Raw genomic sequence first — 144179 nt, 5'->3', positions numbered from 1 at the left:
AGTCTCTGAACATATGTGATGGCGTCTCTATGCAGTGGAAAAAAGAGGTGTCTCCACATCCAATCCCACAGAGGATGTGAGCAAGCAGTGTATGCTTCTTCACTCTAAGTCAGTCAATAAAATTAGATTGTTACATCCCCCCTTCCTGGAAGACATTTAATGAGTTCCACATTAGGCTTTATAAGGACCATAGTTCACGCATGAGTACTGTGGGTGAACAGTAAGAAGAATCACTAGACTGGTTTCTGGCATTGCACTACACAATCTTTCTGATAGCCAGAAACCTCATAGGCAGAGGTTAATCATGAGTGTAAGGATATGATGAATGTAGGGCAATTTGTAAAGCATACATTACTTTACATTATCAAGCTTTTTATGGAATGCTTTTCCATTATGATTTACAGATTAACTCATTTTTAATATATAATAAGAGGTTTGCATACTCATAATTAATCATCATTATGTATTCATGGCTTTGTTTTTTCTTTCTTGTTTTTATTTGTGTTTTAAGATGAAAGTAAATAGTCCAAGGTTATCCTGAAGAGAATCTAGGTATGCAAGGTTTTTATTAATTCTACCCAGAGGGAAAAACATGCATTATCTAGTCAAGTCACTATAATATCAATATAGTGAAGAATCAGTAATTTATCTATATATAGAAAATACAATCACTGTCTATTTTATCATATACATTCACATCAGGGAAGACTGGCACAAACAAGTTATGAAAATAAAAACTACATTAAATATGGCAAAGATGGCAGATAGATTCCTAAACACATACACACTAAAACTTGTGGCAGTCCCAGGTATCCGAAAATTTTATGCTAACTTAATGTGGTGCAGAGCTCTCACTTTCAACTCTCCAAGTTCTCTCTAGGCTAAAGAGAAAGGTGTTTCCTCTATTTCATGATTCCAGATTCTGAGAATGAAGAATAGACCCATTTTTAAAAGTGAGTATAACTTGCAATCATGGCATTTCTATTTTCTTTTCACTGTATGGTTCAAGAGACCTTTAAGAAGCAATTTCAGCAAAGTATGCTTTCTTGAATAATACAAAAAAGAAAAAGAAAAAAATCATCCAGAACAGAATTCTCCATTTTCTTTCCCCCACAAGTACAACTCAGATTTCCAGAACTGAGAAACTTGCACTTTCACTTTTGTTTAAAGATTTCTTTCTTCTTCACTGAATATTACATTCATTGTACACACACACACTACAACTGTCTCTTGTTTCTGCTTTTAATGTGTTACTTTGCATTTTACTGTTTGTCATAAGGTCAAATTATTTTATGTTGTGCTCAAATATTTGGATTAATTTCCATGAACTATTCTCTCCTTCCCCTCTTCCTATACTTGTTCCCTATACCTTTCACATTAATTCATATTCCACCAAATGACATTTCAAGAGCTTTATTGTACCAAGACTTAGTGGAATGACTGTTTGTTCATTTTCCACAGAAAGCCCTATATCCTACCATGATGCACAGCGGCACGTTCTGAGTGCTGGGTATTATAACCCTCAAAGGCTGATGTGACTGTTGTCATTCTATGCAAATTCTCTTTCTAACTGTACATTTGAAACATGAGCAGCAGTCCCCTTAGCGCCTTTCCATGCATCCCCCCCCTGCAGGAAAGCTGTCTGCAAATGTAAGAATGACAAAAAGTGCTCTGATTAAATTCCGACTCTTGGAACCTCCTACAGTTGCTTTCATCATTGTGAACATTTACTGATGCTGTCTCTTTCTTTCTTTTTAAACTAGGAAGTTCAAGAACTAAAAAAATTAGGGAAAGGCCTGCTGAAAGGGTTAAACTTTTCCCTGCAGCTTCCCCAAGCGGAACTGATATTCTTAGTCTGACTTAAGGATATGGAATAGAAAGGCTGCCAACCTCTGTTGTGGTCAGAGACAGATAAAAGGAACTAATTCATAGCTGGAAGAAGCCATGTACAGCATTCTGTGTTGCATTACCCTTTTCACAAAAACATTCAAAATAAAGTCCGATAGAGTGGAAGATAGATAGCCATCTAAACTGTTTCACTGTGGGGATCAAGAGGTTTCATAAGAGTAAATACACTGACATCACATTAAGAGAGAGAGCTCAAAACATGAAACATTAAGATTCTAATTGTAAAATTCCAGGTGTGGGAATATTACAGTAACAGATATATCCATGCTACTATATAAGGAAAAATTAAAGAAACAAAAAGAAGAGTAGAAGACACGTGATGATTCAGTGGCTTAAAGGTTCAGGGCCTGATTTTGATCTCACACTAGGATAAGGCAGGACTATCTCCATGGAAGTCAATAGAATTACACCAGTGAAAAATTGGTTTGAGATTAGGATGAAACCCACAGAGTGCACACTTGAAACAATTAACTCATTGTACTCTCCCTCATATGTGCGCGCACGTGTGTGTTTGTGTGTTTCGGTTTTTTTAAAGACTGATCTCACTATAGGAAAAGAACTTCATTGTCTGAAGTGGATTCCAAATGACACCCATTATATTACAGGAAGGGAACAGTCTTCAGCCAGGCAGTAGCACACTATCTATAAAGGATCCAAGTTTTATATTCCTTACAATGTTGTTCTTGGGTCAAATTATGTGGGCCTTATTCATATAAAACTCCCAGTGGGAAATCAATGGAAGTTTTGCCTGAGTGAGGACTGCAGGATTTTTCCACTTGTGCTTAAACTAGGAGACATAGCTAACCATGTGTAAATATATATATTGAAAGATCATACAGCTAGAAATCACTAGTAATAATGAGTGTGGCCCACATCCTCCTCTATGTGAGTTATAGTGGACAGTGGCAGTCACAGGGAATGGTGCAAGTTACCCATCCATGATAGAAGTTGGAGCAGCAGTAGGCCTACTGGCATGAAGTCTGGTGCATCAGGGCATAGCAGAATTCCACTCCACTTCCCGCCCATGCCCTGTCTCTGGAAAGTCCCGACATGTCTCCCTGCCCTTATACTGGAGTTTTGGAATCCACTGGCATAAGAAATGACTTCAGCTATTCAAAGGGAATTCTCCATTGACTATCTCCAACTTTTTAAAGCCAGTTAGTGCTGCTTGGCCTTAACAGACTAGAGACTCTGGCCTAATATTTCTAAATTAATATAGGAAAAGAAAATCAAACTCAACGGTGGGGGACAATCTGCATCTGAAGTGGTTTTCAATAACCAGAAGAACTTTATTATCACTGCTCTCTCCACATAATGCATATTTAATTATGTATGCATGCAACACTACAGGTACAAATTTCAAATATGCTTTTGTAAGTTTGACCCACATTGCCTATCTTATAATTAAAATCTAAATTCAAATTCAACAAGATGCTTGTGTTCAATATAGACACACAACGAATATTTGAGGTGTTACCACTATGTAATAGATATATACGTCTATTTCAGTGTTAAAGCCACAAAATATGTCTATTGATACGTATTATTTGTTCATGCTGCTATTTTTGTAAATATAAATGTTTTGAACAACAACTTTATTTTAGATGCATTGCAATAAATGATTTAAAATAAATTTTGAGATTTAAACTATATATCTTCATCTATATATTGAGGTTGAGATATATATTGCTACTTATTTCACATATAAAAATGGTCTCATTAGATTGAAATGAAGGATCTGATTTTACTCTCAGATCCTCACTGCATGTCTCCCAGTTTTTAAATAATTTGTGTGTCTAAGGGGCTGACAGAGGCCTTTGAGCAAAATTTGATCCACTAGGATTTTGCTATCCAACTTGTGCCAGTCTCCAGATCCATATGTCTTTCACATCTGTGATGGAAGCTCCCCAAAAATGGACATTAGTTGAGCAAAAGTGGGAGGATTTAGCACACCGCACAAGTTCTTCATGTTCCACAATCCAAAATAGACTTATCTGGAGCCAATTTACTGGGTGTAATTTATTCCAGACCCTTGTTGGAATAACTTGCACTCTTGCGGCTCCTCAGATGTACAGCCAATAGGGAGCTCTCTGTCTACATGAGTTTTTATTCAGAGGTCCAAACACAAAATCCAGCATCCACAGACAGCATGGATTTGTGACACATACTGAAAGAAGTTGGGCCAATAAATCAACAGATGGATTACATACATTCATAAATTTTCCCAGCTGTTTCAGGTATAAAATGGAGAAAAGAATCCATGTTCACATTTAAACAGTGTTCTTCAATGAATAATTAACCCAAGCATTTAAAACAAGTGAGTATCATATGTGTAAAATCTTCTGCATTTTACTTAACTATTTCAGAATTATGTAGGCCTGATGCTGAGAGCTGTTGAGCATCTGCAACTTCCACTGATCTGTCTAAGGAATAAACAATCATATTTGAATTTGCGGAGTCCCAACAGCTTATCTTACACAAATTTATGAGCATGAAACACAATGTGCTATATGTATATTGCCCACATATTTCAAATTCAGTTCATGACAGTTTCAGTCATTACATGTACTCAGAATCACAATTTGTAATTGCAAGCATTATGGAATCTCATTCTGAATGGAGTCTCACACTGTGTTCCTTGCTCCACTATATACCATGTGAAAACATAAACATTGATGAAATCCATTGTGTTGACAGGCTATAATAAAATAAATATATATTTGTTTAATTATTGGAACTATTTGTTCCTTATATAGTAAAAAGTCACTATAGTGTCGAGCTGTGCTGCAGCTGAAAAAGAAAGGACTAGGAAATAAGTTTTGGTTGACATGGCCAAAATGAGGCACAAAAGAATGTATCTATCCATGCCAGAATCATGGTTATGGAAACCACAAACAGATCCACAAAGAGCAGAATATAATACAAATTCTACTACCTTCATGGTGTGCAGGAATCTACTAAAATTTTAATTATATGCCTTGTCCTTCAAAAAAGACAGAATCATCCTTTGGGAACCTCAGTAACGTTGAATCAACTGAGCCTAGAACATAACTACCAATGAATCTGTCTGTCTTAGGTATTTATATGTCCCCCCCTCGCTCCCCATTGCTGCAGTAGCTGAACACCTCACATCATTAGAGTATTTATCCTCACAGCACCCCTGTGAGGTAGGGCAGTACTGTTATCTTCGTCCTAGTATCCTGGGGAACCATAGCACAGAGAGATAAAGTGACTTGCCCAGGCTCACACAGGAAGTCAGTGGCTGATCATGGAATAAAACCCAGATCTTACAAATTATACTCCAACACCCTAACCACTGGCCAATTCTTCCTATCTGGGGATTCTGAATAAATCCCCTGTGTATTCTGTGGCAGGTTGGCCCTTAGGTCTATGCCAAAATCCTGAAGTCTGTGATACTCTGTGCAGCAGACTGGAAATTTTTCAACAGCTTCACTTAAATTTAAAAATGGAAGTTTGTAAACCAATTAAATACAAAAAACAAAAATACAGTCAGTACAGTAACCCCTTTGTTGTTCATGTGGGTATTAAAATCCCCACCTGGGAAGGCTTTGGAGGCATTCCTGAATATTTCCACTAAAGTAATCACCAGTGAAATGGTTAAAAGTGTTATCATTTAAGTCCCTGATGCTGCAAACACATACGTTTGACTTAGTAGTACCAGTCCCAGACCAATGGTGAGAGAATTCCCTAAAGTTCTCAGTTTAGACAAAACCACAGAGGGTGAAATCCTGGCCCCAGTGATGTAAATGGCAAACTCTCATTGACTTCAGTGGGACCAGGATTTCATTTATGTTCCTCTGAAATGAATGCACACCCCATTTGACCTCTGCTCAGCTTTAACTATTCATCTGACTAAGTAGCAGCACCCTAAGGAGTCAAGAATACCCAGAAAAGACTAACTGGACATGAAGGCTTCAAGTAACTCACTCTACTGAGATCCAGAAGGGTGGGAAAATGTTTAATTAAACATTTTGGACAGTTCTCTTAAATATATGACATTTTCTAAAATAAGCTCTCATATCTTTGTATCTAACGTTCATTTTGATTGAGCTAAAATGAGTTTTTATTCTTTCCTTCTGTCCTGCAACCCAGCACCCTCAACCCTGTTAGAGAAAAACTCAGGCTCTGATTCTGTGTTACCATGTGCTGTTTTCTTGCCACATGTACAATATTTTATTCCAAGTGCCAGATAAGTCAAGTCTCCTCTGAGTGGGGATATGATCCATTGCTTCTTCCTTAAGGATTTGGAAATTAATCTCATTTCTTGAAGCATGGCCAGCTGGGGACCATAGGCTTATATGTCTTGAGTGCGCACACACGGTGTACATTCTTTTCCACATCAGAGCCTAGGACTCTGTCATTTCTATAACTGTGTTTAACACTCTAACTGTGTGTAAGCTCTGGTTCTCTAACAGCTATTCCGTGAAGATTGGTTGATGAACAATGTTACACAATTTGCATCTTGCTCATGTGAGCGCTTGTTAAGGGAATCTGGCCTAAGGTCAGTGTCTCCTCTGGTTCTTGTCTCACTTGCCTGAAGATAAATATTTTATTTAACGTCTTTTTACAGATAAATGGTAAATCAGAACATTAAGGGATTTTTCAAGGAGATCTTAATCTCTGCTAGATATTTTTTTGGGCAGCAACTCAAATTTCTTTCACCTCCCTGCACTAAGCAACTACTTTAGCAGGTGGGAATCGTGTCATTTTAGACTTCCAGTTTGAAGTGCAGTGAACAGATTCCTGAATCTACTTGTCCATTTCTGCCATTGCTGAGCAACTGTCTTACCTCCTGAATTTTAAATTCCAGTAATGAAGATAAAAGGAAAAGCAGCTGGGCATTTGCATTAACTCTTTGCTATTACTTTTCTCTGCCTGTGATTTTAGTTTATTTTAATCTTTTATCTAGTTAATTTAGTTCTATGCACTTTTGTTACTGCTGAGTTTATGAGCTGCTCCCTGCTGAGTGCTTCAAATCAGTGGAGTCCTTGCTCTTCCCATTTCAAAGATGGCTGCAGCAGGTTTCTTTAGCTTCTTTTGCCTTCAGCAAAGATAGGAACTGCACTTTCTGGCATGCAACGACCTACTTTTTCAACTATGTTTAACATAGGGTGCAGAAGCTCTGCCTGAATACCAGCATTCAGGAATTTAACTCATCGCTTAGTTATCCCACAGGTTTGCGAGGTGAAGGAAGAAAGCAGGGACTGTGAACTGAGAACCCAGTCAGGATCTTAAGGGAAAGCTATTACCCACTATTTTCATGTATTTATATGGTACCCATTATCATCTTAGTGCCTCCCCAGTATTCATGGATTTATCCTCACTACACCGCTATGAAGGAAGGGAACTATTGTACGGATGGGGAAATTGAGGCATGGAGATGTTAAGTAACTTGTCCACAGCTACATAGGGAGTCAGTGACAGGGACAGAATTGAATGCAGGTTGCCTGAGTCCCAGTTCAGCATATTAACCATGAGGTCATTCTTCCTCTGGGTAGCCCTGATTCAGCAGAGTACTTGAGCATGTGCTTAAGTCCTAGTGAAGTCAATTAAGCACATGCTTAAATGCATTCCTGAATTGTGGCCTATAAAATCAGCTCCCTGGAGGCAGGAGCTGGAGCTCCACACCTAACAGTTAGAAGACTGGGACATAGTCTCTTATTTCCTTTGCTTTTCTATTCATATAGAAATGTTTTCTCTTTTGTTATAATACTCGCAGCTGAGAGTCAAAGAATAAAGCTCTCGAAAGGAATGTTTGCTTAGTGAGATTCTGTTCTTGTTATTAGACCAGGTGGCCCACTCCTTCTGCTTACCTGATGCTGCTGAATTCTGTTCAAACAGTAGAGCAGTTTCTGTGCTATTAAATCTGTGTAAGCATTTACTCTGAATCACTTTTTGTGATTCAGCTGCCAGCCTGCCAAACCTCTTTTATCTGTTGCGATTTCCAGGTTGAACAGGTGTCATTTGCATGTTGCTTTACATACTTTTAAGTTTTTATAGATTAGCCGTGTGATTCCCAGCTTCATAGCAGCTTTAGTCTTATGATTTCCAGGCCTCTTTCAAGAACTTATTCAGCAATAAAACATGATAGGCTACAAGGATATCACTATATATCTTAGACAGTGGAAAACATTCAAACTTTGGCCTTATTCCTCAAGGCTCACACTGAATCCACTCTACAATGCTGCTAGGAAACACAGAGTGTAGTATTCCTCTTTTAAAGTTTTGCATTAAAATGTGGTTTAGTATAGGAAAAAGTAATCTACATTTTTCTATCAATTCTCAAAATGTTAAGCTCTTAAAATACAATAATGCCCTAGTCTCTAGTAGCACCCATAAACACAAAAGAAGGTATAAACCTTGCCCCCAAAGGCTTAAAATACAAAAAAGAAAACTAAGCATGCCTCACAGCTTGAGATCAATAAGCATTATATAGCTATTTGTAAAAAGGGAAGTCCTCTCTGTGCTATTATTCATATAGACTGGGACAAGCCTTGCTACAAAGATAGAAGGAGAGCTAAGAATTAGAGCTGGTTGGAAAACTGGGGAGGGGGGTTCCACAGAAATTTTCCAACTGTCAACAAAATATTTTAGCCCAAACTCAAAGTATTTCTACTCACTGTAGTGCCCCTTGGGAATTATCGATTAGGTGCCTCAGATCCCATCCTCCTATGGGTTGGGGTTTTTTGCTAGACAACTACTCACATGATGTATCACTTTCTCCCCTTTTGGAGAGGCAAGGAGGTCCCTGCCCATAGTACATCAAGGGAGATGGTAACCCATTAGTGATGGTTCCCAGCTCTAATGGCCAGTCAGCACTTCCCATTCACTTTGCAGCCTAAATTGGGCTAAATTGACAAAATTGGGATGAATCTCTCAGAATCACTGTACCAAAAACATATATAAGGTAGTATAAAATTCAGATAAGCTGCATAACTGTCAAAGTAGGATCGAAAGCAGATCAAGTGGCAGCAATATTGACTAGTAATTAGAATAGTTGTATTTCTTACATAAGACCTGGAAGAAAGTGTATTCTGTTTGAAGCTGCCATTGTCATAAGTTTCCCTCAGGAATCTTTCTGATCTTTCTCAGAAAAGTTGCTTCCCTCCACCCTGTTAGAAATATCATCCTATTTATCTGTTGTTTGCAATCAAAATGAAACTGGCATGCTGACACAGAACTTTTATGAACAAATGAGACCACAAAAATAGCTGAGGGAAGTCCAGTGATAGGGGAGCATGAATGTTTCCCCATAGCAAGAGAAAAAGTGATTAGCAACAGTCAAAAAAAAAAAGAAGAAAAGGTTTGATTTTGTTTAATATAGTACAAAGTGTGAGCAAATAGGGCCACCCATTTAGAGGTGAATTCTGCTCCTTGATTTCACTGCTATTTTTAAACTTCTTAGTTTTATAGAGAGTCTGGTTATAATCCTTGTTACATTTTTTCCAGACACAAAGAGAATCCATGGACTTTCAGCCTGAGTGATTTATTATAGATTAAATGGCATTTCTACTCTGAAAAATGACAAAGAAAAAGTGGCATCTTCTTACCCAGCAGTTCTGTTCCCCATGGGTATTCAGTTTTATCTGCTCATGTTAGTGATTAAACATATTTAATTATGTTTTAGTCTGTTGGCTCTGCAGAGCGGATACAGCTAAGGAGGAGTGAGTTGGTTTCAATCCCTTTTTGTGCATCAACAGAACATAGGCAGTGCTTCTAACTCCCAAGCATTCAAAAGTCATAGAATCATACAAGATTAGGGTTGGGAGGGACCTCAGGAGGTCATCTAGTCCAAACTCCTGCTCAATGCAGGACCAACCTCAACTAAACCATCCCAGCTAGGGTTTTGTCAAACTACACATTAAAAACCTCTAAGGATGGAGATTCTACCACCTCCCTAGGTAACCCATTCCAGTGCTTCACCACACTCATAGTCAAAAAATTTTTCCTAATATCTAACCTAGACCTCCCCCACCGCAACTTGAGACCATTGCTCTTAGTTCTGTCATCTAATACCACGGAGAACAACCTAATTCCGTCCTCCCTGGAACCCCCTTTCAGGTAGTTAAAGGCTGCTATTGTAACCCTTCTGCCAGACAGAGCCAGCAGCAGTAAAGGGCCGGGTTCTATACTTAGAGGTTCCTGTCAATGATACAACACCAAACCGGCTCGAGCCCCCACCCAGTCACCTAGGAAATCACACACTATCCCCTGGGCACCCCCAAAAGGCACCTCTCGCAAGCTCAGAGTCTGAGTGTAGAACGTAAACCTTTTAACAAAAGGAAGGAAACACAGCACTGGTTTGGGAAAACAGTGCAACCAGAATTCATGAACACAATGAAGTGAAACCACCCTACCCCAGAGTACGTGGGGTGTGTCCCTCGCCTCTCCCTTCTCGCTTTCCCCATCCCACTGACCGTCGTAGTTGCAGTGTCCACTTCTCATTTGGAGGGCTCAGCCAGTCCCCATCTGCTGGCTCCCACCGGATGCAGGCTTGACCGGTCCCTTCCGTGGTCTCCTGTTGTCTGCGGGCTCTGACCGCTGCTGACTTTTGCCATCTCCAGACCTTTCCACGTCCACTCTGCTGTTCCCGCTGTCTGCCGGCGCTGACCACCTTCAGGCCTTCCCAAGTCCACTTTGCTGGCTCCCACCATCTACCAGCGCCAACTGCTGCTGGCTCCCACCACCTCCAGGCCTTGCCAGATGCCCTCTGCTGCCGGTCAGTCTCTCAAGGTTTTCCCACTTCTTTTAGTGATTTCAGCTCTTAGTGAGTTTCAGCTGTCAGCTCTCATTCATGGGAAAACCTTCAACTAACACAGAAGCAATGTCCCTGCTTTTTAACAAAACAAAAAGCTCCAAAGGGAATCATTAGTTCTACCTTTTAACAGAGGGAGGAGATAGTGAATCCATGCCTGAGAATAGCCCTTTGTCAGGGCTAATACAACCTCAGCAGAAGACATCCTCTCCCCCCCCCCCCTCCTTCCCTTACAGGGCTCGCAATCCGTATGCCACTCTTGTTGAGTTCTGTTTCGAGGAGAGTGAATTTTTCATCAGAACAGGCTAAACACAGTTCTGCTGCCATTTTTTCATACAATTGAAGGACAACATTTCATTACCCCTACAGTTAACAAAAAAAAGTGATTTGTAACCCAGTACCAGCTACTCTGACCTTTTCCATCATGTTCAGCACCTAGGTGTGCTTATGCAGAAACAGTGAAATCATGGTACATACTTAATTGTACTCATGCAAATATAAAGCCCATGCAAATAAAGTGTCCCCCTTTCAGCTGACTGAGCAGGAGCAGTGCCACTCAGACCTTGCTTACACTATCAAATCCCCTCCTCCCCCCTCATTCTTCTCTACTGTAGACTAAACAAGCCTAGTTTTCTCAGCCGCTCCTCATAAGTCTTGTGCTCCAGCCCCGTAATCATTTTCGTTGCCCTCTGCTGAACTCTTTCCAGTTTGTCCACATCCTTTCTGTAGTGGGGGGCCCAAAACTGGACACACCACTCCAAATGAGGCCTCACCAGTGCTGAATAGAGGGGAATAATCACTTCCCTCGATCTGCTGGTGATGCTCCTACTAATGCAGCCCAATATGCTGTTAGCCTTCTTGACAATAAGGACACCCTGTTGACCCATGTCCAGCTTCTTGTCCACTCTAACCCACAGGTACTTTTCTGTAGAACTGCTGCCTAGCCAGTTGGTCCCCAGTCTGTAGCTGTGCATGGGATTCTTCCGTCCTAAGTACAGGATTCTGCACTTGTCTTTGTTCAGCCTCCTCAGATTTCTTTTGGCCCAATCCTCTAATATGTCCAGGTCATTCTGTATCCTATCCTGCCCTCCAATGTATCTACCACTCCCCACAGCTTAGTGTCATTTGCAAACTTGCTGAGGGTGCAATCCACCCCATCCTCCAGACCATGAATGAAAATATTGAACAAAACTGGGCCCAGGACTGACCCCTGGAGCACTCCACTTGTTACCGGCTGACAACTAGACATTGAGCTGTTGATCACTACCCACTGAGCCTGATAGTCTAGCCAGCTTTCTATCCATCTTATAGTTCATTCATTCAACTCATACTTCTTTAACTTGCTGATAAGAATACTGTGCAAGACAGTAACAAAAGCTTTGCTAAAGTCAAGGTATGTCATGTCCATCGCTTTCCCCACATCATCTCTTCATAGAAGGCAATCAGGTCGATCAGGCATGATTTGCCCTTGGTAAATCCACATTGACTGTTCCTGATCACCTTCCTCTCTTCCAAGTGCCTCAAAATGGATTCCTTGAGGACCTTCTCCGTGATTTTTCTAGGGTCTGAGGTGAGGCTGACCGGTCTCCCTGGATTCTCCTCCTTTCCTTTTTTGAAGATGGGTACTATATTTGCCTTTTTCCAATCATCTGGGACCTCCCCCATTCACCATAAGTTTTCAAAGATAATGGCCAATGGCTCTGAAATTACATCAGCCCACTCCCTCAGCACCGTTGGATGCATTGCATCCAGCCCCATGGACTTGTGTATGTGTAGCCTTTCTAAATAGTCCTGAACCTGTTCTTTCAGCACTGAGGGCTGCTCACCACCCCTCCATTCTGTGCTGCCCAGTGCAGTAGTCTGGGAGCTGACCTTGTCTGTGAAGACAGAAGCAAAAAAAGCACTGAGTACTTCAGTTTTTTCCACATCATCTGTCACTAGGTTGCCTCCCCAATTCTGTAAGGGGCCCATACTTTTGCTGACCTTCTTGTTAGTAAGGTGAGTCAGGCCCCCAAAAGTTATGCCATTAGCTTTTTTTAAAAGCGTGAGATTTAAAAAAATTATATATATATATATATATATATATATATATATATATGGTTCTTTTTTGCCATCTACTTTGAACCTTTATGGTGCCTTCTAGTCATATGTTCACATTTTTCTCTGCAACCCTGAGGGCTAGAAACTCTCTTGGGTTGGTTGCTTGGTTTGAATAAAAGAAAAGATTCTCATGTATTCACTTGACTTCAGTAGCTAGCGCTTTAAGAACTTATAGCAAGACTTGTGATGAAATCATAAGACTGAGGAACACTGTCTAAAATGGCTATTATACCTGTGCAATCCTTTGAAGGCACTCAGGTTGCACAGATGTCATTCAGGGCATAATTTGGCCTATAGCACTATCCTTGCCACTCAGGCATTACCAGCACAGACATCTTTGACTCTTTCCCTTCTGTTTTGTAAGGACTAGCAGAGCAAGTGAGTGTATGATGTATTACTCAGTAGAGATCTGCTTCTGCACTCATGGAAATCAGTAGAAAAGTTTCTATGCCATACAGACCCTTTGGCAAAAGATCCCCTGTTCTTGGCAAACAACTCTTATCTCAGATCAGAAACTCACTGCACCTAACACATCTGACAGGTTATTTATCAGTTAAGCATAACATGTAAGCTATCCACAGAAAGCTTGCAATGTTTATGAATCTTAACAAGTTACAAGACATATGTATGGGTAATATTTAAGGGATAATAATTTACATTGAAAGTATGCTTCATGGATTTGGAATACAAATTAGTCACCAGACAATAATGCGTCTTAATCAGGCCCCATGCAGGCAAGGGGGAGCTGTCACCCCACCCTGTTCTGCCAATGATGTAATGCAAGGTTCAATTGTTTAGCCTTGCACACTACTAAAACTTTGAGTGGGAAACCAACAGAGGCAATGACAAATCATCAAAACCATTTAAAGGTAAAAAAAGAAACTCTATAAAAAGACAGGGGTTTGCTCTGTCTGTGAATAGAAACCAAAGGCTGCTTTCAGTGTAACACAGAGGAGGGAAAAGCACCCTGTATCCATTCACCAAGGAAACCCCTTGTGGGGTACAGGGTGCTTTCATGAGTATTTGGAGCCTGGTTCTTGAGCAAACAGCTATCTTTACATCACTGAATTTTGGGGGAGAAAAAAAAATTCTACTTTATAAGGTAGGAAAGGTAACAATTGATAAGTGTAGACCCAGGTTCACATTTTAGGATTTTGTTTTGTATTGTAACCATTTGTTTCCAAGGGACTACTGCCAAAGGATTCAGGAATTGGGATGCATCTACCATTAACCTGTAAGGTGAAATTAGGTCTGGCATAGCCCAGAAGAAAGTGCTTGAGTGCCTAAAAAGGCTAGTGGTGTCATAGCTCTGACACCCAGCTACCACAAGACAGACGCTCTAGTGCTGGAGGCAGATGGTAACAAGGAGGCTCTCAGTGTTGGGTACCCTGAGAACCATCAGTTTCCATTTATTTCAGAGGGGTAGGATCAAGGCCTCAGCATATTACTTGTAAGTAAAAGTGCAAAAGGACACATTACTTAGTCTGGTCCAGCTTTGAGACATGGAAGAGAGTTCAGGAGATGCAGCCTGTCATGGGGAGATAGCAAAACTGGGGTTTATGGCAGCCTCTGTTCAGTGAAAGAAACAGTCCAACATTATCTTTGATCAAGCTCAAGTATGCAACTTTTGTTTACTTCAAAGAGAACAATCCAGTGAACAGCACAAATTAGAAAGGGTGAACTGGATACTCTGAAAAATGTATGCCTGCCTGCTGGTTCTCTCTAGAGTCTAAATTTTAGCTTTCTGGGTATAAAGGAAAAGTTTCCTCACTCTTGAGTTTATTTCCTAAAGATGTTCAGCAGATTTGCTTTGTGATAAAAATTTTTAGAGACTGATCCAAAAAAATAAAATGAAACTAAATAAGAGAAAAGAAAAAACTGTCACCCTCAAGCAGTTCCATCAAGGGATAAAATTTAAATCACATCATGTCTCACACCCACTCCTTAGTGTAAAATAAATCACTCGAACAGAGTGCAAGCCAATTTTTACTTTAAAAAATGTTTTGTCCTAAGGCTGTCTTCATGAACTTCAAAAGCACACTTCATAATTACTCTACCTATCAAAGGAAATCCAATATTTCACCTCCAACCTTCCTCCACTTGTGTTATAATTTTTAATAATTAATAAATTATATTAATTTTAAACTGGTTATTTTCTTGAAATTACATGTCAATGTAAAATATGTTTGTGTATCCTTTTAACATATACACCTTAAACTTATATTTTAGTAAGTTGTTTCATGAAATTTCTTCCCTGTTAACTTTAGGATTTAAACTGGGGATACCCATTTTAATTTGATTTTAACAGTGGTTTCTTTATTTGGAGAATCAATTTATTTTGGCAAGTTTCTTGATTTTAGAAGATGCAGAATTTCTCTTTTTTTGGCGAGATATTTTGTCACAGAGGTACCAATATGTATATATGTATCCTTCACAAGCATTCTGTTACAGACTGCATGAAATAGAATAGATCTGAAAAATATGGGGGAATATTTAAAAATTGAAAAGACACTATTGTCCATATACACGCATGCCTGAAGAATATGTTTTATTTGTGAATCTAACAGGGCTATGATAGTGATTAGCTTGATCTAGGATGTGTATTCTTTAACCTTTCATCCCTGCAAATGTATTCAGCTAGACTAGGCACAGAATTATTATAATACATAAAACCACTATAATATTTCCATAAAAGTAAGGGTTCTACAATAAGAAAGAAGGATCTGTTATATAATTGAGTTTGATGACTAACATTTCAATCTAGCAAGGTACTCAAGAGTGTTGTTAACTTAAAGAATACCCCCATTGACATCAGTGGGACTATTCACAGTTTTAACATCAAGCACATGCTAAATTGCATATGCAATTCTTGCTAAAATGGTAGAAAATGCCCATATATCAGAAAAAATATCTAAATCCAGCACTCTTCAAAACTGTCACGTGTAGAAATTCTGCTGCGGAATCAGCTGCAACCGGTTGCAAAGTCTTCTGCCATGGTGGAACTCTAGTCAGGAAGCAGTGGGTAATGGGGGTTTCTGCCCCAGACAAGAGTCGATTCTCTTTGGAAACCTCAAAAGCCAAAGCAAGCTGTTGCAATGTACCTTACATCACCATTAACTTGATGAACTCAGGGCTGATCAAACAATTTTGACCTTGAGAAATACAGCCCCCCAGGCATGCCTTAGGGACTCCCGGGTAGGACATGGCGGGGAAGAAGAAAGACTGTCCCCTGAGACTTCATTCCAGGTTTTATATCAAGCCCCCTGCATGCAGGACAGGACTGAGGGAGTGGTGGATGAAAATTCATAGAATGGGTATGTGATCAATAAAGTCTGGGAGACTGGTTTCCAGGGCCTGATCCAGTGTCTGTTAGTTATACAAAAAAAAAAAAAAGGGGTGAGTGGGTGTGTGTGTGTGGAGGAGGTTAGGTCAGTTTTTGTAAACTAGCCACTTAAAGGAGTGGTAGCCAGCTAAGCAGGTGATACCAGTAGTCTGTGCATTCCAGGATCTCCTCTGCCATATATTGTCATGCTGCCCTTCCCCCTGCCTCTCCCAGGTCCCTAAGTGCAAAAAGACCATTTTTGCATCTGTCCTTGAAGCAGTCCTCTGTACCACACACAAAATCAAATCACACATCTTCCTTGACTACAGACAATATTGTGAGTGGTAACCTAGAGACAGCCTCGATGTTCTATCACCACACGAGGATGAAAGAAAAGCAACACTCCCATTACAGGCAGAATTAAGGGTGAAAGATTCATTTCATGACACACATTATGGTGTTATGTTCACAAATCCCAATTCATTGAGAGGAGTTTTGTTCCTAAATCGTTTTGTATGTTTTGAAGTGTTGTTAATGAAACATGGACCTTCTTTTTCCTGTCTTTCCAATCTAACACAAACCACCCAGCTTCTGAACAAGACACTAGGTTCTAGCTAAATCTTACCTGAGTTGTCACAAACATTACAAGACACAGCCTACATGGACATTGCATTCTATTTTTAAGATACAACTGGGGGGACGGGGACAACAAAGGATGGCAAAAGAAAATTTGTAGATGTCTTTCTCCAACAAAAAATGGATGAATTGGGAGCCGAAAGAGTAGTGTTGGTCCCTTGTGTGTTATGAAGGCATCCAAAAAAGATGTTATAATAAAAAGAAAAGCACAGTAGCTTCCTGAATGTTAAAATTTTATTTCTCAGAGTTATCACTAAGGAGCAGCATGTTTTCTCTTGAGTCTGGCATTGCCAGTGGCTGAAGCAACAGATGTACCATACTGATGATACTGAAGGGAATAACATCTGTCTGTAGGAGCTTTTTTGGACTCAGAGGATAGAATGTATAAACCATGTGGGAACCCCACACACACTTATAATCCTAATTTATTCATTGTTGATTTATTTATATACCTTTATTCAAAAGCCTCGTGTTATACAGTGGTGCATGTAGATAAATTTTAGTATATAAATTAAAATTTGTTCCTCATTTTAAGACAATACCAAAGATTTCTTTTAAGCTTAGGATACCTGTAAAGCAGTGTGTTAGATGTCTATCTATTGAAGCTAGTATTTGATGTTTTTATAATATATACACTGCCTAGCCTACTCTTCAGCACATCTGTGGTTCAATTAAAAAACCTAGTGAACAATTAAAATTCATGTCAGCACACAGCAGCAATAGCACATTTTGATGTGGGGTCAGTATTGGTCACTCGTGTACTCATTAAAGAGGTTAATCAATTTTGTGCAGTAAAAATCACCTTAATGCAGTAAATATGACAGAACTAACCAATAATCTATTTAATTATCATTGTTCTGAAAACACTGGCAAATAAACCAGCACTGCTTGTTTGATACATGAATATTTCTTCTAACCACACTGGAGCTAGAAATCAGAGTTCTGGAGTTGTGAGTGTAAAACAGGATTATGTCACGTATAGTTGCTACTATCATTGCCTGAGTATATGTGCACACACATTGCTTAGATATAGTGGCTAAGCTCCATTAACTGCAGTTCAACTATGTACTGGCCACAGATCTAACTGACTTTATACAACAATGGTGATAGGTATGTGGGGCTATCAGATTGTACACCTCTGTCGACCTCTCCCACACTCTGCCCATTAGTCTGTCTCAGCCAAGCCTACTTTTCATATCCCAAACATTTACTGTCTGAAAGCTGCTCAACCACTAAATAAAACCAAATCACCACAACAGCCACATAAATGTTTCCTTCTCTTGTCTAAATGTGGGATTCTTCCTGATCCCTGAATAAATTACACTGGTTTGAGACAGAACAGGCAATGTTCAATTCTGCACCAGTGATGAGCTTACAGTACAATATCTCATAACTTTTGCTCTAGATTCCTAGCTTCCCAAGGAGGGAGACCACTTTGTTTCTGTATTCAGGACACCGGGAATTAGACTCTTCAGCTGGGATTTTGGAGGTAGGCACCCAACTCCTATTAAAATGCAGTGAGTTAAAAACTTGATTCTTCACCATTGAAATCAGTGGTAAATGTACCATTTACTTCCATAGGCGCAAGATCCAGTCATGGGTGCCTAACTTGCATAAGCTCCTTTCAAAATCCAAGCTTTAAATTGTATTGTTTTACATTGAAAACATTGTTTTAGGCAATACTTAGTTTTTAGAAACACTCGTTACAGTTTTCTTCTTTCAGTCCTGTGCAGTTGGGCTTATAATTCTAAGGGAACCTGGCCTCATAAGTGGAGGAATTTGAAAAATAGTTGCAGTGGAAGTTTTAATCTTTCAGAAATGTTTGAGATGTTGTTTCTGTCCAAAAAAAGCTCCTGTAAACACGTTAACATATACAGAACTCTACACATTTTCACTTGAGCCTTTTAGGTCTAAGTTAAGGTGAGTTAAAGATTACTCTGCGTTGCTCCTGCTGCAGCTGTGCCTGGTTAGGATTTAAATCCAGCCCTTATATTGAATCTCTAATACCAACACTCCATTAATTTGTTGGTATTTTTTGCAGCTATTGTGCTGTGGGTAATCACCATAGCAGTCACTGATGGTATTCACAGTCTAGCGGAAGACCAGTCCAAATTATATCCCATTGTCCCTAAATTTCAGGAAACCCTACTTTGCCTATTTTATATTCCCATTTGTGGTGCTCTTCCAAGCCACAAATACATAAGATTCCATTGTCATCCAAGGTCAATGCTGTTCCTTGATGTGACTAGCAGGAGGTGCTCCCGTAGCAAAAACTTGTCCAACAGTCCTATGTGATAGGTTGCATTACATTTCTCTAAAATAAATGAAAATACAATAATGTTTGAAAGAAACAGCACCATTCTACCAAAGAACGAAAACTCTCAAGCATAGCAGGAAAACTAGCTTGGGCTTTTCTGCTAAATGAATGTAGATAGATGAACTATTTCTTTCCCATTAAAGTTATTGTCATCATGTGTCTTGAGAGAAGGGAAAAATAAATGGAAACCTGTTATTGGGCCCTAGTAGACTTACAATTTGTAGATTCCTTTTATAAATGCCTACAGAGTATTCCATCTTTATCCTCCCAAGTCACTCAGAATAACACATCAAAGAGAATGTTTGCATTTCTATAATAGATAACAGCACTGACACAAGCTTCAGGGTTCAGACAAGTTACAAACTGAATTAACAATTTCACATATTTATAAACTATAAATTGAGCCTAGTAAAAATCCAACTTGAGGTGAAATAATAATTTTAAAGCCTTTTAGAAATCACATTTTCATAGTTCAAATACGAATGTAGGTGGATAATGCATCATCATTTTATTTTGTAACAACTCTGATTCAGTTGCAAGAGTCAAACAATAATCCTGGATTCTATTGGTCACAGTAGCGCCAAACTTTGGGCTCATTTGAAGAAGAGGGTTTGGTGATTGAATTGTTGCTTGATGAAGGACGTGAACAGCTGCTGCTCTAACCCTGTGCCAGTTAGTACATTGTGGGGTGAAACCAAACCTCTGCCCACTCCTCACCTACCTGTAGCAGTCCCATGACAGTAGCTCACCCCACTCTGCTGGGACCAACCAGATATATGTAGCCTATGTCGAATAAGGAACAGTCTTGCCTGTCACTTCTATGGCGCTTTCTGAACATGCTTTCCACACATTGCAAGTTACACCTCATAAGACTATCTATTCTGCCTTAAGTTATTACCTGTTTTATAAATCAGAAAGCAGAGGCAGAAAAAGGGCTTGGTTTTCAGATGAGCTGTACAACCACAGCTTTTTACCAGAGTCAAAGGGCAGGGTAGTAAAGTCAGCCAGTCCAGCCACTGGGGACTCCCTGCCTGTCATATAGCTGCTACAATGGCTCTATACCACTTCCCTCCACAGTGCCTGGTGTAGTGGGTGTAAAGAGACCAGGGCCATAGCACAATGTAACTCCTATTAATGGCTGCCAGAATGGCCTCTTGAGGCCATAGGTAGCCAAGAGCAAATTTGGGAAGCCCTGAGGCCCTAGAGCTACCTTTCTCCCACGTCCAGGTCTTTGGCTGAGAAGAACTCATCCTACTTGAGAATTTAAGCCATAGTTTTGGTGCTAGTAGACACTTCAGTGTTGCACCAGACCCTGTCAGAAAAGATGCATAACCTGCAGACATATGTCCATTGCTATAATGATCAAGCCCTCTCCCACAGCACACTTTTCAAGATTAGCGGTCCTACACATGCCCTATCACAACATGTGGTGCACTTCATTCAGTGCACTAAATGTCCCAACAACCATGACTAGAGAACCAGACAATTGCTACACTCTCGAATGAACTCCCACAGGAAAATGATAAAAGACAAACACACCCCATCACCTGTGGGTGAACACTTTTCACAAAGCGATCAGTCTATATCTAACTGATGCATTCTCATTCTCAAAGGAAACCTGCACAGTGCTTTCAAAAGACGAATCTGGGAGCTTAAATTCATAACTTTGCTAGACACTAAAAATTATGGTCTTAATAAAGACACTGGATTTATGGCTTATTACAACAATCTGTAATCCATTAACCCCCTTTTTGACCACGTGTATTATAGAGCCACTTCACCTTGAACAGTCCCTTAAAATATGTGCTATCTACTTATGCTGGAATATCTGTTCAATCTTGTATTTAGCTGTGACACTCTCAGTACCTTTCCCAGACCTGAAAGAGAGCCCTGTGTAGCTCAAACGTTTGACCCTCCCCAACAGAAGTTGGTCCAATAAAAGATATTACTTCACTCTTGTCTCTCTAATATCCTGGGACTGACACAGCACACTGAAGTATGCAGGGCTATTGCAGAAGTCGAGCTACATTACATTCAGGCAGTAATTCTCTATGCAGTCACATCAACAACATAACATATGTAAAACCAGAAAGGAAAACAAGGGGTATGGAAGAGTCAGTGAAAGGTGTTCACATATCTTCACACATTTAGTTGAAAATGAAATATAAACCTCAGAGCAGAAACATTTTCTGGATCTTAATTACCAGCCTGGGCAATCAATTCACAGTGATTAGTCCCCAGGAAATGTCTTACACTTGGATTGTTATTACTTAAAATATGCAAAAAAAGAAAAAAGGAGAGAAGACATCTTTTATGAAAGGATAAAGTTTAAGATGTGATATTTTAGACAGATGGTTTTATATAGTGTTTTTAAAAGAATAAATGAGATCTGAGATGAACAAATGTATTATAAACCTTTACTCTGTGTAGATTCCACATTTATAAACAGAGTGTCAACACCTAGACAAGACATATAAGTTCCATATTTGAATACTCACATCAGTAGTTAAGTATACAAAATATACATTCGGGACCAGATTTTTAAAGGTATTTAGGCATCTAAAGTTGCAAGTTGGTGCCTAGTAGGATTTTCAAAAGCATATCTAGGGCAACTACTGGAATTTTCAACAGTGTGGTGTGGCATAAAAGGTTTTAATCAACACCCATTTAATCAACACTCACTGTGCAACTCACAAGTGATCTTGCTACCTCTGCATAATGCAGACATCCCTCTACATGGGGATATGCCTAAAACAACTCAAAACATTTAAGTTGGTGCAGAACACAGTGACCTGCTTATTAAATGGTCAGCAGAGGTGCACAAGCTGGATCCCAGTGAATTTAAGAGAGAGGGCCTGCTGGTACAGCACTTGCTGAGAGCATTTGCAACTTTAGAACAGACTTCCTCTCCCAGTCCAGAATAGCCAGGGTCTATTGACACTCAGGACACACTACAAGATGTGTCTGCTGTTTGCAAACTCTACTGACAAGGTGGGCTATTGAGGAGGGAATTAGATTTGTGGGGATGGGAAGAGAAATTGTGTGTTTTTAGCTGTTTAGTTTAGGGAATTTAGCTCAAGGGTGCCTAGAACACAGGCTAGGTGCTCTTTTTCTTTTTTACTTTGTGTAAGTCTAAATAAAATAAGACTCCCAAATTCTTGCCAATAAATCCTTCACATCACATTATCATCTCTCTCTATGGACAGACACACACTATGCTAAACAGATGGTGGATTTTCTACAGAAACCCTTCTAGGGCTGAGTAAATGTGGTTAATTGTGTAGCCCAATCTGACTACACAAAGGGCTGTTTTCATACCCAGTACCTTGCACTGATGCAGAATGCTGCATTTGAAAGAATGGAAAACTGAAAATAAAATGGCATTGCTAAGCTTAGTATTGCTTCTGCCTCAAGTGACCTCCATCAGACATGACAAAGTAATAAAGACAAATAAAACACCTGGTTGATCAGCTGCCCTCCCAGGTTTTGAGACACTTGCACTCTTTTCTCCTTAGGAAACAACAGAATGTAAAGCCCTCAGAGCTTCTTGGTTTGGCTGTGTTTGCTTTCTTCAAAAGAAAAGCCATTTGAAAATTAGTGCATTGTGCATTCGGGTTCTTTGAAGTATCTCCCTGGTCCTGTATGTTATGCACGAGGAGTGCTGATGTTGAGAGGGGGCATCTCCAGAGATGTGTCACTTTTCTTAAGCTAATGATGTAATACAGATAAGAGCCTTACAAAAAAATCAGAATAAAACTGAGTAATATGCATTAAGGACTTGAACCTGCTGTGTAGCATAGACAGGGAGTGTTGCATGTGTAAGCACAAGGGACAGGGAGTGTAAGCAAATCTGATCCTGCATTAATGGGCGTGCTGCTGCATAGTTGCCAAGTTTCTCTAGTCTCACTGTAGAAAGGATAATATCTAAAAGGAGAGCAAGTAGATGAATACTTCAAGCCTAATTGTGCAACTCTTAAATTGGCAGGTGGGGATTATTGATTCTCTTTACTAATCACACTCTAATTTAAAAGTAGAAGGAGCACTTGACACCTTTTATTGCTGTTATGGGACTTCTGGGCTTTCCATAACCATAGAAAAAAATTGAGATAAAATTCAATAATCCTAAAGATGAGGGGCTAAAACCTGATTTCAGCCTGAGTAGGAACTTGAATGGGAGTTTTGCCTGAATAGAGTCCAAAACCCCCATTCTGCTTTGTTGAAGTCAATGGGAGTTTTGTCATTGACTTCAGTGGAAGCAGGGCTGGGCCTTAAGGAATTTTAAGATCCATTCTCCTAAGCCACTGCCTGATCTGCAAGAATCTTCACCTCGATATTAATATTTATTCTTTGCATTATCATTACATCCAGAGGCCCTAATTGTGCTGGTCACTGTAATTACACACACACACACACACACACACACACACACACACACACACACACACAGAAAGACATGGTCCTGTGCAAGGAGCTTACACAAGGAACACAAAGTGACATTTTAATTTTTAGGTCACTTCTGGAGAGTGCAGATACCCCTTCCTTCTGGTTTAACCTAACAGACTTAGCCCTATTGGCCCACACTGTGGCCACCTTGTGTTGGTCTCCTGGCACAAGATGGTCTCTAACTTGGAAGATCCAAGCAGCATGGATTCCTCATGCATGGGAGAATCTTATGGTGGCATAAGACCAGGATAGCAGCTCTTGCACCAATCACCTGCTTCACACATCCATCGTCCAATCAGCATAAGGGGTGTGGCCAGGAGAAAGGAAGTGGCTGTGGTGTCCATTAACCCTGGTGATCCCCAGCTGCAGGAACATTCTTTGGCCAGTGTAAGGCAGTGAGGCAGCTTTCCTTTACCCTGTGGACTGGACCAGCAGCAGAACAGCCTTAGGACTAAAAGTCTGTGAAGGCAGCTTAAAGTTAGTTGCTCCTACTCCTGAGCACCACACAGACATAGCTTGGGATCCAACCCAATGACTTCAACAAGAGCACAAGTAGGCCCATAAACCCATAAGCAAAGATTAATTTTAGACTCTCTGAAATACATACCCACTAATCCTTTTGGAGTCCTTCCTATCAGAAGCTTACAAACTAAATAAGACCACTCATACTTCCTAAGAGGGTCATGACAGAATTACAGTAGCCTAATACCTGTGAATCAGCATAGGAAGTTTCAATTTAAAATAATCTTAGCAAGTTTAGGGCAGATCCCACAAAGTGCTGCACCTCCTCAACTTCCATTGACTTGAGCAGGAGCCAAGGATACTAAACATTTTATAGGATTGGACCTTTAAATTACCAGAAAATTAATTATCAAAGATTTATTTTTTGTGCATCTTTTTCTTTGGCTAAAGGATAGACAGTGGCTGAGGTACAGATTTTGTCAGCCATACTCACACTAAGTAGTACTTTAAGAATAGTTCCATTGAGATCAGTAGGATTATTTCCAGGTTCAGGTACTACTTAGCATGGGTACAGGTAGCAGAACCTGGCAATGAGTGAGGGCATAAGTTTACCCAGAGAACACCTGTTAGTGTTACATAGTACAGTGGGGATTCAAACATCAAAAATTTAAAAAGCAGTAAGAAAGGCAGTAGCAGCAATACCCAAAGCAGCAACTTCTATAAGGCTGAACTATAGCACCAAGGGATGCAGCCATGTGTCCGTCTTATTGCTCTTGTATCAGTTCATACAACTGTGAACAAAAGGGTCAAAGAGGAGACTAGCTACTGATGGGAATACAACTGTCACAGAAGGTTGTTTTGCTATTTCTGCAAGGGATAGTGTTGCACAACACTAATTGTTTTTTCAAAAAAGAAGTCCCCTGTGGCTCTTTGGGCAAAATCCTGCAGCATTTACTTGAGCAAGATTCCTATTGATATGGATGTTTTGTCTAAGAAAGAAATGAAGACTGAAAAACTTGGCCCTTAAATGCACTGCTTCTGCTCCCATTGAAGTCAGTGGCAAAACTCCCATTGCCTTCGATGGAGCAGGATCAGTTCCTGCACTTGACTGTAACCCCCTTATTGCTTCTAAGGGCATAGGAGTTAATTCTGACAGATGCAGAGTACTTTCAACACCCATTGGAATTATCAGGCGCTATGGTGTAAAGAAGGGATGGGTAAACTACAGCCCATAGGCTGCATACAGCCCATCTGAGTTTTTCCATCAGGCCCTCCAGCTTAACCAGTGGTCCACAGAGACGTTGCAGAACAAACTGTGCAGTGAGGCAGCAGCCGCTCCCCCTTCCCAGCCCCACCTCTCTCCCATCACATGGGCCCAGCAGCACCCTGGCTGGAGCACAGCAGCCATCCCCCTCCTCCACTGCTTCCCCCCCATCACATGGGCCCAGCAACACCCTGACTGGAGCCACTTCCCCCAAACAGCCCCCCCACCATATGATTTCTATACACAGATGTGGCCCTCAGGCCAAAAGGTTTGCCCACCCCTGTTGTAAAGAGCAACACACTGCTTGTATGTCTCTTCATAGCAGTGCCTGGGTCTTCCAGGGTCTTCTCATCTTAGTACCCCTACCAGCAGCTTTGTCCCCACCGTGGTATTTTTCTTATGAGTTCTTCCAGCCAGGTTATACATAGCCTCCCCCAGGACAACAGAGGGTCCAACAAATAATAGAAAAACCTTGTGTCAGATCATCAGCCCCTGACACTGGGCCCAGTAGTCCTTACACCTGCCTTCCCTCATGGCTTCACAACCTCTCTATCTTTCCAGGCTCCATGATCTCTGAAGGTTCACCCTTCTTTCAGGGCAGGGACTCACAGGGCTCCCACAGCAAATCTCAAATTAAAACAAACTTAAACTGCCTCAATCTTCCTTAGACAGGAACCTCCTGCCCTCTCAGGTTTCCCCCATACTCTGTTCCTCAGTTGAACACCTCCATAGGTTTCTGTGTTCTGCTCATCACCAACAGCATCTTTAAGTCACTCTTAACATCAGTCTCTACTACCAAGAAAGCCTACAACATTCTTTCACTACCACCCTCCTTCCATACTGTGCTTCCTCTCTTTATAGTAGCCACCCAGCTCCTCCCACAACTGGGAATCATCCTTAATTGGGCCTGGACCACCCTCCAGGTGAAACCAAATGCCCTAATTGAGCTCTCCAGCTCCAGTTAACTCTTTCAGAACCAGTGTGGGGTATATACTCATTGCATATCATAGCACCTCTCAAGACCTGGCCCAAAATAAGATTCAAGACAGAACAAAAAAGGCTCAAAAGATAAATGTTAGCCAATACCATTTCAATAAATTGTATATTCTCTCTTTCCTATAATAGCCATGAGTTTACTGTTCTGTATGAGAAACATTATAGCTACTTTCCTCACTGTATTGAACAGCAAGTGGTATTTGTACTTCAAATAAAAATGATGTAGTACGGGGTCCTTCGTTTCACTCACCCATGAATTTGTAACTGTTGTAAAGCCAGGGCTTGAGCCTGTATTTGGATCACCTAGCAAGGGCTCTTGAATATGTACACCATCCCACTGAATTAATCTGCAGGATTTGGCCTAAGATCAACAGCACTCTGCGTAGATGAAGGTGTCCTTGCTAGGAGATCCCTGATGAAGGATCAGAGCTTAAGTCACAAGCCAAACGAGAAGATTTCTCTTTGAATGCTGTCTATAAGATGTATTTAGTAACCCAAAATTGGAACTTTTTAAATTATTTTTTTTAAAAGACACAAATATCCCATCTAAACAAATAACATTTAATGAGAGCACATCCATTGCTTAGGCCCTGCACAACATACAGCTGCCTTAGTGGATGGTTGTAAAATGGTACTGAATCAATGGGGGATGTCACCAGCCTTGAGCTACAGGGTGAATGCTGAGTTCATGCTGAACATGTATGAAGAAAAGAAGGGCAACTCTGAAGGGGGGGAAGGCGGACCTGACAGACGAGTCAGAGAAGGAAGGTGTTCATCCTTCCCCTCTAGAATACCATTGTAAAACTTTAAACAATCACTTCTAAACCACCACTTGAGTCCGGGAACAAAGTCTTCCGCACTTCTCTTAATACCTGGAGAGGCGGGAACAAGACTAGGTGGTGGAGCTATTCCTACTACTAGAGATTGTCCATCATCACTATCAATATCATCAATGTTCTCTGGCCCAGGATGGAAATCAGCATTCTTTTCTTCAGCTGCTGGCTGATGAGCTGTGGACAATCTTAAAATGTTCCATTTCTTTCCATCTATTAATATAGCAGAATCTCCTTGGATTTCTGTTATCTGCAAAGGGCGTGAATATATTGAACATCCTTTTTTGACTCTGTATATCAGCTTCACATAAACAAAATCTCCATTTTTAAATGTGTGAGGTTTAGTACCTTTCTTACAATCTAATATTGCCTGTATTTCTCCTGTTTGTTCTTAACATATTCACAAATAGTTGCATCAGAAAGTTTGGTTGAAAGAGTAGAACGTGTAAGCCCTTGAAAGGTAGTGAGTCGTGTATTGGCCTTGAGTCCTCTTAACAATTTAATGGGTGATATTCCTGTTGTTGAGTGTGGAGTGGTAAGCAAACAGTATTTCACATAAAGCTTCTTTCCATGATCTTCCTTGCAAGCTGAGACGTGGCAAACTTTCTTTCACCAGTCTGTTCATTCTCTCAGATGGTACAAAGAAATTGTTTTGTGCTTGATGTCATTGCAAATAAGGTAGTGTTGCATTTTAGGAGAGGTTAATTGTATTCCTTTGTCAGTTACCAATTCCTTGAGAAATCCTTCTCAGGGGAAGACTGATACATGAACTTAACCACTATTTTACTTATAATCTTTTCAGTGAATGTAACTTCCAGTCACTTTGAAAGATTTTTGCCATAGTAATGGTAGCCTCTTTGTGTAACAGGCTGATCTTCAAATGATCCCATTATGTCAAGAACCAGTTTTTCCCATGAACAGTAGGGATAGTCAACTGATGTGAGAGAGATGCTGAAGGTTTTCTATGACTTATCACTATTAGCACAAGCCTTGCTATTCTTGATTATTTTCTCAAGCTATTTGTGCATCCTTGGCCACCAGAAATTTTATCTCAGTCATCTTTTGGTTAGACTCATTCCCAGATGTCCTTCATGTGCCAGGTGAATGAATCATTCTCTCAGATGTGTAGGCATAACAAGACAGTAAATTCTCAAAATTCATCCATTTACAAGGGGCAGCATATGTGATATATGTCTATATGGTTCCTAACGTTCTGATGTCACCGTCTTATAAGGCCATCCATTGACTATGCAAGTCTTTGGGTCCTGAAATACTTTATCTTCACTCATAGCTCTTGCCCGCTCTGTGATCACACCTTGAGTTGTAGCAATGACTTATAGTTGTGCAATAACAATCTTATCATCTTTCTCTATTGCACCCACTTGCTAAGGTCTGGGCAGGCAAGACAGAGTCTGCAGTAGTATTCTTGGCATTTGGAAAATTAACTGTCTGGAAACCAAAGTCCATTCATTTGTTGGCCAATTTGGCAATTCGTGGAGTTGCTTGTCCAGAACCTCACTTGGTGAATAAAGCTGAAAGATTTGTGATCAGACATTAAGATAAATCTTCTACCCCACATGTAGGTTCTGAAGTGTCTTACTGCCTAAAAACATGCCAGAACTTGTTTCTCAATGACAAAATAGGATTTTTCTTGGATCAGTCAGGGCCCTGGAGGTGAATGCAATAGTGACTTCTTGTCCAGTTCTTTTGCTGAGTCAGGATAGCACCAAGACCATACACACATGCATCTGTTGTGACAATTGTTTGCTTCTCAGAATCAAAAGGGCTAAGACCCACACTGGGTCTTTGTTTTATCTCATTAAAGCTGTTCTTGTATGCTTTATCCCATTCAAACCTGACTTCTTTTTTTAAGGAGATGACACATAGGAACTACTTTCTAGTAAACTGCTGTACAATCTTTGAATAGTATTTGCACAATCCCAAGACAAATCAAAGTGTGATGCACCAGAGCCTGACAACAAGAACAAAAATGGCTTTCACTAGGTCTCGTTTTCGTTGTATGCTGTTCCAAAAAATCATATGTCCTACATATGTCACTGAGTCAATACAGAATTGATATTTCTGCTTGCTGATGGTAAGTCCATGTCATCAAAATTTTTCTATAACCTTGTTTCTATAATCATGTTTGAACTCATCTTTGCCATACACTAGAATAACATCTTGAAAGTAATACCCCCCGTCTCTCCAAAGCATCATTCTTTGGAATACAGAAACTGCAGAGGTTAACCCAAATGACATCTGTTTGAACTGGCACAAGTCTTCTAGAGTGATGAAAGCTGTCTACTTGCAGGATTTTTTCATTAAGGAAATCTTGTGTTAAACTGAGGACAAATCAAAGGTAATAAAGACTCTTGCCTCCTTCAAGGTGAGAAGCATTTCATTGATGTTGAGTAGAGGATGACAATCCACAACAATGTTTTACTTTAGATTTCTCAAGTCCACACATATGCAGATAGCACCATTGCGCTTCTTGGCAAGAATGACAGGAGAAACCCATTTTGATGAATCAACAGGTTCAATTATATCTGCTTTGCATAGATTCAGAACCTCCTCCTTGAGTAGTTGTTTCAGTGCAATTGGTATGTTTCACACTTTATTGTGTACTGGCACCACATAGTTTTTTAGCTGGATCTTGTGCTTTAACTTCTTTGCAATACCTGTGGTATTGATAAAAACTTTCTGGAAAGTTAGAGACCATTCCTGGTTTTGGCGTATCCTCAGTTTGCAGGACAGGTCCTGTACTATTTGGATCTAGTATCATCTGAAGAACCCTTTGATGATTCCATCTGAAAATAGAAACTCCATTTGGGGATACATAGATTTTCCCTTAGGCTTTACCTGAGGGTAGCTGTAAAATGGGGATGGGAGATCAACTAAACCCTCCTGGGTATATGACTGAAGGATGCAACTCAGATTGGGATTTGGCAAATAACACAGTATAGAGTTGGTCAGGAATTATAATGGAAGGAGAAACAGAATCCACTAATATCCTCATCTCATGGCCATTGACTCACACTTAGAATCATAGACGATTAGGATTGGAAGGGACCTTAGGATGTCATCTAGTCCAACCCCCTGCTCAAAGCAGGACCAACCCCAACTAACTCATCCCAGCCAGGACTTTGTCAAGCCGGACCTTAAAAACCTCTAAGGATAGAGATTCCATTACCTTTCTAGGTAACCCATTCTAGTAGTTCAGCACCCTCCTAGTGAAAAAATGTTTCCTAATATCTATCCTAGACTTCCCCCACTGCAACTTTAGACCTTTGCTCCTTGTTCTGTCATCTGTCACCACTAAGAACAGTCTAGCTCCATCCTCTTTGGAACCCCCCTTCAGATAGTTGAAAGCTGCTATCAAATCCCCCACTTGGCAGTGTGGAGTGGTGTAGTAGTCTGTCACATTCACCATCAGCATTCAATTTACCCTCATCCTCATCTATGTGAACTCCAGATACAACAGAAGGATAGTTTCATTTCCCCAAATCGGACTAACTTCAACAGGTTAGTTACTAGTTCCAGGAAACAAGCTTCTTGCAGACTGTAAATTGTTTGGGGCAGGGACTTAGGGCTGTATCTTATCCTCAAACGTTTTAGGAACATAGTTCCCCCAGGAGCTGGGCCCTGGTGTTCACATCTGTCTGTACAGCACCTTGCACACTATTGACACTATACAAATCTGTTAGTAAATAAGCATCCACATAGCAAACATCACAGGTGAGACTAGGAGTGAAGAATGGGAAGAACATCCCACAGCTCTCAGAATGTTTTGACCACAAATTCAGCTAACTGAAATAAAAACAGTCAGACGTCCAAGAACTTTTTAAATAACATTTCTAAAATAGCCGCACTCTAAAATCCACATGCAAAAATTCCTAATGTGGTGGGTTTTACTGAACTATAAACTACCTTAAAAATGCAACATAAATTAAAGAATTAACTATTCATAGCTCCCAGTAGGGAATCCAATAATTAATATATAGCTTAATCTACAACTTTCACTATCCTTATACAGCTCTAGCACTTTGGCCTGCAGCCCCTTTGTTTTAATTGCTCTTGCTAAAGATAGAACTCTTCTAATGCAAAATAATCTGGTGAATTCTACGTCTGTATCTGGGCTAAACTGAGGGTTCACAAGAGGAAAAGAAAATAGCTCAAAGTATTGTGAAATCTGCTTGTATTAAAAGAAAAAATGTTTTACAGAAACTTAAAATATTATATAAAAAATGAAATTAAATCCCCTGGAAAAAAATTGCCTTTTCTTTTTATTGTGGCTTTGTCCTCATGATGAATGTTTCATGGAATATCCTTTGATCACATACAATTTTAAGGCACAGTATCAACTTGCCAGCATGCCAAATGTTATCTTCCTTAAATGAACATAAATCCCACGCAACATTACTGGTATTTATACAAAGATGTGGGTTTTTTAAAACTCCAGTATTTTTTTTTAAATTAGATATATTGTTTGGGTGATCATCAACCCAAACATAACTACATTTATTGATACCAACAGAAGCCTTGGCTGAGTTAGAACTGCAGAATTGAGTTTATAGATAGGAAAGCTAGATACAGCTAGATAATTTCATTATCAACATAATAGTGACATATGCACATCAGCTGGTATTAATCATCATTATTGCTTGAGGCTCAGTCATGTAATTAGCAATTGGTGGTACACTGTAAATTTAAATATTGTGGGAAAAATATGGTCTTCTTAATTTATGTATTAAATCTCATTTTAATTCAGATAAGACTGCAATTGTCTGATCCTTAAATTGCATAAAATGCTTGTATTTTCTCTAGTGTTCAATTTTTTTGATAGTTTATTCTGTTGTGTTACTTTTGGTGGAATTAAGGGGACTCAGAGTTACAGATGTTAAAATTATATTCTTACTGTGCAACACTTTACAGTTAACATGGTCTGGGATTTTAAGTATAGAGATATTTGCCTGCTTAATCTCTTAGCAAACACACAAAAATTCATGCCACAATTTGTAAATACAGAATAAAACGAATTCAAAACAAGACAAAGCATTTTGAAACTGAAACTGAGTGGCTATGCAAAATAATTTAATTAAAACTTATTTAAGTCCCTTTTTCAGAGAGAGGATATTGGTTAGAATCCCTTATTTCATTAAATATTCCTTTTTAGTGGGGAAGAAAAGTTAGCTTGTTGTTGGAGATTTACTCAGTGGTTTCACAAAACAGACAGACACGGGGGGCAGTAGGGGGGAGTGGAAGAGATAGGATAGAAAAGGTGGGAGAAATACGAGTTTTAACTTATATTTTTAAGACTCAAGATGGCTGGTTAGCCACAGATGAATTCTCTGGCCAGCAGGTTGATCATGACAGCTGTTGCTCTGGACTGTGGCTTGCTTCCCCAAACTGAGACTGCATCTGGCTAATCTCAGCAGGTCCATCCCTTTTACTGGTCCTTCTCAGGCTGGGCAGAGCTGTGGGTGCATCTCATTTCAACATGCTGGTACCATACAATTTAGTTGGTTTCAGGATCAGGTCAAAAACTGAGGGACAGAGGATTGAAAGGAACGCACAAGAAAAGCAAAGACAGAGCAGGATCTTACTAGTATCAGCCTGGTGCAGAAGTGATGACCACATGTCCTCAGTGGTATGTTATGGTCTGTGATCCTCACAGTTCACCAACAGAGGCCAGAGTCACTGGAGAGAAGCTGACTGTTGGCCTGTACTAGGGAAATGCCCAGGAGTCTATATTTTTGCCTCCCAGCATCTCTCTTTTTTTTTTTTTTTTTTTTTAAAAAAGGGACATCCCATCCTATGGGAGGACTAGGCCAGCCTCTCACTATCCTGTCCTTGAATTAGGCCTAATTTTTAAACATCAATTTTTGTCATTATTTTCTAGTTCCAATCCCCTTTTGATTACAGATCACTACTTCAACATAGTTCTTGGATCATATTAGTAGTCCGTTTATGTTTATATAATCCAATTTCTTAATCTCCTTTTCACACCTTTTCTATCAATATTCATTGTTATAGGTTAATGCAACATTTTATGAACTTTCATGCAGGTTTTAACAACTGAGCTCACAACTGGGGTAAGCCTGCTAGACCTCAATTATTATAACACTTTTTTTGACTAAGAAGAGGAAGGTTAGTAGTATTAGACTAGTAGGCATTAAAACACAATTTGTTCTCAAGGCACTCTAAGCAGCAAATGTTATACAGGTATCACTGACCAAGATTTGCAAGAGTGACTGTGATTCTGGATATCTCAATTTTTGGGTGCCCAAACTGAGACACTTTAAAGAGGGCAGATTTTCAGAAAGTGACGAAGACGAAGAAGTTCTCAGGTCGGGCACCCAAAAATTGATGCACCCAAAACCACTAATCACTTTTAAAAATTTGCCTACTATGCCCAGAAGTAGTGTTCGATGTCCATCATTTCCAAGTTGCTAATGAGGCTCTAATTTACCTTTGCTGCAGCCGTATGGATCTCTCTGTGCAATTTGCACCTAACAGCACCACGACACAATAAAGCTGTATTCAATGGTTGCAAATGTCATGGTGATTTTAAAGTTTAAAACAATCATAACCCCACCCCAATATTAAATATTTGTTGAGACTAGGAGTAGGCACTGCAGTATCTTTGCTTCTCTAGGAAATTCCAGAACAATGGCTGATACAAATATATGATTTATATAAATATTGAATGTTCACAACTCCAGTTGAAGTCAATAGGAACCGCAGATGCTCAGTACCTCTGAAAGTCAGACCCATATTATATAAGGAATTTTGTAACACTAGACTCAAGAATACAGCTCCACCAAGGTTCATCTCAACTTCTCTTTTCCTGCATTCTCACTAAACTTGTATTCACTTTTTTCTCATCTCAGTTTCTAAACTTTCAGGCTTTACTTAGGCAAAACTCCTTATTAAGGTCTGTAGAATTTAGCCTAAAGTTTTTTTCTCCAGAACTCATTGTATTATTTCAGTCTCCTACAATAACTCAGTCACACCTTTTTGCATTAAATAATTCTCCACACAGTCCCTCATTTTCCTAATCTTTAGGGAGTGATTTTGGAATATTTAATCACCACCCACCAGTAGCAATACTATATATTCTTTTTGAATCAAAGGTCTTCTTGACAAATGATATTATACAATGCCTATGCATAACAGTTCTGAATTAAAGGTGAAGTTTTCAGTCTCAACTCATATTTTTCTTGCTTTTTGTTTTTAAGAGAAAATTTACCATTATTCTGATATATTGTAGCTATGTGTATTTCAGTCACCATCAAGCTGCATGTTTTTATTACCAGGCTCCTAAACTATGAAGCTATGGTGCTGAGATAAGGAGCCTCTTAAAGTATACCACAGACTCCTACAATGTCCTTCCCAATTGTACTCTTCTGGCACATTTCTTTAGCAAACAACACTGGATTCTGCTGGCATGCATTTCTTACTATTCATTAATGAGTCTTTATACCTTGATTGAGCAAATTAATGTCAGTTACTTCACCAGGAAGGAGGAGGCTCAACTTCACAATAAAATAAACCTCCAAATGTCTCATAATGGGGGAGGGGACATTTTCTTAGTATTTGTTTTTAACACTTTCCTTAGGGAAATGATCTTTCTTACACTACAGACAATTTCCATGGCATAGCCTGCTGACCCTCCCTTTCTATATCCAGCTGCATTTGTGAAATGGACTTGTTCAGACAGTGGTCAGAGAATTAAAAAAATAGATAGGAGTCATGCACTTGGAGCAAACATTCATTGCATTGCTTTACTGTCTTACTAAACAAGCAGAAGACTCCCACATTCTCATGCCTTCAGTGCACAGCTGCTACTGGGAAGTTGCCCATTGCTACTCACCCCCTCCCACCTCTCTCAAAGATTCTTGTCTAAAGCTACCAAACCTCTCCTGCTAGCAAAATTTGTTAGAGCATAGGGAAATAATGTCATTTAAAAACAAGTTAAAAATTACAGTCACAGATTTCCTCAGTGAAGGGAGATGGTAATAGGTCACCTTTTCAGATAACAGAAAACAGTGATGCACAGAGAATTCTGCATATTAACTGAGGAGCCTCAGTATGAGAATATAGCTTCTAGCTTGAGTTTCCAAAAAAAAAAAAAAAAAAAAATCCATGCAAAGGGTATTTTATGAGGACTATGTGCCTGTAAGGCACCTAGCCTACTTTTGGCACTATATAAATAATAAGTATCAATATTAAGTATCAATACATAATATTTTCAGCAGGTGACCTCCATTGGTGTGCGCACAACACTTGCATAGGCATTTTTAGCATTGTCACTGATGCATAAAGATAGTAATGCTCAAAGATGCGTGCACAAACATTTATGATTGCAAAGCTGCACATGTACTAATGGAGCTTGATTTTAGGCCTCTTTGAAAGTTTAGCCATGTACCTGCTGCATAGATAGCCTCTGTCCTAGCTCATTGGGAGGGAGAATTCCATCACCTCCAGCCCCCACACCAGTCCACCCACAACACCTAACTATTCAAGGACAGAATTTCACTCTAAGAAACTATGATACTTCAGCATCATCTGATAGGTTTTTCATTTCCAAAATAGCACATTTTTCTTCAAATTGAAGGTCTAAGTGCCATATTTAATGCTGCCCTCTTTACCTTATATCAGGGCAATTGAAACTGGGATTTTCAAAGGGGCCTAAATGTTTTTCAGCTAGCAAATATTTTAGGAATGTGTAATCAGATAGATTCCTCATCGTGTTCTGAAAATTAAGAACAAAATATAAACCTCAGCCTAAGCATTTGCCTGTGCCTGACTGGATTTGTCACTAGTTCTGTACCCGTTAGAGAATGGGGTTATACCTTTTTTATATACCTGGGTTGGAGATAATAGGACTCACCTGTATGGTGAGTCAGCAGAACTAATTCTGTATCTGTATGCACAAGACCTAGTGGTTGATATCAGGTGAGTCAGCAAAATTAACTACTGAGACAGAGTTTATCTGAACAAATCATATCATTTCTTGTGTGTTATGTGTGAAGATTAAAGAACAAAATGGAAGAAGAGTTGTACTTTGGATAAGAAGATGATAGAGAATAAAAGGAAAATATGGCATGTAGTATGCCCCTGACATGGCAATTCTGTTTGTTAAACCTACAATCAATTTGTTTCGTAAATGAGACAATATTGTACAGCTTGACTCTCATCTCTCTGACACAGCAATAATTCCAGGGAGCCCCCCAAAGTATTAACTGTTTTAATTTTTAAATTATTTTTAAAGTATTCCTAAGTTCTAGGCACCAACATTGTCATCTAACTACAATTTCTCAAGTAAAAACACGTGAGATTTGCCCATTAAAATCCACTTCATCTCATGGGGATTTGATTAAGACAAAACAGTACTTTATGTACAGTCATTCTGAGTTAAAAACTGATGGCATCCTAGAACTAAAAAGTTGGACGTGAATGTTACTGTGGACGTGCCCTTGGAACCAGGGAGCAGCGTCCGGGTTTTCCCTCTCTGGGTCCTCCTCAGAGGGGGACCACCCCTCCCGGCTACCTCCCACCGGGAGCAGTCTTGTGCCCTTTTCAGGGCAAGCAGTTTATGCACCAGGCCCTCAGGTCGGGCCTGCAAAGCAAAGAGTCTCTGGCCAGGCCCTCAGGCAGGGCTGGCGAGGCAAACAGTCTAAAGCCAGGCCCTCAGGCACGGCTGGCACGTGAGCAAGCCGCTCTCGGGAACGGCACGGCGGGGAAGGCTTTCTCACGGAGGATAGGAAAGGGGGGAGAGGGACACAGGCCCGCCCGTCTCCACTGCGTCCCAGCCCAGGGCCCTGTCAGTGGCAACGGTGTTTGCCACTGGGTCGGCGGGGCTCCAGCCGCAACACGCCACCCAGGTTGTCCCTGACTCAGCCACTAACGTGTGGCAATCCCTGGGCTTCTTCCTCCCCGAAGCCCCCGGTACCTGCCTCCTCTGGGTCGCTGAGGTGGGGTAGACCTGCTAGGCCCTCGTTGTCCACAGGCAGCACCTCGGGTAGCTCAATGGGCTCGTCTTCAGGGGGTAGCTTCTCCAGGTCCTGCGGTCCCCACGCTTTGGGCAGAGCCGGTAGATCCTCAGGGTCCCAGGCTCGGCACTGCTCTGGCAGGTCTGATTCTGGCTCCCAAGCCCCGGGTGTCTCCAGGGGGTTCTCCTCCGGCTCGTAGTCCACGGGGAGCCCCGACGGGCCTTCTTCCAGCTCCCAGGCCGAGGGGGTCTCTGGCAGTCCCTCCAACTCCCAGGCCATAGGGTACCTGGGGGAGGCCTCGGTCGATCCCCAGGCTGGGTTTAAGGCCGGCCACTCCCTCTCAGCCCGGCTCCCCGGCCCAGCCTTGGCTAGGCACTCCAGAGGAGACACATCCTTCCCCTTCAGCCACCTCCCACCAACTGAGCTCGCCGGCCTGGCTCTTAAAGGCCTAGCTCCGCCCCCCTGCTTCCGGTTTGGTGGGGCCACAGGGGCCTTTAAAGGCCTAGCTCCGCCCCCTGCTTCCAGTTTGGTGGGGCCACAGGGGCCTTTAAAGGCCTAGACCCGCCCCTTGCTTCCGGTCCGGTGTTTCCCTGGGGCAGGCCTCTGTCAGCCAGGGTGGGTCTGGCTCCCTCTCTGGGTCCTCCTCAGAGGGGGACCACCCCTCCCGGCTACAGTTACAAATAATAATAATTAATAATTAAACAACATCCTGATCTGATATGCATGCTACATGACCAATTCCAAAATACCATTGGTCTTTGATACTGCTGCTAGATATATAACTGAAATGCCCTTTTACTTTAAATAACATTGTTTATTTTATAAAGACTTTTATGATGGCTGAGTTTGAAAAAAAACATAAGATTACTTCATTTATATTTCTTGTTTTCAAAGAACAAATTTGTAAAGGCCAAATTATGGGGCAAATACAGAAGTTATTACTTTTTCCTTGCTCAGCAAAACTCCCATTGATTTAAATACGAATTTTGCTTGAGTGAAGACTTAGTCATAAGATTTAGTCCTTAATTGAAACTCCATAAGAAATTCTGCATTTGCAAAGAGTTCCAGTAACATCACTACACTATATGCTCCAAGTTAACCACCCAAATGGGATGGCATCACTTTATGTACCAAACACCCCACTGATGAAACACTTTGGATCTATATGTCAGAGCAACTTCCTCATTATCTGAGTTCAAACCATTTCCAGCTAAATCAAAGGTTAGGAAACTGCATAGGTCAGGATTGAGATACAGCCTGTCAACTGTAGGTCACGGGTTCAAATGTGACCCATGTCAGCCGTGACTGAAAGCTGTTCCAATCTGATACAACTCAGAAACCTATGGGAAATGGGCTAGATGGTCACAGTCCAGTGTCTCATAAATAGGTGTCACCATTAGCACCAGTTGGTACCTCTGTCTCAGCAAAGAGGCCAAAGACTGAACTATTCCTCTTACCTCTGGAAGTGGTCATTTGACGTCAAGAATGAAGATCATTGATGGGCTCTGGGTGGGTGGTTGTACTGCCGTTGCCAGGCTGTACCTGACCTTTTCAGTTAGGTTACAGTGCTGTCAAACTAGTACCTTACACTAAAACTTTTTAAACAGACTAAAAATAGCAAAGGGAGGCTGTAATCATTACAACTGACATTTACATTCATTTGTGATCTAAAATAACAGCTAAATTAGCATGATGCTTGTCTGCATTTTACATTACAGTCAGTATGGCTCTGTTAGTAGTACTCTTGTGTTTAGGCAAGAAGGCAGTAAGCTTTGAGTCCCAAACTAGGGCTAATAAAAGCACTAGAGGGATACAATACTTGCATTGTAAAAGCCATCATCCTTAAAACAAAGGTCCCTTCTGATGGTCATCCAAATTTATTATTTATAGGTTTTTCTATGGTGCTTCTCACTGTAGTACAGGGTAAGATAGTACATGAGCATCTCACACACACACATGAATTTATGCTGACAAAACCCCCTGCGGGAGAGACGTATTATCCCCATTTTAAAGATGGTGAACCAGATTATAAAGAGTAAAGCCCACATTTTCAAAAGTATCCACTAATTGTAGGTACCCACTTTAAGGCACCTTTGACTTATTTTCAGAGGTGATGAGCACCCACAATGCCTAGTGAAGTAAGTTAATGGGAGTTGCAGGCATTCAGCCTCTGTAAGTGTCTTGAGCTGGGTGTCCAACAACTGAAAGTTTTCATTGATTTTTGCACTCTTTGAAGTTTTGCCTTGTAATGGTAACATTGTATGTAAGTGGGTTGCTTGTGATTGTATAACTAAGGGCTGGTCAGTGTAGCAGTTCAGCTGTGCGAAATAATTGTTGGAAACCAAATGCTGAATAATACTATCTAAGTGCAAAGCATTAATTAGTTATTATAAATCCTTTATTCAGTTCTTATTTAACCCAAAGGGCCTATCATTTGGGGATTCGCCTAAACAGAAACTTCAGGATTTAGCCTATATACTAAACATCCATATAAATTAAGATGTTATCTAAATACAGTGGTGAGTAAAGACTCAGGAAACATGTTCATTCAATCAGGTCGCCTTTTAAAAAATAAAAGCATTATAAAGAAAAGCTCAACGGTTAGTTTAAAATCTAACATCCTTTTTCTTTTGTTTTGTTTTCTTTTCAATCCCAGTGGGGCAATGACAGCAAACATAAAATATAGGAGAAGCAGAGACAGCTTTATCTCAGAATGTTGACACAGTTTATTAAGTGGCAAATTTACAGAGAAACAAACACCAGGCTGTGACACTTAATGTTTTAATGCTGGTTCTCTCATTCCAACTTTGTAGCTATACTGCAAACATACTTCACAGTCAATAATAAAAAATACAAAAATGGTACTTCCTCTATATCAGCAATGTTTTTTAAAAACTGTTCATTAGATCTTATTTTAAGTCTGCTAATTGGTTTTATAAAGCATTATCCAGGCACTGATAGCGATTCCACAGTTAAGTCTGCATTAGGTTTTTGACTTTGAGATGATACCAGCACTATCTCAAGCATGTCTATAAATATTTCCCTTGGTAAGAATACACAATTGTATGTTTTGTCACTGCACAGCATGTTTCTAAACATTACTGCCGACCTGCCAAAACTCCCTCCTCCCTCAATAGGGATTAAACTTTGAGTAAGGGTGGATGTTGTTTTTCTTTGGTTTTTGTTTGTTTAATAAAGTACGTCGCTCCTATGATGACAAATTTTTCAGTGAGTCCTAACAAAACTCATTCATCAGCACTCTCGCTCCGACTGTCACATCTGGAGAAAAGTGTAAGACTAATTTCTTCTAAAATAATATTTATAGCTGAAGCATTTGGCGGCACAGAGTGGTAATTATAAGTGAGATTTTCCTTCAGAAAAATAATTGAAAAACCGCCACACAAAAATCTGGGGGAAAAAAATAACTTTCCCTCCCCTCTGATTTCTTGTATTTTTTTTTACACCCCATGTGCTCAACACTCCCTCCTCTGTGTGTGTGTCTCAGTCAGTCTGCTCAGGGTTGGAAGTCGTCCAGGCTTGATTTTTATTTTCAATGCACATTTCAGATCCAACTCCACAAACTCTTTGATCTTTCTTTCTGTCTCCTTACCCGGAAGAGAACCCTTGCCTGCTCAGCTGGGAGCTCTGAGCACACGTGGAAAGCCTGGCTCGGCTCCATGTTCTTGCCGAATTTAGTCACACAAAGGGGCCAGAAGGGGGGTTAGGGGGCAGGAGGAGAGGATGAAAGAGGCAGCCGACGGGACATCAAAGGGAGCCGCTGCCCCGCCCCTATGCTCCCCGTACCCCCGCCCTCTGCCTATTTAAGGGGAGGCTCTCTCTCAGGCGGCGCTGCTGGGCTACTCTCACGCAATGCCGCCTGTTTCCCCCCTCCGCATGGTCCCCACACTCTATGGATCGCTGCCGTCTCTCTGCTTGTTCCCAGAGATTTGCCATAATCCACCTCCCTCCCCAGTTTGAATGAAAGCAAATTAGAAAACTGTGTTTTGAATGTACATTTGTAGACAGGGTGTGAGAGGTGGTGGGCTCCCTGCTGTGCCTTAACTTTGTTCACAAACTTATTCCAGCCTGACCTTCTTCCACTTTACGCATTTAAAAATACTGGGCAAGGGGGGAGTCGGTTTTCAGTTCCCCTCTTTATCTGCACTTGTAATCGCCCCTGCTTTCTCTTGCTCTACTCTTACCAAACTATTAGGTCGCGGTCTCTCCTCTTTATTATTTGTTGCTGTTGAAAATGTCTCGTTATTTTTTTTGATAGAGGATGGATTCACAGCCCCGGGTCGATTTAGTCATATCCTGATGTCAGACCTTGGCTAATACCCTATTTCTCATTCCTGTGATTTATCCCACTGGTCCATCCGCTGGTGTTTGCTCAGCTCCGTTACCGATTAGTATGTTTCCTATAATTATTCCCTCACCCCCTCAAGGCGAACTGAGCTTGATTATCTGCGGCGGTAAAAGCCCAGCCCTTTATGCTCAAGTAATATTAAAAGCCCAACTCATTTTCTCTCTGTCCCCCTCCCCTCAAAAAAGTTCAGAGGATGTATCGAGTTACACTGTGGTTGATTTGTCAAACAATGAACTGGCTCCTTCACTTGCACCAACTCTTTAGCCCAAATCCGCAAGAATATTGTGTCTGGTTGTAGGAAAGTGTGTGTGTGTGTGTGTGTGTAGGGAGGGAAGAGGCAACGGAAAATAAAGCCTATTTGCCTAGTTTATTGGGGGAGGATCTGATTTCCAAGTAATTTGTTCTGTCTCAGTGTTTGCAATCTTTCTGTTTTCTTATTCTCGCTCGCTCTCTTGCCCCTCCCTCTCTTTTTTAACTCTACACCCGGGTTTTGTTTGCAAAAGACTACAAGATTTTTCCTCCTCTTCCATTTCTCCCTCCCATCCTACGAATTGAAAGTACCGACAGCTTTGTGTTGTCTCCAGTCAAGTCTGGCGTTGGAGTTGAGGTTTCCTGAGTTTATCCTCTTGTCATAAATCATTACGCTCCCCCCCCCCCCACGCTTCCCCCATCACCTCCCTTCTGCTTTTAAAATGCTCCCACCAAAAAACTATGGGAAAAACTCCAGCCCACATGAAGGGAAAAAAACTGGAGGGGGTGAAGCGGGGAGCCCTTTTACAAGAGACATAGCTCCGTTCTCTTTAATTAAACACACAGCTTATTTTTGTGCAGACTAATTTGGCAGGGAATTGCTGTTCGGATTGTACCTACCCCCTCTGGCTATAAGAAGAAGGGCATCTCCGTAACACGGTAGAAATGGGTACATGCCTCTACTTTTCCAACAACCACCTTTGTTAATGTTTGGACCTCCACAGCGTCCTTTCCAGAGAGAAAGCCTGCTCAGTGCCTGTCCGTAAGGAAAGCAGAGCTATAGGACAAAACACAAACACATCTCTGGACTAATTGTTAAATCCGCCACGTGAAACTCACACTATGGAAAAAGAAACCTACAACATGACTTCTCCCCCCCCCCCCCCTCCAATATTCTTCAAAGTGAACAACAACAAAATCGACACAAATCTCGATGGAACTGGAAAGGATTTCAACATGGCAACATTACCTTCCGATTTAATGTCAATTCCAATCGATTAAATACACGGGTGATTTGCATGTTGACTAGAGACCCACATGCTAATGGTGGTGACAGTATAGTGTTCTCACAGAAAATGTCTATTCAAGATTTTTTTTAAATCATTAAAAGGGTTGACAGCATCTCCATATTTTTTATTCTTCATTCCCAAACTAATTTATTCTAGATCTGCGAATGAACCCTTTCGGCTACCATGAGTAAACAGGACGTGTGACAAGAGCAAGACAGCAATACACACAAATACAAGCAAGGCACAAAAATCACGTGTATATGTTAAAGAAAATTCCTAGGGCATCTAATGGGCTTCGTTAGTTTTCCAAAATAGAAGATCCCTGCTAGAAAACACCAAATGGAACATCTCCTCCTCCTTCTTCTCTAAATTGGGTCCCATTAGGTAGTTTACACTCGTTCTTCATGCCTGCAATAATCCCCTGAGCAAAGGGAGGTATTCTGCAAGGAGTATGGAAGTCCGAACAATTAACATGAAGGAGAAAATAGGATTTGAATTAGGTGCAACTATCATCCTTTACAAATAATCACTAACTTCCCCATTTTCCAAACAACTGCCTCCTAATTACTTTACTCAAATCGTCTTCAAGGGAGTGCTTGTTTCATTAAGGGGACATTGTACAGTTTGGCTTTTTTGTGGGTCTGTATTTTTAATGTCTTGCTTTCCAATTTATTTACTGGACTTGTTTAACGTGACAAACATACAGTATCCCCATTTCTCTTTTTCTATTCAGGGTTTGTCGGTTTTATTTCTCAGCTGGATTTTGACTACAGCTTGCACGGGAAATAATGAAAAGAAAATATTTAACTTTTGGAATTTCATCCTAACTTTTATGATTATGTCACAGCAGAGAGCAGGGTTTTCTTTTTAGGTGTCTATAAAGTGTGAAAATTATACTTTGTTTACAATGGACCGAATATATCCTTATGTTTCTATTTCATCCGTGTTCTTGAGCTTGTATAGTTCTCAATTTTACAACGTATATACAAAACATGACTTGTAGTGTTCCAATGCCACAGTCATTTCAGCTGGTTCCTGCACATGTTTTCACTACACTACATAGATAGAATAATCAGAGTTAATGCATATTAATGACATATTTCCAAATGCCCTGAATCCGGGTTGTTTTATACAGATATCGTGGATGCTGTTTAGCACACAGGGTTAACAAAACACCACAGCTCACAAAATAATACAAAGTCTAAATGAATGGGATAGGGAGGAGAGGTGATTTTCTTTTGCTATTCCTAATAGTTTTACTATAGAGCTTATTGTGCCGACTTGAAACACGAGACGCTGATGACTGTTTATCTCGGTGTCTGTTAAAGGACTAGCCAGGTACTTCTCAGTTGCTGGCTTACTGTGTTTAATGACGACCTAATAAGTCCGTCCTTCACCTGAAATCACCGCACACATTTTTTTAAAGTGCTTGGTGCCCCTTTTCCTCTACGAACAATTTAATGCGTGTGCATTCTCCCCTCCCTCCCAACAGGCGAAGTCTTAACAAAGCAGCCCTCAAAACAGCCTTGTTCCAGATCTGGCTGGGGATGTTCGGATAACTATTATTTGCCCTCCCCCGGGGTGTGTGTGTGTGTGGGTGGGGTGGTGGGGGGGTAGGGTTCCTTTTTGGGTGAATTATAAACCTTCACCCCCTGGAGTCTCCCATTTCCTTCCCAGCCCCATGTGGGGCTCGGCACACAGAAATCAGCCACGTTATCGCAAGAGGCTGAGAACTTGCACACACACAAAAATCATCCCTGGCTCGAGGCAGCCGGCTGAAGGTTTGACCCATGAGGAGAATGCGGCAGTTCTGCGCTTCGCCAAGGAAAAAGGAGGATTTCGGGGTTTGGGTTCCCCCCGGTCCCTCCCAATCGCCTACTTTCTAACCTCTGCCCCCTTTGCTGCCACAGCACTGAACGCGTCGGTCGCTTTGCCGGGTAAGGCGGCGGCAGCTCTCGGCGCCGCTTGGCAGCACGCAGGCGAGCCCGCTAAGCCGGGTTCCTGCGCGCGGGTCCGTTCCGGGTCCTGCCCCTGCCCCTGCCCCTCTCTCTCTCTCTCTCTCTCTCCCCGGAGTGTCTATCGACGGGCTGTCAATCAGAGCGGGCGGCTTCTCTTTCATCTTCTCCACCTCCCCGGCCCCGCCCGGCCCGCGCGGAGAGAAGGCGGAGGCGGCGGGGGCGCAGTGGGTGGAGGGGGATGTTAAAGTAACATTACAGGAGCTGCTGGGGCTCGCACTTCGCTCAGGCGAGCGCGCTGGGACTGTCCGTCCCCTCTCCACTTTCTGCCTGCCTCGGAGTCCGCCCTGAGAGAGAGAGAGAGAGACACACACACACACACACAGAGGCCAACTCGTCCTACGGGCTTCACACACACACACACACACACACACAAACAAACACAACCCTCGCCTGCCACCTTCCTTCCCCTCAGGAGAGGAGGCAGAAGGTGCCCGAGGCTGGGAGCGCGGGCGCGCGCGTGGATTGCTGCTGGCGCCCGCTCCTCGAGCCCGGAAGCAGCTGCTGCACCTGGGGAGGCGAGAAGAAAGGGGGGGGGCGGCAGCTGCTGCTGGGTGTCTCTTCTCCATGGGGTGCCCCGTCCGCGGACTGCAGCAGCCGCCGGCGCCGCTCAGAGACCGGGCTGGCGAATGCAGAGGCCCCTTGGGACGCTGAGTGAGACTCCTCGGGGAGATAACTTGCTTTCCTTTCCCGCCCCTCCGCCTCCGGGACTGCAAACAGAACAAAAATCGTGGGGTTTGCTTTCGCTGTGTCTCACACTGTCGTACCCCCCAGCCCCCACCCCCGGCCGCGCCCCCCAGCCGGGGAGAGCCGGGCACGGCGAAGAGGAGAGGAGCAGCGCAGACTTCGGGCGAGAGAGCGAGCGAGCGAGCGCCAGGACAAAAAGCAAAGCGTCTCGGTGTGTTTGGCCTCCCCCCCATCGTGCGATGACTATTGAGAGCGAGCCGTGGAAGCTCTTTCTGGGCCTCCTTGGTCTTCTCCACATCGGTGACTGGCAGGGAGGGGGACGACCCCCATTTAACTTTACAGGCAAACTTCGCAGCTCTGACTTCCCCTCTCCTTCCTCCTCCTCCCTTCTGCCCTCCCCTCCCCCCCCCAAAAAAAAAGATGACCTGCGAGGGTGGGAGGGAGGGAGGGAGCCAGGAGTGGGGAGCCCTTCCATTCTGCCAGCCAGCGGCTTCTCCTCGGGCTGCTCTGGCTGGAGGTCGCGGGGCCTTCTCTCCCCCGTGAGCTCCTTCTTCGCGCGGGGGGGACCAGGAGCCTCTTGTCTCTCTCTCTCTTTTTTGTTTGTTTTTGTTTTTGTTTTAAAGAGAAGATAAAAGCAGATCCAGAAGGGTCCCAACTTCTCCAAACTCATCTGCCCCTCTTGCAGACGCGACGGAAGCCGGGGGAGGGGAGCCGGCGTGGGGATTTTTTTTTTTCCTTTTCCCCAGGCTGGCAGCAGGCAGACCGACAAGTCAGACAGACAGACCGACCCTCTCCTTTCCCCCAGGTGGCTGTGGCTGGCCTCCACTCTTTTTTGGGAGGCGGGGGGGGGGGGGAAGGGGGGGAAGGCTCACGCTAGAGAGGACAAGCGGCTGATGATCGCAAAGACAATATTATTATTATTATTATTTATTATTCCTTTTATTATTGTTGCTGTTGTTATTCCCCCGGGCGGAGCAGGCGTTTAAAGAACGATTATGCCCCAGCTCTCGGGAGCCGGAGGAGGCGGTGGGGGGGACCCGGAGCTGTGCGCCACGGATGAGATGATCCCTTTCAAAGACGAGGGCGATCCCCAGAAAGAGAAGATCTTCGCCGAGATCAGCCACCCGGAGGAAGAAGGAGACCTGGCCGACATCAAGTCTTCGCTCGTCCACGAGTCCGAGATCACCCCCAGCAGCAATGGGCACGAGGTAAGCGGGGAGGGGGAAGTAGAGCAAGCTGCTGGGACTGTGGCGTTTGTGATGCCAAGGATTAGACACGGGGGGCACCGATAACAACAGTGATCATGGGAGGGGAGGGCTCTAGAGACTTCACTCCTGGGCTTAAGCAAGAGATGAAGAAGAAGAAGAAGAAGACGCCTCTTTACGTTTTTGCTCCTTACATGGCTCTGAAAGCATCTTGATGCCAGCAAAGCCAACCTGGCCTCTCTGAAAACACACCTGGCGCGCCCTGGATGGAGCTAAATTAAAGGTTGCAAAGTGAAAGGCGAGCAGCGCTGTGTGCTGCTCTTTGCACCTCTATTTTTAGTAAAGGCTTTAAAAAATACCCGCAGGAGAAAGGAAGGGGACGGCGGTGGTGCAGCACGAGGGCAAAGGAAAAGAGGACGTCGCCCGCCGCCAAGTGAGACGCGGTTTTGACCAAAGCGCTTTGTAAACTAAACGCCAAGTTTCCCATGAATGGGAGGGAAGGCCCTTGGGAGTGTGGGTGTGTAAGAGGCGGGGGGAGTGGAAGAGCGAACACTGAAACCTTCTTTGCAAATCGGAGAGATGTGTGCAGATGTATTCCGTCAGTGGCCCGGCAGTTCTTTGATCTGCCCCCAATTTTGGTCTCAAACTGTTGGGAGACTCGGGATTATTGATTCCGCACGACCGCATCTGCTCGCTTTCTGTCTGTCTCGTGTGCGAAACGATCAAAGCTGAAACGAAAAAGCTCCAGCCCGTGTTGCGATAAAACTTTTTTTTTTTGAGCTATGTAGCATTATCAAGCTCGTTATTTGCTTAGGGGCTTTTTCGGCTTGAGCGCTTTGATAGTACAGTAAGCTATCGAGCAAAGTAAATAGAGACACGTGGGTGCTTGTGGGAGGGAGCTATCTAGACCTTTTCTTTCTTTTTTTTTTCTTTTTTTTTTCTTTTTTTTTTTAAGGGGGGGGAGGAGGAAAAGGAGCTGCAGATCATCTGTCAGCATCTGATGGGAATTTTCGTGAGGAGAAGGGAGCCCCTCTATTCTATTAAAATGCATTGGCCTGTGAAAACATTGAAGAGGCAGACCCTCAAACAGAGGGATTTGGGGCAATTCATTGCATTGGGGAGTCAGAAAGTTAACTTCACTCTATGGGAAGAAAGGAAAACATCGGGTGCCTGAGATTTGATGAGTTTACTACATGAATTTCTGGTGTTTAGGGTTTAGTGGTGAATTTGGATAATGATCAGAGATTGCTGGACAAGATTTGTGCAGAGAGATTTGAGTTTGATCACATCTCAACCACTGTATTAACCAGTTTTTTCTTGTGGCTGTATTTCAGTTGGTGATCCTAGGAAACAAGAATTAGTAACTAAAAGGACTGTGCACTGCTGGAGTTAATACAGTGCTACTAGTGAACGGTTATGGGTTGGGGGGGGGTAATAGAAAGTGGCGGATCTATAGTAACAGTACTGTTTGGGGGTGCATTTGCAATAAGCTAACAGTTCAGAAATTGGAGTTGCCTTGCCATACAGAAATTAGCTGCCCATAAACACATGAGTAGCTACCTTGCTTTGATTCCGGAAGTTTTATTTTTGACTGCAGGTTAGCACTGCTAACTAACATGAAACAATCTCTCTCTCTTCTCTAGTCAGAGGAGACATGCTGGCTCTTGGCTTCTATTACAATTTCCACTAGGGGACTATCCAAAAGCTTAGCTGGCTTTTTCTCAGTTCCAGCATGTCCCATGATCAAGCCAAACTGCATGTTGTAAAATATAGCTTGAAAAACCAAAGATACTATTTGCAGTGTAGCACTTAAAACATGTCAGTGTGTGCAAAACACTTTTTGAGTGTATATGCAGAAGGACCTTCTCTCTTCTCTGTATGCCAGCTTTCATAGCCCAGGACAAGCAAGTTCATATGAATCACAGGATCCTATAACAGCATTAGACCTAAAGTAGCCATGAAATTTCTTTGGTAAAATCAAAGGTCAGAGCATTAGTCATAAACCCTTTAAAGGATTTGCATAAACTGTTTTGGTAGCAATTTACTAACCTGAAAACAATTTAAGAACAAGGATGGAATTTTTAAAAGCCCAGATAGCGAGAGCATTCCATTTTTGTTATTCTTTGGTACCATTTTAGCAAGACTATTTTGATTCCTAAAGATTATTCTTAAGAAATAAGCCCCTTTAGTAAATTTAGGGCACTTCTTGTGCTATAACTGCTTTGTAGAACCATATGGTTATTAAAGTTGTAATAAAAATAACCATTCTATGTTTTAGCACATTTTCTTTTTGGCATGAGGTAAGGGTTGGGAAAGTAGGACAAAAATACAATTGCTTTTGCTGACCTAGACACTTAACTTTTTGTTTTTTGTTTAAATCCAGTGCTAAGCAAAAGTGAACAGATATGCATAAAATATATTTTTTTTAATGGTGGATTCTGTGTGGTTAGGTTTCCAGGCAAGCCCAAGCTCAGGAATCTTACCATGACAAAGGCAGAGAACATTCTGAAGAAGGTGAGATATGCTTATTTTTTTTACTTTACATTGTGACTTTATCTTAGCATTTCAGTTATTTGCCAACTGAAGTGGGCCAAACATCTTTTTGCAGAAGAAATAACTATTTTTGGAATTTCAGTCGTTCATATATAAATGTCTTCTCTCTTCCCTCATTCTGACAATCCTGTCTAGTTATGTATATTAAGAAGTTGTATGCTCACTTTCCAACCCAAGTCTGTCACTTTCAAAAAAATGCCTTAAAATCAGGAACAACAGTCTAATGTTTTGATGTGCAAATTAGGGAACTCCAATACTTTGTTAGGGAATATTAGTAAAACTGACAGTATACGTTTTTAGTTTAGAAAGCTGGACATTAATGTAGGATTGTCTTCAGTATAGTTTTATAATGGGGTTTAATTCATAAGGATAATATTATTCTTCATTAGAATTGAAATGAGGTTTCCATATAAAGTTTGGGGCTTCAGCTTTTCTTCAATCCTGGTCCTTGTTCATAGCCTTTATTATTTAAATTAGATATTAAACAAATTAGAAGTGGAACTCCCTGTGTTTTGAATAGGCCCCAATAAGCAGTAGGGTATCCTTGTACACCAGCCTGTATTCCTTTTCTCCTTAATAGCTTCCAATTAGCATGACCAAAAAGAATTGTTCATACATGCAGTATGTCAGCTAGTGAAGGAAGTGACTCTGTCTAGCTATAATGCTGCACTTGCCTGCAACCAGCTGTGTAACTGACAAGGAAAAGTACATGTGCAGGACACTTCCAAAATCAACAGTTCCAATAGATGCTACTTAAAATGAAAAAATTACTGCTTTATAAATCTGATCTCCATTGCGGATACTTAATTTCTATAGCACTGTTTGTTGTTCAGGCAATGGAAATGCACCAACACAATCTAGAAATAGTGCTTCTCTTATGGTTTCCAGAAATGATGGGCCAAAACAGAAGACCACCAAGTAGCTTTAGAACCCAATGTAGTGCATTAAGCTATTCTTTCAAGCTCTTATGCAAATAATCCTAGTCCAGTCTCTGTGTTTGAATAGACTCATAAAATAGACTGGTTATATACTGAAGTTTTCCCATATCTTAATTGCAATTCCTAACAAATGTCTGTTAAGCCATTTAAGGGAGTAACTGCTGTCAGAAATGCAATACAAATAAAATGGAAGTCCCTAGCAATATGCTTCCCTCCTCCATCCCAAATTTTAAAAAATTAAAAAATTGTGCATATTTTACGGTAAAAAGCCTCTAATATACAAGAAAAACTTGAGGGTTATTAATTTAGCTTCCACTTATTTTCTTTCTCAGGAAAACATACAGATGGTGGTTTATACAGCAAAGGTCCATCATACTCTGGCTATTCTGGGTATATCATGATGCCAAATATGAACAATGACCCCTACATGTCTAATGGATCTCTGTCTCCACCCATCACTAGAACAGTGAGTTACCTGTTATACAAAATCTTTGGAGAGACAAATTGCTTTCTGTTCAATGCATAACATGAAAAATGTAATTTATCTTTATGTTAAATACATCTAAGATGAACAATGCATTTCTATTCTGTATGCTGCTTTCAAATGGTGTATAAACTTCTTGAGCATTTTGATTGGGATGGTGAAGGAAAAGCTGCAAATATAATCATTGAAGGATTGAGTTTTGTGTTTGACTAAGTCTGAAAAATACTTTTTAATATAACTTTATGGAATAAGTTGTGATGCAGTGGTGTAGATGCTACCTTTACGGTGACTGGAAGGATAGAAGCACTACTATACTGTCTTTAATTTCTCTTGTTTAGGAGGGGAAATAGAGGATTGAGGGTATGACTACTGGAATTGCTAATCTGTACATTATTCAGAATGAGCTGACAAATGTTTTTCTCGTCTATTCGTTCTTAGCTGGTATCTATTCCAAACACAGGCTGCTCTGTGTGAAGTTGTCAAGTGTGTGAGATTGAATGTCATTTGAAAACATAACCTATAGTTGAAGATATAGCATGTGAAACAATTGTGGATGAACTAAGATAACTATAATGCAAAGATGTAGTTGAGAGCAACTGTTGTGTTTGTGTTCTACCAAGTGGTTGCCATTGGCTCTGATTTACTGTCAAGATTAGTAATTTTCTCTGGCTGGTATAGAAAGTGTGCTTGATTAACGTCTGTGTACTATATTGGAATAGTCAATTCCCACTTGTTTTTGTAAATTAATGGAAATAACTTTGAACATTAATTCTAGCTGAGGAAATCACATTAGCAGAATTGCCTTGGAAAACCAGAAGTTGTTTGTGTGTATCCTGTTGCAGAAATTGTGTAATAATTTTGTACATTGTATGCATTGTATTTTTTTTCTAGTAATGAAGAGCTAGTAAGAAGCAAAAGTGTTATTTGGCAGCTACTCTATCAGACTTGCTTGTGGTTTTTGTTTTTTAAACTTGTCTGGAACAAATCTGTATTGGTATTTTTAACAGCAAATCATTATACTTTAACATCAGAGACAATCTCATCCAAATAAAGGTGCTTGAATTCAGAATGATGCAATAGATTCTGGCATTCTGAAACCTGCAGCCAATGCTTCTGTTTCATATTATGCAACCTTACTTATATTTGAAAGATTAAAAAACAAAGGTATACAATATACTGCTCTTATAGTTTTGTTTCTTAGAAAAATCTGTCTTGAATGAGAAGATGGCAAAAACCTGTTTTTTACTTTAGCTTGAAGGTCTATATATGCTTAATTTGAGCATTCAAACTATATATCATGTAGTCTTTCTATCCATGTGGCTTCTGTTGAAAGATATGTAAAATAAAAAAATTTGATAGATTAAATTGCAATTCTGACTTGCTGACAAAAATGATACAGTCACTTGGAAGTCTTTCTTCCTCATATCTACGTTTCCTTAAATATCAGGAATTTAATAAGACCCTGTACTATTTCCTCTACCTCCAATAAACAATAAATGAATGCAAGATTTGGAACAAAAATCCATTTCTTAATGTTGCCCTTTAAAAATGACTAGAGAATTTAAAATTTAAAATTTTTGTTCTAAAATGCATTACAGTGGACCATCATTTATTTATTTGTGCACTACTGGCATAAGTCTGCAGATATCTATTTATTTATTTATTTTACTATTTCAGACCAAATTTACTAGCTTCCTTCCATTGTAGAAATATTTGAGTAGCTATTGTGATATTGTGGGGGATAGATGCATTTGCTTTCTAATTGTAATATCCCCAGCTTAACGTCTAAGGGATTAATTTAGTTCAGTATTCTTGCACATTAGAGCAGCACCACAATTTCTGTAAAATAGTGTTCTTGTAATATGCTAATGACCATAAATTGAACTCTCCAGACTTAACCACAAGGCTACATGGTTGAGTTAATTTTTTTGTTTAATTGAACTATCATCTTTGTTTTTCTTCTTGACGTGTGAGAGATCAAAACACAGCCTCCAGAAGATTAAACTCGCTTACTTTGCCATTAACCACAACCTATGTGGTAGGCAGTTATGCCTTCCCACCTCTTCACTTCTGCTCTCTACCTTTGTTGGGCTTCTAACTGTCACCCATCCAACTTTTCTCTGTTTCCTTTCAGATAGCAGGACTGAAAAACAGTTTAGATAAGTAGGTTTAAGAGACCCAAGCACTCATCAGAGGTGTCAGTCTGACCATTTGCTGTGGAGTAGCCTTGTGGCATATGTGAGATTCTTCATTTGCATAACAAAGCAACTACTTGTTTACTGCAGCTGGTGCCTGAAGGTGTTAGGCAGAATTTGAAACCACCTTGGAGTACTGAATTTTTTCACATTATCCGAACAGTCTGATTTGTTTATGTACAGATAATCCATTAAATACCAATGCTTATTAAACTGAAGGGATGCTTGGTGTGGTGGCCTTTGCTAATTAACACAATTTTATTTCATTATATTAGATGCAAAAGTATAAAACCAGCTTTTCCTTCAGAGGACAAGGATAAAAGCTCAAGCTATGATCCTGTCAACCCTGCACGTGTACAGTTCTGTATTGCAAGGTCCATGGGAATGCTGGTGATATTTGTTTGTAGTTGAGTTTTCAGTGAGTTATTGTCCAGATTAATTTTTATTTGGGAGAGGAGGAACAATGCTGTCACTAATAATGCTTTGAAAAAAATCCTGTGTGAAAAAAACTGTAGTGAAGATTACTGAAAATTTCAGAACAATGGAAAAATGACTCCAAAAGGGTGCTGTTTAAAACATTAACACGTTCTCCATGCATATTTGATTCTTTGGCTGGACTTTAATCAGAAACTAAACTGTAGAGTAAATCTATAGTAAAATGCAAGATGTGTACTAAACATCGAATAAGGAAAATTAATAAGATGATACTGACACTGTTCTTAGTGCAGAGAGAGGCAAGTCAAATTGGCATTCAATTTTATAGGGTTAGGCTACTCTCTCCTGCATTCTTCCCCCACCCTGGTAACTGATCTGATTTTTCATTTTCTTCTTGCTAAAAAACAAATTACAAGCTCTTCTACACCCCCAGCGCCATAGAAGAGAAGCCACTATAACAGTATACTCCTTATCAGATAGCTAGTAGGCAAAAGAGCAAAGAAATTCGTTTAGATAGCTGCAACAAAAGTGGTGCGTGCACCCAATAATATGAAAACCACAATAACACCTGGTGAATGTGAGTCCTGTGAGGTTGAGTTCTCATAGCGGTTTCTCTTTGTTGGTGCTTAGTGTGGGTGTAGAAGATGGGAGAAGGTAGGCAGCTGTTTGTTTTTTACCCTTTGAATAAGATTAGTTTCAAGTAGCGTTCTTGGAGCAACACCTTCATAAAAACCTTTGTATTTTAAAAAAAATTCCTCAAAATGAATTCCTATATCCTATTAAATGCATTTCTTTTTTCTAGGGATTAGGCTTTATATTGTCTGGTATAGAATTACTTCAACTCTATCCCCCCCCCCCCCCATATGCATACATGCTTAGCAGAAAGTAAGAATTCTTTTTTAATGTCCAAACTGATTTTTTGATTACCAGCTGGAATTATTAAATAGACCAAGAATATTCTCAGCAACATTTAAAAAGGCTTGGATATGGTCCACTATAGACAATGTATATGGAATTCACTATAAGTTCTGTAGGAAGGAATTCTAATGTGGGAAGTAGTTGTTACAATAATGTTCAAAATTTGCAATTGCATTTGAAGCCTAGATTGTGCTAGGTGCTGCGCAAATGCAAAAGGCAGTTTCTGCCTTGAGGAGCTTACATCTCAAGATGAATAAAACAGAGTTGGGAGAAGGCTGAGGACAAAAAAAATGACAGGAACATGTGGTTACACAGATTAACCATGTGTTCAAGTATTTTGGTTATTGGGAGCTGTCCCTCCAAGAACAGAGTAAGGCGCTTGACTGTAGATTGTTTGCAGGAGCCTGGGGCTGTAGGCGGGTTGGTGCCTTGGTTTCCAGAGTAGAAGACATTGCTTGGCTAAGCTTCAAAAAGCTCAGAACTGAAGTTGTTTAAACTTACTTTTCAAGAAAGCAGGCTTCATTTTTAAGGTGTCAACATTGGCACTTACTGGGAAACTGGATGTTCACCAGTTTGAAACCAGCCCAATTCAGGAATTGCACATCTAATTGATGATTAGTGGGTCTTAGTACAAGATATGAAGATGGGCGACTGGGGCGGGGGGAACAGAACCAATTGTCAGAGATGAAGGCCTGTCTGGGCATAGACTTCTCTTTTTAAACAATGATCCTTTTTCCACCCCCTATTCTCCCCCACTCAAAAAAAAAAAAAAAAATCAGAGTGGTGGGTAGGCAGTGTGTAGGTAAACAGAGAACTTCATTCATTAAGGCTGTCAAGCCAAAGTCTTTCACCAGCACTGAAATCCCACACTTCTTTTGTTTTAAAATGAAGTTGAGGTTATGCAAATTCACTTATTAAATACCATACATTAAAAATCATGTGCATAAAATTTGGCTGCTAAGTTGATATTTCATTGGTACAGTCTGGATAGGAGTGAAATGGTGCCCTTAGACTAGATGGAACATTTGAATTTTACTCCATGTATGTGCTGGATGCCCATACTAAGTGGAGAAAAGGGAAATCCTCAGCACAAACAAGTGAACTTTACATTTCAAACATTCCTGCCAGCTGGCCTGGCTCTGATCAGCTGTGATGTCTCATGGAGCATCAGTCTGAGATAGGTCCTTTGAAACATAGAGACAAACCATATGGGGTTCAAGTTTCTTTTTTATTAATCCAAGTATGCTGGGAATTTGGGAAGAGGGATGGGTGAGGTAGAACAAAAGTTACCTGAGTTCCTCTGGCTTGCCTCTGTTTCAAAGCACTACTCTAGTAGCTGTGACAATATAGAAATATGCTGACTAGTGCCTTATGAAGGTCCTATGCCTATACCACACACTTTTTTAAAAGTAAAAGTTTTTCACTTCTGTGTTGACTACCCTTTTCCAGCCATTAGTGAGAGTGTTTAGCACATACTGGTTTTCCACTTCTGCTTTCATCTTCCCCATAAGCTGGTGCTGTTAATATATTTGGATGACCCTTATTTAGAAATGAAAACTTCCACAACTGCCCAGTTGTTAAAAATCCTTACTGGCAGTGGAGGCATAGAATGCTGTCACTGACTGCTTTCTTGCTTTGGATTGAGCTATAAATATATGTACATGACTCTCACTGTTAAAGAATCTCTCATTGCAGCTTTGCTCATTGCTATGAATAATCAAAAATGGAGCTTTAGTTGATCTGGTTATATATGACATAATCTCTTATTTTCCCCCTATAGCTAGCGACTGCGTATAGACAAGTGAATGCAATACAACTTTTAAAAACTGGAGACTGCAACTTTCATTTTAAGGAGGTTTAAAAGTAAAATGTCATCACATTAGTGTTGTGTCCACATTTTCTCTGACTTTCAGTCTTGCTCAAGAGAAAATATTGATCAGAATTGCTTGTTGCAGGCTCTCAGCACCATGCAGGATCTGGCCTTAAAGAAATAGGCTTTCGTTTGTTGTCACATCCATAATATTAGATGCCAAGAAGAAGCATGAACCTCTAGAGTTCATGAAAGCAAAAGGGGAAGTAGCATTGCCAAACACATGTCATATTCTTCAATGCCTATAAGTCATTCAGTCTGCATACAGAAGGGCTGCAAGACTGGCTTCTTATTAGTAAGTTTCTAACGTCTCTTTTAGGTCTGAGAAGCTCCTGATAGGAGAAGGAAATGTCGCTAAAATGGTAAAGTGTTTGTGTATGTCTGTTCTATAACCCTTGTTAGATGGGCATGTGCTTTAGTGATAGAAAGTTTCCTCTTAACACTGTATACAAGAATATTTTTTTAAAAAGCTCAGTTTTTTTAGCAGATTTTGAGATGTTGAATCACACATAAAATATCTCTTCTAGTACATAACTTAGGCCACTAAATCAGTTAATTCCTGTTCTTACTCTGGCATGGCTAAACAGTGACCCACAGTGTCTTAACTAACCTGAGTGGATGAGGACAAGGTGTTTGTAATGAATCTGCTGGCTTGCTACAATGCAATGTTACCAGTCCCAATAATACGACATTCGATAAGTAGAGGGATCCTTCTTTCCCAGAGTAGAGGAAGGGACAGCATAAGTCAGAGGATGAGGTTGAGAGCCGGTGACTGAATGTGAGTGGGAGTAGTAAGGCTAGACAGTCTGGGAGCTGCAGGACAACAGATGGCTTGAAACCTGGGTCTGATAGCTGGGCAGAGAGGTGGCCTTTTCCAGGCAAAATGCTTGCACGACTCCGTAGCCTTGGCTGTCCTGAGTTGCTGATTTGTTGGCTGCCACCCAAGCCGGCAACTGTCGCTTGGCGTCCCAAGAAGCAAGTGGCTGCCGCTCAGCTTTTTAGGACTGGAGCAGCTGCTGTCTACCTCCCAGCTAGGAGGTGGGACCGGGTGGGAAGCCGAGCTGCTGCCTGCCTCCCATCTGGGACAGGGTGGGAAGTGGGCGGCTGTCGCTGGGGCGGCTTCCCTCAGAAGTGGGCAAGCAGCTGCCGCCCACCTTCCCTTCACTGGGTTTGCTGCCCATCTTCAAGCCAGGGTGCGGGAGGCTGTCTCTCGGCTCAGAGCTGGGGCATACAGCCACCCAGCCTCGTATCCCCTGCCTGTGTCGCGTGTACCACAGGTTGAGAAACAGGGTATGAGTTACTCTATGGGCTTATCGTCACAGTTAAAAACGCTGTGATTTTCCTGGTGAGGGAGGGGGAGGGGCAGCATAATTAATGCTTGCTAGCTATCCAGAGATTGAAAATAAGGTGCTCTAGTTTTACTGCTTGGGCAGTTCCTGGTGGGAGTAGGTAGTTGGCATGTTTGTTGGCAGAGAGGCAAGGGATTTGACTGGGCAAGTAGACTGAATTTAATTCTTGCCAGTAGTGTTGGTCAATCAGGATCATTGGTGGGTCATTATGGAGAAGCCTGTATAGCTATTTTGCATGCTGTTCCTATCTGGGTGTCAAGGATTAGACTCTCTAGTTATTGTTTTGACCCCCGTAAGCACTTACTAAATTCATATTAAAAGAAAATTACATGCAAAAAGCAGCTCAATAGTTTCTATTTTGAAACTCTGATCTTGTGGGATTGTTTTGTATTTATTTATTTTTGGCTTCCCACTTCAAAGGAATCTGTCCATTCAGCAAGAAAGTGATTGAGCACTTTAATAAAAACGTATTCATTGAATCTTTGGACTTGGCCCAAAAGTACAGTAGTGAGTTAATATGTGCCCCAGCTGTGTGAGTCAGCCAGAAATTGTCCACTTATATCAGGCGAAAATGGTGATTTGAAGAATTTTAGAAGAGCTTTGATGTATTAGGAGTGTGTGTGTGTTTGTTTACTGACTTACAATATGAGTTATCTACCTGAATCTAATTCTTTTAACGAACACATATGAACAACATAAGAACAGCCATCCTGGCTCAGACCAATGGTCCATCTAGCCCATATCCTGTCTCTGACAGTGGCCAATGCCAGGTGCTTCAGAGGGAATGAACAGAATAGTCAATCATTGAGTGATTCATCCCCTGTCTTCCACTCTCAACTCCTAGCAAACAGAGGCTGGGATACTAGCATAGCATTGCATTCCTGACCATCTTGGCTAATAGCCATTGATGGACCTATCCTCCAAGAATTTATCTAGTTCGTTCTTTTTTGAACCCTGTTATACTTTTGGCTTCACAACATCCCTTGGCAAAGAGTTCCAAAGGTTGGCTGTGCGTTGTCTGAAAAAATACGTTCTTTTTCTTTTCTTTTCGTAATTTTAAACCTTCTGCCTATTTTATCAGGTGACCTGTGGTTTGTGTATTATGTGAAGGAGTAAATAACACTTCGTTATTCACTTTCTCCACACCAGTCAAGATTTTGTAGACCTCTATCATATCCCCTCTTAGTCATCTCTTTTCTAAGATGAAAAGTCCCTGTCTTTTTAATCTCTCCTCATACGGAAGCTGTTCCATACCCCTAATCATTTTTGTTGCCCTTTTCTGTACCTTTACCCATTTCGATATCTGCAAGCAGTATTCAAGATGTGGGCACACCACAGATTTATATAGCAGCATTATGATATTTTCTGTCTTATCTATCCCTTTCCTAATGGTTCCTAACATTGTTAGCTTTTTTTGACTGACACTGTACATTGAGCGAATGTTTCAGAGAACTGTCTACAATGACTCCAAGATCTCTTCTTGAGTGGTAACCATTAATTACCATTACATCATTCTGTATGTATAGTTGGGATTATGTTTTCCAATGTACATTACTTTGTATTTATTAGCATTGAATTTCATCTGCCATTGTGTTGCCTGGTCACCCAGTTTTGTGACATTTTATTTCTGAAATAGGAAAATAAGATCTTATCTGAAAAAAATAACTATCCTCCATGGAAAACAGACTTAAATGTGGTGTGTGTTGTAGGTTTTGTTTTTTGTTTTTTCATAGCTGGCAGTATGGTTAATAAGTCAAATTTTGCTAGCACAGACTCTCGTTACTAAATTACTTAACTTTTACTGCGTCTTTATCAAATGTAATTTGAATAGCAAACATATTGTTGACACTGCCTACAGCCTTATGCTTTTGTATAGAATCATTTTGGTTGTATTTATTGTGTAAGACAGGGATTGACTTGCTCCCAAATGTTTCTGTCTTCACAAATGTTTCTGTAATCAACATTCAGGGCTTCATTTCAAGTGCACTGGATAAGGGTGTAGGTAGATTCTACTTAACCCGAAATGATGCACTGGATAAAAGTCTCTTGGGATTCTGTGATTCCACTTCACAGCGTGTATGCACATATGCCTTCTCGAAATTTTCTAGGCTCAATGCCAGCAGTAGTTGTGGGGTGTGTGTGTTTGCTGGAGAAACCCGGTAATACTGTCTCAAATAGCAAAATTTTGTTTTGGAGATGATCCTTTGTTCACCTTTTGAGGATAAGGGAGACTTAAAATGGATTTTAATGAAAATAGAGTACTATTTTTTTTATTACAGGATAGCCAAAAGGCCCTGTTATACTAGACTTTGTACATACTCTTAAACTCTTTAAGACCTGCTATCTAAACATACTGCAATTATTAAAACAAAAGAAAAAACAACACTGCACCAGAGAGTGAGACTTAACAGGATTTAAAAGCCTGATGCTGAAAGGGGAAGGATATTAAACTCCCACTGATGTCAATGGGAGTTCTACTTTTCTCTGCATTCCTTGGCTTTGGCCTTAAGTGGCGATCCTTTGCAGTGGATGTAGGACAGGTGCTGGTGCTAGGGATGAGATGACAACCAGTCTGGCAGTGCCCAAATATATATCTGAGAAAGACCACAAACAGGAAAAAGGAACATGGAGCAGTAGCCTTTGTGGGGTATGGATCCAAGGGGAAGATCAATGTATTGTAGAAAGAAACTCATAAGTTATGGGGCTATAAACTTCCAGTTCAGGATTCACCAAATGTTCAGACTTCATTTACTCAGTAGTTTGTCACTCAACTGCCTTATGGTGTTATAATTCCATTATGTCTGTCTCGTGTGTGTGTGTGTGCGCGCGCACGCGCGTGCATCTTATAACAATGTCCTGAAATAAGTGCTCATGAGAGTGATCTGTGGTGGTATTTGTCCCCCATGGTTCATACACCTTTACCCACTTCCCTGCTTTTAATTTATGGCCTGTGTTATACAGGTGATCAGAATAGATTATCACAATAGTCCCTTCTAGCCTTGGAATCTGTGTCTTTAATGGAGTGTCTTAGTGAGGTCTGGTATTTAAAAAGGCATGTTACTTTTAAAGAAATTACATTGAAAGGGAAAGTCTTGAAACGGTGATCCGTCCAGTAGTAATGTGCGGTGCTGAATGTTGGGCAACAAAGAAGAAACATGAGCAAATGATCTGTTCCACAGAAATGCAAATGTTGAGATGGATGAATGGTGTAAGCAAGAAAAACCATGTGAGGAATGTGTAAGGGACATGCTCAAAGTGACACTGATAGAGGAAAAAATGAGGACATGTGGGCTCAGAGGTTGGATCATGTAAAGCACAGTCCTGACAACTATGTGAGTAAGAGTCTAACAGATCAAGACTGAAGAATAAAAGATGGAGGAAGACACTCAAGGAGAATTGGCAGGATGTCACAAAGGAAGACATTAGCAGGTGGTGTGACAGAGGATAAGGCATTGAACAAAGTATTTCAGAGGTAAAGGACTTGTAGAGTGGACCCCATTTGATGGGATTAGCGAAATAAATTACAGTACAGAGCACTAACTAGCGAAGTATTTCATTTGACAAATGTAGATTATGGAGCTTTATTTATGAACAGAGCTGCCCTCCTGATGTGTGTGTGTGGATCTTATTTGCTAATTACGAAGTTCAGTAACTTGCAGTGCATCTGCTGGCCATTAGTGAGGCTCTCCTTCAGTGTTTTAAAAGATCCCAATTTAGTTATTTGAATGATTAAAACTGAGGTATATCATGTTGTAGTTACTGTGGGGGTGGGCGGGGGAAGGAGAAGCGGTGAGGGGAATGAGACAGATTGGTTAAAAAATAACTGCATATTGTAATCATGATTGATCCCATCATGGCTGCAACTTTCCTGGAGTAGTCTAAAAGCAGTCTTCCTGAGGAAATGTTAGTGTTTGTCCTGCCCTGACAGAGTAGCGCTGTCTCTTCTGCTGTGACATCATTTTTAAGTTCAATATATGACTATTTATGACTAAAGAGAATAGGGATGGTTGTAATAGGTTACTTTTTACAAAACAACCTTTTTTTCACCTTTCTGATCTCACATTTGCCCCCTTTAACTTGACTAAACTCAGGGGTTTGTGTGTGGGGTGTGTGTTTTTGTTGCTTTATTTTTGCGCTCCCAGAGTAAGGCCTATTGTAGTGTTATTCAGGTCTAAACACTTCAGGGCATTCAGTGGTGCTTTTTTAAACTTGCTTGTACAGGCTGAGGTGAGTGGAAGCAGAAAGCAGACTGAGGTTTGACTACTCTAATTTCATGTAGAAACTCCTGAGTGTTTCAGAAAATGCTGATTTCTGGTATCAGATGTTACAGGTGAATTGCCTGGTAAAGGGAGTAAAATTTTGCTAGACTATATCTGCTGCTCCTTCCAAACTCTAAGAGCACAGTTTCATTCTGGCTTTGGGTCATGTTAGTATATGCAGGGCAAGATCAGAAGGGATATTTTGATGCCTCCACAGATAACAGGAATTTGAAGACCTCTGAGGAACAGGCAAAGGTGGAAGAGCGGAACAACTTGCAATGAGCTTCCTTCCTCCACTTGAATATCTAGGGCTATGCAGACCACAAAATATTGTTTCTCCTGGCAATCTGGAGTTTGAACACAGATGGCTGGACTAAGCGTAAATCAACAACTTCCTGGGACGGGAGGGGGAGGGAGAAGAACCTTCTATACTGTCAGTGATTACTGGTCTTCAGGAGGTGGCTCACCCCTCACCTAATTGCTTTTTGTGGCCTTTAGAGCCACATGGTTCCTTCCTCTTTCCCCTGATGATTGACTACCAAAATAGAGCTGCCAGCTGGGGGAAGTCAAGCAACTGCAGATTCAGCTTCTGTGAAATTTTTTCTGTGACTGAGTGAGTTCAGGTGAGGAGGAGCACACACTTTTTCAGTGAACATGATGTCTTTTAAGGGTATCTAAGTCTTGATGGGAATGGGATGGCTGTAGACTGCTAGAAATGGCCATACAAAACAGCTTCTTCTGTGGATGTAGAACTTCTGTGGGCCAGCAACTGCAGAAGTTTTTAGGCTGGACTGAAACTTCTAATGAACATTTTAGTAAATATTAGAATAAAGTACAAGAATCTTCTTATATATAAAAAAAAAGAAAACCATGTGTAAACATTTGCAGGGCTAATTGAGGACATTGTGCTATGTCCATCTGATAAAAATTACAAAGGAACTGTTTTGTTTTGGTTTTGTTTGTTTTAAAACAAACTCGATAGCAAAATAATAGTGGAAAAACCACGTTCAGTGATCAAAGTGTCTCTAGAAACACACGTATAGTTTATTTCAAGGGCACAAATGGTGAAGTAGTGTTACAGATTCAGGTAGATATGGCCTTAAACCCACATTTGCTCCTCAAAGCTTAAACCAAAACTGTGAAATCTTAATATTTTTATTCAAGTTCTTAAAACTTTTCACCTACCTGCTGGTGAAAGTTAAGTAATCTCTTAAAAGCTGAGTGTATGCTAGGGAACTGTCTCTTCACTGAAATAGTTAGTGAGTTAGGTTATTAGTATCAGAACCCCTGTTTCTCCTTTTCTTTCATACCCCCATATCCCCTGCTACTGGGAGAAGAGGAAGTCTCATCTGACTGGTAAAAATCTTAACTAAATTGCAATGGTTGCCAAGATCTTGTTAAGATTTTTTGCGCATGGATTATTACAATGATCCCAACCCAAGGAATAAAGCAATGAGGCTTGAAACTGATCTGAAACTGGGTCTTTGTGCCACTATGTTTTTGGACCGGATAGTGACTGGTGTATGGATGGGAGCAAAGGAAGAGCATACACAGGATATGCTTAACTCTGATTCCTTCGCCTAACTGTTGTCTAAACAAACTGGATTTTTTTACTAGGGACTACTGTAGTACATGGCTATAGAATAGGTGGCATTTTTTATCAGAAGGACATGTAAAACTTGACTGACTGGGTGCTAGCAAAGGGATAGTTTAATGGGACTGGATAGTTTTAATGCCCAAAAGAGACGCAAGGAGTTTCTGTGTGTTACACTTAGATCTCTGCCTCCTTTTCTTTGCTCCACGAAAAAAAAAAAAAAATGGCCTGTGTTGCCCACAGTAGGACTGGGTTTATCTCAATGACTCATGGCTTAGAAAAATAGCCTTGCACTGACTTTCTGAGTGGAGTTAGTAATACATCCTTTTATGTGCCATGTAGTCTCATTTATAGCAGGTGTGGTTTAAAGCAGGATTCTTGGGATTCAAGGCCAGACACGACACTGAGTCAGAGCCCGCGTCCTCTGATCATGAATCGGCAGGTGTGGAGGGAGAAGATCACAGTACACAGTCAGGCTGTGAAGAACTAGTCCATCTTCAGGAGAGCAGGACTGGCACTGCAAGGCCACCAACGTGCTTTGTAGGCTGGGTGGGGATTAGAGAGGACTGGATTGGAACAGAATACTGTTTCACTGTATTTAACAGAAATAAAAAATGATCATACAAAAATGCTGAGCACCACCCCTGGTAACCACACAACAGCATTCATCTCTCTATATATGTTATATATAAGTCAGCCCATAGACTTACTTGATCAAATGGAGTTAAGTTTATCTTGGCCAGCTAACAAAATGGTGGAAATGCCACTTGTTGCCCCTGCTCCCTCCCCTCCAGAAAAATCATCCCTAGGAACATATCCTAAAGCCCTGTAATATATCAATGGCTTTTACAGTATGCCCAGAAAATCAAGATTGGGCTGTCACATTCTGCACTGGCGTCAGCCTTCCAGTGGTTTTAAGGAGTAGCCCCATGCAGAACACATTATAATAACCCTAATCTTGAAGTGACAAAGGCATATAACAGCAAGGTCTGCATCCATAAGAAAGAGGGATGACAGCAGAGAATATTTCCTATCAAGAATCCCCAAGACAAGAGTCGATATCACTAAAGATATAAAAAGCAAATGTTAAAACATTGCAGGAAAAAAGATGAGTTGGCTAAAAGGAACGGAATCAATGGCTGTTCAAAATATTTAAAGTTGCACCTCTTGTATTTTTACATATTTGTCCATTCCTGCATTAGCACCCCACACACTTAAGAAATGTTTAGCTGGCAGCTGACATGTTTCTATTAGATTCCTGTTTATATTTTTAAGATAGCTACCATCCAAGTATTTCATAATAATGGCCATAGTGGGTCAGACCAATGGTCCATCTAGCCCAGTATCCTGTCTTCCAACAGCGGCCAATGCCAGGTACTTCAGAGGGAATGAATAGAACAGGTATCAAGTGATCTGTCCCGTTGGGCTTTCAGAATGGTGAAAGATATTTACCAAAGTACCCAATGCTGTGAATCAGTGGCCACAGAGTAGTGGTTCAGAGTCGTGATGCAGTTATCAGTGCTACTTTCTTTTCTCTTTACCACCTCCTCACCTCTGTTTCCTCAAATTGTTAAACCTTAAAGTTTTCTTCCAGTAACTTGTCTGGTTTATACAAGCCTTTTAAAATCAGAATCCTAAACATTCTGTCTTGATAAAGACAAATCCAGTTTCTTTTGGTTTGCACTGTCTAAATTTGTCATGGGGGTTAACTTTGCATGAAAGTGTTTGGCAACTCTAAACATTGATGTGGCAGGACCAATTTTAAGATGGCATAATTAGTGGTCTGGGGGGGTTGTGAGAGAGACCGTGCATGCACTTCTGTGGAGAAAAAGCCTCGAAGGAAGCTGCTCATTTTTTTTTTTTTAATCCTTTAGATAACTAATGAGGATTTTATGCATTTCTAAAATGGACACATGATGCATTACAAATGCATGAATGAATCATTGTCTGCTTACTATGGAGATGGGAAGGGGAGACAATCCTTAGGCATCTGTATTGTTTCACCTTACATCAGGTGCTTAGAAAGTAAAAATACTTTCTCCAATTTGACTCATTTATCCATTTGTATTTTTACTTAAGTCTTTAGGCTTGAAAAAACATGTGCATAAGGATTGGTTCATTTTGTTTGGTCCAGGCTATAAAATGCCCCCTCTGTTCTTTCCATATGGAAAAACGTGTTTTTAATTTTGTGAAATTTTTATATAATTTTTGTGTGCTTTCTTTATTATTTCAGATTAAAAACAAATGCTTTCCTCCCCTAACTTTGCTTGTTCCAAATACAGTTGTGAAAATGTCATCTTTCAGCTTTTTGTTACTTTAAAACAGCTATTGGTGATGTCAGAGTCAATACTAAAAGCATTAAGAATGCTGGCAGAATGTAATGCAGCTGCAATCCAACTTGATGTTGGAAATGGGGTTGAGAGCATAAAGGCTTTCCATATTCCCAGGGCGCACAACTGCTTGCGGCCTTGGCTTTGATCTCTTCAAAGGCTGCTGCCTCCTCCTAGATGGAGAGACTTGGCTGCCACTCGCTTGCATTGAAAAAAGGCAGAGGTCTCTATTCAGGCAGAAATCAATCATTGTACAGAAACAATTATGTGTAATTCAACCATCATGAAAACAGGACGAGATTATGGGTTTGTTACCTGAGTTACTGTGTGGAGATGGGGAACAGAGAACATTGGAGTCCTGCTGACATGCCACATCTTGATGACAATTATAGACATATGAATGATGTGGCGGGCGGGGGCGGCATGATGACAAATGCTGGTCACGCTGTCCAGCAGAGCAGAAAATGAGGTTACAATTGGGAGATAATGTTTGCATATGTAACCATATTTCAGAAAGCTGGACAAATTCAGGGAATAGCTGAGATGGGCTATCCTAAACAAGGTGTGTGTATAATGTGTATTGGCTTTCTAAAATATAAAATATATCACCAATATAGGAAATCTGAGTGCCTGCTTTTCTTTATTTTTCAGAACTGATTATTTAAAACATCTTAGCAACCTTTGGGCAAGGGGAGGAAGAGAACTGCAAGGTGAATAGGGGAATCTCAGGTCATGACAAAGGAGCTTATGTAGAAGTTAAGCTTTTAAAAAAAAAAAAAAAAAAAAAAATTGTCCATTGATTTTTATTTCCTGTCTCGGGACATGCTAGTGTTAATGTTTGCTTGATACATCACCCTTTCTGCACAAATGTCTCTCCAACTATCTGCCCCTTTCAATGGGGTATTAAGTTGATTTCATGCGGTTAATCTTCAAGTGACTGTGTGTGGTGGTTTAGAGACTTCCATGGTAGTATTTTGGCTGTGGCAGACTCGTATGTATTGTAACATGATGTGTAATGGCGTCTTTTTGTTGTTTATAAGAGTCTTCCCTAATCTACAGTTCAAAATTTCTCTTTAAATAAAAGTCGTCATAACTACTATGTATGCCAGTACTCTTATTCAAAAACTTGTTACCTGTAATATAAAGCCTTAAAATAGCCTTTCTCCCCCCAAAGCAAAATAAAATAGATGACTGATTATAAAATGGTATCACTTCTTAGTTTGATACACAGGACTAGGTTTACCTTTTATGCTGCTCGAGCTTAGACATCAGAGGCGTGAGAGTTGCTTTGAGTTACAGATCTTCAAACAATAAGTCAAAACAAAAAATCAATCCCTCCGGTCCTTGGGTGCAGTTATCTAAAGATAAAAGAGAAAAATAAAGTTATGCTAAAGCAGATAGAGGAAAGGAACAGATATGCCAAGGAAACATAGAGGACAAGTGCAGAGTTGAAGTGGGCCTAGTGTGAGCCAACATCAATGAAATTTTATCTTATCAAAAAGTTTTAGGGTTGCCAATTCTTTTCAAACTGGATTCAGTCTGCTCCAGGGTTGCCTGAAGCATTGGCTTCAGTAAAGTTGCTTCCTCTTTCTCTCTTCTCCCCTCTCCCTTTAAATATAACCACACAGGAATTAAACTGCATTTTACTTGAGGTATAAAGCTATGCTGCAGACTTCAACAATATGTTAGGGGTTGCAATTGTCCCTTGATATTTTGTATATAAACAGAGATTTCTATTTAAAATGTTTAGGGAAAGGTATAAACTTACATGAAAAGTGAGGCAAATCTCTGTAGTGCCCCCTTTTTTTATTTTTTTCTTCTAGGAAAAAATTCTTAAATTGTGCAGAGTATTCACTGAGAAGAATTTTTTTTTTTCTTTTTCTTTTCAGTGGGTGAAACTGAAATTCAGAGGATGCCAACTTCCCAACAACATTTTTAGTTAGCCTTGGTACATGACTTAGTCTATGCTTCAGGGACTATAGCAGCATAACTACGGCATCCTAGTTTTGCCAGCATAACTCCATAGTGTGGCGGTAGCCTACAGCGATGAAAAGGCTTCTTTTTTTTTCATGTCACTGTAGGAACACTTCCAGAGGGATAGCCGTGTTAGTCTGTATACAGCAAAAACGAGAGTTCTGTAGCACTTTAAAGACTAACAAATTTAATTTCTGCAGGCATAAGCTTTCATGGACTGTAACCCACTTCGTCAGATGTAAGGAATAGAAATCACATAGGAGGTATATATATATATATATACATATCCAAGGGAAGTAACAACAATGGGGAAGGTGGATAAAAGCAAAGTCCATTCAGTTAGAGTAGTTGAGGCCTATTCACAACCATTGATTAGGAGATGAGAATGTGTGATCAGTGCAATTATTTCTTGTAATGAGATAACCGTTCCAAGTCCCGATTCAGACCCAGTTTGATTGTGTCAAGTTTGCAGATGATTTCAAGCTCAGCAATTTCTCTTTGAAGTCTGTTTTTGAAGTTTTTTTGTAGGAGTATGGCAACTTTCAAGTCAGTGACAGAGTGTCCTGGGAGATTGAAGTGCTCTCCGACTGGTTTATGGATGTTGTTATTTTTTATGTTTGATTTGTGTCCATTTATTCTTTTGTGTAGTGACAGTCCGGTTTGGCCAATGTACATGGCAGAGGGGCATTGCTGGCACATGATGGCATATTTACATTAGTAGATGTGCAGGTGAATGAGCCCCTTATGGTGTGGCTGATGAGTGATGGCAGCTAGATCGACAGAAGCATTCTTCTAGGTTGATCTACCTGCATTTACGCTGGGGGTTAGATTGGCAAAGCTACGGCGCTCCAGTGGTGTGGATGTTTCACACCTGAGTGCCATAGTTATGTCAACCTAATTTTTAAGTGTAGACCAGGCATTGATGTCCTAAACCCCAATCTTGCAAAGAGTTAATTTACAAACTGGGAATAGTCCCACTGAAGTTGCAGTGTATAAAATTAAGCACATTCTCTGATTCTACTAAGACACGTCCTTTGCTACAGATTAAAACGTAGCAGAGTTTAAAACCGAACTTGCAGCTTTTCTTTTCTTTAAGAAAAAACAAACCTGTTAACTTCACTGATCGCATACTTGTCACCATAATTAGACTTTGGTATGACAAAAAAGGGATGGAAAATATATTACTCTGTAACCATGCTCTGTAGAATAGAATTGGTCTAACCAGTTCTATTAATATTATTTTTTGTAATGAGCATTTTTAAAGAAAAATGTAACTTTGTTCTTAGGTTCTTTAATATGACACAGTCAGTGATGTCTGTCTTATATTTGGGGAGGTACCGAATGCCCACTGACCTCAATTGGAGTAGTAGGTGCTCAGTACCTCTGAAAAACAGGCCCTTGGCGCTTATGGAGCTCTGATTTCAAAGGCCTGTAGGAAAACTTGGGAGTTATAATTGAGTTGGGGTTTTTTTAAGTTAATTTAAAATTTTGATTCAAAACTAATACTTTTCCAGGCTAAAAGAAAAGATCTTTCTTAGGCTCTAAATTTAAACTGATTCTTGAAACTTCTGACCTCTTGTATTAAAATTGCTCCTTAATGCTCATTTTAAAAATCGATCAAACTATGAAGTAGCATTTTTAAGTGGTATTTGAGGAAATGTAGGTGCCAAAGATAAACAGCTCATCTTGCTACATTCCAGGACTAGACCAGTACCAAAAAAAAAAAAAAAAAAAAAAAAAATAGAATAGCTCCTGCTTATAATTGTGAGACTATGGGGAGTAGAATTCCTAAAGGCATTTCTGTTCCAGGAAATGCATGGACTTGGACTCATGACCTTAGAAAACACTGAGCATGCAGTATTAATAGAATAGTATTACGTCACTTCTCAAACTGTGGCCCATGGAGCACTTGCTAATGATCTGCAGAGAGCTGGCTGTTTGTATGATGCTAAATTGCATTTAAAAGCAGCTAAAAATGCACAACTTTTTCGATGTAAGCAGTTTCAGCGGGTGCCAGAAGGATGTTAGGAGCTCACAAATCATGCTCTGTGAAGTTGTGGTTCATATTGTGACGGTCTGGGGATCCCTTCTCTCTGAACATGACAGTCTGAAGTTTATCAAATTACAGCTAATTCAAAATGCAAGAGGACTGTCTACCTACTTGTTCCTTTTTTCTTTTTCTTTTTTAATCCTGTTCAAAACTCAATTCCATTCATCACAAATTAAATTAGCCTCTTGTAGATCATTTTGTTTTGAAAACTGTTTTAATTGGTCTCCTTGCTGCCTTACACTTTGCAGTATAGAACAGTGGTGTGGTATCTCTCATCAAGAATGATGTAGTTGAATTGTACAAGAAGCTGAACTGAATCCAGTGCCTGCCAGCTGTAGTGGGGTGTGTGTGTGTTTTGAGTTTTGTGAAATAGCTTTCCCATTCATCAGTTCCCTGCTCCCATTTTGTTTAGCCCCTGCAGTTGTCACTATCAGTTTGTCAGCCGCATCTTGAATGATGTGCTATCACAGTGCAAAATGATGCAAGTATCTCTTCTGAGATGAATTCATTTTGTAGAATAGAAAACTCTTTCTACAGTATTTGTGGGGAAAATATAGTTAAATACCAAAAACTGAGGGCCTGATCCTGGAAATATTTAGTTTTGAGCATAATGTAGACAAGTTGTGTTCATAGGATCAGATCCTGCAAATGAGGGGAACATGAATCTGTCCCCTGCTTTTTTAAAATGCTATTTTAAAAAGTCTTGAAATATGGGTGGTTTTGTTTTTTACTCTTTCCTGTCCTGGAGGACTTTAGGAATAACTGGATAATTAGTTGGTTTGAACCATGATGAACAAGATGGCTTGACTAGAATCACATGATTTAAAATGATTGACTCTGATATCAAAAGTAAAAGACGTTATGGGGCTATTTAAAGTTGACACTCAACTTAAACAATTGTAAAAAAAAAAATTGTGCAGTAATGCCACGTTTCTTGATTTCCATTTTTTCTCCTTGTTCCCCACCCTAAAAACAACCAAAAAAACCACGCTCCAAAACTAATTGAAGTCTCCATCATGGGAAGCCTCTTAAAAAGGGGTCTTTTGCTATCTTTGAATAATACTGTTTTAATTGTGGCTGGGTTAAAGCATCTGAGATGAAAACTTGATGATATATCCCCAGTTCCTGTCAGTAGTGAATAAAACAAGACATCCATTTTTTGATCCAGTCTGTTTCTGCGATTCTCAGTTAAAAGCTAATTTGGTTACTGGAGTCTCTATAAACCAATAGTGTGGTGAGCAGATTTCAATTCTGTCAATTCTGCTCAGTGTGTAGTGAATCAGAAATGTGTGCTTTGACTGTAGGTTGAAATTGGTTTGTGCCTCTATTGAAGAGGTTACCTCAGTTCTAGTTTAATGATTTGAACACAAGTAATTCTCTCAATTCAAAATTAACTATGTACATCATGGAGCTGGGACACTAAGCAGCAGCTAGTAGCTGTGCATTGAAAGCAAGAATTAGTAAGGTGACAGCCCTGACACAATCCTTCAAAGTCCGCTTAGGCCTTGTCTACACTGGAAAGTTTTGTTGATGCAAGTTACAGCGATGATCAAAAAGCAGTGTAATTCCAGAGCTTGTGCCCGTCCACACAGCACTCGTGTCACTGAAGCACACTTAATGCTGTAGTGTTGACATTGAGAGCAATGCACTGTGGGTAGCTATCCCACAATGCAACTTGCCACCTTATACTGGTAAGAGTTGTGGGAAGATGGAGAAGACCACAGTGCATCATGGGTGCGGTCTCAAGATCCCATGATGCACTGATTTCCGTCCCATCATTTCATGGGTTTCCAATCGCAGTTCGTGGCATTTTTTTAATGGCAGAGTTTCCTGAATGCCCACCATCTCTGTCTGAAAGGATTACTCTCCTCTGTTGCTGTCGGTGTTCTGAACACATCACGGCTGGTCATGCAGTATATCATGAACTCCCAGTTGGAACAGGAATCCGAGGTGCCTGACCTGCTGTGTGCCATGCAAACACACAACACCAGATTACTGTTTGCATTCACGGAACATCAGCACATGGTACACCATCACTTTTGGGCACGCGAAACAAGCACATAGTGGTGGGATCGCATCGTTATGCAGGTCTGGGATGACAAGCAGCAGCTGCAGAACTTTCAAATGTGCAAAGCCACCTTCATGGAAATCTGTGCAGAACTCGCCCCTCCCTTTTGGCACAAGGATACCAGAATGAGAGCTGCCCTACTGGTGGAGAAGTGCATAGCAATCGCTATGTGGAAGCTGGCAACTCCAGACTGCTACCGGTCAGTCAGGAAGTCCACCGTTGGTGCTGTGTTATCACAAGTGTGCAGGGCCATTAATCACTTTCTGCTGCGAAGGACTGAGAGTCTGGGGAATGTGCGTGAAATAGTGGATGGCTTCACAGCAATGGGGTTATCTAACTGGGGTGGGGCGATAGATGGCCCACATATCCCAGTTTTGGCTCTGGATCGTTTTGCGATGGAGTACTTCAATAGAAAGGGGTACTTCTCTATGGTACTGCAGGCGCTTGTGGATCACCATGGGCATTTCGCTGACATCAACACAGGGTGGTCAGGGAAGGTGTATGACGCAAGCATCTTCAGGAACCCTGGCCTGTACAGAAAGCTGCAAACAGGGACTTTCTTTCCAGTCTAAAAGATTCCTATGAGAATGTTGAAATGCCTATTGTGATCCTGGGAGACCCAGTCTACTACCCCTTACTGCCATGGCTCATGAAGCCTTATATGGGCAATTAGGGTCCCTGCTGCCCTCCTTTTCAGATCAGTTAGCAATGCCAAAGAAAGCTCGATCCTCTCTTTCAAATTGAAAAGTCTGATCAGCTGCACCCAGCAATAAATGTATTGAGTTATAAAAATAACAAGATTAATAGAGCTAAGTCACCACTGGTGTAAGATGATGCAGCTCCACTTCATGTCAAAGGTGGATTTGGCTCAGTTAATTGACAACCTGGACCTTAATTAAACTTAGTTTTCAATACTGCATAGTGAATGGCTGAGTTGGGGAACTTCAGAGATTTCTGTCTGCAAATTCCATTCTGTTATGGTGGCAAGTCAAGGTGCCACCAGGCCGTGCTGAATCACAATCCTTGTAGGAAGCCAATACCAAATCACCTCCCTCCTGGGCCCCATTCTCCTTTCTCTGGCATCAGTATCCTAGAAGAGAGGGAATCCAGAGATAGTGGGAGGAGGTGTACAAAAACAGTTTTCTTCCCTCTCTAAGCCCACTGACGCAGGATTGAGATCTCCAGTATATACTCCAGTATTTGGCCCACTCTGGTTTTAAACAATTCAAATAGTAGATGTTCTGCCATTTTCCTTGGGAGATCACTTGAGAGATTCCCCCAGATATTATGCTTGAATTTTCCTTTCTCAGGTTTTTTCCATAGTCTTTCCTACTTATATCCTCCAGTGGATCATGTTAAAGTACTTCCTTCTATGATAATATCTAGTCATTATGGGGTCATTCTCATCTGTAGAATGCTTTACAAAGGAGGCTGGTACCACTAATCCCCATGTTTACAGATGGGGAAACTGAGGCACAGGACAGGACATGACTTATTCACGGTCACCAAACCAGTGGCAGAGCTAGGAATAGAACCTAGGTCTCTGGAGTCTGTCTAGTGCTATATCTACTAGGCAACACTGCCTTCTTCTCAATAGTAATGTTCCTACTAGTCAGATTCTTATAAATGACTATCATGGTCTGCCCATCCCTTCCTCCACCTTCAATAGAAATTTTTTTTTATCACATTGTCTCCAGCTTCCTAGTATGATTTCCCTTTCCATGAATCTTTTAGTTTGCAGGCTTCTTTCTGACAGTGGTGCTCAGAACTCAAAAGGCCTGGGAACATCAACTTCTCTGGCAGCAGAGAACTAGTTGGGGGCACATGTGCTGCCTAGTCCAGCTATGGAAATCCTGTAAAGAGATGGCATGAAGCAGTCCATTCTCCTGTTGGTCAGATGAACCTATCTGCCCGACTCCTGCTTTCTTAAAACAGATTGACTGTTTTATGCCAGGAGATGGCTTCTGTTTCCTATTTCCCTACAAATGAGCATGTGGTTCTTATGTTGGCATTGTTTTTAAGCAGATTTCTTTTTTGAGAGTGAACTAAAGATTAGTGGTTTTAAAAAAACTGATGGCCCAATAGAATTGGGAAAATTTTGTTTGTTTGTTCATTGTTCAGTGTGTCTAATAGCTTACTACTCATTTTCTGCTCCTTTTTGGAAGGCCTACTTTGTTAAGGCAGTGGAAATAACAAGAGAAGACAGTGCTAAAGCATGCAAACTGCCATATATAAGCACAGTTGGAAGCAGAGATTTTGTGCATTGAGACAGAAAGACACCACGTCTTGAGTACATCTTGAGAAGGCCAGCTGGGCTTTGAGTTTGTAAGTCATCCAGGGGGTGTGTTATCTCCCAGATGCCTTGCCTGTTACATGGTGTCTCTGTGTAGAAGTTACATGGCTCTTTCCAAAAGAGTGGAAAAGTCTCTCATATCCCTTACAATCATTTTGCTCAGCTTTTGTCCTCTTTAGTCTCTCTGCCCTTTCTCCTCTGAAATATGTTGATGACAAACACTGGTATCATTAGTATGAGTTGAGAATGACATCAAGTGCCATATAAAGTAAATGTATAGAATGGTTGGAAACAGGTTGAGAAAGCTAGGAATTAACGAACCTATTCCAACCACATGTGGTACCCGTGTTTTATGTATGACTTAAGTGACTTTTTTTTTTTTTTTTAAAAGCAAGGGGAAACCATGGTGAATTTAGAAATGAGCGAGTGATAAGCCTGAAGACTTTTGCAGAATTTTGAATTTGAATGGAGATAGCCTTGGAGACTGCAGAACACATATAATGACCCTGCTTGCTCACTATGGAGCACTGCTGCCTTTCTCCTGACCCCAGTTCAGCATATAGCCAATAGAGGGCTCCATAATCTCCAGAATACCAGGAAAGGAAACAAATCTGAGGTCAGAGGGATTCAGGTTCAGGCGGGTTCCGGCTGTGGCTGTCTAGGAGATGGCTGTGGAAGAATGCTGGGCAAAGATCTAGCAAGTTGCCGGTAGGGGAGCTAGTAGTAGTAACCAGAGCAGGAGAATGCAGGCATAAGGACAGTAGGGAGTCCCACGAGCAATTGTGATCGCTAAAGCAGTCTTGCCTAGGTTGTTTGCATCTCTGTTTCTGGCAGCCAACTCTAAGTTTATGTGCCACAGGACATGCTACCAGTCAGCTAGAGGGGATCAAAACATTCACAGTGACATGCTGCAGTGGGGTGGAATTACAGTATACTTTGGGTACACATTGAGAGAGGGCATGCATTTGCTTTCACACTCCAGTGACAAATACATATTGAATTGTCACACCATCTAATCAATATATTGAGAGTAGAATTCATATCAAACCCACTGCTGGATGGGCTTTCTTCCCCCAACTTTTACATAAGCAGTATCTCAAGAGGACCCAACACTTCGGTGTCTGTTCATAAATTCCTTTTATATTGGAGACCCTACAACCATATTAACAGATTGTACAGATGCAGACTTACAAAGAGTTCTCAATAGACTTTTGCTCCTGTTCAGCTAGTGCTTTTAAAAAGTAGTAAATTAATAGATCAGTAAGAGGCTGGGATAGATCAGGCATAGTGATGGTGCAGAGTGAAGAGGGAGTTCTCTCTACAGCACAACACCTAACTCAACCCTAAACATTCCAGTTTACCTCACAAAAGTACAGTTCGTTAATCTTGGTCCACAAGTGACGTTCTATTACGTTTATAGTAATACTTAAACAAAACACACTTTCTAGCTATATCATCACTTAGTGAACTGCAACTGTACATGTCTCATAACGTTCTAAGACCTATGCACCCTCAATTTTTTTTTAATTGAAACCAATGTCTGTCCATTTCCCCAATCCTTCCTCCGTGATTGGGTCAGAACTAAGAATTAGCTGAACAGCTGGAGTAAAATGATCAAACAGTCTTAACTGTCTTCATATTTCACACATTACATGTAAATGTTGCATCCTCCCCTCTGCATGTGTGTGACCTGCAATGTATCTATGCTTCATATATCTAGGTTGTTTCTCCAAACTTATGAGAAACCCAGCTCTGATCCAGACCATTGGGCACTTCCTTTGGGAACACCGGACTCCTCTACCTTCTGTATTTACCTACCACAGGGTTGTCTATAGTGTTCCTCACCATGGTATCAAAGAGCTTGTTTCATCAAAATGTAGATAAAACGTACATTAATATGCCCGCATTATTTCTTTTAATCTCTTCTAAGGGGAGAATATCTTAGTCTGCCCAGTGATCTAGCAGCACTGGTGCGTTACTCTGGTACGTAAAGAAACCTGGTTTGAGCAGTAGCATTCTGGCTTGTGTCATACTCTGGGCTTTGGAGGTCTATCATGTGGCTGTAGGAGATACCAGTGGTGTTTTGGATAGAGTGCTGACTCTATCTAAGCAAAACCCACTTGGCCAGCTGGTTAACAGAGAGATTAATGACAGCCTGGGAGGCCAGCTTTCCAGCATTCTGGCCAGAGGACGAACATCATGATCACTACAGCAGCTGGCTTGGAAAGGAAGGAAATTGGGAGAATAAATCTGCATGCTTTGAAAGCCCAGGTAGCCTATGCCCATGCTTTGGTGTCCTCTGCCTGCACACCTGCCCCTTGATTAAAAATGAAACTAGACTGCATTTATCGTAGATGTACGAATAGTTGCACTTGACTACATCAGGCAAGCTTTTGGGCCACATCAGGAGAAGCCCAGTTCTATCAAGTGCAAAAATGAAATATATATTCTGCACATGAGTCTGAGGCTAAAAACCTCACTGTCCTTAATGGCCGAGTCATATGTACCAAATCCTAGCATGGGAGGGGGAAAATCAGCTGATTTCTTTTCTTTTTTGAGGGCTTGGGCTGGGTGGGAGGGTGTTACATCATCATATTTAAGGTTCAAAGGCTTAGAGTCTGGGTCACTATCTGATTAGGTGTAATAATTCCAGAGGATGGCTTTACCTGGATCTGTGAGGAGATTCAACTCTGGAACATCTATGAAATCTTTATTCTGTGAAACTTGAATAGAAAGAGTACAGAAATCCGCCTGTAGTTCCAGTGAGTGTGCCTTTACAAAGGATCAGCATAGCTCCAATGAGGGTGAGAAGCAGCAGCATAAGGGCTTCCTCAAACAGTCAGGAAAATCTATCCTGAAATTTAGGAAAGGTTTTTCCAAAAGCTGAACGGTACACTTACTAAGACAAGTAACTCAGAGGAATTTATACACACTCTCTCTTTCTCTCTCCTGCTGTTATGTAACACTTCTGAAAACACTTCTGCATAGCCGCTTTAATCAGCAACCCTCCCTCTAGGCCTCAAGATTCCACAAAACCCAATTAACAGAGATGAGAAAGCTCTAGTATGTATACATATGAAATTTCAGTAGGCTAATGGAGACTTAATATCATAGAGCCTGCCCTAAAGTAAAACTTGCATCTGAAATCTACAGTTAGCCTCCTAGAGGAAGACAACATGGCTGATTATAATTTTTTATTAAATAGGGATAAAACATCTAGGTTTGCTAGATTTGGCTTTAGTGCGCTTCCACAGATGAGAGTTCTGCTCGATGACCCATGTTTGTGGTATAAACATTGTAGACAATGCAGTCCACATCATAGCATTAAGGAATTGTAACCAACTGCAAAAAATAAAATATTAAAGTTGCATGAGCAAAAATAATTTGAGATGATCCACTTGCAAATTTATGTAAAACAAAGCCAAAAATAGACTAGGTATTAGGTGGATTTGGGGCTTATACCTTCTCATTAAAGAAGATAATTCAAGATTTGATCTAATTAGCACATTCAATATTCAGCACATTCTACCCAGGGCTCCAGATGTTTCATACTTTACTAACTTAGTACCACAGCTGTTAATTTAAATTTAATCCAAATGAGCCATTCTGAGGTAGACCCCTGTAAATAAGATGTAATTTATTTTTAATGGTAGCCTTATATATAATAAATAATATAGATGAAATATTCAAAAGGGAAGTGGAGCTAAGACTTTGTTTGACCCAATCCCACCCCTTCAAAAGTAGAAGCAGAAATATCTATACTTCATTTGCACCAGTTGTACAATACTCCTTCCTGTTATCATACTACTTATGGCTTAGCTGCATGTTGTTAAGACTTTTGTACTATTTTGCCTATCATGCTGTTTACTTGAAAATTTGACTTTTACCTCTTGTGATATGCAAGTGTGGGTGGGTGATGGTGGATTTTTTTTGTTTTGTTTTTGGTTTTAAGAGTTAGAGCAGTAGTCTGTCTTAAACAAGGGCTTGAAAACGGGGCTAAGCAGCTTCCATTTGGACTTCAAAAACTTTTCTTCTGAGTAAATACTGAGAATGGGTCTGTTTTAAAGTTCAGGTCTAGAAACAATATCTAGAAAGGAAAGCAGAGGATTGGGTGGGATGCTGGAAACACAGGTGAGTATCTAGCTGTAAAAAATGTGGCTCAAAGCTGCTGCTGTGAAGTGGGGTGTGTGTGTTTGGTGGGTTTTTTTAATACCACCAGATTCTGCAAAGGGCTCATTATCTCCCACTGTGAGCCAGCATGATCAAAGCCCTGGGAAAGGTCAGGCAGTCCTGTAGGACTGACACTCTGCTGCCTGCTAGCACTGTTCCATCCCACACAGTAGAAGCTTCAGCAACTAACTGAAATCTTTTATCTCATTACTGAGTGAGTCTACAGATTAGCAGGCCTGGCCTTACCCTGAAGTCTAGAGCATGAAACACCTGGCCTGGGTTTTCTGAGGAGGCAAAGCATCCCCCTCCCTGTATATATCTGTATCTATGGAGGAGGCAGCATTTCCTTCCTCAGACTTTAAAAAAAAAAAAAAGGCACAAAAATAGCATGCTGTGAGAAGAGGATGTATCCTTTTGATATGTTGTAGCAACTGAATAATGTAGACTTCTAAGGATCTGTTTATGCATCTTCCCTCTGTGTTGGATTATAGAGTTCTGGATTCCAATTCCAGAATTTAGTTTACAAACCTGAGAAGTTCTCCAATAGATGAATGGTCCTAATCTATCTTGCATTGTTTTGATAGACTCAGGTACAATATTGGTCTCTTGCCGACTGTCCTACAAGGACAGCAATTGTTAAAGTATGTGTGGGAGGAGAGAAGGGCTGTAGAGAGGAAAGAGTGTGTTGAGATAGTTAGCTGAAGTGGTTTTAAGGCTTGGCTTAAATGCAGTTTTTGTATCTAACTAATTAGTAGAAAAAATGATGTGGGTAAATAGATGCAGCCCCATAGCACAGGCAGTTATACTGGTATAAAGGGTTTATGGTGGTATAGCAAGCACCTTAAGGCAATACCTACACTACTGTGTATGTGGGTATAACTTATATGTGAATAAACCCCTTGAGTGAACAAAGTTACATCAACATAAGTGCTGGCGTTGGAGGGAGAGCTTCTCCCACCAACATAGCTACTGCATCTCGTGGAGGTGGTTTTATTATGCCAGCAAGAGAGCTCTCTCCCATTGCCATTGACCATCTTCACACGTGCTGCAGTGGCGTAGCTGTGCCGCTGTAGCACATCTGGTGAAGACAAGCCCTTATACCGCTGTACTTGTGCCCACAGTAAGGAGTTGCACCTGCTTACATTAGCACAAAAACTGTGTAGACATGTCCTTAAACTGGTTCTAGATAAATATGCCTGGCCTCAGTATTGTGGGGGTGATTTTTAGTCCTCTAGGGAACTCACTGTTTTATATTATCCAACTATGCTTTGTCCACACCAACTAGGCAAACTGTAACTAGTGTCAGCCTTAACTAGTTTAAAACTGTCTTTTTAAAACCCAGTTTAGCATTCACTGTTCTTTCCAGTTTCATTCTCAAATGTGGAGGATTAACAGATTTCTTTGCCTGCTTTTCATGAAGTGCTGTAGTGTTGGTGCTGACATAGGACATCTAATGAAGATGTGTTGGGATCCTTACATTTGTGAAGCAGACTCTTTCTAGACTGGGCATGAGGAGTAGAAATAAAAAATTCAAGAAATGTGGTGAGAGAATGGGTACCAGCATATGAAAATTTACAGGGCAAGAGGCATTTTTTGCTAGGAATGGGCAAAACTGATTGTTCCAGCCAATCAACTTGAAATCTTGTCAGTCTTAACTTAAAGATCGTTTCAGTTGCTTCAGAATCCCCCTGCTAATTTCTGTGGTTTCATGATTGCATTTTTAAAAAAAAATATCTGCCTTTTGCTGAGTGCTAAATAACTCAGGGAAACTGTCTACATACAAAGTGCTGTCAAATGCATACAGCAAACTGAAAGGCATTCTCCGCTCTCTTTTAGGTTTTTTTGTTTTTAAATATGCAGACAGCAGTGTGATTAAGTTAGGAATGTTCCTTCTTAAAATAAGAACTAAATGTTGAACTGCCACTGAAATCTGAGAATGGTAGGCTAAAGAACGTCCTTCCTCTCTGAGGAACATGGGAGGATCTGACGTGTCCCCTGATCCTGGCTTCAGCTTTCTGAAATACTCTTTATTTAAAAAGACTCTGCTGATTGTGCTGAAAAAAGATTGGCTAAAAACTACAAGTCTTTTGGTGGGTTGGGCCAGCAGCACAACCCCTTCCATGCCTTTTGGTTTATGGTCCCAGACCTCAATTAATGACTACTCCTAATTGCTTTCCTAGAAGCTTGACTCTTTCAAAGCCAGACTTTTTTTCCTTATTATGATACAGCTTTTGTGTATGGATGCTGATCCTTTTGCAAGAGCGTCTCAGTAATATATAAGCAAACATCTTGCCCTCTTCCCCCATTTCATCTCCAGTTATGGGATAGAACCTGTCACTCCCAGGTCACTGGCTCAAATCTGGCTAACATTGGTAGTGGCAAATAACATGGTTATTGGATAGTGACTGTCATGGACTGTACAGCGCTTATTAAGGCACAATTGGGCTCCACAGTGGTTGGTCACCAAACTCCACCACAATATCAGTGTTTTGCTACGTGACAGCTATGTAGTGGCCTATGGGAAACGAATGAATTTCAATACAGTTTTATAGTGCAAAAGGGAAAAAACACCCCAAAAAAAAGGACAAATTGGCTCTTAAGACAGCCAAAGACACTGACAACTGAGAGTTTAGTCTGCAAAGAAAAATGTCTGAACCCAGGTTCTGCTAATGCAGATTCCCCTCCTTGTATAGAAGAGGTCTAGGAGACCCGCTGAAAAGTGAACCCATTGCCATTAGAGGTAGTCCCTCGGGGTTCATATTGGGTCACCTTATTAGCAGGGTAACAAGGTGAAATTTACACTGGATTTCAGTCTCCAAGCCTTTCAAGCTAGCACTTTTATGAATTGCACCCCTCTTTCCTTGTTCTTTTTGGATTTTTTTAAATCCTTGCACTCAATAATTGTTTTACCGCTCATCTGTCCCATGTGGGGGAGAGATCTTTCAAGCTTGTAGGCTCTGCTCACTCATCAGTCACTTTTTTCTGTTTTTCCTCCACAAACAATCAAGTATCTCTACCTTCCTGGGCTACCTAAAATATCTTTCCACTTTTTTTTGTCAAAACAAGATATAAGTAGAGGCTGTAAGAGATGGCAAGATGAATAATAGTGTGGTGCCTGCTTGCCAATCTTAACACTTTCTCACGTGTTCAGCTTTTTAAAAGCTGGATTGGTTGTACTTTTTTTTTAAAAAACATGGGTTTGTTTTTATTTTTTGTTTCTTTCTAATTTCAGCCTGGCTAAGACCTTTATGTGCTAAACATTTTAGCCTAGAACAAATGAAAGCACTGACAGAAATCCTGACTCTTTAAACTCCTTGCAGTGGTGACAGCACTGTTTTAATGTGTAGAATAAATGTGAGAATCCAGATCTGGTGATGAGGAAGAAGTGTGAAAATCTTTTAAAGCAAGAATATCCCTTATTGAAGATTATTATAATATTTAGTGACCTCCTGTAGCTCTGTGTGAAATGAAGAGAGATTTAAAAAAACCTAACAGTTTAATGCCTTTAAAAAGCTGTATTGGTACATGCTAATTTTTTGCCTGATAAACTGTTTTTTGCAATGTGCGTCTCACAATATGCTTCTCTTTCTCCCGAAAGCCTACTATGGCCTTTGTATATAAATTACTAAGGAGGGAAACAGTTATGATGAAAATGATCCATCCTCCTCACATATTTAGGATAAGGTGCATGAAAAATTGAAAGAACCATTTGTAATGGAAGGATAAGGGTGAACTTCAGAAGTCTCTTTTTAAAAGCATAATTCATACTTATAATGTTTTAAGAGTTTTCTAGGATTGACTTTGGTCTGTAATTATATCTATTAATGCAAGCAGTAGTCTGTATACAACAGAAGTACATCCAGTAGGGTTGATTACTAAAGACCTGAATTAAAAAAAACTAAACATCACAAAAAGACCTTACATTGTTTGTGCCAGACAAGTTGATACAGTTTTACTTTACAGTGGGCAAAGGTTAGAATTGTTTAACTCTTCAAACTTTTAAAGTGTTTTTTTCCTTTAAATTTGAAAAGGCAGCTCTTGAATAAGAAATTAAGCCTAGCAGCAGGCAGGAAGGTCTGACATAGAATTTAAAAGGCATCACGTGTGTTGTGTCATACCAACAACTTTTTTTAAAGCCCTCTGGCCAATGGGATGAAAGAGCTCAGGAGTAACAGAATGAATAGACTGGAGGGGAGGAAAAAGGTGGAGGTGTGGAGACGCACTGCTGCAGTCTCAACTATCTTGAAGTTTGTTCATGCCTCTCCCTCTAGGTGCTTGATGTGGCAGATCATGGTCTAGCAGGCAGATATGGCATATACAGCATTCAAGCAGCAGGAGCATGCAACTGCCAGCAGGAAAGAGTCAGGGCTTTTAAGGCTCTGATTAAGGCTGATCCTTAATTAACAGATGTACATCGTGGGTCCTCTGGACCCCTTTTTCCTGCCTTGAAAAAACATTTTGGCTTCTAATGATGATTGAAAATAGTCTGGTCCTGTCTAGGCACTCCAGTTACAGGGGGAACCCAAGTAAGACCTGTGAGATCCTGTTTGTCCACCATGGGGTTTTCTTTCTACCAGAGTCAAGGCCTAAACATAAAAGGAAGAGTGTTATTTTTGTTACAGGACTGAGGTACAGTTGGGCTCCTATGTAAAACTAAGCAACAGCAACTAGAAAAGCATTCCAGGTAAACCTCAGGGTTAATACCCCTGAGAATTCATATGGTTAATGTGGAAGAGGAAGGGATACAGAGTAAACGAAATTGAAGTTAAACAGATGCTAAGATCAATTAAGACATTTGGTTTTGGTAATGCTGAGAGACTGAAAGTTTGTTCTTTCCAATGTACTATAAAGTTGACTTGTTGGGTATTGAAGAGTGTAACATTTCTTAATTAACTTGTTAATGTTGGAGATGTATTCTTAGTGAAGATGGGTGAATCTCAAACACTTAGCTAGCAGGTCAGCATTCAGATGTGTATCCAAACTCTGAGCTACTGAATTGTTAAGCAAGCCTCAATCAACTCCTTCCTTAGCATTGGGAGACCATTGCAAAAATTCTTATCTTTGCCACAAGACCAGTGTCTAGGTACGGCACATATAGAATACATTCTGCTCCAGCAGCATATAGCACACGAGTGATTGTGTGTGTGTGTGATCGCACGCATATGAATCCTTCTCAAACCACTCCTTTTTTTCTTTTGCCGCCCTCTCTTCCCTGCACAATTTCATGGACCTGCCCAGTGGGTCAAAGATATTCTGTGCTTGACTCCGATACTCACAAAAAACTCTCACTGAAATATCTCCTTTACATGTAAAATGGAAATGTTAATAGAATTTTCTCTAAAAACAGTTCCAAGTGCTCTACTCTGCAAGATGCTGAGTGTTCTGGCCCCTGTCCAGCAAAGCACATAAGCACATACACAACTTTAAGCACATTAATCTCGACTTCCCTTGTTACTTACTCTCTATCAGCATTCCACGTTAATACAAGTGGTGGAGAGATAGTATGTTCACACTGGGTAAAAGCATTGGGCTAGATATCTTGGATTTCAATTGGTAACTAATGAGCTAATTTATCTGTAGAGGTTATTAGCCAGATTATCAGTCACCATATATAGTATGTGGGTTACAAGTCATCTTCTACCTGTAGATTTAATGCCCCTTCCATATAAAAGTACCTAAACTCTTCCAAATTATTCTTGTTCATCTCTTATCAACATAATTAAGATGCGGTTACAAATCAAATCAGCATCTTTTTCTTGTCACAATTGAACTCTGATAGAAATGTCCTGTTCTCAAATTCCACATCTTTTCAACAGGTTTTTGCAGTTCTTACAAATTTGTATATAATTCAGTAGAAAATTAATCCTGGCAATAAATGTATGTAGGAAGATTCAAATAACCTGTCTAAAAGAGAGAATTCTTTAATAGAAGAACTAAAGTAGAGCTCTGTTGGGTTAATTTCTATTACATTCTGCAGAACTATTCCACAGAAGGCACAACAACTTCTAATATTTGCAGATGTTTTACCTCCAGATGTGCAGCGTGCAGTGTCAATCCTAATGAAGCTTTAGTAGGCTGCTGCTTTTGGTGTAATCATTTATACCTTTTGGAGGATTTTTTCAGTTTAAAATGAATATTTTATTTTAAGCCATTGGACCATCTTGACCATATCCAGTGATGGATGTCTAATGAGATGACTTTTTTTACCTCCAATAAATGATTATATTGTCTGCACTGATGTATGCTAAGACTTGATGCGCTAAATCGTCGGTCATTAGAAGATTCCATCAGGGAAGAAGTCAAATCACTTAGAGCTGAGACTTAAGACTTTTTTAAAACCCAAATTTGCATGTTATTGGATAAATCTGTTAATACGATTTAACTAGACTCAAAGTTAGTTTAAAAACTTTTTTTTTTTTTTTTTACTTAGTGTATGCAGGGTCAGTGTCTACAGAAGTCTTGAATTTCAATAAACTGACCCTCTGCTTCCCTTTTTCCCCTTCATATATTATGCGACCGGCATGTTAACTACATTGAACATGATCCTAAGACTTGTGACACTACACAATATAATCAAGACTCTGTGTACTATGCTTCAAGCAGATGTGGATTCTGTGGCAGATTCAGAGCAGGTCTAGATGGTGGTAGAAATACCAGTGTCTGCCCGTACTTTGAATACCAGCATCGTTATGAATACATTCATCTTTATTTTCCCACAGTGTTGTAATACCATTGTATATCATTGTAAGACACCAGGAATTTCATTCTAAGTATTCATTTTATTGTCTTGACATGACTTGTCTGTTGCTGGATCAGCCTCTAGTGTTTGAGAATCTTTTATTAAGCCACCCAATCCTAAACTGCAGGACTCCAAGATTTAGAAGATAATAGCCCTGAAAATGTTTCTGCCCTCATGTCTAAAGATTATCAAGACACTTATTATTAACAACTTCAATTGCACAATTAAATTATATTCAGTATGTAAAACTTGAAGCCTCTTAACCTCTTGAACTTAAGGATATGAACAGCCGCATGGGATAAGCATATTGGCTAGCTGTATCTGGTACAACAACATTGAAAAGGCACCTAAGTGGTCATAATTAGGCTTTAAATCTAATGCCCCTATAAGATGAAAGTAATAATACATTTGCACCTCTCTTAGAGCTATTTGTGAATCTGCAGACCAGACTGAACCACAGCAGCCTTGATAATATAAACATATGCAGTCTTTTCTGGGCTAGAAATGCTAAAAATTCTTTAAAGAAAACAACATAACTTGGTGAGATTACATATTCTTAAATATGCAGCCTTTGCAGCTGCACATTTTTCACCCCAGGGTGATGGGTGCCCTATCCCAATGCTGACCAACAAAGTACCTGGTTTCCTGCCACAGCATGTAGTCCACATCCTCACTTCAATAAATCCAGCATTGGCTCCCAGTCAGCTTTATATGCCAGTTTAAGGCATTGGTCCCAATCCTGATTGTATCTGGAGTTTGGTCCATTAATTGCTTTGAAGACCAAATTTCAATCTGTAAACCACCAAGATAACTGTGCTCCTCTGAGACAATAAAAATAACAAAGCCCAGGACCAAGGGTATGAGAGTGGAGGGTCAAACCACCTTGAATTGAGGGGATCTTCCTATAGCTTGATGGGGAGAGGAAGGTTAGATAAGGGAGGAGTTGGAAAGAAGCAGAATGAGAGTTTGGAAAGAAGGTAGCATGGTGGCAGAAGGGTCTATAACCACTAGAGCACATCCACATGCAGAACTTGGAATTGAACCTAGGAATCCTGGGTCTCTACGTTCCTCTGCCGTGGAATCCTCTGGCAGAGGCTCTTCCACATGGAGGATAACACCTCATTACTACTACAAGTTAATCCCTTTTCTCCAGTGGCAGAGAAGCCTGTGCTGCAGTTCTAAAGTTCCAAACTCTGCTGATGACCCAAGTTGGGGGTCAAAAAGATTCCATGTAATTTTGGTTTTTTTAGTTCTTTTTAAAAAAAAGGAAATAACATTATTGTAAACAGATTTTAAATGTAAAGGTTTCAAAGTAAAAACCTATGAAATGCCAGAACTGAGGTTGCCCATGTGGGAAAAAGATATGTGAAACATAATTAAAGACTATCTTAGAATACATGTATAAGGGGGCTGAATTAAGGATGCGCAGGCAACATTAATTCTGACATTCCTAACTTGAGTGCTTGACTTTGCAACCTTGATGTTGTTTTAACATAGATATGTTTATACCTTTTCTAATATAAACTATATTAAGGCTGAACAAGACTAAAGGAATCACTATTTAAAAATACTGATTTTAAAATAAATATTTAATCGGTGTTCAAATTGCAGGGTATTTCCTGGAAGTTAATGCTATATGCTGACAATGAAAGATAAATGCTTAGATATGAGGACTATTTTTAATAAGTGATGTAGTTTACATTGTAAATATAAATCTTTTCTAGAGAGTGAATGCCCTGTATATTAGGCACTGGGACAGTGCAATCAACTTGTCAGCATTCCATTCCTTTGTGAATCGTTACTTTCAAAACTATCAGATCTTACAACATTCTGTGTGTAAACTCATGGCATATTAATGATGATCTGTAAATGGGAGTGGGCTTGTGCCCTTTGATAGAAGGGCCTAAAGTTGTTTGTTCAGGCCTCTTATGTTCTACAGTAGAAATTCAGGCTTTGTGAAGACTGATTGAAGACCAAGTCAATTTTTGATCTCTTGCAAGTTCATAAGTTCCTTCAGGTGGCAAGGAATTTCTAATTAAGCTGTTTAAAATCATTCATTTAACTCCAGTGCCTACTAAACACTTGGAATAAAGCTTGTCTCCTATGCCTTTTTAAGATGTGAGTTCACATAAACATATCTGAGATGCTATTTCTCCCCCACTCCCCCACCTCGTCAATGGTCATCCAACAAAACCAAAGAGGGCCAGATTATTTTTAAATCTTAGCACTATTAATAAACAAGTAGCATGATAATGGCAAAAGAGCACAAACTCACTGAAAAAAAAATCCTTTACATATCACCTTAGTATAATTTTGCTATTTCCTCTCTGATGTACAATCTGAACCAATTAGTAGATACTCTAAACTGACCAACTAGGTGGTATTTATCCTAGTCTTTATCAACTTTTTTCATGTTTTTTCTTCATTCTTTGTCCATAGTGCTCCCCTGCTTCCTTTGGTGCTTCACTTACAGTACTGGGTGCTAACTGTATAGATCTTACAGAATGAATTCTTTTTTAGTCTGGCTTGCATTTACAAGTCTCACTCTTCCTAAGTGAGTATGTGTTGCCTTCATTTTCCAGCTCTTTACTCCATTATTTTTGTGCTTAAAACTGTGATATGTATGCTGGTCTATGTTCCCGGCCTATGTGTTGCAAACTCTATTCTGCCGGATTTAAAAATACCTGACTGCGAAGCACACCAACAGCAAGCAAATCCAAAGCTTCTTAAGTGACCCACCTCGTGTCACTTTCGGCAGACCCACAGGTTTCTCATCCTTTCTCAACTGGCCATGCTGCAAATGCTCTCTCTCAGAGCTATAATAGTTATGGAGTAGAAAAATGCATAATAAGATCCAGTGGCTGGTAACTGAAGGCAGACCAATTCAGATAGTAATAAGGTGCAGGCTATTTAACAATGAGGGTAATTAACTACTGGAACAACTTACTTTGCAACATGGTGGATTCTCTAAACCTGAAATCTTTTATATATTCTCTTTCTAAAATCTATGGTCTATCCCAAAGAGAGGTCATGGGTTTTGGCCTGTGTTATGTCGGAAATCCAAATAAATGTTCATAATGGCTCTTCCAGCCTTGAAATCTATGAACCTGATAGTTCCAAAGTACAAATTTAGAGTTGTTGCCTCCAACCCTTCCTACATCCTGCCTTTCCTGCTATCCTCACCTTGTTCTCCTCACCCCCATTCTTCTGCTGAAGGGCTTTGCCGTCCGCTTCATCCACTCTCCTCCCCAACATTTCTGTCCCTTCCCTTTTGTCTGCCCTAAAACTTAGCTCATTGGGTGACTGGTAAAAGCATCTGTTTGGCTGCTGCTACCCTGACTGTCTTCCTAGGTGTTGCAGCTAGGGCCAGCTGCTACAGGGCTGCCCAGCAACAGGACAGCTAGAAGACAGGCAGGCTCCTTTAAATTAGTTACCAGCTGCTTTCTTCTGCTCCCTAGCAACAGCAGAAATTTCCTGCAATAAGGTAGAGATTTTTAGCACATTTCACTGCTCCTGGCTCGGATGGCCTGGCTGTTCCTCTCCTCTCCTCTTCCCCCCCCCCTCCTCTTGGTCTCCTATGCTATTGCAGATCCTTATCCTATCTTGCATAATGGGGTAGGGGGAAACCAACTTTTATGTTGAAACTATTCAAAAGCTCCAGATGGAGAGTGATATTGAACATCCAGCAATTCATTTACAAAATGAGCCTAGTTGCTTTGAATGAAGAGAATTACTGCACCTACAGAACCTCCTCTGCATAAAAATATAGGATTTGTCATACCATTTCAGACCACTTCTGTTCAAGCTGGGTAACCTACCTCTGTAGTGATTGCCTAATTCAGATAATACTCCCCCAAAAGGCCCCTGTAATTTACCTACCTGATTGTAACGGGGTGGAGAAGGAATTCCTTTCTCACTTTAGCAGGTGATCAGTTTATCCCCAGAAACATGAAATTTGGTTACTGTCAGTTGTTACAAAACTAACCAGCCCCTTATTTTGAAGTGGCTGCAGTATTAGACTGTTCTCCTGTAGCAGCAAATCCATGAATTGATACTTTTTCCTTTTTATTTATGAATTTACTGACCATTAATATATTTTGTCGTGTTAGGAAGCAGGGCAAAAGGGACTGATCAGTTTTTATTGTGGCTTTCATAATTTGGAATGTTTTCCTGAAGCCCCCACTGACTCTTCTACTTTACTGGGTAAATTAACCTAATTTTTTGTAGATACCCTTTATGTTAACCCTTGTTGCACCACTAACCATCTCTGTTGCCCTTGTCTGGTCCTCTTAATCTTTGCTACCCTTTTACTTAAGGTCAGGTGATCGAAAATGCAGTAATTCAGAGACTGCCATATATTTTGAGTATATCATTATTTTCTATTCCCTCTTTTTAAAATAATCTCTGCATGTCAGATCAAGAGCTCACATTCTTCAAACAGCTAGAAAAGGATATTTAGAATGAAAACTATATAAAAGTTATTACTGTCAATGTTTTTTAGGTGTTGAACTTTAGATATCTCAAGCTTGCCACACCTCTGCCATAATGTCCACAAAAAGCTACTAGCTAAACCTGCTAGGAGAGTGGTGAGTTGCAGTTACTCTGATACTGATCAGCTTATTATACCTATGTGTCTAGTTTATGCTAAAACATTCTATTCTTGTTATCCCCATCCTCTCCACCCATCTCCCAGCCCACTTGTTCATTTCACCCACCTGTTAAGTCTTGTCTCTGACTTGTAAAACCTTTGTGGCAATGGGACCCTGACCTCCTGAATGTCTTTAGGCTCCCCACCTCCTGCATTATTCAAAACTACATTCATCTTGGTCTTAACTTTATTGGAACAAAAACAAGTCCTCATATGCATAAACCTAAGTGTTTTCTAATCTATTACAATTCAGTCACTGTTTTGGTGGGAAGATTGGGATGATTTTCCTTGCTTTTGGAGTTGCCCCTCTCTGGTTCTGCTAAATCCTTCTTGCCAAAAGTAACTTACTCTTAAATATATAAGAGCACAAACACTTGCTCTTGGGATTGACTAAATTGGATACCAAGTGACAGATGGCTCTTTCTGCCTCTCTCCCCCCCCCCCAAATCTTTCTCAGGTGAGGAAATCCCCTCCCACAAGGTCTCTGTAATGCACTCACTATATATTTTTTTTCCAGAGGAGTTAGCTGAAATTTTACAAATGTTTATTTGTGAATTAAACTTTTAATTAAAGTGTCAAATATTGACTTTTTAAAAAAAAATTGGCAGCTTCATTTTCAGGAACAAAGCATGAATATTCCTTTCAAAGGGTATTGAACATGAATTTGCCAGCCAAGTGGTAGTGCCTCTCGTTGATAATGACTGCATGTTTTTAATTTGGATCAAATTAATAGATTTCCAGGTCCTTTTGGTCCTCTGCACGTACCTGCATCCTAGTCCATGACTTTTGTATGCGTGAGCTGTTTGTTAACACAGTAACAGTCTTTCACTGGCGATTGTTTAATCTGTAATTATAACTTTAACTGCATAAACATGCCTTGCTTGAGAAAAGAGAAAATACACTATAGCAGTGAGAGTTCTGTGGAAATAGATTATATATATATGAAGTGTTCTATAGTTTCTGAGAAAAGCAGTGTGGTCTCAGAGGTTCCAACAGGACAGGGTTGGAGAGGCAGGATTTAAAATATGTGTACCACGAAATTCTGTGTCATTGTAGCAAGTTCATATGATTGTTGTATTAAATAACAGTATCTTCCACTCTCTTAATAACAACAGGAGGGACTGAGTAGAGTGCAGATATATTTTAACAGTGGCTTTCAAGGTAACATAAAAATCAGCCAGTAGAACAATTGTATTTTGGTGTTTCCTTTCTGTGTAAAGTTACAGACAGGCTATCTTTTACTCTTAAATCATTTTTATTCTTCTGACTCATTGAGTCTTGTTGGCATTTGTGTGATGCCACTGCATCCATCCAATGACTGAAGTTCAGAACTATTTTAGCCTAGAGGCTGGGAACGAGTCAGAGTAATTACTGATGGTTGCACGTCAGAAACTTGTGTAGCTGAGATCAGGTCATGGGGCAGGTCAGCCTGGATCATGTCAAATGAAAGGCTTTGAGGATTCTCTGGAATGGTTTCAGACAATGATTGGGATTAAGGGCCCTGTAGGTTGCAAACGGATGCTGGGTGGTGATGGGGATGTCAGAGCCATCTAGTTATTTAGGTACTGCCCGGAACAACAAAAGTAATCTGGTAACTTGATTTGACTTTGTATATACACATTTAATACCTGCAGTGACTCCCATTGAAATGAATGGAGATGACAGCATGAACTTTACTAATCTTCAGTAAGGGTATCAGTCCACTTATTACCACAGTATTCTCCCCTTTTGCTCATGGTGTTTGAATCATACCTGTTGTTGTATCTTTCTTAAAGTCCTTGTCCAATTGTTAACGCATCCTCGTCGTCATGGATACAAGAGCTCTTTGGACGATTATTTATTGAATATCTTTCTCTCAGCACCCGATGAAACAAATGTCTCCATTCAGCTCAATGCAAGTTTCCAAAACAGCTTGACTGATCCCTAATGTTAACCAATAAACATTTTTGCAGTGGTTCAGTGGTGGGCTTCATATAGTTTTGCACACTTGTTGCATGTAAGATACCTTACAGCTGCTGTCTTTCATTGAAGCTTCAGTTAATCATTTTTTCTTCACAGACCTTTTAAAAATAGAGGAAAAACTTTTAGGCTTAAATTGAATCTAATATATGACATTGTTATTTCCCAAATTCTTCTCAGATTAATTGATTTGAATGTATTTTTGAGAGATGTTGGGGTCCTCCTAAAATGTATTTTTTAAAGGAAGTTAAAATTATGGCCAAGATTTTTCAAAAGTGCCCAACTTGGAGCACCTTTAAAGGCACTTTTCATAATGTCCTCGGTATTTGCTGCTTGAAAATCAGGCCCCTCTTAAGAGGTCTCAAGTTGGGCACCAAAGAAGTAAGGCACCTAAAATCACTAGTCACTTCTGAAACCTTGGCTTAGATTCTTTTTGCAAACATCATGTGGTATATGTTCTCTAAAGCCTTTCTTATGCTGGTGTGTTCTGTGGAAATTGTCCACCAGTGACCTTTGCAGCAGTGAAGCTGCAGTTGTGGTAATGCCACAATGGGAGACTTCTTTTAAAAAAAAAACCTAATGTAGATAAAGCCCTACTAGTTTCTGAAGAAAAAGCCATCAGCCAGGAAGCCTGTTTGCCTTTGTATTGACTCTTAAAGATTTTCTGCTTCTGGTCATAAACTCATAACTTTTTTTTAGGCTGACATTCTGTATATGGAAAGATCCTGCTAAAAAAGTGTGGTTTCTTTTGTGGCTGCATTTATCTTTTTTCTATTAAACACTTTCTTGTTTTTCATTTGTGGAAATATTAGGTGCAGCTGTAACATTCTGAATGACTTTAAGGAGACATCCAATCTTAAAGGTGACTAGTAACGTTACTAGTGTCTATTGAATGCCCAGGAGGTGTAAGAATGTAAGAGGAATTCAGCATACACAGTCAAGCTCAATTTTTTGTCTTTAGCTGTCATGACACCCAGCTCTGCTGTGACAACTCAGTCTAGATTGCAAGTTCTCTGGAGCAGGGACACTATTTTACCTGCTTGTAAAGTGTCTAGCAGTCTGTTAGCCCTATGCTAGTAAGAAATAATGATATATTGTCCTGTTAGGACACAGGTAATGGCAAAACTTCCATGAAGTGTGGAATGGCCCAGAGAGGGTTCACTAAGTACCAGCTATTTCATGTACATGACTATTCCCACAAGAGATTCTGAGAATCACACCATGTACCTGCGACCCTATGTGCCAGCAGCGCCATGCTCCAGTGGAGTTTTATCTGTTATGTAACAACAGAGATGGAGCCCTTGGAATGACTCTGGTGATCTCAAAAGATCAAGGTTAATTTTTAGCTTTTCAGGTGTGAATTCCTCTTTTGAGCCTGGTCAATGGGGGCATAACTGGCACACACTCAGGTTAATGGGCTTCAGTGTTTCTTTACAGTTACCTTGTTTCTAAACATTAAAGGTTATATCATTCCTGTGACAAGGTGGTTTAAAGAATAACACAGGTTTTTAGGTTTGCAAATCTGTGAATCTCTGCCTTTGAGATTTTTTTTTTCTGACCGTCATATGGGAGGATATCCTCTGCCCTCTGCACAAAGATGAGGTTATGTATGTGTCTTGTAGTACTCTTCTAAACACTAGTTGGAAGGAAACTTTTTTTTTTTAGTAAGTCTGGACACTTTTTTTCCCCTCTTAGATGGCATGTAATTTTGTTCATGTACACATTAACATACAAAACAATTGGGGCTGTTAATCTCTCTTCAAATTACATAGAAAATTAAGTTCAACTATATTTCCAATACAGTGATGAAATGGGTGTTCGTGTATACAAACATCAACATGCTTAACTATTCGCTTTTCCCTCTAAATATATAGGCCTCAGTCTGTTTATATGCAATATAAGAGTTGGGTATAACTTTATTAAAAGACAAATTTTAAGAACTGCATCCTAAACTGCTTTATGGTATTGTACCCAAACATTGCATTTCAATGAAGGGTTCAATTTCCTTTATAAGAACAGTCCTGAAACCCTAACCACAAAGTTGTCCATGGTCATGCAGTAGTTCCATTGTCTTCAGTGGGATTGATCAAATGATTAAGGGTTTACAGGATTAGGTTCCAAGTTTGTAAATTGCTTGGAATGAAAGGTATATTGTACATGCACCAGTATAAATGCATCGCACCAGTATAAAAATCCAAACCTCAAAACTTGCATGAAGTAGCAATTGCTGTTTTTAATTGTGCAGTCATTGAGTGTATACTGAATACTGTGCAGAAATAGACAGCATATAGTCTCTGTTTCATAGCGTTTACAGTGTGCATGACCCAAACTGATAGTCCCTAGGTTCAGATCTATTTGAATTGCTCAAGTCTTTTGCAGTAAAATATGTTACATTATAGAATAATTGGGAAAGGCTGATGTGCACAGTCCATAATGCAGATTGATAAAGGAAACCAATCTCTAAAATGGTTAGATGACTGTACAAGAAGAGAAACCAAATTATTTGATTTCCTCTCCTTCTCTACATGACCTAGATTATTACCGTACTGTCTATTGATGCTTTCCTGTACAACATCCTACTACCTCTGACTCTGGCCTGGAGAAAGCTGGAACTCAACACATTCCTAAATGTTTTAACTAGTCATCTCTTTTGTTAGGACTTAAAAAAAATGAAAATACCCCCCGTCCCCCCGACCCCCCCCCCCCAAAAGAAAAGAAAATCCCTCTCCTCCACCCTCCCTCTAGCTGTGTCTCTTGTCACATTAAACATGAATAAAACACACACTGAAAAGGAGACCCTCTGAGTGAAAAAACAAAACCTTGCTAGCTTTCCAGTGTGAGCAGGATTAATTGCAGTTAACTACAATGCTAAGTGATAATACTTATAATATGATACAAATCATGCTTGAGCAAACTGACTTAGCAGCAACTTTTATAATATTCTTCTGCTAGATGGGTTAGTGGGGGGAATGCAGCATGTAATGATGAAATGCCATAGATGAAAATTGGTATTTGCAGGTTAATTTTTCAAACACCCTATCTATGTGTATGGGGTAAGCTGCACTTCTGTGACTCCACTTCCCCATCCCTAGAGGAGGGCAGTCAACTGTACCTGTTGTCTTCCCTCAGAAATTTCAGCAGGGGAGAGGCAACTCTAAAATTTATCAGGGCTCCATAAGAACCTTGCTGGGAGAGGCATGAGAGCTTGCTAGCACATTATATCTATACACAGTATAGATATACCCCTTCCTAAGTGACATGAACTGAACTGGAAAAAAGGCCCACTTACAGCCTGGAAAAAGTATGTCTATATGGAGCGGGTGGTGATGGGGGGTGGTGGTAATAGTGCCATAACTATGTCTGTTTATATTCACATAGGATATGTTGATTTCCTCTCCCGCTCCCATAGAGACAAGGCTTGATTGACTGCCTGGCATTATATTATATTAGCAGTGTCAGCTCTGCAGCAGAATTAAGATTTTGGGTGACTTACACTGCTGTCTACCCCTCGCTTCTGGCAGATTTTTCAGCCCAGAGGGCCCATGCCCTGGAGAGCCCAATGAGGGGCCTTAAGATTCAGGGAAATGAATGGGTAAAGCAGGGTATCACTCTCTTTCACTAGTGTCAGACTTACAAAAGGCTTTTAATAAAAGCCAAGTCCAGGTTGAATCCCATTCCCCGAATGAGTTTGTGGAATGTTGGCATTCCTCTGTGGTCACCAGAAGAACATTGAAAAACAGCATAAAAAAAAAGAATTGAAACTGAATGCAAAACCTTCCCAGCAGTGTTTGATTCAGTGCTCCAGCTTTGAACTGAAATTTAGAGATATGTAGAATAGGGAGCATCTTTGCTACTTGCCAGCAAGTATTCCGCAAAATCTGAATCTATGGGGGCTAAAACACGGGCACTACCAGAAATGCAATTTCTGGCAAGCAGTAACTTGAAGGTGTTTCTGTGCATGGCTCAGCCAGCTATGATCACTTTGACCTGGTACTTCTGGGAATGTCAGACTTCCAAGAAGACCATCCATTGGTTCTTATTTTCTGTTCATTGACAGAGCTGGACTGTAAGGCCTGGAGAGAATTCCTCTGTTCTTAGGATGGTAATGGCACAAACAATGTTAATAAAGTTCCCTTCCCTATTCTCCCATAGCCAATGTGTCTGGTCCCTCGTATACAAGGTACAATCTCTAGGGATGAGTGGGTTGTTCAGGCTGTCCATTCAGTCCTTGGAGCCTTTGCCATCCATGCCAACCCAGGGTTTTGTGGTGTAGACAACTGTCCAGTAGGAGCTAGACTGCTGCCACCATTCTTCTTACAGAAGCTACTGAGTGATACACTCACTGGTCTCTGGGGCTGAATGAAGGCAAACAGGATGCTTTACTTGCTCCAAGCACTTAAAAGTAGCATGTGGTAGGCACACTGGATAATCTTATGTCCATGGTCCATGAAATAAGACGTTTAAGTAAATAAATGTCACCAGGACACTGAAGACCTATAGGATAGAAGGGAGGGCTGACTAAAAGCATGAATGGATAATATCAAAAACTCATTCCAGGGTAGGCCTGCTGCCATGGAACATGAAGATTAATTATATTCAACGTGGAATAAAAGGTTAGCTACCAAACTTGAACAATCAGTACTACCTAACGGATGTGTGTGACCTAAACACATCTACAGATCTACAATATCCTGATTATTGTAGCTAAAATAACTGCTTATTGAAGAGTCAATGCACAAATCTTGTAGCTAAAAACTGAGACATGATTTTTAAATCATCTGAAATTTGTTGGCACCTATTTTATTTAATTTATATAAAAGGAGGGATGAGCAGCCGTCTGAGTTATCACCTTTAGCACTGAACTCATACATACTATTGAAAATTCATATTGCTTCTATTATTTGGTCATAAAAATGGACCTAATGCTTGTTGGCTTTAAAATACCTACTAGTGCTGCTTTCTCTCTCCATCTTGCAAAATATAAGACAAGGCCAAAGCTTAAATTAAAATCCTCAGGTTCTTATCTCCTTCCCACAGGAAAGCAAATCTGTGTTGAAAACCGTAAAATTAAGAGGAGAGCAAGGATAGCATAATTTAGCAAAATATCATGGCACTAGATTCTGAGCTATATGACTGGAGGGATGGGTCAGACATTAAGAAGATACTGCCTGCTAATGCAAGTTCCTTAAGGTGGTGCTCTGAAAACAACGAAAGCAGAAAATACTGCACTGGTTCCCAGCCACTGTCCTTCATGCACTTTTATCAGCCTTTTTAAAAAAAAAAAAAATGGAATGGTCCATTTAATAACGCTTCTAGTTCTAGAAATCTAAAGAAATCCTTGATTTATACTTTAAATATAGTCCTAAAATCTATATTGTGCCAGGATTTGAGTATTGAGATTCAAATAAAATGCATTTCGATGGTCTCAATTCCTAATGTTTGACAGTCTGTGTCCTTGCAGAGCTTTAAGAGCACTTTTGTCTGAATACTTTCTTCATTTTTAATGAAAAACCTCTGTTTGTGGCATAAATATTTTTGCTGAGGGGCAGCACACAGAATGATGGGGTAGAAATGAAAAGTAATACTATCTGTTACGTGCTGGGATTACTATAGTATAGTCCTGCTATGAGAAAAGAGGAATGATGATTAAAATATAGGAAGATAGGTAACATGCAAATGGCCTGGTTATGTCTCCAAAACAGTGGTTTTCTAGTTAGTGCCTTTTTGTAAGGAGTTGGGGATAATATTGGGTGGTCAGAAGAATTACTGGTGCTGGTATTTCTTTAGCTTTAGGGCACTCCTGCATGGGTCAGTCAAACACGTTTTTGTTTTTAATGGCTGTGCATAATTCGTAGAAATTGGTATCAAATACAAGTGTCTATTTTATTTATAGCAATATTGTCTTTTTCAACAATACTGATCTTCTCAGGCATTTTAGCACTTTTCTGTTCTGAGGTTGACATATCCGAGATTCCTAAGCAGCAGGTCTGGTGCTGCACTTCTCCAGAAACTGAGCTGGTATGTTTTGATCATAAGCAGCCTAGTTTGTTAAAAGGACACTGTCAACTCCTTATACCCTCAATTATGCTCTCATGGGGGCCTGTTTGGTTATTTATGAACTGAAATATTTATTTAAAATGTCATCACTCATGGTGGGACAGGAGGAAGGAGAATTAACAATACCCCAGCCGTGTTGAAAATTTTCAGCCGTAGAACACGGTATTAATGCTTAAGAACCAGACAGTGACTTCAAACAAAAATGACGCTGATCAGACTGGCTTCGCTGTTCAAGGCCAAAGAAATGCAAACTGCACTTGGTGGTGGTGAAATAAACTGAAGAGCTTTCACGTTAATTTCATTTCTGCTGTGTAGTTGCTCCTGTTCTGGTGCTCTGTGGACTGCTTGGCCTCTGCTTCCCCTTCTACTAGCCAGCTCCTCCTCTCGCTTCTTCCCATAACCCCACTCCACCAGGCCTCCCAAGAGCAGCTGCAGCTGTGTCTCTACCTAACCCTAGCCACTTTCTGGCTGTTGCTTTGGCACCTTCTCCATCTGATCTAGCCCAGCAGTCTTCAGGCTACCACTCCAAGCCTGACTGTCCTGCCTCATCCCCCTGCCCCTCAGGAACACTCTCTACCAGCAGGTGGGATTCCATGTTCAGGAGCAAGGAGGTTAAAGAGAGTTAGTAACACAAATAAAAATAAGTTTTAAAACAAGACACCAGGAGTGTCCCCCCCCGTTCCCCTCCAATGAACCGTTAGAGAATTGGGAATTATTACTAACGCTTCTTGTTTTTTACTCTCTCTTGCAGTCAAATAAAGTGTCAGTGGTGCAGCCTTCACATGCAGTCCACCCTCTCACCCCACTTATCACTTACAGTGACGAGCACTTTTCTCCAGGGCCACACCCTTCACACATCCCTTCAGAGGTCAACTCAAAACAAGGTGAGTCCACGTCTGACAACTAAAGGAAAGCACAAGGGGCAACTGTGAATGCTGGTTTTGGAGCTCTAGTAACCTGGCGTCCACCAACACCATCAGCTTATCAGTGGATCCATTATAAATCCTGGTTTCCAGGTGCTCAAAACTAAGCAAATGATCTTCCCCTGAAACTTGACATGTAACATGTTAGTATGGGACAGCAGTTCTTGCATAATATAAACATTGTCTTAACTGGCTGTTTGAAGTTGGAAGGGAAAATGCATCGTTTTACCACTTTGCCTTATTGTGTTCATCAAAATATTTTAAAACGATTAAAAAAAAAAATCAGTCCTTGGCGCCCCCTGTTGTGCCCAAGTATTGCAGCAGACAGACAAAATATGAAATCTCAATGATTTGAGACACAGGAAGGTGAGTAGATTATATATTTAAAATCTTAAGTTTCTTGTTTTGTCAAACTTGTATTTCATGTCCTTATTTCCTTTCTATATTTCATCATATTCTAAACAGTAGTGTCATGGAAGAGGAAGGTTCTCAGCTGCCTCTCTCTCCTTACTGCCACTTATATTAATTGAGTAATGGTCTGTAAAATAAGGGTAGTTCTCAGAACACACTATTTGAAGCAAAGTAAGTATAGCAGAATTTTAGGCATGTGCTTTAATTGTGTGAGATTTGTAATCTTGCAAAAAGACTGATTTTTAGGTGTATGCATCTTTAGATGTCAACAATTTCTCTGTGTACAAAAAAACATTCAAAACCCAATAGTTTGCTAAGTTTGTCTCCTGAGTGTAACAGATTTACAGTTTGCTGGGCAGTTTTGTCCTGCAACAGATAAACAAACACACGTCACTGAATGCAATTTGTGGGACTTCAATGAAAGACTTGAGGAGAGCCACAAACCTTGAGTGAATCTGGGCCCAGGTGTAGTGGTGTTTTTTCCTTAAAACCATGAGAAATGTATGGTCTTGATTAATTTAGTCTCTTGGTTCAATTGAATCTAAAACTTGGTGTGGGAATGCACTAACTTGGATTGAGAGAGGTCATCAGAAGTGAAGGTGCACAGAACATGATGGAGACTAGTGGATTTGAGAGCAAGACAGGGATCCCATTAAGATGCTAAGATGGAAGGTGAGAAGGAGGGGAGTGTGGTGTGATGAGGGCAGGAGAGTGGCGAGGATAAGGAAGGGGCAAGCGAGATGGGTAGAAGCTAGACATAAGCAGCACAATGATAAACAAGGTGAGGCTATGGAGAATGGAGGAGTTTTTGTCCAGGGCAGAAGATAGGGGCATAGTATTTGGGGATGAGGAAAGGAAGAACAGAAAGTTTAGGAGCCAGGAGATACAATTGATGCTATGATTTATGAAAACTTGTAGCTAGGAAGCACTAGAAAAGTCTCCTGCTTCCCGATGGTGTTAGGGAAGCCAGTGCCACCCGGAGAAGAGAAAGAAGGCCTGCTTGGCAGCTGCTCCTTTGGGCTTGTGATGGTCACGGTGTCTACTGGGGAAATGAAGGCAGCAGATTTGGCCATGTGGAGGGACTGATGGCAGTTGGCTCAGATTGTGTAGGGAGAGAAGGAAGGTCTTACATATACTTGTGTGTAATCCATAGATGCAATAGGCTGAAATCAGTAGCAGTTGTATCCCTTAGTTTCAGTATTCTTGTATACTCTAGAAGGACTGCCAAGCTGCACAGGTAGAATATGGATGTGAAGGTCTATGGAGCTCTGGTTTTTCTGGATTGGGGTCCTGCTGCAAGCCAATTTCTAGACAAATGGTTGAGTACTTGGCAGTATTGCCTGTTTGAGGGAGGTTTTTCTAAACTCGTCCCATGTATCCCTTGTTGTGTGCTCATTGTATCCTTCCTATGCCAACAACATGGACTATATCCAAGAACCAGTCATGCTCCTGTGTGATTTCTGTTTAACTCCCAAAAGTCTGGCCTGTGAGATGTTCAGAACCTAAGCATTGGGGTGAGCAAGTATAGACCAGGGCAGTGCTCCAGCTCCCATAACATGGACAATAGTACTGACTCTGCTGTCCGTGTGTGTCTTTATCCTCTGCGTTCATGCCCAGAGAGCTATAGATTAATTCCTCAGGGGCCTTTAACCAAATTAGTCAATCCCGTTGCTATAACGCGCCTTCATATGACACTGAAGTTTTATCCTTTAACTCAGTTGCCAGCCTGGGATGGCTCATCGGGCACACAGCACTGAAACAGCATGGGCATTGATATTGAGATTTCAACCAGGATTTGCTTTTCATTTACCCTTCTGTTCAGTTTTTTTTTCCTGACTCCATAGGCCCTAGCTCAAAGTCTTCCCTTATTTATTTTGGTTCCTTCTTTTGTTGTCCTTCTTTTCTCCCTATTTGCCAGGTCTCTCGTGCCCTTAACATAGGGCATAGATCCTATTCTCACTGAACTGGGGGCTGTTACGGAGCTCTTACTGCAGCTCATGTCTCTGATGAGCAGACGAAAAGCTGTTGGAGGTGGGAATGAATGAGAAGGCTGAAGGCCTGTGAGGTGACCAAATACTCCAAGGTTTTTAGTCAAACTAGGTCTCCCAATTTAAATACTATCCATGCACCAGAACCTAATAAAATGTAAAATGACCAGATGTTCCCGGTAAACTAAGGAAGTTTGCTGCCATATGCATCCATTAGTATTTGTATCCTACCTCCTGGTTACTCTTTGATCTGAGGACTAGATAAGATGAATTGCTCCAGGTCCTAGGTGTCCTCTACTCAGGGCTCTGCTAGACCTTGGCACCTGGCTGTGTGGGATTTACTGTCTCTCTGGCAATGGTGGTGAGTTGCTCAGCAAACCGTTAGCATTTGCTGCACTCTTCTTTTAAGGTGCCCTGTACTAACATGGGGCTGAGGTCTGGGAACATGTGGTACACATTGGGAATACAGAACTGGCAAGAGTTATGCTGGCTTTGAACCGGTTTTGCCATATCCAACTAATTATAACCAAAGGCAGAGATTTCACTGGTTGCCATTTGTTCCTGGAGAAATGGCTATCATGCAGTGTTTCTTCTCCATTATTACGCATGTGCAGCCTTGCTTCAAGGTGACTCATCTGGAAATTATGGGTTAGTAAATAGTTATTAGACTCTTACTTTGGGTGCATTTGAATAAACACATAGCAAAGCCATTGTCCAAGGAGACAGTCCTTCCTTTTTTTGCCCTGTCTCCTCATACGACAACAAGGGGTCACTCAAAATGTCAATAAATGTCACACAAATAACAGAAAGTACTACTTTCAAACAGTATGTTGTCAGCCCATGCATTTCACTACCATAAAGCAAGTGATCAATATGTTTCATACTGTACTGTAGCCTGTAAAGGGATGAATAGCTTGGACCAGCAATAACTCATGTATGCTAGCTCAATAAAGACAATCCAATTGCACATTGCAGGGCTTGGGGAAGGAAGAGCCCCAGCTCTTATGTAAAACTGAACAATGGTTTGTGCACAATATGGTAGTCTCTTATTCCTTGGAAGCATTGGGGATTGGCCATTGCCAGAGGCGATACACTGGGCTTGTTTTCACTTGGTATGGCAATTCTTGTTATAGAATCTGTAAAAGGGAGATGGAGTGCTCTGGAATAAGCCAAATTAATGTTCTCTTCTGTCAGCCATCACTTTCTCCCCCCTCCCCCCAGTCCTGTAAACATGAACTGACCATAGATTAGTTTGCAGTTTCTGGTCTTAAATCATTAATTTCAGCTCCTACTGCAGTGTCAAAACTGACTGAGTAGCAGCAACATCATTAAGGTGACATTAAGATTTCTAAAATATCCTTTTAAATCCTATTGAAGTGTAGAGGGATCTTAAGTGCAGATTTTTAAAATATCAACATTGAGTCTCAAAGATCGCATTTTTCTTCTTTCACCTTTGGAGTGTCACTATATAAATATTTAATATCAATTTAAAAGTAGCTGATTTAACATGTGAAGTTAAATTTGCAATTCTTGCTATTCTAAACCCCTCCTCCTGAAGCACATTTTCAATAAACCAATGTCTCTGTGGCCTCTAACCATAATTCTGTATCTCCTTGGAGTTTGAGTTTTAGGTAATACATGAAAACCACAGATCCAGTTGGGACTAGGATTAGTTTTAATCTTGAGGTGATTTTTACAGTTGTAGGACTTTATATTCTGGGGAATGTGAACCAATGGACCACTTCTCATGGGACTCCTATTTTTTTCCATGAAACACTGCCAGTGCAAAACAGATTGACCTTGGAGCCCTCAAGAGTCAACTTGATGAAGAGCTTAGTTGGTGCTGGAGTGACAATCAGAAGCCAAATGAATCATATCAAGTGTGACCATTACAGGCTTGAAAATGATTCTTAATTAACCACTGATCCTCTGTGGTAGCGAGTTTCCAAAAATCTGTAAATTCATAAGGGAACTAGTGAAAATGTACAAGTAGCAATTTACCTAATCTGTTAGCCTGTTTGAAAATGCTTTATTTTTCTCGTTTCATTCAGCTCTGTAGAACACTTGCTCAGGACTCTGTCAGTCATTTCAGTGCAACACTTCAGAGATGAAGTACTGCCAAAGCCTCTACATACGTTTTTTAGATTTCATGGTGACTGCATTGATGGTCATTTTTTCCCTCCCTTTATAACCTGAACCAAGTAGAGGATACAAGCTACTTATTATTCTAAAGGCCGGAATTAATGGTGTTTTTTTCTAATGTTAACTAAAAATGAAGCTAGATTCTTTCATCTAGAGCAACAGTTTTGACTGCAGTGTTAACCATGTTAGTTTTATATTCTAGCATTAATCACAGCATTTTCACTCAAATACCAAACTTATTCTCCATACTCTCTGACAGGCATGTCCAGACATCCTACAGCTTCTGATATCCCTACGTTCTATCCCTTGTCTCCTGGTGGTGTAGGACAGATAACGCCACCTCTTGGCTGGTAAGATCCTCTTGCTGCTGCTTAGACATATATTCACGCACATCCTCTCTATGATTATTAAATGAATTGCAGAATTTACTAATTAAGAAAAACATCATTGCAGTGAGAAATGACTTTTATTTCAGTTTCAAAGATGAAAAAATGTTGATCTTTGAAATTAATTGGATCAGTTTTTTAACATGTACAGAAATTGAAATACATAGATTTCACTTTGAAGTGTGTGTAGTTCTTATGGCTCAGACTTCTGGCTCTTGGCATTTGTAGGATTGCAGAAAAACAGGTCTCAAGAAACTAAAGACCAATTTTTTTTAATAAACAAAATTGCAATTACTTGTAACAAACTTTCAAATATGGATTTTTTTTTTTTTACTGGAAACTGCACCAAAATATAGAACAAACTTTATATTATACTGCCCACAGAAGCTGTAAGATCTGAGAACAGGACTCAGTTACTGGAGAATTGAAATACTTTGTTTAATGTTTAACACTAACTCTATAAGGATCCTACTCCCTTGATCAGAGCAGGATTCCTTTAGGAGCTAATACTTACATTAAGTGTCTCCCATTACAGGATAATCAATAATGCTATCAATAACCTAACTTGTTTTAAGACTGAGATTGATAAGTTTTTTTTATGGAGGTGATGGTATGATGACTGATTATAGTGGCAAATATCTCCAATGGCCAGAAATAGAGACACTAGATGGGGAGGGCTCAGAGTTAATACAGAAAATTCTTTCCCAGGGATGTATCTCCCCACATGCTCAAGGTCTAACTGACCACCATATTTGGAGTTGGGAAGGAATTTGCCAATTTGACCTGGAGGGAGAGATCCAGAGAGTCTTTCACCTCTCTCTGCAGCATGAGATGCAGGTCACTTGCTAGTTTTGAACTAGAGTAGAGTGGATTCTCTGTAACTTGGTCTTGAAATCAAGATTTGAGGATTTCAGTAACTCAAGCCAGCGCTTATGGGCCTACTGCAGGAGTGGGTGGGTGAGGTTCTGTGGCCTGCAATGTGCAGGAGGTCAGACTAGATGATCGTGATGGTTTTAAAGTTTGAGTATGTGAGCTCTGGGTGCTCTGCGCCTTGTAGAGTCAAGCCAAACATCTCTTGCTGAATGCCACACAAGAAGTTAATAGCAAAGGCAGAGCACCTGACTTCCAGTTTAACACTCACTGGTGTCTAGACTGAGATGTCACCTCCACCATTACAAGATGATTTCTGGCTTTGATCAAATGCCAGCATTTCTTCTGAATAACTTTTTGATGCAAAGATTGGGAGGGTGGGGAAAGGAGGAAGGAAACTGGAAGGAGAAGGAAGAAAAGGAGAGATCAGCTAATTGTATTCAGCAGTGCTCACTCATACTTTGACCAGATTCCACAATCCGTTATGCTCTGCCTCTTCCCAGTTCAAGTCTGTGCTGCAGCATTGCTGAGATTTCTACCACTTTTTTCTTGCTTTTGAGCACTCTTCTTATTCCCTTCCCCTGTCCCACCCCATCCAACACATATTCACTTGAAGTGTGAAAACTGTCATCCGGAGCATTATAAATGCCAGCAGCTTTGGAAATGGCAACTTGAAGTCACTAAATCTGTCTATCAGTAAGTGTTTGAATAGAATTGATTGATCTTAGTCTTTCAAAGCTGGATCAATTATTCTGTCTGAACTTTGTTACTTAAGCGCATTAATCCAGTTCAAGAGTTGCATCAATGCCAAATGGAAATAAAGACAATGTAAACTAAGCAGAAAAAGTTCAAAGTGTTGGAAGCAATCAATTGGTGATAGAATTCCCTATATAGAGAAGATACCTTTATGAAATTCTAAAGAATGGGATGGAGTTTCAAATGAGCTGCTTTTAGTCACTTGTTTGCAAAATAACAGTTTTAAACACAAGTGACTAAAACATACTTTCTTTTTTTATACTTTCTAAATAAAATATAACCTCTCTTTAGCTCCTTAAATGTGCCGACACCTTGTGACATGCTCTGCGAGATGCAAAATGAAGACCGTTCTGGAGTCTCAAAGATTTTTCAGAAGAAAACCCTCCAAATAGTTCTGTGGGAGCCAGACTGTTAATACACTAATAGTGGGTCAGATTCTGGTACTTGTACACTGAACACAATGGGACTACTTATGACACACTGTTCCACAAGTTAAGGGTATTGAAATCTGGCCCAATGACTTAAAACTGGGTGATTTTTTTTTAAAATGAAAACTTAGATTACAAATATCTTTTCAGTGGGGGAAGAGAAAAATTGTATTCAGTGCAAGTGTGTAGACACTCATGAGCTACAGAATACATGGCACATAACTGTTTATGCTACCACGCTGAGTTCCCATCAAGTGCTTGTGATTCTAGGATATCTTTTAATACAATATCATATGATTGATGGGTTCCTTTCTTCTGTGACCTCAGGCAAGGTCAGCCTGTATATCCCATCTCCAGTGGATTCAGGCAGCCCTACCCATCCTCACTCTCAGTCGACCCTTCCATGTCCAGGTAGGTGTAGGAGATGAATGACTGACTGGGGAGTAACTGCTGGCATTAGAGGGCAAGTTGCTCTTCTGCTTGCATCTTGGTCTGCCTTTGCTTGCTTTTCAGTCAGCTAAAAATTTATGTATAATTTTAACATGTTTGTGTATGTACAGTTTGTCTGGATCCCATATTAGTCTCATTCTGCTTTTCCCTGGCAGTCAGTGAACTATTGACATTAGAAACAGTTATGAATTGTATTAACCAATAATCAAACCATTTCATATAAAATGGGCATCACTGTTTGACAACATATTAGGAAATACCCCAGATTTTATTCTTTCAGTATGAAACCAAGTAAAACATCTCATTCTAGTTTGAATTCTGTAATTATACTCTTACATAGTTTAAATTGGGTACTGTGCCATGTGGAAATAGGCAAAACTACTCTGAAGTTGGAATTTCTTAGCCCAAAGGTATTTGAAGGAAAAGGATGCCAAAAAGCTGTAAATACACATGGTATGTCTGTACTGGTGTGTGAATCAGGCATTATGTTTACATATTAGTGCAAGCAAGCAATGCTAACTGAGACTTGGCTGTGCCACACTCAGAATGTGCTATATATAATGCTTTTGCACTCTGGAAAGATGGCTTACACATCCTGTGCTTGGTGTACACACAAGGTTGCAATGTCCCATCTCTGTATTGTTTGGCTTTTAAGAAGATGTAGAGCTTATACTGGGATTTGGATTGTCCACCTGATAAGTGGTGGTCTCTGCACAAATTTTTATATTGGCTTTTGTGGTTAATCACTGTTCCTCTACTCCTCTTCACACGAACTATAGGCATGTTTCAGTCAGGGGATCAAAGAGGAAAATAGCTACTCTGCCAACAACAAACATCACCCTTCCCCAATCTCATTCTGTTGTGTTACTAGGTTCTCTTATGCAAATCACTGTAGCATAAGCTTTAACAATAACAAATGCAAACTGATCTCTTTTTGAGCTTGATTGTGCAAGTACTGTCCACCCAGGGGCCCCAATCCAGCAAGCTACTTAAGCATGTGCTTGCTTTGAAAGCACAGGGGCTGTTTCACGTGTTTAAGTGCACTGCTTGATTGGGGCCAGAATGCTCAGCACCCCGAGAACCACAGCCCTGATTATGAGGATACTTTTTTTTCTTCCCCTATCTTGACACGAAGAAAGGAAAAATCATCTTTGTTCCAGAAGAAGCAGGTTTTTTCCTTCCAGAATACCAGTTTTTCATTCAAAGTTAAAAGATTAGCCCAGAGTGTTGGGGAAGTAGGGATACAGGTGAAATGATCTTGGACACTTACATGTTTACTTTAAAATATTTTGAAAAGCAAAAGGTTTTAAATTAAATACTAGCATATCTATGGGATTTTTTTTAAAGGACTCGTATCTTCCTCTTTTTTCCCCCTGCATGGCAGTTCCCTCCTTTGTTGGCTGGTGATGGATATTTTCAGTATTTATATACTGCTGTGGAAATGCACTTTTTGGTTAAGGGAATGAGTACTTTTATTCCTATCCAGTGCAACCGTAGATATGTTACACTTCCTTTGCACATTGCCATCCTCTTGATCTGAGAGGTAATAAAATAATTTCTTCAAACCAAGGTGTCGACCTATTTTGAATAAGCTAGATACAATGCATGAATCTTAGCTAACTAATTTTTCCATGTTCTTCATTGCAAACTCTCTAGTGTTCTACTGCTGATGTACAAACTTTGGATATCCAGCATGTTCTTGCTATTGTTATAGACTCTCTGGACTTGTTTTTCCCCCCCACTTTTAGGTTTTCACATCATATGATTCCTGGTCCACCGGGCCCTCACACAACTGGAATTCCTCACCCAGCTATTGTAACACCTCAAGTCAAACAAGAACATCCACACACTGACAGCGACTTAATGCATGTGTGAGTCTGCCTTTCTGTGCTAGCCCTTAATCTGCACTTTGGGATTTAGTAGTTAAAAGGAGGGCTGAGAAGTAAAAAAAACTAGTGTCCTTCATGTTCACTCTGAATTATGATTCTGTAAAAGTTTACCATAACTAAATGGGGGAGCGGATGGCTCATGGGAGGAGTAATGATATGAAGCCTTTACTTCTAGGCCACTCCCTTGAATGTTAGCTAAGATGGTAGGCTGTATTGTCAGTTGAACTGAACTGATGCTCAATCAGTTTCCAGTGCAAAGGTGTTGATTGCAAAAACCACCACAGTGATTGGCATCCTTTTTAGCAGATGAACACAAAGGGTTCAAGAAATAAATGGGCAAGGAGAGACTGAGCCACCCTTTCACCCCTAGAGATGGCCTTCCAGAGCACTGTGGAAACATGTTGGCAGAGTGTTTGTTTCATGGATAAATCAAGTACAATTTTATTCAAAGGCAGGCAATCCAGCACTCTGCTCCTTGAGCACTAAAATCAGTCACAAAAACAGAGCAAGTTCAAAAGTTGCTGTAGTGGATCAAACACGAGCTCTCAAGCACATACGTAATCAGAAATTTAAGCTTGGAAATATTCCTCTGTTAGTTTTAGGCTGAAGGTAAATAGATGTTTGTCTTTCCCCCCCACCACCACGTTTTAGGAAGCCTCAGCATGAACAGAGAAAAGAGCAAGAGCCGAAAAGACCTCACATTAAAAAACCTCTCAATGCTTTCATGTTATACATGAAAGAAATGAGAGCGAATGTTGTAGCAGAGTGTACTCTGAAAGAGAGCGCAGCTATCAACCAGATTCTTGGGAGAAGGGTATGTATGTACTATGTATAGAACTTTTTGTAGAGGGGTTTAAGGCAAACTTTCTGGCTTGATGTGCTGACTACAATACAATATTGAAATAACTAGTAGAAGCACGAATATGCAAGGGGAGGTAGCCATATCATCACACTTACCCCTCTCATGTCAAGTACTGGAGCCAAAAGCTTGTGATTGTGTCTAATGTATATGCTACCAATGGCTGTCTTAATATTTTACTAAGACCATCGTAGGAGTAAAGAGCAAGTAGAAAGAGACTTTCATTAGATTCAATTGATAAAATAAAAATAAAATGCAAGTTCACAATCCATCCCTACGGCTTGTCTACGCTTAAATTGCAGCAGCAGCACAGCTGTAGCTTCAGTGTAGACACTATCTGTGCTTTCAGGAGGGATTCTCCCATCAGTGTAGATAATCCTCGAGAGACGGTAGCTAGGTCGAATTCTCCTGTTGACCTTGTGCTGTCTGCACCAGAGGCTAAGTTGGTTTAACTGCGTTGTTCATGTTCATTTTTCACATCCCTGAGAGATGTAGTTATACTGACCTAACTTCCTACTGTAGACCAGGCCTTAGAATTATCCGGGCCCAGCATGGGTAAACTAGCCAAGAAGATGTAATGAAGCTGTGTTACCTTGGTAAACTGCATTTTTACTTTAGAAATCACCGGATCAGAATACATGCCAAGTAACGTGATTAAAATGTCTCTCTTCTCTTTCTGTTGGCGAGTTCTGAGACTGCCAATAAGATCAGTTTCTCTTTCTCACATGAGACTGCTTTAGTTTGAGTTGTGCTTGCCAGCTACCTAAAGCCCTTAGCTTTTAAAACAGAGTTTGGTGTCAACATGATTTTAGGGTTCTGTTTGTAAAGAATATAGTAAAGTTTGCTGCCTGGCTCCATCAAAGCATGCTTTATTTGATTATGATTATTCTTTTCTTTTTTTTAATGTGGTCAGAGGATCAAAAATTCCCACTTCTGCTTTAACAAACACTGAATAAGCTATATTTTGTGTGTATCTTGAACATTTTCTTCCTCCCTTATCCAATACTAATGTGAGAACTTCTGCAAATTCCCATTTGTGCAATTGCAGTCAGCCTGTGTAACTTCTGACATTTCCCTGGAATATTCCTCAATATACACAGTACTTGACATAAAAATCACTTAACATTTATATTGTGGTGGCATCTAGAAGCCAGCCAGGTTGGGGCCCCATTGTGCTAGGCCCTGTAGAAATACACTAACCCTCTCTGCCCCAAAGAGAGGGTAGCATGAACCTGAACTCATTTCCTGGTATTTAGAGGTTTAAGATTAGCCTCTCTATGTTCTGGAAAGGCATGAGGCACCCCTGGGTAACCTTAACTCTACATTAATGAAGTTTTGGGGCATTTAATTACATTGGTTTATTTTAAACAATTTCTCAGCATGCCCATGTACCACTGCCCCCTGGCTCCTTGGCAGTGATTAACCTGTCCACAGAATGAACTGGTTGCATGTTAATTCCTTCATTGCCCCTGCATCATCTCCTTGTCTCTCTGCCTGTCCAGCTCAGTCCAGCTCTCCCTCTCACCCTGGAGAGGCAGGTGTCTGCATAGGACCCACAGGCTGAGAGCTGATGCAAGGATTAGCAGGGAGTCAATGAGGACATGTTTGAAATGGGGGAGAGTGGAATTCATTTTCAGGACAAATGAAGCCTCATTGGTATTCTTCATTATACAGCTGCCCCTGCCCACCCTGCACAACTCCCATGCTCCCTCCCACGTTCCTTCCAGTGTGCCCATTTCTTTGAGCCCACCCAGGCACCAGCTCTATCCTCCTTGTTGCCACTCCATGTCCCTGGTGAGCTTGGAGGGATCCTGAGGCGGTGGGAAGCTGGTGTGGGGCTGTAAGGAATGCCAGTGCCACCTGGAGGCAGGAAATCGCAGGAAAGTGGAGATGCAATGACTCCAAACCTGGGTCTGGGATAGGGGCTCCACACATCTGTCTGTATCATAGGAGGCTCAGGGAGGTCTGAAGTGGCCCACTGATCTCAATGAGATGCTCTCAGCTGAATGAGAACATACCATGAAAAGGAATGCAGCTTGAAACAATAGCTCAATGTCCTCATCTCCCCCTTGGGCACTTAGTATCCTGGCTTGGGCAAGGGGAGGGACTCAGGCTTGGTCTACACTTAAGTTATGTAACCCAGCTTCTTCAGTGGAGAGGGTAAAAAATCCATTCCCGATGGACGTTGCTAGCCAATTAACCAACCGCCAGGTCAGGTGCAGCTGTGATGATGAAAGAATGTCATTGGGGGAGGTGCTGTTTCTACACTCATGTGGGGAAGGAGAGGGGGAGCCCTTCTATTGGTGCAGACTGCATCTACACTATGGGGTTATGCTGGCATAGGTATGGTGGTGCAGCTACGCTGGTATAATCTCCATAATATAGCCATACACTCAGCCTTTTCAGATGCTGAGATGTGGGTGTGGGGGCAGGGAGAGAGGGTATCATTTCCCCCCATTTCACCCTCCCCCTTATGGGACATGTTTCCCCCTCTGGCCCTCAGTTGTTGCCCACTTGATGGATCTGTGCCTGGAAGGCATGTGCCCCCACTTCCCAGCTCAGCTAGGACAAGAGGAGCAGGAGCCTGGGGCCACCTCAAACAAGAGAGGAAGACCTGGGATTGACAGGCATACTGTCCCCAATATCTCCCTGCTGTATCTCATCTTGCCTATACCTGCACCCTCTCCTCTTCTGCCACCGATCCTCATTTACCCCTCTCCCTTTGCCAAAACCCCAAACGGCTCTGTCTCTTAATCTCCCCACCCAATCTCTGCACACACTTCTCTGCTCCAACACCCTCCCCCCTGCCCTCCTGCTGATCAAAGAATGATATGACTTTGTAAAATGTTGGGGTTTTTTAGAGGGGATGAATCTTGGGAACTCCTGGCTCCAGTGACCCCAAATTTGGAACCCTAGCATACCCAACACACCCATGAGACACAGCAAATTGCAAGACCATCTGAGTCAGCACACGGGTTTTAGAGCATGTAGAATCCATCTTAAAACAGAAAGTGACACGACCTTAACTATTGCTCTGCTATAATCTGACTACTTGTTCCCCACACAAAGAAATCTGTTTAAACAGCAATGTCTTTCCCCACGCCCCTATCTCCAGTCTTGGCTATTGCAGCCTCCCTTCTCCCTAGTCTCCCTGACATTCATGTTATTCCCTTTGAATACTTACCTACTTGCTAGTTTCATTTTGTATCTTCTGTGCCAGGCAGGCACACACCAATCCCTCTTCTTTGAATCACTTCATTGATTCTCCCTTCTCCATCACAAACTCAGTTTTCTTGTTACTGCCTTCATGGCCCTGCCTAATGACTCTGACCTCCACTCCACTAATTATTCCAGCCTCAATGCTCCAATTTTTTTTTTCTCACAAGTCTGAGTCTTTTAATCCATGCTGTCTGACCCTGTCATCTCATTAATATACCTCAAGGCCTACTTTTAATGTGGTGTCAACAAGAGATGAGTTAACCAAGACAACTTTGTGGTTCTTATTTACTTTCTAACTCACCATACCGCAGTTCTCTCAACAACACACCAATCTATGCTGTGTGTGTACCTTTAAGTGTTTGTGACCTTAGACCTGGTCTACACTAAAGTTAGGTCAACCCAGCTAATTGCTCAGGGGTATGAAAAATCCAGACCCCTGAATAACACAGGTAAGCCAACTAACCCTCGTTGTAGACAGTGCTAGGTCAATGGAAGAATTTTTCTGTCAACCTAGCTAGCACTTCTTGGGGATGTAGATTATCTGTGCTGATGGGAAAACCCCTCCTCTTGGCGTAAGCAGTATCTACGCTGAAGTGCTTGAGTGGTGCAGCTGTAGCCATACCGCTGTAGTGTTTCAAGTGTAAACAAGCCCTTATTTGCAGTCTCTCCTTCATCCCTTTCCACTCCACTCTGTCATCCTTTCGTTGCATCTTGTCACTTAAACACAGGGACATTGTCTCTGCTTCAAAGAGCTAGTCTTCTGACCCCGCCCCCCGTACACTTTTGGGCACTGTGATACTGTTGTGGAATCTGTGACCTTTGACAAACCCCTAGCTGTAAGTGGGAAGAGATCCTATTCTCTGAGCCTCTCAGGAGTCTAGGTTTTAAGTTGGCAGCACTCTGGGTTCAGTGAAAACTGTTAACTGTTGCATCCACCACACGCGAATGTGAAAAGACAGAGATATCTAATTTAAAAAACCCATGAAAATTGCAGAATCTGACCAAATGCAGCTTTATGGGTCTTTCATGTCTACGCTAGATCAGAATTAGAACTTACCTATCGATCACGAGGGCTCCTAATGCTTATCTTTATTTAAAAAAACAAAAAACAGATGTGAGTAATTTAGGGCATTATTTTATACCCATAAAAGCCAGGAAATGTAGCCTTAAGACTGCAAATCTCTAGGCTAACATTCTAACCTCACTAGCATCATTATACCTGTCCCCTCACCTCACGCTTCGCATGACTAGGTGAATTAAAGTCTCTGTGCCAACTCCAATGTGCATTCTGAACGCTTTGAGTTTTCAGTTTAGACCCTGAATTTAAATCTGTTATGTAGTAGTATTAAATGAACCCTTTAACATGTGTAGCTGACCTCCAAGAGATGTGGTAGGGAGAACATCTCCTTTATCTATACTTGTACAAGTAAATCTTCTGCAATATTCTAAAGTCCAGACTTTGTTGCACAGTCCACAAGTATGAACAATTAAACCAATGAGAAATGAATCTCATGCTGCTCTGCCACATCAGAAAGAGTTACATGACCTTTAGGAACCAGTGACCCAAGAAAATAAAATGGAATTCCCCATGTCACTGCACTTGCACCTCTTCTTGTTACATGTAAGCTTCCTACTAAGCTTTGAATGGAAAGATGAGTTTCCCTTATCAGATGTTTTTTCACATTCATGATAAGGCAGCTATATTCAATGCTGCATTTTGCTATCAATAGCATAGTCTTTCCAAAAATGTGTCTATTTTCTTATCTTAAAGACTTTCCTAAGCATTTTCCCTTCATGTGTGTTGGAGCAGAAATGTCTAAACTGGCAGTCTGACTTTTCTAGCCTAGCTTCTCTTCCTTTTGAACGCTGTCTGTCTTGGTGTCTACCTGCTGCCTGAATGGCACTGTGTGTGTGGAATTTGTTCTCTAGCTGTTAATTTCCTCTTACTGGGTTTCCCAGATTGACTGCTTAGATGTAAAAAAACAAACATTATTTAGTCTGGAATAGTCCGTGCTCTTTGCGTAGCATTGAGATACCATGCATTGAGCCTGGTAGACATAATTAGGCTAGATGGTGCTACGTTTTTAACAACGTATTGAAACTTGCACAATAAAGGTTTGGTATGTTTTCACTTAGCATCTTTGACTTAAGGGTCAAAAAGCAAGTCATTAAAAGGACACTCTTGACCTGAAATCATAGCCAACTGTTAAAAGTATGTTCAGGTGGATTCTCCTGCTTCTGAGTCTCCCTGCTAGTTTGTCAGATCATTATTTTTAAAAATCAAAACAACTCTTCCATCTTGTGAAGAATCCAAACAAACAAGGGAAATGGCTATTGTGGGGAAACTGTGAACTTGACTCTGCACACATTCAGAATGTTCCCTAAACTCTTCACTTCGAAAGTATAAAAGACACGGACACAGACCCCTGCTAGCTGGCAGTGCCCCTCGAACAATGCAGATTAGATTTGACAAGTGGGTAATAGCAAAAGCATCTTTTTTGGCCTTTGGAAATTCACTAATGAAGAGATGGAAAAGGGAAATGTCCTTGTTCCAGGATTTTTAGAAACTTCTTTGCACCCAGGAGTCAGGATAAGACTGGCTGAGTGGGTAGAGGGGCACAGGTCATAACAGTAGGTCACAGGCAGAGCTGCAGATGCCCCTGTAGTGTGGAATTGACTGCGCTTGGGCTGTCTGGCTGCCTTACTGTTGGCAACTTGCAAAAGTTAATGATCTATATTACCATAGTGCCTAGGAGGCTCAGTCATGGACCAGGATCCCACTATGCTAGGCACTGTACAAATACCAAACAAAAAAACAGTCCAGTCCTTTCCCTAAATAGCTTCCATCATTCTTTCTCTAACTTCATTTATCAGCCTTCACATTAGAGTCGAGCCTATAGGAATATGGAAGTTAATTCTCTTTAAACTCAAGACAGCAGGCTCTCTTGCATTGGAGTCTTAGGCTCTCTCTCCACTGTGGAGAGTATACTGACATAGCTATGTTGGCATTACCCTGTATGGTGGACACAGCCTATGCTGATGGAAAGGTTTTTCCCATTAGTGTAGGAACACCATCTCCTTGAATGAAGATAGTTATGTTATGAAAGCATTCTCCCATTGACATAGCTGTGCCTACACTGGGGGTTAGGTTGGCAAAGCTGTGTGTCAGGAGTGTGGATTTCCCCCCCACCTTTGACCAACATAGTTATGTCAACTTAATGTCTATGTGTAGACCAAGCCTTGGGCCTAGTCTTAACTTAAAAAAAATAGAGAACTAGCTTGGGGGCTGTGAAAAATTTTGTATTGGGTGCTGTGGTTAAGTTGACTTAACCCCTGGAGTAGATGCAGCTAGGCAGATGGAAAAATTCTTCCATTGACTTCGCTACCGCCTTTCGAGAGGCAGATTAACTACATTGATGGGAAAAACCCCTTCTGCCGATTGTAGGAAGCATCTACATTATGCTGCTATAGTGGCACAGTTTCACTGCTGTAGTGTAGATGTTTGCAGTCAGATATGTGAAATGGAGAAGATGGTGTAAAAGCAAATTTGTTTTATTACCAGTAGTGTGGGTTTCTCATGTGATGGTGAGAGAGCATGGCTCCATGAACAGATGATATGGAGAGTCCTGTAATTTTTATAAACAAATGTTGTCTAGCTCCAGGCAGGAGCATTTATAATGCTGACAAATGTTCAAGAGGTTGGGTAGGAAATGCATGAGCTTGTGATCAGTAGTGAATTTCCTCTTCACTTGCAGTGGAAAAGGATCAAAAAGCGGTCACAGAAACATTTGTTCATGAGACACATTGCTTGGGTATGATGTATTTTCTAGTTTAATACTGTTTGTTTTATTTGCAGTGGCATGCTCTCTCCCGCGAAGAACAAGCTAAATATTATGAACTAGCTCGGAAAGAAAGGCAGCTACACATGCAGCTTTACCCAGGCTGGTCTGCAAGAGATAACTATGTAAGCCATTCACATGATGGATATTTTCAACAAGCATTTCCTAAGTAGATTTTTTTTAAACTGTGAAAGGCTCTGGAAGGTGGGATGGTCAAAGAACATAAAAAAAATTTAGCTTTGTATTTACTTTCCTTTAAGGAAAGCCGCTTGCTTGTTGCATTAGTGCATCTTGTGTCATAATTACAAATTAGTGTAGAATTTAGTGGGTGGAGTAATGTTTAAAAATAAAACAAGTAAGGCTGGGATTGTCAAAGGCACCAAAGGGAGTTTGGCCACCAAAATCCCTTAGATGTCTCGGAAAATCCTAGCCTAAAATGGCAATACATATAGACATGAAGACCAAAGCTTTTACACTTCAAACATCCAAGTTTGGAAAACTTTGTGACCTTAATACTTTCTGACTGATGCATTCTGGCTTGAAATGCATGAGTGTGATGGCTCATATTTTTGTGAAAGAGGAAACAAAGTTCAACATATAGAATTGTTTGCATTGATTTCCCCTCCCTCCCCCAAGATTATTGTATGTCCTATATGGTTGCTTATACTACTGTGTACAGCTCTGTGAAAGTAACTTTCTCTTTTCAAATTTCATGTGCTGTTTTCTTCCATTTTGTTCTTGGCTGGTTGCTATCCAACAACCTTGTTTTCAAGAGAACTTGCCCAGAATGGCCACTTTTATAGGAAAACATAAAAATCAGTGGTTCTCAAATAAGATCTTAATTTCACATTTCTCCAAAAATCCTAAATTATTTTTAAATACCAAACAAAAACTACCAAATCAAGATGTCACTAAGGTTTTCAGCATATGAGGCCATGCTTAGTAAGAGCTAAAGTAGAGGCAAAGACTTAGTATCTAATACAGTATTTGATAGGATGCAAGATCTTCAATTGATGTTCCTTCAATGTATATGTAATTGTAAAATGTATCGTGTATTTATTAACTAAAGTACAATTTGCTAAGATCAGGCCCTTGCCAAGGCTGCATTCTTCGAACAGTTGAATATTCAAAGCTATGGAGAGAATTTAGCCTTGTAGGAGCCAAACAGTTCAATCTCAGTCTGCTGCTCCGAAAGTGTAGCCTTTTGAATCTATTGTTAGATCTCATGAAGGTTTATCTAAAACTGATCTATTGCCCATTGATTTCTGAAGAGAAGGCTCAAAACTTTAATTTCATGTCTGTGCTTGTATAACAGATCAAAATGTCTCATGCTTGCAAAATGGTAGTTGGCTGGGTGGTCTGTGATAAAACATGAAGCGTGTGATTCAGTAGAGGAGGTGGCATCCCAGCGCTCTGACTTAGGAAACCAGGGTTTAATTTCCTGTTCTGTAACCTATGACCATGGTCACTTAGAGAAGTGCATTTTGTTACACAATCTTCCCAGGGTGTTGGGGAAATAAATATGCGGAAGATAGTATCAGAGCATTGCACAATACTGGAGGCCACAAAGAGCTAGATAAAGTTGTTGTGGGTTTTTTCCCAGTGCTCCAAAACTATTTGTGAATTCAGTTTGAATTTGATCCAAAGTTTCATTCAAGAAAAAAACCAAAGAAATTCAAAAGAAAAAATGTTTTCTTTTGATTTGTGTGTCTAAACATTTCAAACTCAAAAACACAGCAACACAGGTGAAAAACATCAGAAAATAGCAAAATTGAAACAAAACATTCCAGAAGTTGAGTCGATGGAATACATTTGAGTACCTATGATAGCCTATGGCAGCTACAGTTTTCATTTGGGTATTTTTTTATTATTAAACTCTTGGGGAAATTCTTAGCAGTGAGCGTGTTAGCCCAGAAACCACTTGACTATTACCTTTATCAAAATAAATGGCTTGTTCTTACCTGACTCCCACTCCCAGCTATGTTAGCACACATTACTTTTTGTAAACTTGGTCTACAGTGGGAGATTAACCTGTTCCACCTTTTAATAGGCTCTTCTGTGCCACTCACCACCACAGTATTTGTGTACCTCCCTACAGAGCTCTCATTTTACAGTACATTGGAAGTTGCAGCTGCATCAGGCTCCCTGTTCTGTTACACGACCAGCCCAGCAGTAGTCCACAGATGAACCAGAGAGCTAGGTAATATTTGTAACAGTGCCTTGGACAGGAGAACCAGCATCTCTCTGAGGAAATGCTGGCAATAAATTAGTTAACCTAATACACTTGTTCTTTCTACCTGGGTAACTATGAGAGATAGGGGAGATATCAAACCCAACTTCCCTATTGTCTATCTCCAGTGCAGCATCTCAGATTAGTGACTGTCAGCATTATTTTCAAGCCCAAATCAGGGCATGCTGTTAGCCATTACATTCTGACAAAGAGGCAAAAGTGCCATGTCGAGACTCCTGGGTATTTTTGATACTGCAAATAAGGGCACTTCTGTTTTATGATGTCAAACTATTTTGTTTAGTGCCCTGTCACAGTTATCTGGGTGCATGCATATGTATTTCTTTTTTAAAATTAGCTGGTTAATGTCAACTAGATACAGACTTACCCCCCAAAACCAAAACAAATGTGCCCCCCCTCACAGGCAAAACCCCAAGGAATGGACTTCAGACAGTATGATGGAAGGCCGCAGAGCCTTGCTGTGTTGGATCAAATGAGGGAAATGAATGCCAGTCAGGGACCTGCCCCTAAAATTTTTCAGCTCCTAGTTCCCAGACATTAGCTGACCAACTGTTATGATAGTATATAGTCTGTTTCCAGGACCTAGACAAAATGCTATTTTAAAGATTAATAAACTCCTTGAAGTACACCCAGATGCAAATAGGGAGCTAGCAGTGTTACTAGTACAAAATCCTCTTTTTCAAAGCACAAGGATGGCTATAGTTTTACACTGTCATACTTGACAATTAGGCCATTTGTTTAGATGCCTTAATTCAGGCACTCCTTTATGTAAAAAATAAAGTTGGCTTTTATTTACATAATTTTAATTAAGCTTTAAAAATTAATTGCAGTAACTTTATAAAATGGTAGAATGGCGGGCTAACATCTTACTACTTTTAATGACTGTCTTGCACCAGTGTACATATGCACTTGGTTGAATATGCAGATAGTCAGATGGAGCAACTTCCCAGGTGGTTCTGTAGCACTTGATAATCTGATGGATTTGAGATCCTTTTGAGACTGTTCTCTGTTTACTGCCCATTATACCCAGAACAGGTGGCCTGAGCATTTTTACTCCTTGATTAGTTTGTTTAAAATTCAATAATGGACATTTGGAGGGCATTAGATACCACAAGTTTAGTATTGTTGGTCCACCTGTTGACTTGTATCCACTTTAGTGTCAATCGTCTACTAAAATAATTGACATGTACACAGCATAAGATGCAGTATGCTCTTAGACACAAGGTTGCAGTACCTTTTTTTTTCCTCTTGTAAGAATTCAGTTCTGTGTTGCAGAGGTGATAAGCAAAGCAGCCCAGTAGAGAGCAGTTTATCAATTAAAATAAATTGCTTCAAACAAACAGTGATTAACTTTATTTAAAACTGTTCCTTTGCTTGGTTATGTTGGAACTGAACTTTATCCTGGTCAACATACATCTAGTACATGAGGTATAAGTACCCTTGAATGTCACTATATTTTGGAGCTATTGGTGTACTGGTGGCAGAGTTTCACACAAATACATTTTTTCTCAGAGTGATTCTTGTGTTTTTGGTTTAAAGGCTCTCAAATTTCATGAGAAGGAACATTTCCCAAGTGCATTGGTGACAAGATCCTTGGCACAATTTTTTTTCTTGTGGTATTCTTGAAAAGACTGACTGTATTAGGCTCCTCTTCAGTAAAATTGCTGCAAAATTACTTCTCTCATTTGATAACACCATTATGGGAGACCCAAGAAAATAATGTCTGAGCTGGCTCAAGAGCTGCCAGAAGTTAATACCTTGTTTGGGAATGCTGACGACTGGCTTTTCCCGAATTTCCTGATCTAATTTCACATAAATGAAGACTGTCTTAATGCTCCAGTATATTCATAACTTCATCTCAATGACAGTGTGAAGCAAATAAGGCCTTGCACTCCTGATGTTCTCAAACTGCATGTTGCATCATGACAGCTGTTCTGTAAAGAGGCATTCTCTCGAGAGGTCTAGATGGCACAGTGTGATGATGCACTTCTGGAGCCCTTGAAGTTTGGTTTCAGCTCACGCGTGAAGTGTTTGGTCTTGGTCTAGCCTTTGGAAGTTTATTCATATCAAATTATCTGGCGCTACTGCCACTCTGCTGAGAACAAGCAAGGACTTTAACATCAGGAGTGATGCAGGCCAGGATTGGCAGAGTGCTGCGTGGAAACTGGCTTAATGTTTGGTAACAGTCTCGTAACAAAAACCAGCTTGGTCCTCAGGTGATCACAGACTTACTCTTCTAAACCTCCTAAGGGCAGTGAGGAAGACCTGAGTTTTGATAGCAGTGTATGGCAGGAAAGAAAATTCACTGAAGAATGTAGAAATGGCAGTTAGCTTCAGTTGGCCTTAGAATGGGCTAAAATTGTGGGCCTAACCAAAAATTGAAGCTTGTAAAAGATCACAGGTGGGGGCCCTGCCCTCTTTCATATATGAAGAGGGGAAATGGTTAACTCCGGACAAATTCTTCCACTGGATTGGCATGACTACCATGTGGTCATATGTGATCAAGTAGTGTCAAAGGAAGGTTGGAGTTCTGGTCACATCTAAAGCCTTTCATAGCCTATCTTTATCCATTCTGTTGCATTCAGTGGCTAAAAAGTTGTTGTGATCCTGGGCAAGTAATCTAACATCAAACTCTTTTTGATTTGTTATGCTACTGCTTATCAAGTCATCAAGTAAAAAAAGCAAATTAGCCCTTGTAAAAAGTAGTACAACTTTTCATAGCATAATACCTCATTTAGAAGATAACTATTTTACTTTAGATTGCTTTACATTAAATTGAAAACTAAATTACTACTTTGTATTTAAGTATAGCATTTTTAATTCAGAAGGATGACAAAGCAATCTATATAATAAAGTATTTTGTCCATCACTGAAATGCAGCTGACTATGAGATGGAACACTATACATCCCAGAGTATGACAGTAAGTAAGCAAGAATACTGTAGCCAATTGAAATGGCATTAGTGAGTGAACAGCAGTATTGACAACCACAATTTGACTGGCCCAATCATGAAGAATTCCAAATGAAATCTTCTCTCAGTACTGAGAGCACAAACCTTAAAAGCACTTGGGTAACAAAAGCTGTTCCAGGCAGAATGTCATACTGTTGGAAAAATAACTTAATCTCTTATCGTGCTTATAAATTCATGCCATTATGTTTCAGAGGTAATGTTCTTCAGTTAATACCATATCTAGATGAATGGGGCAGTTCACAGCTCTGAGCTATTGTTTCATGCTCTTTGTAAAACCAGACACTATATTGCATGGATTTTATACTTGGTTCATATTTTTAAAAGATTGTCTTTGCAAGCACAAGGACTAGAAAATTTTTTAATGACAATTTAGTTTCCGAAACACAACTCCGCTCTAAAGCACTTCTACGGCAAATTTTTCAGCCTCAGGACAGACAGGGCCTTGATTTTACAATTAACTAACTGGAACAAACTCTCACTGGGTGATTTATAGTTACCAACTATTTCTGCACCTGGAAAACTCTTCTGTTGATGTCACATAAGAGTATTTCCTATTAAACTTTAAGATTATATATGAAGGCATCTTATAAGGACTATAAATTATGCACTGCCCTTGTGCTTTAATTTCTAAATCAAGAAGAAAATGTCTGTTGTTGGTCTACCTGTGGTTAAATAATGCTGGGAAATGCTAGGTGTCTAGAAGACTTGTCACATTTAAGAAAGTGATACATATACTGAAGTCCTTTCACATGTATTTCTCTAAGGATGAAAAGTGAAAAAATGGCTGCAGTTGGAACAGATGTGAGATTGGATTTTAACTACATTGAAAATTCTATTGCTTCAGTGCCACTTTTTCTACAATATCCTCAGATTTGAGATATTATGAATGGAATTCATTTTTTGGTTATTGGGTGGAGGGAAAAAAATTATACACACACACACACACAGAATGGTGTGGTAAAATCAATGTATTTTCCAGGGGAAGAAAAAAAAGAGGAAGAGGGAAAAACTACAGGAGTCAACATCAGGTATGTTGAGTGGCTTTCTTTGTTTTTTGCTTTCCACACATCACATGTATCTTTTAAACACACACACACACACACACACACACACACACACACACACACACACACACACACACACACACACACACACACACACACACACACACACACACACACACACACACACAAAATTCCATTTCAGCACACTTTCACACTTGTTTTGGATTCAAATTTTTTTTATATTTAAAATACTTTATTTTGAATATGAGGGAGTAAAAATGCATCAAATATGCATTTTCACTCTTGGATAGAAACTGAGTATTTTCACTTCAGATGAACTTATCCATTGTCACTTTTGTCTTGTTTCATTTTGTTTGTTTCCCTCATGCCCATTTCTCTATCATACTTAGGCTGAAGAAAGTGTGTCAGACGTGATTATTGGACGCTTAATAGTCCTTTCATGTAACTTTTGTAGCCACTATAGTATTTCCAATGTGTTTGACATTTTAGTTTTTGTACACTAACAGCTGCCTTATAGGTTGGCTCAAAGCATCAGTGAGGTCTCCTCTCTTCCTTTTACTTAAAAAAGATATATTAAAAATATATATAAAAAGACCCCCAAAATGGCTGGTATAAGAACCATAAAAAAACAAAAAATAAATCTATGTAATATTGCAGCATAAACCTTATTTGGAATGTGCAAAAACTCTTCAATGGAAATTTGTTAAAGGACAACAATCTTCTACAGGTACAGGGCCCAGAATGACAGCTGCCTACATCTGAAGCATGGTAAGAACATCTCTAAAGCTTTACTGCTAAAATTTAGATGTAAAAAAGACTTTCTTGTAAAACTACTTAATTTAATTCTATCATTAAATATAAATTTTAGCACCAATTACTGAAATACCATCTCCCAAAGAAACCTTGTTTTGATCATTGATGGTTTTTATACCGGCTATGTATTAGGAATTTCCCACCTCCCTTTTCTTATTTACATTTTTTATACAGACCATACCTCACTGACTAGCTGTAAGTCTGCCTGTGAAGCACAAGGATGGCTTTATTAAGCAATGCAAACCCTTTCAGTCAGCACACCACCACACAAAATACATAAAGGGGCAAGTTAGAGTTGTACTTTGTAGCACTGCTCTTAACTTTTTGTTGACTTCAAGAGGCTGATTGGCTGGGTGCACTGGTTTGCTTTTTCTCATAGTCTCCTACTTGAATTGAAAATTATTCATAAATACTAACATAAACCCAAACATAAGAAAATAGACTACATATTTCAGCTAGTAAGAATTTTTCTCCTCTGATAATTGTGCTAAATCTCAGTTGGTTTTTTTAAACAAAAAATTTTAATTTCTGTTGTCCATCTTAGAGATTCTTCTCCCTTCATCTCACTCTCCAAAGGTGTAGATCACTACTAATTTACACAATGGATAGTCACTAAAGGTGTCTCATATGGTTACCAGTATAGACTCAACATAATTTTTTTTCTCTATCTTTGTGCTGGAAGGACTTTTACCTTCCTCCTCTGTAGTGAGATCCATTTATAGAGGACATGGAGTCAGCGGAAATATTTATTTTCATTATCTAATTAGCCCAGATAGTACCTACAAAAGTCTGCAAATGTTTTAGGTACTATAACAAGATGAAATACTAATACTTACAGGTCCTGCAGAACAATGACTCACCAGCCAGCGTGCCCCCTTATGGCTGGGCATGGCAGGATCTCCTCCTCCATCACCCCCTCTTTGGCCCTGCAGTGAGCTGCTTCTTCTCAGGACTCAGCCCTTTGGCAGGTCACTTAGTCTCTTCCCATCAGGGTAACAAAGTCCAACTGACAAATAGTTCAATGACCTTGTGTCCAGCCTTTGGCCCCTAACCGTGGGTCCAGTGGTCCTTCCATCTTTTTGTCTCAGGGCTTCCAATAGTCCTTGTATCTTGTGTTGGGGTTTCATGCCCCCTTTTTTGGTTTGGGGGGGGGGGGGGGAAGAGAAGCGGGGAACCCAGATACTCCCTCTCCTCTGGGTTCCAGTTGTAGGACCCTGTAGTGAGCAGCCAAGGTCCGCTCCCTCCAACTCCTGGCTGTTCCCTGAGTTGTTCCTAGGCCCTCTTCCCCAGCTCCTTTCTGGCTCTGGTAGTGAGCAACAGTTGCCCAAGCCTTTTTCCTGGAAGATCTGGTTCCTGCCCTTTTATCAAGGCTCATACAAGGCTTTGCTCTACTCCTGTAGTCTCTCTCCTGACCAATTCAGCATTCCTTTCTCAGGAGACAACCCCACAGCCTACTCTCCTGGGCTTCCTTCCCCATTCTGCTTTGAAACCTTTTTATATTAGCCACACAGGTCCTCCCCCACATCTTAGCTTTAATTGAGACTGCCATGCCCTGTAGTTGCTAATTGATTTTTCCAACTCCCCTTAATCCTATCATTGCCAATGTGAAGTATAAACTTCATTCCAGGTCCCTTTTCTCTCCCTCTCCTCGTGACCTAAACTCTTTTTACACACATTTTCTTTCTGTGGCAGCTACTGAATCTTCTGTTGTTCCTGCTTCCTGTTCCTCCACTTGCAGTCATGAGCTTTTTCACTATAAAATCACCTCTACAGATAGTAGTGAGGTCTCAGGAGAGGATTTCAAGTCAATAAGCAACAGGACTTGCAGATGAGCGTCTAACAGAGAATGAGCCTGTTTTTATGCATGAGACAGAGCATGTGTTTTAACACAGTATTCAATCAAACTTGTATTTAGAGATACCTGGGGAGTTGCTGAGGGGCCTAATACTTAAGGCATTCACTTCTACTACTGACAAATCTGACTTCAGAGCAATATTTGCTGTGCAAACTCTAATAAAGACAGGGCTACTTTAAAAGAAAGGAGTCTGGGTCAGATTTTCTGAAATTTTGCTTAGAACAGGGCCCACCCTGTTCATTTAAACAAAACAAAGCACCCCTCTGTTAGATTTCACTATTCAAAACAGCAACCACCACTTCCTCCTCCTCCTCCTCAACACAATCCAGTTTAGACTGACCAACATGACAGTACAACATGCAGGATAGTTACTGTATTCGGAGTGGCATAGTGTACAGGGGAAATAGCAGCGTAGCTTGTACTCCTCTGGTAGAGCACGAGCAGTGGTACATAACAGTTTTACTGGCTACTTTCAAAATGTGAAGTGAGCCAGGGAAAAAAACCATTGTTGCCTAAACATACCCCTAATGATAAAATAGAAGAGCCTCTAAAAAATATTGTCAGTTGTACTGATATTGAAAATACCTATGGTCATTTTTGAAGATTATATGCCTATAGATCATGTGGCATTACTTCACTTTTATTATGCAGGTATACCAAGTAGGGAGGTTCTTATTTCCATGGAACCATTTGCCCAAATAAAAGAACAGTGGTGGCCCAAGTATTAAAATTGGGAAATACAAACCATTAAACATTTCTGTATGTGAATAATATCCTACTTGTCTCAACTTTTATCTCAGTGCCAAATTTAATAAAAATGTTATAAACGTTTTAATCTTGGGTTTTAGAGTTATGATAAAACTGAAGTTCTTTTGACTTACTATCACTGGTCCAAATTTGCACTGTTTCTGATTTCTTGTAGCTGGGCAAAATGCCTCGATCAATACTTAAGTGGTTGAAATATGTTAATATTCAGGACTTATTAAATGTAAAATATATTCCACTCTAGATAAAACAGTTAAAGCTCTTGAACATCGGGAAATTTTGTTTTGCTCAGATTGCTTTGATTGTCGGAATAGATGTCCTGCCTCAACTGAATTATTTGTTTGGAATATTTAATGAACTCTATAGGTAACAGAGAATAAGTTCTTACTAGCTGAAATAGAAGTGGATGAATGTGTTCCAAGTGTTCGTTTTTCCCAAAATGGCATGGGAAGTATTATACCTGTTTCTCTATCCTCACGCAGTTTGTAACATGGAATTTGAGAACGGTAGGTATCTTTTCTCCATTGGAGCAGAGTTGCCTTGTTTATTTTGTGCAGGAAGTTCTTTGAATGACATTTGTTGATATAGTGATTCTGTGTGTTAATACAAGGGCAGTGCAAATATGTTCCAGTGAGAGAGAAGGAATGGGGCAGACTGATCCAGAAACCATAAATCACCCAAACTTTATTTCCAGTAGGCATCAATTTCCTTAATATACTACAAACTTCACAATAGCTGTTGCAGTCTGTACTGGCCAGACATTTCTGAAATCCATCTCTGGGACTTCGTTGAGGATGAGAGGTGATAATGCATTTGGGAGTGCCCTTAAAATGAGATTCGCTAAAGAGGCTGAGATCTGAAGATCTCAGGGAAGTAGAAAGCGCTGAATTGCCACACCACAAACCATATCTATGAAGGTAGAGAATCATTGGAGGTTAGAGAGGGCAAGCAGTCAGATCTCTGAGGATAAACAGAAACTACTTGGATGAGGGAGGAAAGAGAGGTCTAAGCAGGCGAGATCAGCCTGAGACTTCTGTACTAAGGGGAGTGTAGTTGAAAGAAAGATGAGATGAGGAGAAGGGGTTAGAAGAAAGGGGGGAGAAGACACATTCAAAAGAGGTGGGGTAAGGGATACCAAAAGGTGTGTCCACGTTTTGAGTGTATCCAAATTAATCTGCAGCCTCAAATTTTTTGCTCATCCATTATTTAATGAGGACTAATAGTTTTATGACTTGCTCACCTTGCAACATGCGCACACCAGTACATTTGTTACAGCTCCACTGATGACATAAAGTTAGTTTTCATTTTAAACCTGCTTCACCCGTCTGCTGCATAAGACTGAGAGATTGGATTTTGACTAAGCATAATAAAGTTGTTTGAAAATGGCCTGTTGCAATGCTGAGCTCAATGCCTGGCAATCCAGTGTCTGGAAACTACTCTGTGATCCTCAAATGCATATGGCAGTTTTCAAAGCATTACAGAATTGTCTCCAAACATATTTTTGTGGTGGTTGTTTTGAGTAGATATTGCTAACAGTGTCTTAAAAATCTTTTATTTGTTGGAAAAGCACTTTTTCTAGAATCTGAAGGTACCATGTGACCTGCTAATGTAAAAAATGGCATTTTTGTTTTCAGATCAATGAACTGATAATGAAAAGGTCACTTTTTTGGGGTGGAAGAGCAGCTTGTTTATTTTGAATGCAAGCATTCTTAGCAAACCCATAAATGGCAGCAACTTCTGCATAGGAAGTGGAGAGTTCAGATTCCCTTATTGAATTTTATTCTTTTGACAGAATCAGACAAGCTGCTTTTTCTCATTATGAGCTGAGAATAACTACTTCTAAATTGGTGGAAAGGTGAAACTAAAAAACAAAAATCCCACTCCAGATTGTTACATTGAATTGTGGAAATATTTAACTTGACATGTACAATAACTGCGACTGGATTATCACTTAATGATTTGCACCTTGCATACATCAAGTTCTCAGCTAGTTGTATAATGTAACTTGCTGTTTTGGTATATTTTCAAGGGTTAAAGGAGTGATAAAGCAATTAGGGAAAAATCTGGGAGAATTAAATATATCCTTATTTGCAGCTTTAAAATTTTTGGTAGTACTAGTATTTAGTTCAGCGAAACTCAAACATGAGAAGGAAAAATTTGAATAATTTTTATTTACAATCAAAACATTTTAAAGAGGCTTATTTTGATCCTTTATGTGCAACTGATTTAAACCATATAAAATAATTAGTGTTCCACTTAAGTATCTATTCCCTTACAGGAATATTGAAGCCAAATTCTTTTCACTAGGGGATGAGATTTTTTTAATGGGTAATGAACGAATCCAAAACTAGAAAATTTATTTCTAAGTAGTAGTGGAAATGAGTGAGAGGTTGACAAGCAAAATGTAAACTAGACCAAACCACTGCCATAAATATAATGTTGTGAAAAAGAATTTGGTCAGATGACCAGTGAGTTTCCTGGCTGACATCACATAGAAACGTAAAGCTGAAGTACATCTTAGCTTGTCTGATAAAGCTCTTTAAATTGCTGGTGGATAAGCAAAAAATAAAAACAAACCAGTGAATGGAGAATTCAGTAAGTAAAGATCCTATAGGTGTGGAGAACATCAAGAATGTGTCAGGAGTTGTGGGGGGGAAATAGTTCAGTTTTTATTTGCTTTGATGGCTTATAAACTTCCTTTGTGGCTCACATCATTATTCTAGTGAACTGTGTTTGGATATAGGCAAGATGGCTATAAAAGCACTTTCGAGATGTAAATGTTGTGACCCTGTATGCTGTCAGACAGAGAAGAGAAGTGTGCACTCTTACTATGGCTTATCAATACCCAGAACTATAATGGTGAAAATAATTATTCTGCCACTTTCAGCAATTATTCTGCCACAAAATGGCAATATGACTAGTACAATCAATCTAATTTCAAAGTCTTAAAAACGACCAGCAAAGGCTTCTGATGCTTCATGATGTATAAAGCTCATTTACATTTAAAAAAAAAAAATGTTATCACATGAGAAATTAGGTCTTGTCTGCTTTGGAAGCTCTCTTATGGCTGGAGAACTAGGGTAATAGTGACATCAGTTGAGAGAGTTAAAGCTGAGCAACTGAGCAGAAGATAATTTATCAAGCTATTTACAATGTTTTTGTTGAAGCAGGTATTAATGTCAGTGACTAACATTTTGGAAATAGATATCTTTTGTTGAAGCTTCAAAAAATGTATAAAAGCACCCATGGATTTAAGGAATACAGCAGGTCTGCCAGCAAACCAAGGGGAGATCAGACTTGATGATAGTGACATTTCTAAGGTGAAAGACATACAAGAAGAAATGTCTCCTCCCTTCAGGTGTTTATACATGATGAAGAAGCAAAAAAGACAAACACAGGTTGTTTTTTTTTTAAAAAAAGCTACCCTTTTCAGGTCATATGTAGAGAATATGGGAACACCTATTGGGAAAGATGAGGAAAAGAACATTCTTCTACTTACCTTTTGGAATTTGTAGTAGATACCGGCATAAACCTGTTAAGTTTTTGTACTCTATCTACATGTGTTACCTAGGACATACTATGTGATTTTTTTTGTTATTTGTTTTTGTTTGTGTTGTTTTTAAGGGACAATTGGCAGGTGAATCTAGGGTCAAAATATAAATTTTCTAAACAATATTTTTTATAACTTTAAGGTAGACAATTCCATGGATTTCAACTAAATTGATTGGTATAAGTTGATTGGTATTTCAATGCCAATCTGCAGTACTTGCAATCCAAACACACTGCTAAAAGAGCTTAAAAGTGAACTGTGGTGATCTGTACACAAGGGAAACTGACTTGTCCCTTTTCATGCTCCAAATTTACGAAGTCCAAAAAGTAAATAATTCAGTGATGACTGTTTAGAACCAACATTTTTAATTAAAAAAAACCCAAAACCAAAAAAACCAAAAACTCGTTTCAAAGGAAACTTCTGTCAGGTAGTTGTTTTACAAGATCTTTAAATCCTATGATCCCCCCTCTATAGAAAATGTTTTGTAACTTTTAAGGAGGACTGCTGGGTGAACCAACTCAGTTGTAAAGTGCTGTAGTGTAACAAAACATGAGATTTGGCAGTCAAGTTCCTTACTCTGGTTTGGACACATTAGCTTTCTCTAATCTAGCTCCAGAGGTAGATGCAGTGGTGGGAACACTTGTGTAGACATGTGTCATCAGTGTCCTTTAAATTTGCATTGAGCAAAGTTGACAAAGAAGGTAGGGACAATGCTAGCAGCAACAGAATTTCCATTAGTGCTTCTACTACTGCTACTACAATAAGAACTGTGGGAAATTTGGGGGAGATGCTAAAGTGCTGGTGTAAACTCATCTGTGCTATAGTGTGAACAAGTCCATTTATTTTTTCTGAGTGTACTTCCTCATTGTAAAAATAGGGGTAATGTGCTATGCCCACAAAATGTTTATGAAGAGCAACAGAATTGCAAATTATGAAATCTGTTCTGATTTAGGGTATGTAACTTTTGGGAAGCACAGCCTCACTCCCTTCAAAGGTCACGAGGTAGAATTTTAGTGCAAAAATAGTTCCAGGTTTTATTGTGGAAAAACTTGCATTCACCTGAAACTGGATGAAAACTTCTTTGTTAAAATGTGATTTTGTTTTTCCTTGCAAACTTATTCCATCTTGATTTCTTATAGAATTGAGCTAATGAGTACTGCTATTTGCCTTTAAATCCTTCAGTTTGAGATCACCAAAGATAGGGTTTTTGGTTTAAAAAAATTGTAGCAGTTGGTTGGTAGAAAATGATGACTGACTCTTTTGAATTCCATGGTGCTGGGATAGCGGGCTCTATGCATTGGACTTGGAGAGGGACTTAATGGAGCAGTGTAAAACCAGATGGCTGTAACAACTGAGATTTTTGCTCCAATATATAATTTCTGTATTAACTCATTCATGAGCGTGGGCTAAGTTTGAGGGTGGTTCTTCAAATCAGACTTAAGTCTAACCAGAACTTTTACTCCCTATAGCTTAAATGTGATCTACAAAGTGGGGTGGGGTATAGTGGTGGTGGAGGGAGTTTTTGCCTTTTTTGCTTCTTTTCTATTTGAAGAAATTTTACTTGATTTATCTTAAAGTATCAGGATATCAACTCTTCTCTGTTACTGTAAGCAACTTTCTTGGAACATGAGAGAACTGAAGGGACAATGATGTGGAATCTGTCACAAGGCAGTTTTTCCTTCTCACACTTTGTCAGGTGTTCGAGTTAATGTTGTGGTTAAAATTTGAAACCTTCACTAAATTCCCTTCTCTTCATTGTGCAGGTACTTCCTTGATACTTGTCATGTTATAAGCTTACTTCTATCAGACCAAGTCTTCTGGGAGGAGTAGTGTAGACAACTGAATTTCTAATGTTAAAAATAAGTGCAAAAAAACCTCTAGAACCTCTTCTGAAAGGTTTCTTGTTAAATGTTTCCTATGCCTCATAAAGAAGCAAAAAGGGCACAAACCCATTTTCCCTCCCTTGTAGATCATTTAATATATTGGTCATTCTTCACTCAAAGAAGCTGCTGGAGTCTTGGGTGCCTGGAGGTAACCTGAAGCTTTTATTATATACCACCCAAAGTTTCTTGTCTGATATGGAAAGAACTTGTCAAGAGTTTTCCAGTATAATCCCTTCAAATACTTTAACAGTGATAGTTTGAGGGTCATTTTTGTGCTCTCTACATTAGAATATCTGACAAAATCTGCTGCTGGAGCCCTAGTGTAGACAGGGCTGTAGGTAGCCACTAGCACTTTAAGCCCTGCCATTAACCCTGCTTTGGAGTAGGTCTATGATTCATGTCATCTGAAACACCAATAGATGCTGCTCCACCTGCACACTAGTAATCCCACTGTAGCTGCAAGCAATGGAGCTCAACTGGTGCTAGATGCAGAAACTAAGAATTTCCTGGGTAGACAAGAGCTCACTGTGACTGTTACTTACAAATGCTTCAGTCTAAGAATGTACTAGTGGCTTGACTTTTGTTTTTCTATTTACATATTCAGGTTTCTTTAAGTGTTGAGAAATAGTGGCAAGAAGTTGGGGGCCTTTAGCAGCAGTGGTTTACAAATCCAAAAATATTTTCTTTTGGAGTTTGCAGTTTTGTTTGCTCACTTAACTGGTCTCAATTGGATATCCGCATCCCCCATTAGTGTTTCAGCCTCTCTACATTTTGTTTAAACATCAGCACGTTGAGTGTAACTCTTTATTTTTGTAACGTTCTGTGAGATGAGGCTGATAAGGCCTCCAAGGACTATGATTCATTTTGTTTCATTGACAGAGTGGGGAGAAAAGTTAAAAAGGGTGCAAAATTTTGGCCACTCTTTTTGGAAAGCAAAAATAGATTTTTTTGTTTTTGTTTTGTTTTCCACCCAAATAACTTCCAGGTCTGAGTCACAAGTTTGGTGTTGCTAGTTGCTGAAGTTCAACTTGAGCGTCATCTGAGAGCTTTTTATTTTTATTTCTATTCAAATGACTTATTCCAAAGATGGAGGGTTGTGTGTTTTCTGCAGTCAGATGTACGGTGCAAAGGGCAAGCAGTGGCTGTTGTTGTGGCTCAGGCTCAAGACTTCCCATATGTAAAATGTGACTTGAAGCACTTTCTTTGAAGCCTAACCACAGCCAGGGAGCTGTAATTGCAGTCTTTGATTGTGCCGACTTCACTTGTGGATTGGACTTTGCTGGGGCATGCCTGGCTTGGCGAGACTTCAGCTGCAGCCCCCCAGCAAAGTCTCAGATGTGGGAAGTCTTCAGTCTCCTTAGCGCATGCCTGTGGTTTCTCAAAAAGAATCCTGATTTGACCTGTTTTATATCTGTAAGGGAACAGCATAGTTCGTTGTTGCTTTTTAAGGTTTATCAGCAGAAGTTTCTTCCAGGTTGTAGCCTTAAAAAGTGGGCAGCTGAAAACCACATTCTAGCCCTCATTTACAGCGTAACTACTGTCCTTTTCCGTAGTATCATTACCCTGGAAAGAATAACTGTAGGCCTCCTTTTTGTTTATTTTAACACCCCTTTGTACAATTGGAATCCTGTAAGAAGCCTCTTTTTACTGGTGGAAAAAGGAATGAGAAGAGGACGGGGGAGGTTATGAAAATGTAAGCCAGAAATCGTGACAGCTGTACTTTGACTTAGAAAGAAGTAAAGGCCCCCGTTTAAAAACTGAAGGCCAGAGCAAGGCCGTGGTCGTTATTTTAACCTCCTGACTTCAAAGCCAGTTTGCCAGTAAGGGAAGGGGGAGGAGGTAGGGAATCATCTCAACAGAAGAGCATTTCATTTCCTGCAGTGAAGTAGACATTGGTGGCTGCTAATGGGGAGTAGTTCTGAATCACAGCACTTGTATCAGACTGCTGTGAACTACTGGCCTGGTGCCTCAAGGCCATTCCTCCACAGGAAGCTGAATGTTTTCGTGCAAGACTGAGAGGAAAACCTTCCCAGGAAGAGCAACCTGGACCAAACCTTTGAAAATCTGGGATGAAAAGGCACAAAGTAAATATAAACCTGCAGGGTGCTCTCACCAGTGTTCCTCTGCTGTTTGCTTGGCCTCTCGTCCGTGCTCCTTGGAAAGGTAGAGCCCTTCATAACTCTTTGATCCCCATGTGTTATGGAGCAATGTGCTACTTTAAAAAAAAAAAAAAAAAAAAGGCAGGAAACTGAAGAGGCTTTTTTTAGTTGGGGCTTGGGATGGTTTTACAAGGAAATAGGAACTGAATTAGTCAATACAGACCACATCCGTTGAAACAACAGTTTTTTGCAATGGGCATTTGATTTTGCTCTTTCAGGGTACAACAGCTTTACTTGTTCTTTTGTGGCTACCAAGCACAGCAACAGGTGAAAATCTCCCTTATTCATCTAAGTGGGGAGGAGGGTGATACAGAATATGTCTGCTCTCCCTTAAATTACAGATCTGAATGGATTTAGCAATAGGATTTGCACTTTCATTCTACTGTTGTTTTTCTGAAGCAGCCTTGTTAAACTTCAGTGTTCTCCTCTCACCTTTTCTCTTGCACCAAAATAATTTTTCTTAGTGGACTCTATTTTGATAATTCAACTTACTAGTTGGGACTTAAGACTTGATCCTGCACCCAGTACAACAAAGTAGTATCTTGATTTCAGTGTGTCTTGGATTTGGTCCCTAGAGAGCTTTTGGTTTTATTACTTTGAGCAATTCTACATCAAACCAATATCCAAGATGCACTACACAAACCAACACCTTCTATAATGACTGTTCAATTTAAACTGCTGGCAAGAATGTACTTTAAATTTTGAAGTCTGGCATGCTGGATAAATATTTGCATCATAAGTTTAGCAGGCAGTTTAGTTACAGCTCTGACAACAGGATAGAGCAACTTAAGAAGGTGATTCTCTAACCCGATGTCTGATTTGACAAATATTATAATAAACTAACAGCAGGCCCCTTGGAGTGATGTGTACACTGAACCCAGGTGTTTGAAAAGGGTTTGCATGGTGTCTTGGCTTACCTGATCCAAGGTGCTACACTAGCTCATTTGTTAAATCTTTACCAACTTTTCTTTAGGCCTTGTTTACACTAGAATGTTTTGTCAGCATACAGCCACCGCTGTAATTAAATCCCTGTTGCATGTCTTCACGGTCTCCTGTCAGTGGAGTGCATTCACACGATCAGCTCCTTTGTGAACAAAGTGAGCAGTCTAATGTGGGGAGTTATCCCACTGTGCAACCGCATGCAGGGTGCTTTGGGAAGGGTTTACAATGCCTCACGGGACAGGCACAGCGTCCCCTGACGAAGGTTTCTGAATCCCATCATTCCATGGGCATCCTACTAGTTTGACAGCTGCAAGCTGACACTGCTGAACACAAACTCAAGAAGCCCACAGAAGTCGGGGTGGGTGGGGGAGAGCGAGTGTGCGTCAGAGACACACACACAGGGACAGATAGTGTGTGTTGGGGACAGTGAGTGTGTCTGCACTTGTCCTATCTCTTAACTTCAGACAGCAGCAGCTGGAAGCAACCAATGCCAAGGCAGAAGCTGCTACAGACAGTTCATAGCTGGCCTCCCCCCAGTCCACCACCACCCTCAGCAGAGATAGGTCCAGTGCACTGGTTGGGACAGGGAGAGAGGGACAGCCCCCCCGCTTGGCTCTGCATGGCACAGCAGGAGTTACACTCCTCCCCTCTAGTTGAGGGCAGGCAGGCACGACTGTTTGCTGTGCTCTGGCGAGTGTTCACCACACTGAGTTAACATGAAAACTTCCTGGGCTGTGAAAGGGGAGGGGCAGAAGTGGACGGCTGCAGCCAAGCTCAAACTGCTGACCGGCGCAGCACTCCACACTGGCCTGCTGGGATAATCGAGAGGCTGTTTTTAGCACTATAAAGTAAGGGCAGTGTCTACGCATGCACTTTTTCACAAAATCTTTGCCCAAAAAAGGCTCTAAGCCTCTCGTCTAGGTGGTTTTATTTTGTCGACAAGACAAGGCACTGTGTACACCAGGATTTTGACGACAAAACTCTCTAGTGTAGACCCGGCCTTAGTGTTTGTCATTTTTTTTTTTTCCTTTCTGGCCCCGACTGGAGAGGTATTAACTGGCTACTTCACTTTGAAAGAGTCCCTTGACAGTGTGTTAAGGGCTTATGCTTTCTGTTCCACCTTGTATTTAAGCTGTGACCCTGAATACCTTTCCCCACAGCTGTGGAACAGCTCTGTGTAAGAGCAAAAGCTTCTCTCACCAACAGAAATTGGTCCAAAAAAAGATATTACCTCATTCACCTAGTCATTCTTTTACCACTGGTAGCTGAAGCAATCTTTGGGTCTATCTATGAAGTCCCTTGAAATCTGTGACTGATAATTTCCAGTAATTTTAAAAGCTCTTCCTTCTCCTTAGAATGTTTAACTGACTGGCAGTTGCCCAGTACCTGAAGGGTTAGAAGTCCAGTAGATGTTAATGGCATAACAGCAACACAGACCACAATTGAAGATTGGTCTTTATGCTGAAAATACCTGATTCGCCATCTAGCACTGAGGCTTGACTCAAGAGAGAAGTGCTGGGAGGAGAAGGCCTTTTATAATCCTGCAGTCTGGGTCAGGAGGGCACTGGTGACTGTTGAAGCAGCAGTTACATTGGTCTCTATATTACGTCAACCTGGCAAACTATCAGGATTGTTCATCTCTGGAGGGGGAATGAGCAATAGTTACAGGCTTGCACTGCTGACCTCTGCATGCCACAACAACATTACCCATTCCCAAGATCCTCACAAGCTCTGCTGTCAGATAGTTGAGCCCTGTGGCCTTTGACTGCAGTCTCTGAATAACATAATCATATCCTACCTAACTGATAGGTAGGACAACCTGTTCTCATGCTATGGCGGGGATTCTGAGCACCCTGCTAAATAGCCTTCCCTGCAGCTGCTTAAAGAAGACAGTTTCTGTTGCTAAATAGAGTAGGGTTTGAGGCACCCAGCTGGAGTTTTAATTGACCCCCCACTATTGTAGTAATGAGGCTTGAGATTATCTAATCCTGTAATAGACATGTAAGGTCAATTGTTTCAGGGAAATAAAGCACTCCGCAAAAGGGAATTATTTCTTTAACATTGACTTTCTAACTCTGACTGAACATTGAGGTATTGGCACCGTAAGTGTTTTTAATCAAGCTATTAATAATGCAAAGTAATTTGGTGAAAATATAAAACAAGAGCCCTGGATATTCTAACAGGCTTCCAACATGGGCCTAAAACACTGCTAGAAACTCAAGTTGCTATTCCAAAAGCACTCTCCACTAAATGCAGTTGATCCATGGGATTACTGTGACCCATCTTCATGGGCTTCCCCACAGCACAGGAGTTTAAGATGTATTTGTTCAGAAGGTTCCTTGAAGATTGACTGCTTAAAGCAAATTGGTTTTAGTTGACACTTTTATTTCCCCCCCTTTACAGGTGGGAAAAGAAATGCTTTCTCAACATGCAAAGCAAAGGCAGCGACACCAGGACCTCTTCTGGAGATGGAAGCTTGTTAAAACCCCAGATGTGTCCTCATATGTACAGACCACCACAAGGGATCTTCGAGGATGTCAAATTCACCATGATGTCACTGCTAAAGACACTGAATCATAAAGACAATCACTGCCAAAACCCTTCACTATCACAGGATCCAAACCGTGATTATAAAAAGCAGCAAATGAGTATTTCAGAACTCCCAGGTCAGCAGAACATCTTTAATCCTCACCTTGCACTCCTAAGCCTGTCTCTTCTCCATCTCCATATTGAGCAGGCAACAAGTAGGGCAGCTGCGCCTGCCTGCATCAGCCACCTGAATAATGCAGACTAACAGCTACCCCCATAGAGCACATTGAGGAATGGAATTTATATGATTGAGGAAGACACTCTTTTTTTATTTAATGGTGCAAAAGGATCAATTTTGTTTTTAGCTTTAAGAAACTTGAATGCTTTTATATTTTAATTTTTAGTTTCTAACTTCCGTGGTGTATATTTTACTAGCTGTGAGCTTTTAAATGAGCTTCAACTGTCTTTTTTTAAATAAAGTCTTTTTTTTTCTGCCAGAGGGGAAAAAAACACCTGTATGGAAAATGTGGCTTTTTGTTAAACTATTTGTAACAAATAGTGGTCTCAGTCTATGTAATAGAGTGTCCTATAGAACTATGACTACAATCAGCTGGTCGGTAGACATGTAAGTCCTGTTTCATTTACACTCTGCAAACATAAGCAATACATCCAGCAAATCCAGCTGCAGTGAGTTCTCACCCATTTCCCTCTTCCTTGTATAAAAAAAAGCCCAGCACTTGAATTTATTTCACTTGTTCTGTATTTGTATTTGTTTTTGTTAGCCTGTTAGTGGGATTTTATGCCAGTTGTTGAAATGAGCATCGATGTACCCATTTTTTAAATAGTAAGGCACAGTCTTTGCCAAAAATACTGTCAACTGATTTTTTTTTGGTCATTCCAGTTTGAGTTAACGAGCTGAGCATTTGTTTTTTAATAAAAGCTTTGTAATAAAACATTTGTCTGGTGAAGAGTAATTGTATGATTTAAACTACAGCTGGCTCATGCTAAAAGGAATATACTCCACAACAGCTGGAACACACCTAAGAATTCTATCAAGGTAAAGCCATATTTTAAGGCACACAGACCTTCAGCTCAACATCTTTTTTATGGATAACATGGGGTGTGTGTTTTTCTTGCTCACCCACCTGCATTTCTAAGTGGAAAGAAGACATGGGATTTTTTTTTTTTAAAGACACTTGAAAGCACCTGTCATCTTAATCTTATCCTGGGAATGAGGAAGAGGGGGGCTGGCTGCCTTCCTCATACATCTGACCTTAAGAGCCCACACTCTTTGTTTCTCTGTTTCCTACAGGAGAGGTACTGAATGGCTCTGTAGCAGTCATAGTGTTAGCCCTGCAAATTAAAGCATATATTGCATTCTTAATGTTATGTCCAGAAGCCTACCTACAAACACAGGCCCTGAACCTGCAACTGGATCTGCATGGTCAGAGAGGCTAATGCCTATAATGCATCTTACTGATGTCAATGGGGCTGGATCCAATTGCAGGTTAAGGGCCTTGGCTGGTATGGTCAGCTTGTTGTGTATTGTCTCTGAACTGTTCCCTGAAAATTAGCACTTCCATGAATAACCCCATGTTGTCCATTAGACAACTAGTGACATCACTGCTGGAAGAAATGCACACAGAAGGGTTTCTGGGAATAGCATCACACAAATAGCTCTTCTGTATTCTGAAAAGCTGAAAAATGCAGGACTGTGGTATTTATTGATATTATCAGAGATTCACAGATTTTAAGGCCAGAAGGGACCAGTACAATCATCTTTAGTCTGATCACCTTCATAAAAGAGGTGATAGTACCTCATCCAATAGTTCCTGCATCAAAACCATAACTTCCGGTTGAACTAAAGCATATCATTTAGAAAGACCTCTGATCTTGATTTAAAGACTTCAACTGACAAAGAATCTACATACACTTTTGGGTAAGTTGGTCCACTGATTAAATACCCTTGCTTTAAGTGTGCCTTAAAAGTCCAAATTTGCCTACCTTCAGCCTTTGTTAAATTAAAGAGATCTCTATCTCCCAACGTAGACACTTAGGGACCATGATCACCCCTCTTAACTTTCTTTTTTAAGATAAATAGATTGAGATGCTTTAGTATCGCACTGTAAAACAGGTTTTCCAGACCTTGAATCATTCTTGCAGCTCTTCACTGAACTTTTTCCAATTTGTCCACATCCTTTTTGAAGCGTGGACACAATATTCCAGTAATGATCTCACAAATGTCATAACAATAGTAATACCTCCTGACTTCTACTCACAGTTCCTCTACTTAAGCATCCAAGGCTTGCATTTGCTTTTGGCCACAGCACTGCTGTATGTGTTCATGTGCAGCTTGTTAACTACTATGACCCCCTACTATGTCCTTTCCTGAGTCACCACTCTCCAGATTACAGTTCCTCATCCTGTAAGTGTGACCTTGCATTTAGCTATATTAAACACATGCTGTTCAAGTGAGCCCAGTTTACCACATGATATTTCTCTGTGGAACTGACTTGTCTTTATTTAACACTATGTACATTTCTGTGATCTACAAAGTTTACCAATGAAGAATTTTTTTCTTCCAGATATTTAATAGCGCTGAGTCCCTGCGGGACCTCAGTAGGAATGCCCCTGCTTCTACGTTTACATCTGTGGGGATGACACACTACTTTGTACTCTGACTTTAAAAAAACCCCAAAAACTAGTGCCCTGTCCTACAAGATTTCAGCCTCAAACTGTTTGATCTAAGGCCTCACCAAATGCTACTTGGGAGAGGAGAGAAACAACATCTCTGGAAAGTCAATTTAAGAAATGGCAGTCATTGGTTTGAATTTCAGCGTGGCCAGATCATTTAACTTGTTTCAGTTCCCTAGCTTGGAGATTCTGAGAGGAACTCAGATGATGTGGTAATTTAATAGTCATATAACTAGAATAAATCAGAGAAATGGATTAGAGGGCAGACTGGGTAAGACACGCAAAACTGCATGATAAATATAATCTCTCTCTGTTATTGCAACCCCCTAAGATTACAGAAACAAACAGATGAGATGCAATGCATTAGTCACCCAGGGGGGAGGGACCTTCAACTCTGCTTTACTCTGACAGTTGTCTGGCTAGAATGATTACTCACCTTTTGTTTTGGAAATGAGACAGCTCCCAATGGTGACAACTCAGTGAGTGGTAACTGAGCAGCAGTATGGGGCTCTCATGAAATAAGGTACAGGTTATGGACTGAATGTTTCACATGCACTATCTACTGCTGTTCATTACAATATTAGGATTTACACTTCCTACACGCAAGGGATATTAGTGCTAATATATACGATTTCACTGGGAAGCAGTTAGTGTTGCTACTACCAACATGCCTGACACAAACCCCCAAAAGCAAAAAAAGTAGTTAAGACACTTAATAGTATGCACCCTACCAGCACCGCAACTGCTACACACTACAGGCTAGTCAGCACAGCCTTCTCTTGGCTCTGTTTACACCCTTTGCACATAACCCTTTACCAGATTTTCCCTAAATACTTGCACGTTAGGTGTGGGGGAAAGAGTAGATTGATAAAGGGGTTGATGGAGGACTGGTATCTCTAGTGAGGCAGAGTTAAGGTTGCGAGGTGTGATTTGTGGTGGATGGCAGTTGTGGTTGTGACAATGTACTTGCCTGTAAGTGGAGTAAAGGGGACTTTTAGGTGGTTTTTCACTTCCTTGCTTTGCTGCATTTGTCAGGAATGTGCTGTAAAGTAAGTAGGGTTGCTAAGTAGTTCCTGTATTAACATCTTCTGATAATGTTTAACTGGATGGAGGTAGAATGGTTGAGGAGGAGGGACCTGTGCAGGGGCAGCTGCTCATAAAAATATTTCAGTTTAGTTTAGTTATTTATTCCAAAATAAGAGCATCCACACAAATGCACTCTTCTCTCACTGCAGGGAAACTTACCACCCTCTGAAGCATTGTCTGATAGCAAAGAAATTATCTCTTGGCACTACCTCTTAGTGAACCTCCAATTCCTGAGCAAAGTAGCTGAAGTGCGTCCTTTGACAAGCTTCGAACTCCACACTGATACTCTCAATATTCTGAAACTACCCTAATCAATGCTCGTGAGAGAAAGGGTCTTGGCTTTTGCAGTTTATGCTTGGTGGAATGTTTCATTTCGTCCATTTCACCAGAGATGGTTTTCTTTAGGCAAACCTTACACCGATGCAATATTTAACCAAACACTAGCTTTGGTTTTCAACTCCTGGAGCTCAAAGGCTGACACAAACACTGATAATACATAATTTATAATAAATTCTAGCAACCTTTTGACTGAACAACAAAGACCAGGTGGTAGCAGTAGGACACTTCAGTATTCTTTCTGCCCTAAGGGCCATGCAGTTGTTGCTATGGGCTGAAGTGACTAACTAAGAGAGTGGTGGGCAGGTGTGTGTTCTATAGTTGTATCTGTGCAAGAATGAGCGAGAAGAGAAAAAATTAAGATGGAATTCTGTACCATTTTTTTATGCGCTACCTAATGCAGTCCTGCTTTCCCAATAGCTCTTTGAGGGGAACATGTAGCAAACTCCCTTTGCTCATTTAATGATTTGTTAGTTTTTAAGGCTCAAACCCAAGATTATGAAAAATAGGGGCCTATGATTAAGCTCCCAAATAAATCTTTTAGGCACATTTGAAAATCTCACCCTTAGGGCCAGTTTTGTAAACTATTTAGGCAGCATAGGTTGGGTCCACAAGGGGGACTTAGGTTCACTCTCACAACAGCTAGCTTCACCATAGCATCCACAGCCCAGAGTCAGGGGCCTAGATCCCCTGTACAACACCTGGGGAGAATGAGATGCCTAAGAATGGGATTCAAAGAACCCAGCAAGTTGAGAGGGAGCTACCTAAGCTAGCCAAGGGTGACATGGGAGGTGCCTATCTCCTGCTCAGCCCTTTCTCACAAAACATGGAGGTGATGGTTGTAAGGAAGGGGAATTTCTATCAACAGCCCAGTGGTTGGAGCACTCACCTGGGATGTGGGAAACCTGGGTTCAAATCCCCTCTGCCTGATCTGGATGAGGGATTTGAACTTACATACCAGGAGAATCAATATAGCAGCTCTCAGAATGGAAAGTAGCTGTACAATGGATTGGTGAAGTTTACAGACTAGATGTGGACATGCTCATTTGAAAGTGTGCTATGTCCAATTTCATGGCATTATCACAGGTCAAGATGAGGGGCTAGAGGACATGATGCTCCCTTAATGGGATAATTATGTTGACTTTACAAGCCCTGCCTTCATCTCAGTGGTTGGTGCAATCCCAAAAATCCATTTTCACTGTATGTGCAGCTGAGCAAGTTTTTGCTACATAAACATTTACTAGATCAATTAGCATGCTTACTGTGATAACAAACAAGCAAAAAAAGGGGGATTTTCTTGGTGTTAATGCACCATACCAGCCGTTTATCGTAGACCTACCTTCACAAAAGCAAGCTTATAACTTCTTCCCGCAGCTGAGCAGAAGGCCACTTGCTGGTGAAAGTGGTTAATTTGCAAGCCTTTCGATGCTGGAGCCAAGCTCCCAATGGGAGGTTAGGTTACCAATGACAAACATTTTGCATTCTTTTGAATGGTGTGTCCACTATAAGAGTTTGTCCACTTACGGAAAACCACCATAGAAGTGGTTGCTGGCAGAAACGCAGGACCAGTATAGCTGAGGCTGTTACTAGGCAGAAGAGAGATGCACCAACAAAACAGTATCAGAGAACAGAACAGGAAAGATCTTATTGTTTGGCTGTCTGGAGCAGCCAACACCACAGTCAGCATAAGCTCAGTTACTTAGGGCTAGGTCCCCAAAGGGACTTAAGCGCAACATTTAGGTGCCACTGAGATCCTTAGAATCGCTGCTTAGCTGCTTGCCTAACCCTGGAGGCAATTAAATGCCCTAGATGCCTAAGTTTTCCTGGTGGGATTCTTATTCTAGTCATTCCCTTGCCTATCAAGTCCTCCAGGCCAGATCCAATGGGCATGCTCAGAGAGTACACAACCCACCTAAATGACAGCCAGAGGTGATCAGATCAGGAACACAGTGTAATGTGTGCATATCTGCACCAAAAAAACCAATAGCTTGGTGCTTATGCACTACCGGGGTTAAGGGAGAGCCAAGTTCAAGTCAGGGGTGGGACCTAAGCCCTTCTTCTGCTTTTCTTATTGATACTTGTAAGTACAGAGCTGCCCTATAGCAATACAACTGGATGGTGAATTAATATAAGTAGCAGCAACCCTGTTGCTCTTCACTGGCTCACTGCCAGGTCCTTATGTAGATCTCCTGACCCAGATCACACAGTTACTTCCTCATGCACCTAGGAAGATATAGTGCATATACAGCCTCCTGAAGTACAGTGGAAGATGCAACTGCCCACATCTTTGCAGGGAAAGTTTCTAACATGCTACTGGCAAGTGGCTTTTTCCAGTTCTTAGAATGGCAACAGCATGTCGCGTTATTTGACAATTACATGGCGATCTTTTTTTTAGCTGAGATTTTTAAACATCTGAAATCATCGTTAGGAGTACATCAAAATGAACACTTGTTTAAAGAGCATTAGTCTAAATGAAACAGGGGGAAAAATCCTAGCTCCCTGACACTCCAAATCATATGTAGGATGCTTATATGAAGACTGCACTTCAGAGCAGGAAGAGACCGTAATTTAATTTTAGTTTTTATATCTCCCTGCAAGAAGTGGAATAATTCATCAAATAAAAGCTGGCAGTCGCACTTCAAAGAGCAGCGGCATAAGTAGTAAAGAGATTTCTAACTGTGGTCACCCCTTTTTTATTTTTTGAACTCCTGCCCTGACTACTGCAGTAGCTCCATTTTTGTCACTATTCTCTGACATTTTAAAAAACAAAAAAGCTCGTTGAAGGTGATATTTACATTTTAGCTCCAAAACCATTAGGTCAAACAGTTTGTGGAGGAGCAAGGGGCAATCAATCCAAGGGATGAAAGGTTACCTTTTTCAAGTAGCTTCATTTGGCTGCGCAATCAATCTTTCCTCCTGGCATACAAAGTACAGTAGAGTCTCACACTGTGGTCAGTGGAGAGCTGGCGGGTCAGATGGCGATGATTTCTTATTTCCAGCTGCCAAAGTGCATCTAAAAACAGCTACAATACATTTAATTGTTTTTGAAATATTGTTTTTCTACCTCAATCATTGCTGTAGCTGCCACAGCTGTGATCGCCAATGGGAAGAGGCAATTTGCCCAATGGTGAGTGGGATGGGAGACAGTGCACAAGACAATCAGTTTTCAAATGTCATCCACACAATTTAAAAAACAACTACATACAGGCCCAGTCTAGATTCAATTCAATATTTCTTCTGCTATTCTCACTATTTAGGAAAAAAAATCTGCCAGTGTGATGGGGTGTACTCCTCATACTGGCCCTGCAAGAGCTGAATTGGGCAAAATGGGCCCAATCAGCCAATTAGTCTGCAATCTGGGAGAATTAAGCTTGGCAGGAAAGCCCATATTAGGGGAAACTCACCTGTGTGGGAACAGGCAGGGCTTATAGAAAGACAGGAAATTGGAAGCAGAGGAGACTGCAGGGAGGTAGTCTGCAGTCACTCCCTGGGAGGAGGGAAGTGTGTTGGGGGCTATAGAGACAAGTAGCTCACAGTTACTCCCTGGGAGGAGTGAGTTGAGAAGCTGGCAAACTCAGAGAAGCACAGATGGCAGTGAATGGGAGGAATGCCTAAGACGGCTGTTGAGCAGGAACTTTTATACACATCCCCAGGAGGGGAAACCACACAGTGACCTGGCCCAAGGGCTGAGTCATG

The 144179-nt window shown here is 40.5% G+C and overlaps 1 protein-coding gene and 1 long non-coding RNA gene across 4 annotated transcripts; one reads left to right on the top strand and one right to left on the bottom strand.

Annotated features, from left to right (window-relative positions):
• The first annotated feature begins 45508 nt into the window (after positions 1-45508).
• LEF1 (lymphoid enhancer binding factor 1) lies at positions 45509-136992 on the top strand. 3 transcript variants are annotated; one of them, XM_067568190.1, is made up of 13 exons: positions 45509-45590; positions 46358-46587; positions 49035-49098; positions 50408-50541; positions 98219-98351; positions 103191-103281; positions 105699-105782; positions 107570-107692; positions 108362-108524; positions 115645-115752; positions 121826-121874; positions 122599-122639; positions 136242-136992. In XM_067568190.1, exons 2-12 carry the CDS (start codon positions 46375-46377, stop codon positions 122631-122633), a joined length of 1197 nt encoding a protein of 398 aa, XP_067424291.1. In that variant the 5' UTR covers positions 45509-45590; positions 46358-46374; the 3' UTR covers positions 122634-122639; positions 136242-136992. The 3 variants fall into 3 exon arrangements, with proteins under 3 accessions (XP_067424291.1, XP_067424292.1, XP_067424293.1); XM_067568191.1 differs by lacking the exon at positions 136242-136992 and adding an exon at positions 135194-135266; XM_067568192.1 differs by lacking the exon at positions 122599-122639.
• Positions 77082-88054, bottom strand: LOC137166459 (uncharacterized). Its single transcript, XR_010923703.1, has 3 exons — positions 87987-88054; positions 87543-87619; positions 77082-77236 (listed from the first exon to the last, which is right to left on the bottom strand). It is a non-coding gene; the product is annotated as an uncharacterized lncRNA (long non-coding RNA).
• Positions 136993-144179: the final 7187 nt, after the last annotated feature.

This window comes from Emydura macquarii, unplaced genomic scaffold, assembly GCF_026122565.2.
Source record: "Emydura macquarii macquarii isolate MOO-44397 ecotype Brisbane River unplaced genomic scaffold, CSIRO-AGI_Emac_v2 contig_2863, whole genome shotgun sequence".
Lineage (NCBI taxonomy): Eukaryota > Metazoa > Chordata > Testudines > Chelidae > Emydura > Emydura macquarii.
Note: the sequence above shows the minus strand (reverse complement) of the source record. Positions and strands in the feature narration are given on the sequence as shown.

Bases quoted from the DNA above. Each gene is read 5' to 3' on its own strand.
- LEF1 (XM_067568192.1), top strand. From the start codon at position 46,375: ATGCCCCAGCTCTCGGGAGCCGGAGGAGGCGGTGGGGGGGACCCGGAG. The intron at 46,588-49,034 runs GTAAGCGGGGAG...CTGTGTGGTTAG, and splicing joins CCAGCAGCAATGGGCACGAG to GTTTCCAGGCAAGCCCAAGC. The intron at 108,525-115,644 runs GTATGTATGTAC...TTTTATTTGCAG, and splicing joins ACCAGATTCTTGGGAGAAGG to TGGCATGCTCTCTCCCGCGA.